Below are 144,179 nucleotides of genomic sequence, written 5' to 3' on the forward strand. Positions count from 1 at the left end.
GGTCCTCAATAAATGTTTGTTTGTTTAAATAGCTAAAGTACTGGGTTGTAACCTAGAATGGTAAAATGAGCACAGACAATTCCTTCAAATGAAACCCTAGTTTTCTGGTTCTGGAAACTTCAGTTGTTCCCAAAGAGCCTGAATCCCCCCTGCTTGATGTCACCTGCCCAGAAAGAAGTAAAAATAATGGGAACCACTACAGAAGAACTGGTTTTCCACAGAATCTTCTTAAGATATAGTGCTTGGCAGATGGTAGGTGCTCAAACCATATTGATGGAATTAATTTGTTATTAATCATAGTAGTCAACTAATATCTTTTATTCTGTGCCTACTCTGTGCCTGGTGCTAGGGGGAGATACAGTAATAAAAAATGCCATCTCTTCTTTTACAAGCCAGGTTGGGGAGATGAGATATGGCAGTATGGATGAACAAGCAGTACTTGTAGGGAATCAGGGTAGGAGGATGGAGGACTTAGGGAAGGCTTCAGGACAAAGTTAGAATTTGAGCTGGGATTTAAAGAAAATATGGCATTTAGCTGGACCAAAGGGAGCCTGAGGGACCTGAAGGGTGGGGATGGGGAGGAGACAAAATGAGGTGGGCACAGAACTGTGAACAAGCCCATTGTGTCCAGGGAGCTATAGGCAGAACCACACAACCACAACAGAAGGTGATATTGGAGATAGATGGGGAGTGAGGTTAGAGACACGTGTGGCTTGTAGGAGGCCTTGGAAGCCAGGCAGAGGACATGTTCTTTTCTAGGCAGTCCTGAGTGCAGGAGGGAAAGCCCCCTGGTTCCCTTAATCAGTGGTTCGGTGAAATTGAGAGGGCCCTCCATTGTCTCAGGCTTCCACAGTTCTTGCCATGGGGATTGATTATAAGTAGACTTGGGGGTCAAAGACAATGAGACATAGGAAAGGTGAATCAGGAGGCCCTCAAAGTTGCAGGAACCTGAGCTACAGCGTCTTAAAATTCTTTCATAATTATCAAAGTGGTGCTCTATCCTGTACTAAAACAATCAGTTATATACTTGACTTTGGCCAAGATATGAGTGATCACAGCCCTGAAATCTATTATAAATAAAGCCACTAAATTAAAGAATCACCAGCTACTGAATTCAGCCCCAAGGGAGAGGCAGGCTTGTTGTCTCTTCTATTACTTATTCCACCTAGCTACTGGCTTCATATTTGCTTCAAGGGGCTTGCAGTGGTGCCCAGAGGTACTTAGGAATTCTAGTCCCGTTTTCAAGCCAACATTCGTTTTAGCCAAAAAAGGGTGCCTGTTGCAAAATGAGAATCCCAGTTGCTTGGAGGAAAAATAGGGTCAGTGAAGAGCTCAGCTTAAGGTACCCAATTAATCTATGCTTAATGGGTTAGAACATTTCAAGCAATACAGATTCCTGAGTCCCAGCCTCCTAGAAATTCTGGCTTTTTAAGTCTGGCATGATCCTAGGCATTTGTGATCCCTATCATCAGGCAACATTAGAAACAGTGGGTTAGTACATGCTAATGAGTTAGTGTAGGGGTCAGCAAACTTTTTCTGTAAAGTGCCAATTAGTAAATATTTTAGGCTTCGTGGGCCATACAGTCCCTGTTGCAACTAATAAACTTTGCCATGGTAGCACAAAAGCAGCCATAGATGATATATCAGTGAATGATCATGCTGTGTTCCAATAAAGCTTTATTTACCAGAACAGGTAGTGGGCAGGATTTGGCCCATGCAGGCCTGAAGTATGTTTGTTACTCCTCCCTGGTAGCACATTCACATTTTGACCAGGGCCTTCTCAATTCTCAATATCTTAATTCAGAGGAATGACCCTAGTATTAAGAATTTCAGGCCCTATAGCTTAGCTTTGAAGATGCAGAGAGGCCTTTGAGAGCCCCTCATATCACACCACAAGGTGGGCCTCACCTGTGTCTTAAACATAAGGCTAGCTATGACTCATAACATCTCACAGAGACCAGCTTTCAATGAGTGGGTCACCATCAGCAATCAAGGCTGAAGACCAAGAAGAGGTTAGAGTCTTAGAGACTCATAGGACAAGGGTCAATGAAGAGTGAGGCACAAACCAGCTGGAAATGATTATAATCTCTGAAAATACTGGCACTTCCACTTCCTTCTTGGTGGTTTTGCTCCTATAAATATCTGAGTCTTTTGTTTGTAGTAGTATCTCTAGGACAGGATCTAATCTTAGATTTGTGGAACGGATAGCAGGGATACTGTCACCTCCACTGTGGGTGAAAACATAAAAAGAGACTAGTTGGGGTTCTTCTTTTTTTGTTTGAATCCATTAAATAGGAACAAGATAGAACCAGTGAATGAAAAATTAGGAATGGACTCTCAGCTTCATCCAGCGTGTTGTGGTGGAACAATCACTAATCAACGACTCAGGGTATTTCAGCTGTGCTTACCAAATTATTTTTTTTTATAAACTCTATCCTCTTCCTGGGCCTCACATTCAGATATAAAAATGGGACTGCGTGACCCATTCAAGTCTCTAGAGATGCCTTGTCCCACACTGTGCCATCAGCGATCTGATGGCGGTTGATCACAGAGAAAGGAAAGGATCACAGTGGTCGGGTAAAATGAAGATTTCATCTGCCTCGTGTTTGGGACACCTTGGGTGGAAATTTGGACTATGATGGAGCTGGAGTTAATCAGAGCTGCCTGAACATAGCTACAGATCTTTCTATCCTCCCCCTTCCCTTTGTTCCTGCTGCAGCATGTAGTGCCCCACCCCACCAGCCCCCACCCAGGACTTGAGCACCAGACTGTGCAACATGCAAAGGCACTTGTTGACTCCCATGAACGAATCAGTACTGTAATCACTTTCTGCAGTGATCTCCATCCCTGGATTTCATTGTGCTGTATCATCTGTTGCCAACAAATGGTCCCCATGGCTCGGGGTGAGAAGTCCGAGGTTCCTTTAGCTCAGTGGTTCTCAACCTTGACTGCACATTGAAATCATTGGGAGCTTTAAAAAGTACTGATGCCTGAGCCCCACCCCCAGGAATTCTGATGTAATTGGTCTGGGGTCTGGACATCCAGATTTTTAAAAGCTCCTCCAGTGTTTCTAATGTGCAGCCAGGACTGAGACCCACTGCTTGAGTATCTACTGGACTTAGGTAGAATAAGTGGCTTTTGCAATCTGACTTCTGTGAGGAATAAGATTGCTGGCTCTGAAAGAGGACACAGCTGGAACCAGGACCCAAGACATGATGAGGGCATTTGTTTCTAGTGTCTTTATCTGAGGGCCCTGCCCTCCTGTGGCTGATCTGGTGAATGAATCTCAACCGCAGTATTAATGGGAGATAATAGCTTAATACATTGCCTTCCCAGCTGGCAGAGACCTTCAGAGCCTTAACTCAAAGGAATTCCTGATTATAGGACTCACAGGCTCTATGGCAGGGTTGGAGGGAGGGATGTGGTTTGAAATAGCCCCAAATCTGCCTAGTCCAGCTTCTGGAAACAATGTTTGTGGCTGCATCACCCCAATCTCTGCTGCCATCTTCACTTGGCCTTCTTCCCTATTGTCTTCTCCCCTTCTCTTATAAGGACTCTTATCATTGGATTCCGGGCCCACTCTAATCCAGGGTGATCTCATCTCAAGATCCTTAACTTAATTACATCTGCAAAGACCCTTTTTCCAAATAAGGTCACATTCACAAGTTTTGGGTGGACATATCCTTGTGGGAAGCACCATTCAACCTATTACAGCAACTATAGAAATATACTTGTTTGTGTATTGTCTGTCAGTCCCTGATAGGGTGTATACTACATGAGGGCAGGGAGTTCTGTCTTATTCACTGCTGTAACCCTTACTACCTAGAACCGTGCCTGACACATGGTAGGCCCTCCATAAAGTTGCTGAAAATGAATAAATGTCCCACAGACATGGGTATTGCCCTCACTGGGATTGCAGCAATTCCTGGGGGACGGGCTCTATGAAGCTCAGCAGGGGACCAGGAATTCCAGAGAGAACCCAGGAAAGGCTTAGTGTCCAGTGTTTGCTAACCATACTTCCTGCTGAATTTGTGGGAGAGTTCTCAAGGAATAGGGAGCCTAGCTGATTCTTGGGGTATTTCTTACAGAATTGGATAAACAAATTAGTGTAAAGCCCAGAACTAGAAAGCCTGGGAGACCTGAGTTAAATTCCTAATATCTCTATTCCCACATAAGGTTGAAACTGTAGATAAATCATTTTGGAGTGCTAGGCCTCCATATCTAAAATAATATTCAATACGAGCCTCCTTCCTAGGAATGGGGCATATCTATGAGATGAATAAGGTAATTTCAGTAAATCCTTTGGGATGCTTGTATTCAGACGTAATAAAACTACCATTTAGGTATAGCTCATATCAAGAAAACCAAATATATAAAAAATTCTAGGTATAGCTCATGTCAAGAAAACCAAATACATAAAAATTCATATTTGTTATTACTGAAGAATTTTTGCAAACTCCCCTAAGGCCTAGAGTATTAATATTGGGATTCAGTTTACCCAAATTTGATACACGCAGAGCTTTTTAAGAACACACCAATTATATAAGGAAGCATTTAGCACATTGCCTTGCACCTTGTAGGTAATCAATACTTACTTGTTGATTTATTGATCGATGAGGCAAAGTGTATCTGTACCAAGACATCTTAACTCTGACGTGACAAAGGTCAGGTTTTCCCCACAGATGGAGAACTAACTGGCCCTCTGTTCTTTTTCCAGTCCCCCAAATCTGCCTTCATCAGTGCTGCGAAGAAGGCCAGGCTGAGGTCCAATCCTGTGAAGGTCCGATTTTCTGAGCAGGTGGCAATTGGAGAGACAGATGCAGTAAGTGCAGTCGCAGCTTCCGTTCCTCAGCCCTTGGCTGGAATTGGCCTGGATGTCAGATTCTTGCTGTAGGGCAGTTGTTTGTCTGCTGCTCCTCATAGTGGATGGGTTCAGGAAGGGGTTGGAGTGGGAGGAACCAAGTGCTAAGGTAGGTAGCAAGAGAAGAGTATGTGGCATCCAGAGGGGTCCCTGGGCATTGTGGGGAGAAGGGATACCTATCATTCACTCAGGATCCTTATGGTGCTTAGGAGAAATTCTGTCTCTAGCACATTAGCTTACACTTAGAACAAGTGCTCCCATAAACCTCTTTTGGTTGCTTGATAGAAGCAGGAAGGAAGTAGTGTTTTTCTGAAGATCCAAAGGAGGAGTGGCTGGTGAAATTGAGCTCTCTTCACATTTGAGTGTTCCCACAACTCTACTTCTTGCCTGGAGAAGACTGTGCAGTGGTGGGTAACGCTGCCAGGGGAAATGAGACAGACCCTGATTCAGACACAAAGCCTTTATTAGGCACCTGCTTGTGTTCCTAGCACCACATGGGATGCAAAAGAAATACCTGTTTCCTGCCACTGAATAGCTCTCAGTGATGTTGGGAGACAAGTGGTTCAGATTGAGATAACATAGAATCTGCTGCTAGGTAGTATCGTTTCAAGGAGCACAGTAATAGTTCAACAAGCCATGCCATGCAGCTGCCAATTCGGGGTGTCATGGCCAGCCCACAGTCTTTCTCATAGCTTTGTGGGGTTTGGATAAGGTGAGTTATCTGCTCCAGATGTGCAAATGAGAAGAGGTGAGTGGAAAGCAGAAAGATGTGCATTAAGCAGGAGTAGATTGAGGCCCAGAGTCCCCACGGACTCCTGTGGAAGTTGGTGATATCCCTGTGGAGATGAGGGTGGGGGTAGCTAGAGCTTACAGGTACTTGTGTGATTGTTCAGGCTCTTGCCAGCTGGAACTCGCAGGAGGCCCTTGGCATTTAGTTTACTGAGGTATGGCTGTAGTTGCTGAGAAGAGATAGCAAGTTGAGACTGAGTGGACAAATCAGTGGGGTGCCAGGCACTTAAAAGATTCTTTGAGGCAGAGCCACTTAGAAGGAGGGATAGAAGATACAGGTGTCTTCTAGCCCCATTTCCCTGACTTCCATCCCCAAACTCAGCCCATGCCCTCCTCCATCTCTGCTCACAGAAGGCCAGGGAGCCCAGGGAGATTGCAGGATCCTACTAGGCAAGCTGTCTAAATAATTGGTGGTTGGGCTCCATGTCAATCTGAGCAGAAAAGCTTGAAGACAAGTGGTGGCAGGAACAATGAACAGAGAGGAAAGGGAACACAGATGGAGTCCCTGCAGACCAGAGGTGAAACAGACCCCGAGGCCCAAATCACTAAGGGGACATTTGAGCCCCGAGCCCTTGAAAACCCAAAAGAAATGCGAACTTGAATCTGGAATGTATAGGCAGGTGCCTCATATCCCATCTCAACATTACAGAATAATTAACCAAGACCAGGGTACCCAGTGAAGAATCCCTCCCTCTCCTTTCTTTCCCATCCTTCCCCTTCTTTGTCCTCACTTCTCTCTTCTCCCTTCCACTTTCCCTTCCCCACCCTTTCCTTTCTCCTCATGACTCCCCTCCCCATACCTCGCAGCTGAACTACAGGCAGAATGAAGCCCCCATCCCAGACCAGTCTGAACACAAATACCCCAGAATAGCTAGGACCCACCCAGAGTTACTTTTCTCTTTCCTGGACAAGTCTCCGGATGTGGTTTGAGGCTCGACTGGGAGAGAAGATGGACATCAATCTTTCCACTCCGGCTGTGCTCAGGAAATTACCTGATGCCACAACTGCAACCCCACCCCCACCCCCACCCTCATGTCGTGGCCACCAGTGCGGATCAGAGCAACCTCACCATTGGTCAGGACCTGAGGGAGGCCAGACCCAGGTGTACTCTGGGCTGTCCTATCATCCCTTTCCTTTCATGTTCCAAAGCTTTATTAAGCAGCCAGAGCAAAAATAAATCCTGTGGGCAGTTCCTTGCCAACTCTATTTTTAAGCAAAATCAATTAAGTAATTATCTGAGTCCAACCCAGTGTGCTAAATAAAACCTGCCACCACTAAGTGTCATCAGCCTGGGGATCCGGGCCTCTGGGCTTGCCAGGAGGGAGGCATCTCAGAATCAGGGAGAGAGCCAGGGAGTTACACTTTTCCTAACTTTAGATACCATCACTTCCCACCTTGGCTTGACCCCAGCCAAATTTACACCCCACTCCAGGAAGAACTTGTGTGTTCCTTGTCATGCTTTGTCCATGACAGTTCCTAGGATCTAGAATGTTATCTTCTGGCCTCTCTAATAATCCACAGCTATCATCTCCTTCAAAATCAAATCAATTCGCCTGACTTAGGAAGCCTTAACTTATTCCTGTTACTTTGGTTTTATAATTCTTCTCTTGTGGATTCATGTGTGTGGGCCAGGTTATACAATAAGGTTGTAAGACTGGGCCCAGGTCCTCTATTTTTTATGTACCCCTCATGGACCTTAGTGCTGGTCATATCATAGAGGCTCAATGAATGTCCTCTGAATTAAGGAATCTGGCCACCTTACTAGCTTTATCAGTTCCTATAGAACTGATAATGTTGTCCCATGGAAATGGCTGGATTTTTTGGCTGAGTCTAATCATTTAGGTAGGCACATGTTAAGCACCTTCTGCTCATTCATTCAGCAGCCATTTATTGAGCGCCAACTGTATTTCAGGAACTCTGTTCATTGTTGGGACCACAAAGATGAATAGGATGTGGTCATTGTGCTCTGAGTTTGCCATTTGATGGGAAAGACAAATATTGTTCAAAAATATGATAAGAGCTCAGAGAGAGGAACTATAGGAATGCATGGCAAGAGCAGGTCCAAGTATCTGAAGATACTGGACAAGGCTTTACAGAATACATACTGGAACTGGGTTTTGAAGGATGAGTAGGAGTTTGCCAAGGAGAAAAAGAGGAAAAAGAGGGAATAGGCTTTATTTAACAAATATTTATTGAGACCTTACCATGCACCACCCTATTATTAGAGGTACAGAGGCACTGAAAGAGCAGTGTGCATACAGGGAATGACAAGGCATGACACTGGAGAGGCAGGCAGGGGCCAGGTCAGAAAGGACCTTGGATTCCATGAGGGAGGGGGAATGGCAGAACAAAGTTATGGATGTGGAAGTGATAATGATGTATGAAGGGCATGATGGAAAGAGATGGTGTGTGTGTAGGGATATATCAGGGAGATAAGATCAGGTGAGTGAGGTGAGCTTAGAAAGAGGCTCTCCATCAACCCTTCAGAGTGTAGCAATCTCTATGGGCCCAACCACTGTTCTAAGCTGTGAAGCTTTGAACCACATTATAATGTGGGTGCACTGTGATGCCTGAATGAAGGGGGAACTTTTTACATGTTTTGGCCCAATGTCTTCTTGGGAAGTTTGGTTCTGATCTTCATGTAACATTATTATTGATCTGCTTTTTTCTCTATTTGTTCTCCCACTGCCTTTGGCTCCCTCACTTTTCTCCTCTCTCTTCACTTCCATACCTCTCCTCTGGCAGTCCCTCCTCCATCCTTTCTCTGCCTATTCACAGAAAATGATGAAGAAAGAAGCTCTTCTTCTTATCCCCAATGTCCTAAAGGTTTTCTTAGAAAATGGGCAGATCAAGTCATTCACATTTGATGGCCGGACCACTGTTAAGGTATGTGGAATCTCCCCTCTCTTGTTAGCATCACCTCTATGGGGTCAGCACTGCCCTCTCCAGAGTACACACAGCTGCTGGTCTCCATGTTCCTCTGAGTCTCCACAAAAGCTGAAGCAAGGTGGCCTTTTAGCAACTGCTGTTTGTGAGCACAAGGCTGTAAAAACATACAGCCCCCAGATGGGAGTGGTGGTGGAGAGTTGCATGCCCTACTATGTGCTACTGATGGGCAGGGGGTGTGCATGCACACAGTGTGTGCACATCTACCTGTGAACTGGTTTGTGTTCATGTTACCGTGGGTCTTTCAGAATTCTAAGGAACCAAGAAGCATGAAGATCATTAAACCTTTATAAAGCAAAAGTGATTTCTATAGATACAGTAACACCTACACAAGTTTACAAATAGGTGGAAATCTGCAAATGCAATCTTTTGGGAGATTAGCTTAACCATGTCTTGCTTTTGAAATGACAACCAGATTGTAAACACTGATCCAAGATTCAAAAAGTGTGGCAGCAGCCCTTTGGCTATTCCTTAACAGCTCAGCCAAGCGTCTAAAAGTTTTAGTGACTCTCTTAATCCTAAAGAGTAGAGGTGATGATACGATTAACCCCCAGGTTCACTTGGATCTGGGAAAGAAATACCCATTCCACCTTTTTCTGAGCTCTCTCCAGAAACAGAATGCCATCCCCCACAATGAATGTTTTAATGCAACCAGTGCTGCCCAAACTGATGGGCAGCTATAGCGCCTACCCAGAAACCCCACCTTGGCTCACAAATGTCCTGAATACTCACGCTGGGACAAAGACAACCCTATAAGTAAAGAAACCCTTGGGCTAAGAAAACTTTTGCTAAGAGGTGTTATCAGGTGCCCCAAAATGGCCTTGCCAGTGGTTCTCAACCAGGCTGGTACTGACTACTCCCAGAGGGCTTTGGGCAGTGTCTGAGGGTATGTGGGGTTATCACAATGATTTGGTGTGCTACTGGCATTTAGTATCTTATGCCAAGTGTCCTGCGGGAGAATGGAAAAGTCCCTGAATGATGAAGAATTTTCCTGCTTAATCTGCCGGTAGAGAAACACTGCCGAAACCATGTTGATTGAAACAAGAGTTTATTTGGAAGGCTTAGGCCTGGATGGGTCCACCTAGGCCAGAAACTCACCTGGGACCAAAATATACTCCTTAGGGTGCTGTTGAATGGTCTCTTGACTATATTGAAGGTCTCAGCTATGGGAGGGGGCAATGAAATGGAACTAGGCCACCCAGAGGTTATCCAAATGTCCCTCTTCCAGATATGGACATCTCTTTGGGTCAGAATCCTCCTTAGTGTTTATTCATGGGTTGGTAGGTCCACTGTATATTCTTTCTCCACACTGGAGTATTTACTCCCCTCCCTTTCTCCTTGGAGGCTTCTCTGAGCATTCCCCCACCTCCCGTCCTCACTGCCATTGTTGCTTGCAGGTAGCCCTAGCCTTCCAGGACAGCAGTTTTTCTCCTTGCTCATGATCTCATTCTGCCTTCATGGAGGGTGACTTGGCTATTCATTGGAACTTTGACAGGCTGCCAGGCCACTTGTACCAGAGAGTTACCTGCATGAATTGGCAGCCTGGCACGGGGGCCATTACACTTGTAACACCAGTTGGCAATCACTGGCTTGGCTGTCCACAATCCCAGTGCAACCAAACTGCAAAGAAAACCTCATCTGTCCCTGCCAGAGCTCCGGCAACACTGGTGCCTACTGTGACTACTTGGATAACACAAAGAGATATTCTCAAGTACCCACCAATTTCCATCCTTAAACTTGAATGGCTAAACATCTTTTAATGTTCACTGAAGGACTTGTTTGGCACCTCTGGCTGTAAAGGAGCTTCTCCTTCCCAAGCCTGCTCCTTCCAGGCATTTGGGAACTCAGAAATTCTGATTCCCTGAATACACAAAATGGAGCCAAGTGTACCTTCAAGTCACAGCAAGTAGATGGCAGAAGTCTCAAAACTGACATTTGCGTAGGCCCCACAGATAAATCTCCAGATACCCTAATATTAAAAGTAGGGCAGCAGAGCAGACAGAGCACATATGTAGACAGATTTATGACTGTACACAAGATACACAATGTAAGTCCTCTGTGTGGACACATTTTTCAAGTTGCTAGATTGATTGTCTAAAAAGTCCAGTTGCAATCAAAAATTAACATTTCTCCAGTAACTCAAATCATCTGATTTAGATTATGCATCCAGAACTAGTAAACTTTTTAATTATAAAAATGTGGCTTTTGCTTTTGTTAGGTCCTAAGTAAATCACTGATAGGTAAACTAGAGTTAACATTCTGATTTACAAGAGAAGCTGAGAGAAGAACCAGCACAGCGTCCAGCACTTAATAAGCACTCAAGAAATAATTTGTTGAAGGGGAGGAAGGGAGGGAGGGAAGGAAGGAGAGGCATGACCTTCTTTTGCTGAATCCCTGCCCCAGTGAAATTCAGAAACATCTCCCTACACCCCCTGAGCCTTTGGTATTCCCCAGGGCCTAGGCCTCTGAGCAGCAGTAATAGATTACTTGACTCAAGCTCAGCACAGTGCGTAGGCCACCACAGAGGCCGGGCATCTTCTCTTGAGCCCCTGTGTCTCTACCTGACCCCCCTTTCCCAGCTTCAGCCTTCTTGCCAAGACTATCTTTCTTAGTGTTCCATCCTTCTCTCCCATGTATGGTGCTTAGAGTAGCTTGGAGTTGGACGGATCTCCCTCTCAGGGCTCTTTTCTTTCCACAGGATGTGATGGTGACATTACAGGACCGTCCTTTCCCTGAGGTACATTGAGCACTTTGCTCTCGTCCTTGAGTATGCTGGGCCAGAACAGAATCACAAGTTCCTGCTTCTCCAGGATAAGCAGCCCCTGGCTTATGTAAGCGCCTCTTTTGTCCTGGACTTGATAACTTTGCATGTGGCCCTCTACTAGAGAAGAGGACCCAAGGTACTTCCTGTCTAGAAAATTAATAATGTTATGTCAGACAGCTCCTATTAGTCACAGTTCTCAACTACCCATTTCCAGAGGCCTTATGGAAATATCCCTTGTGAACTAAAAAGGGCAATAAAGTTCTTGGTCTCTGGTGGGAAACATATGGGGTGGTGATTCACTGCACGGCACCTGGAATACTGAGTTGAAAAGCAACATCAAGTCCTCTTGTCACCCTGAAAACCCTACCTGTTAGATTTCCTACTTCCTGAGAAGAAACTTGACCTTTCAGATGAAGGCTGTAATATGGAAGGGTCAGGCCATGGAATGGACCAGGAGAGTTTTCAGACCAGGCTGAGTGGGTGTTGGAAATGGGTTGAGTGGGGCCAAGAATGGGTAGCATGTCACCTACATCGACTTTCAAGGTAGAGTTGGAAAAAAGGGTCTCATCAGTATGTTTCCTAGCCCTTGTCATATGGAAAAGGCTGGGGAAATCCGGGACTCTGGGGGTAGTGTTTCACCAACAGTGAAGCACCAAGAAGAGTCAGAGAGGCAACCAGGGCCAGTCATTTTTTTCCAGGCAGGGTGGGAAAGAGTTGGAGAGGGACACTTGGGAAGAAATACAGTTTCAGAGCCTAAATGGAAGCTAAACAAAAAGCAAAATCAGACACAAAACAATGAAAGGATTTTAGGAAAGAAAAATTCTTCAACTTTAGCCCTCAACCAAATGCAATCCAGAGACTCATCAGTGGGAAAGGAAGGTTATGGGTGTCCTTGAGGGAGACCTAAGCACCCGCCCCCCACCCCTGCCAAGAGACCTTTTGGATTCAGTTAGTCTATTGTTCCAAATGGGATTTTAAAAACTTTTTTAGTATGGAAAATTTAAAACATACACAAAAGTAGAAGGAATAATATAATGAACCCTCATTACCCAGCCCCAGCTTCAACAAGTATCAATATGTTGTCCACTTGTTTCATCTGTATCTCCAAATTGGGTTTTAAATCTTTGATTTGGCTTATAATCCAACAACTTATTCTGCTTAAGGCTGAGCCCCTATGCAAGGTAAAAACATTAGCCCTACAGCAAGAAAAGAGTCTGAAGACATTCCCTGGAACCACAGTGTTTTTGGGGTTTAGACCCAGTACTTATCAAAGACCATGTCCAGGATAAGCAATTCAAAACTTCTCATCACTTTGGGTCAGGACTGTAGAAAAGACCTGGCTTACTAATCACTTTCCTCTAAAGGTAATGGGAATTGTCCAGATGAGGGACAGAGTAGGAAGCAGTAGCCTAGCTCTGCCCCAAATCCCACCTTGAGAAGCCACTGAGCTGCCTCCCCCACTACCTCAGCCACTGATTCCAGATCTCTTTTCCTCTCACCTGTCACCCTTGGAATTCAGGTAGTGCAGCGGACACACTATCAAGGAATGAAATGCCTCTTCCGAATAAGCTTCTTTCCCAAAGACCCTGTGGAGCTGCTGCATCGGGATCCTGCCGCTTTTGAATACTTATACATCCAGGTAGAGTTCGGCTTGGGGATAGACAGACAGCCATACTGATGGACAAACAAGCAGGCAGGCTGTTCTGCCATCACAGTGAAGCTGCTATGTAAGTTTTTCCAACCTCCAAGTAGCTCTGAAGGTCCTTTCTACTCTGCTATCGTAAGCCGTGGCCAATTTGGTTGGCCTGGTGACCTGAGCTGGCTGTGGCTCAAAGTCCTGTCTAATTGTCCAGACAGACCTTACCAGTTTTCAGGAGCAAGCAATCCCAGTAACTCTGACACTCAAAGGATCCTAAGGTTTAAGGAGCCCATATGGGTCTCAGGGGCCCCAACCCCCAATACCCAGCCCCGTTGAGGAGATAATTCCCAATTCAGTTCACTCAAAAACATTTGCTGAGCACTTAAGTCTAGGCCAGGCACTGTGCTAGGTGCTTGCCATCAGAGGTGAGCAAAGAACTGTCCCGGCTTGCTAGAGCTCATAGAGAGATACGTGCACAAATAAATATAAGGTGCTATGATAATGTAGAGTGCAATGACAATAGAGGCACCCAGGAAACAGTTTGTTGACTTTACATGGGAGGAGGACAGTGAAGGCTTCACAGAGGAAGTGATACCTGCATGTTCTGAGGATGAATAAAAGTTTGCTATGTAGAGAGGTGGAATGGAGGGAACGCACTCTAGGCAAGGGGACTTGTATTTACAAAAGCATGGTGGCATGAAACACCACGGCATGGTGAGAGAACTGCAAGTAATGTATTATGGCTGGAGGCAGGGTGTGAGGTAAGGAGTGGTAGGAAATGACGGAGTAACAGGAAGCTGGTGGTATGGGGCTTGGTAGGCAAGCTATGGTGAGCATGGGCTATATGCTGTAAGCTGGACAGTGGTTCTTAAAGTGTGGTCCCTGGACCACTAGTATCAGCATCAACCAGAAGCTTGTTAGAAGAAAGAATTCTTGAGCCTGCCCCAGTCTTTTTTTTTTTTTTTTTAATGTAATTTTATTGAGATATAATCACATAACATACAATCATTCAAAGTGTACAATCATTTGCTCACAGTATTGTCATATAGTTGTGCTTTCATCACCACAATCAAAGTGAACACATTCATTACTCCAAAAAATAAAATTAAAATTAAAATAAAAAAGAACATCCAAAACATCTCATTCCTCTCCTCTCTCCACTGTTCATTTACTTTTTTTTTTCTTTTTTTTTTTAATTTATTTTTTTAATCATCATTTTATTGAGATATATTCACATACCACACAGTCATACAAAACAAATCGTACTTTCGATTGTTTACAGTACCATTACATAGTTGTACATTCATCACCTAAATCAATCCCTGACACCTTCATTAGCACACACACAAAAATAACAAGAATAATAATTAGAGTGAAAAAGAGCAATTGAAGTAAAAAAGAACACTGGGTACCTTTGTCTGTTTGTTTCCTTCCCCTATTTTTCTACTCATCCATCCATAAACTAGACAAAGTGGAGTGTGGTCCTTATGGCTTTCCCAATCCCATTGTCACCCCTCATAAGCTACATTTTTATACAACTGTCTTCGAGATTCATGGGTTCTGGGTTGTAGTTTGATAGTTTCAGGTATCCACCACCAGCTACCCCAATTCTTTGGAACCTAAAAAGGGTTGTCTAAAGTGTGTGTAAGAGTGCCCACCAGAGTGACCTCTCAGCTCGTTTTGGAATCTCTCTGCCACTGAAGCTTATTTCATTTCCTTTCACATCCCCCTTTTGGTCAAGAAGATGTTCTCCGTCCCACGATGCCAGGTCTACATTCCTCCCCGGGAGTCATATTCCACGTTGCCAGGGAGATTCACTCCCCTGGGTGTCTGATCCCACGTAGTGGGGAGGGCAGTGATTTCACCTTTCAAGTTGGCTTAGCTAGAGAGACAGGGCCACATCTGAGCAACAAAGAGGCATACGGGAGGAGGCTCTTAGGCACAACCATAGGGAGGCCTAGCCTCTCCTTTGCAGCAACCGTCTTCCCAAGGGTAAAACCTGTGGTAGAGGGCTCAACCCATCAAACGACCAGTCCCCTATGTCTGTGGTCATGTTAGCAACCATGGAGGTGGGGTAGGCGAATACCCCTGCATTCTCCACAGGCTCCTCAAGGGGGGACTACATCTTTTTTTTTTTTCCTTGTTTTTCTTTTTTTTTTTTTTTTTTTAACTTTCCCTTCTTTTTTAAATCAACTGTATGAAAAAAAAGTTAAAAAGAAAACGAACATACAATAAAAGAACATTTCAAAGAGACCATAACAAGGGAGTAAGAAAAAGACAACTAACCTAAGATAACTGCTTAACTTCCAACATGTTCCTACTTTACCCCAAGAAAGTTACCTAATATAGCAACATTTCTGTGAACTTGTTCCTACTACATCCATCAGAAATCAACAGACCACAGTCACTCCTGGGCATCCCCAGAACGTTAAATAGCTTATCTGTTCTTCCTGGATTATTGTTCCCCCTTCCTTAATTGCTCTCTATTGCTAGTTCCCCTACATTCTACATTATAAACCATTTGTTTTACATTTTTCAAAGTTCACATTAGTGGTAGCATATAATATTTCTCTTTTTGTGCCTGGCTTATTTCGCTCAGCATTATGTCTTCAAGGTTCATCCATGTTGTCATATGTTTCATGAGATCGTTCCTTCTTACTGCCGTGTAGTATTCCATCGTGTGTATATACCACATTTTATTTATCCACTCATCTGTTGAAGGACATTTCGGTTGTTTCCATCTCTTGGCAATTGTGAATAATGCTGCTATGAACACTGGCGTGCAGATATCTGTTCGTGTCACTGCTTTCCGATCTTCCGGGTATATACCGAGAAGTGCAATCGCTGGATCGAATGGTAGCTCTATATCTAGTTTTCTAAGGAACTGCCAGACTGACTTCCAGAGTGGGTGAACCATTATACAGTCCCACCAACAATGAATAAGAGTTCCAATTTCTCCACATCCCCTCCAGCATTTGTAGTTTCCTGTTTGTTTAATGGCAGCCATTCTAATCGGTGTTAGATGGTATCTCATTGTGGTCTTAATTTGCATCTCCCTAATAGCTAGTGAAGCTGAACATTTTTTCATGTGTTTCTTGGCCATTTGTATTTCCTCTTCAGAGAACTGTCTTTTCATATCTTTTGCCCATTTTATAATTGGGCTGTCTGTACTATTGTCATTGAGTTGTAGGATTTCTTTATATATGCAAGATATCAGTCTTTTGTCAGATACATGGTTTCCAAAAATTTTTTCCCATTGAGTTGGCTGCCTCTTTACCTTTTTGAGAAATTCCTTTGAGGTGCAGAAACTTTTAAGCTTGAGGAGTTCCCATTTATCTATTTTCTCTTTTGTTGCTTGTGCTTTGGGTGTAAAGTCTAGGAAGTGGCCGCCTAATACAAGGTCTTGAAGATGTTTTCCTACATTATCTTCTAGGAGTTTTATGGTACTTTCTTTTATATTGAGATCTTTGGTCCATTTTGAGTTAATTTTTGTGTAGGGGGTGAGGTAGGGGTCCTCTTTCATTCTTTTGGATATGGATATCCAACTCTCCCAGCCCCATTTGTTGAAAAGACCATTATGACTCACTTCAGTGACTTTGGGGGCCTTATCAAAGATCAGTCGGCCATAGATCTGAGGGTCTATCTCTGAATTCTCAATTCGATTCCATTGATCTATATGTCTATCTTTGTGCCAGTACCATGCTGTTTTGGCAACTGTGGCTTTATAATAAGCTTCAAAGTCAGGGAGTGTAAGTCCTCCCACTTCGTTTTTCTTTTTTAGAGTGTCTTTAGCAATTCGAGGCATCTTCCCTTTCCAAATAAATTTGATAACTAGCTTTTCCAAGTCTGCAAAGTAGGTTGTTGGAATTTTGATTGGGATTGCATTGAATCTGTAGATGAGTTTGGGTAGAATTGACATCTTAATGACATTTAGTCTTCCTATCCATGAACATGGAATATTTTTCCATCTTTTAAGGTCCCCTTCTATTTCTTTTAGTAGAGTTATGTAGTTTTCTTTGTATAGGTCTTTTACATCTTTGGTTAAGTTTATTCCTAGGTACTTGATTTTTTTAGTTGCTATTGAAAATGGTATCTTTTTCTTGAGTGTCTCTTCAGTTTCTTCATTTCTAGCATATAGAAACATTACTGACTTATGTGCATTAACCTTGTGTCTTAGTTTGCTAATGCTGCAGAATGCAAAACACCAGAGATAGATTGGCTTTTATAAAACAGGGATTTATTTCGCTACACAGTTACAGTCTTAAGGCCACAAAGCGTCCAAGGCAACACATCAGCAATCGGGTACCCTCACCGGAGGATGGCCAATGGCCTCCGGAAAACCTCTGTTAGCTAGGAAGGCAGCTGGCATCTGCTCCAAAGCTCCGGCCTCAAAACGGCTTTCTCCCAGGACGTTCCTCTCCAGCAAGCTTGCTTCTCTTCAAAACATCACTCCCAGCTGCACTCTCTTTCTTCCCCCCCCCGAGTCAGCTCATTTATGTAGCTCCACGGATCAAGGCCCACCCCGAATGGGTGGGGCCAAGCCTCCATGGGAACATCTCATCAAAATTATCTCCCACAGCTGGGTGGGGCACACTCCAAGCAAATCTAACCAACACCAAAACTTCTGCCCCACACAAGACTACAAAGATAATGGCATTTGGGGGACACAATACACTCAAACTGGCACATTCCACCCCCTGGAACCCAAAATGACATTATCTTTCCAAATACAAAATACATTCATTTCATCACAATATCACAAAACTTAAATCATTTCAGTAACAAAAGTTAAGTACAAAATCCCATCAAAATCAGTTTAGGCTTGGTCAGTTCTAAGGCATAATTCCCCTCTAGCTGTGGATCTGTGAACCTAGAACAAGTTATGTGCTTCCAATATACAAAGGAGAGACATTCATAGGATAAACATTTCCATTGCCATAAGGAGAAACAGTAAGGAAAACAGGGTTAACAGGAGCAAAACAGTTCCTAAAACCCACAGGACAAAGTCCATTAGATTTCAAAGTCCGAGAGTCATTTACAGAACAATGTTGCATCCTTGGGGCTTGAGAGAGCGGGAGTCTAACCCTTCCTAAGGGCCTTTTCAGCAGCCCTTTCCTCTCCAAACGCTTGGGTGAGTGCTCCAACACTTCCACACATTGGGGAGACCACCTTCTCGGCCCCACCCTCCTCAAACATCGGGGCAGCTCCCGGATTCCCTTCCATCTCCGGGGCACACGCTCAACCCCTTCAGAACAGTGGGGTGGCAGCCAGGCTCTCCCCAATTCCCTGGAAATGTGCTCCACCCTCTTTGGGACCTGAGGTGGCAAAACTCTTCCCGAGCATCGAGGCGGAAAGCCCGCCCTCGACCTCCAGGGCAAACTCACCCTTTCCATGCATGTGGGCTGCTCCGCTCTCCCAGCCCTAAACCTCTTGACTCCAGACCTCAACCTCCATGGCTCTGTCTTTAAAGAGATTTTTCCTTTAATTTTTTCCTTGTCTGTCTCCTCCAGTGCAGACCGGCAATGGCTCCGTCTATAAAGATCTCGCAAAAATTCTGTTGGCTTTGCATGAAGCATGCAGGGGTCAAAGCCATCAGACAATAGGAGTTTCCACAAATCCTTTCTGCTTAACTCCTTATCCAATCTTGGCTTGTCCTCAGGTTGGGCTGTAGCTTCTGGGATTCCACCCCCTGGAAGCCTGTAATTTTCCAAGCTATCAGTTTCTGATTTCTTGGAACCCAAGAGTTCAGTTCTAAGTTTATCTCTCTCTGCTCGCATTTTACTATAAGCTGCAAGGAGAAGCCAGGATATATCCTCCACAGGTAGTCTGGAGATCTCCTCAGCTAAGTATTCCAGTTTGTCACTTTTAAATTCTTCCTTCCATCTGATACCAGGACTCAATTTTGCCAAATTCTCTGCCACTTTAAAACAAGGTTCGCCTTTCTTCCAGTTCACAACACATTGATCATCTCTGTTCAAGGCCTCATCAGAAGTATCTTTAGAGTCCATATTTCCACAAACAGTCTCTTTAAAGCAGTTTAGGCCTTTTCTATCAAGCTCCTCACAATTCTTCCAGAGTCTTCCCCTTATCCATTTAAAAAGCCGTTCCAGCATGTTTGGTATTTGCAAACTCAGCAGCAAAAGCACCCCACTTCTCTGGTACCAAAATCTGTCTTAGTTTGCTAATGCTGCAGAATGCAAAACACCAGAGATGGATTGGCTTTTATAAAACAGGGATTTATTTCGCTACACAGTTACAGTCTTAAGGCCACAAAGCGTCCAAGGCAACACATCAGCAATCGGGTACCCTCACCGGAGGATGGCCAATGGCCTCCGGAAAACCTCTGTTAGCTAGGAAGGCAGCTGGCATCTGCTCCAAAGCTCCGGCCTCAAAACGGCTTTCTCCCAGGACGTTCCTCTCCAGCAAGCTTGCTTCTCTTCAAAACATCACTCCCAGCTGCACTCTCTTTCTTCCCCCCCGAGTCAGCTCATTTATGTAGCTCCACCGATCAAGGCCCACCCCGAATGGGTGGGGCCAAGCCTCCATGGGAACATCTCATCAAAATTATCTCCCACAGCTGGGTGGGGCACACTCCAAGCAAATCTAACCAACACCAAAACTTCTGCCCCACACAAGACTACAAAGATAATGGCATTTGGGGGACACAATACACTCAAACTGGCACACCTTGTATCCCGCTACTTTGCTAAATTTGTTTATTAGCTCTAGTAGCTGTATCGTTGATTTCTCAGGGTTTTCTAGATATAAGATCATATCATCTGCAAACAATGACAGTTTTACTTCTTCTTTTACAATATAGATGCCTTTTATTTCTTTGTCTTGCCGGATTGCCCTGGCTAGCACTTCCAGCACAATGTTGAATAACAGTGGTGACAGCGGGCATCCTTGTCTTGTTCCTGATCTTAGAGGGAAGGCTTTCAGTCTCTCACCATTGAGTACTATGCTGGCTGTGGGTTTTTCATATATGCTCTTTATCATGTTGAGGAAGTTTCCTTCAATTCCTACCTTTTGAAGTGTTTTTATCAAAAAGGGATGTTGGATTTTGTCAAATGCTTTTTCAGCATCTATTGAGATGATCAATTGATTTTTCCCTTTTGACTTGTTAATGTGTTGTAATACATTGATTGATTTTCTTATCTTGAACCATCCTTGCATGCCTGGAATAAACCCCACTTGGTCATGGTGTATGATTTTTTTAATGTGTCTTTGGATTCGATTTGCAAGTATTTTGTTGAGGATTTTTGCATCTACATTCATTAGGGAGATTGGCCGGTAGTTTTCCTTTTTTGTAGCATCTTTGCCTGGTTTTGGTATTAGATTGATGTTAGCTTCATAAAATGAGTTAGGTAGTGTTCCATTTTCTTCAATGTTTTGAAAGAGTTTGAGTAAGATTGGTGTCAGTTCTTTCTGGAAAGTTTGGTAGAATTCCCCTGTGAAGCCATCTGGCCCTGGGCATTTATTTGTGGGAAGATTTTTGATGACTGATTGGATCTCTTTGCTTGTGATGGGTTGGTTGAGGTCTTCTGTTTCTTCTCTGGTCAGTCTAGGTTGTTCATATGTTTCCAGGAAATTGTCCATTTCCTCTACATTATCCAGTTTGTTGCCATACAGTTGTTCATAGTATCCTCTTATAATTTTTTTAATTTCTTCAGGGTCTGCAGTTATGTCACCTTTTTCATTCATTATTTTGTTTATATGGGTCTTCTCTCTTTTTGATTTTGTCAGTCTAGCTAGGGGCTTGTCAATCTTGTTGATCTTCTCAAAGAACCAACTTTTGGTGATATTTATCCTCTCTATTGTTTTTTTGTTCTCTATGTCATTTATTTCTGCTTTAATCCTTGTTATTTCTTTTCTTGTACTTGGTTTAGGATTGGTTTGCTGTTCATTTTCTAGCTTCTTCAGTTGATCCATTAGTTCTTTGATTTTGGCTCTTTCTTCCTTTTTAATATATGCATTTAGTGCTATAAATTTCCCCCTTAGCACTGCTTTTGCTGCATCCCATAGGTTTTGGTATGTTGTGTTCTCATTTTCGTTCGTCTCTATATATTTAGTAATTTCTCTTGCTATTTCTTCTTTAACCCACTGATTGTTTAGGAGTGTGTTGTTTAACCTCCAGGTATTTGTGAATTTTCTAAGTCTCTGATGGTTATTGACTTCTAATTGTATTCCATTGTGGTCAGAGAATGTGCTTTGAATAATTTCAATCTTTTTAAATTTATTGAGGCTTGTTTTATGTCCCAGCATATGATCTATTCTGGAGAAAGTTCCATGAGCACTAGAAAAGTATGTGTATCCTGGTGATTTGGGATGTAATGTCCTGTATATGTCTGTTAAATCTAATTCATTTATCAGATTGTTTAGGTTTTCAATTTCCTTATTGGTCTTCTGTCTGGTTGATCTATCTATAGGAGAGAGTGATGTGTTGAAGTCTCCCACAATTATTGTGGAAACATCAATTGCTTCCTTTAGTTTGCCAGTGTTTCTCTCATGTATTTTGTGGCACCTTGATTGGGTGCATAGACATTTACGATTGTTATTTCTTCTTGCTGAATTGCCCCTTTTATTAGTATGTAGTGGCCTTCTTTGTCTCTCAAAACATCCCTGCATTTGAAGTCTATTTTATCTGAGATTAATATTGCTACACCTGCTTTCTTTGGCTGTAGCTTGCATGAAATATTTTTTTCCATCCTTTCACTTTCAGTTTCTTTGTGTCCCTGTGTCTAAGATGAGTCTCTTGTATGCAACATATTGATGGTTCATTTTTTTTGATCCATTCTGCGAATCTATATCTTTTAATTGGGGAGTTTAATCCATTTACATTCAACGTTATAACCATGAAGGCATTTCTTGAATCGGCCATCTTATCCTTTGTTTTATGTTTGTCATATTTTTCCCCTCTGTCTATTAATATCCTTTATTGTACCCATACCGAATCTCTTTAGTACTGAACCTTTCTCCAAGTCTCTCTGTCCTTTCTTTGCTTCTCTGTCTGTAGGGCTCCCTTGAGTATCTCCAGTAGGGCAGGTCTCTTGTTAGCAAATTCTCTCAGCATTTGTTTGTCTGTGAAAAATTTAAGCTCTCCCTCAAATTTGAAGGAGAGCTTTGCTGGATAAAGTATTCTTGGCTGGAAATTTTTCTCACTCAGAATTTTAAATATATCGTGCCACTGCCTTCTTGCCTCCATGGTGGCTGCTGAGTAGTCACTACTTAGTCTTATGCTGTTTCCTTTGTATGTGGTCAATTGCTTTTCTCTTGCTGCTTTCAGAACTTGCTCCTTCTCTTCTGTGTTTGACAGTGTGATCAGTATATGTCTCGGAGTGGGTTTATTTGGATTTATTCTATTTGGGGTTCGCTGAGCATTTATGATTTGTGTATTTATGTTGTTTAGAAGATTTGGGAAGTTTTCCCCAACAATTTCTTTGAATACTCTTCCTAGACCTTTACCCTTTTCTTCCCCTTCTGGGACACCAATGAGTCTTATATTTGGACGTTTCATATTATCTATCATATCCCTGAGGTCCATTTTGATTTTTTCAATTTTTTTCCCCATTCTTTCTTTTATGCTTTCATTTTCCCTTCTGTCATCTTCAAGGTCACTGATTCGTTGTTCAACTTCCTCTAGTCTTGTACTATGAGTGTCCAGAATCTTTTTAATTTGGTCAACAGTTTCTTTAATTTCCATAAGATCATCCATTTTTTTATTTAGTCTTGCAATGTCTTCTTTATGCTCTTCTAGGGTCTTCTTGATTTCCTTTGTCTCCCATACTATGGTCTCATTGTTCATCTTTAGTTCTTTGAGTAGCTGCTCTAGGTGCTGTGTCTCTTCTGGTCTTTTAATTTGGGTGCTTGGGCTTGGGTTATCCATATCGTCTGGTTTTTTCATATGCTTTATAATTTTCTGTTGTTTTTGGCCTCGTGGCATTTGCTGAACTTGATAGGGTTCTTTTAGGATTTGTAGACCAATTGAAGTCCTTATCTCTAATGTATCAGATCTACAGCTTCGTGGAGTACACTTTCTCTAACTAACCAGCAGGTGGTGTCCACGAGCCACCTGTTCTCCACAAGCCAGTTCTCTCCTGCTTAGCCTTTTTGGTGAGTTGGGGAGTGAGTCTTGTGGGGTACAATTGGTGTACCAAGCTTGCGTGTGTAGTTGGTGTTGCCTGCCCTGTGTATGGGGCGTGTTTCTGGGCAGTCAGGGAGGGGGGGGGTGGCTCTAACAATCAAATCTCCCTGGTGATCCTAGAGTTTTAAAGCTGCTGCAATAGTCTAATCCTTCAGTTCAGTCCTGCCACAGTTTGTCTCTGCCACTGACCCACAAGTCCTTGGTATTGGCGTATGGCTCCTGAGACTTGCAAGTGGGCCCCTCTTCCAGGCCGTGCACCCCGGGTCCTCTGTTGAGGGATGACTGTGCTATGTCACAGGTGAGTGCCGTCCCCCCAGGGCAGTTCTGGGCTGCTGGGCTGTGTAGGGAGGCTCCCAGTCTGCTGAAATGATGGCTGAATGGGGCTTTGTTAATTCACACTGCTCTACCTTCCCAACTCTGGGACAATCAGCTGAGGTTGCAGGGAAGGCTAATGTCCACGCCCAGTTTTGTGGTGTGTGCCTGTTATTTGAAGCACTTCCGTCACACTGGGTTGTCTGGGGCAGTTCTGGGCTATGGGGCTGGCGATGGGCAGGAGTGTTTCCTGTCCACCAGGATGATGGCTGTGAGCGGACACCCCCCTTTTCTTGGGAAGTTGTGGTGTTTAGTGAATTTTCTCAGCCACTGGATTATTGCGTTTTGTCTCAGAGCTCTCCTAGTTCTGCTCTTGACTTGACCTGCCCAAATTGCAAGTCTTTGAAGCTTTCTGTATTGGGCTTCTTAGAGTAATTGTTTTAGAAAAAGAAAAAAGGATTAAAAAAAAAAAAGAAAGAAAGAAAAGGGCCCTCCTCAGAGATCTAATGGGTTATTGAAATGCTAAGAGACAAAGCAACCAGGGCCATTAAGGAAAGGTCCACAGGGCAGAGAGATCAGCTTTTCTTCTGGATTTGCATATGTGCCTCAGGGCCTGAGCTCGGCCTGAGCTCTGCCCTTCCCCCTTCTATGTTCACCAGAACTCCAAAAATCCTCTGCTTTTATTTTGGAGTTTTTTGTGTTGTTTTTTTTCTATGCCTATCTCCTCTCTGCTGGGCTGGCTGCTCTCAGATTCTCTGGTGTCTGGTCTCCGTCTATCTATGGTTGGAGTTTGGATCAGCAGAATGAGTTTCCGATAAGGGCTGCCACTGCAGTTCTCCCTTCTCCTTCCCGGAGCTGACAGCCCCTCCTCCCACGGGACTGAGCCTGGCAGGGAGGGGCGCGGGTCCCCTGGCCGCAAAAACTTACAGATTTCGCTGATCTCAGCAGTTCCACGTTTTCATGAGTGTTGTATGAAGTATGCCCAAAGTCAGATTGCTCTGTGGTGTCCAGTCCACGCAGTTCCTGGCTTTCTACCTACTTTCCTGGAGGAGTAACTAAAACATACAGCTCACCAGTCTGCCATCTTGCCCCGCCTCTGCCCCAGTCTTAATGAATCAGAAACTCTGAGGGTGGAAGTGGCTATTAACCTATGTTTTAACAAGCCCTGCAGATGATTCTGATGCATGCTAGAGCTTGAGAACAACTGCCTTAATTAAGCATTATCTGGGAAGCTTTTTTTAAAAAATGCTCTATCCTACCCAAGACCAAGTAAAAAAAAAATATATATGGGCAAGAGATCCAAACATAGGTATTTTTAAAAATTCCCCAGCTGATTCTAATGTGCAGCCAAGGTAAAGAAATTCTGCTGGAGGGCAAGGGCAGAGAAAGGTTTCAAGGAGAATAGCCTGGAAAGATGAGCAATTTAGAATGATCACAGTGCTGAAGAAGGACACGAGCTTGGGAGCTATTGCAGTTATCCAGAGGAGAAATGATGAGGACCTGAATCAGGGCAGTGGTGGAGGAGATGGGATGGGATTCGAGATATTTAAAAGGTAGAATTGATGGGCTTTGACTCAATGAGCATTGGTAGAGGTGAGATCATTTCCAAGTTAGGGAATACAGGTACTGGAATGGGTTTGGGGAACATATGAGTTATTTTTTGGATTATGTTGAGTTTTAGGTGCCTGTAGGACATACAGAGCACTCAAGGAGAGAAAACAAAAACCTCAAAACTCATTGGTCTCTGATGATTATAACCTGGGGATGTACTATGAGACATCACAGTGTCCTTTCGGCCCCATCTGACAATGTGAAACGTTAGGAACATTTCTCAGACAACCTCAAATTCATTTAACAACACTCTAGAGGACAATGAATTGTGGATGCTCTATGAATTTTGTAGGTTTAGTTCTCATTTTGATGCTTTCTTCATTCAAGCATCAGGGAATTTCCTTGGTTCTAATATTTTGGAATTTGGTGACAAGACTATGTTGTGATGATACAGACTTCAGCTCTGTTCCTTCTTTTTTTTATTTAAAAGCTTTATTGAATTCTAGTCAATGCACAACAAACTGTACATAAAGTATACAATTTGATAAGTTTTGACATATGTATGTAACTGACATATGTATGAAACCATTACCACAATTACAGTATTGAACATATCCAACACCAACAAAAGTTTCTTCAGGTTCCTTTGTATATTGTCCTCCCCATCCCCAGTCAACCACCGACCTGCTTTCTGTCACTATAGATTCATCCATGTTGTGTGTAGCTAAAATTCATTGTTTATCGATTCATCTGTTGATGGAACTTTGGGTTGTTTCCTGGTTTTGGCTGTTACAAATTAAGCTGCTATGAACATCCATGCACAAGTCTTTGTATGAACATGAGTAAATACCTAGCAGTGGAATGAACTGATCATGTGGTAGATGTATCTTTGACTTTTAAAGAAATTCCAATACTGTTTCCAAAGTGGTTGTACCATTTTACCTTCCCACTCACCATGTATGAGAGTTTCCGTTTCTCTGCATCCTTGTCAACAGTTGGTATTGTCAGTATTTTATTTTAGCCATTCTAATAGGTATGTAATGATATCTCATTGTGGTTTTCATTTGAATTTCCCTAATGATCAATGATGTTGAACCTCTTTTCATATTTGACATCATACATCTTCTTTGGCAGAGTGTTCAAATCTTTTGCCCACTTTTTAATTGAGTTGTTTTCTTATTGTTGTGTTTTGAGAGTTCTTTGTATATTCTGTATTCAAGTCCTTTGTTGAATATGTTGTTTGCAGGTTTTTTCTCCCAGTCTGTGGTTTGTCTTTTCAGTCTCTAAACTGTGTCTTTCACTGAGCAAATGTTGGAATTTTTATGAAGTCCAATTTGTTAATTTGATCTTTTATGGATCATGCTTTTGGTGTCATAGCTAAAAAGTCTTTGCCCAACCCAAGGCCACAAATATTTTCTCTTATTTTTTCTTCTAGAAGTTTTATCATTTTAGGCTTTACATTTAGGTCTGTGGTCCATTTGAGTTAACTTTTGTATATGGTGTGAGGTATGGATCAAAGTTCTTTTTTTTTCTTTTTCTGCTTATGGATAACCAATTGTTCCAGCACCGTTTGTTGAAAGACTGTCCTTTCTCCACTGAATTACCTTTGCACTGTTGTCAAAAATCAGCTGCTATCTTTGTGTGGAACTATTTCTGAAAGTCTATTTTGTTCCATTCACCTTCTTGCCTATCTTTTTACCAATATCACACTCTTTTGATTACTGTAGCTTTATAATAAGTCTCAAAATCAGGTAGCATTTGTCCTCCAACTTTTTTCTTCTTTGTCAAAGTTGTTTTGACTTTTCTAGGACCTTTGCATTTCCGTGTGAATTTTAGAGCCAGCTTTTCAATTTTTATTCTGATTGGAATTATGTTGAATCTCTAGGTTGATTTGGGGAGTATTGACATCTTAACAATATTGAGACTTCTGACACATGAATACAGTATATTTCTATGTTTATTTAGGTCTTTAATTTTTCTCAGCAATGTTTTGTAGTTTTCGGTATACAAGTCTTTCACATATTTTTTCAGATTTATCCCTAAGTATTTTGTAGTTTTTTAATTCAATTTTATTGAGATATATTCAAATACCATAAGTCATCCAAAGTGTACAATCAGTTGTTCACAGTACCATCATACAGTTATGCATTCATCACCCCAATCTATTTTTTGAACATTTTCCTTGTACCAGAAAAAGGGAAAATAAGAATAAAAAATAAAAGTAAAGAAGAACACCCAAAACACCCCCCACCCTATTTTTCATTTAGTTTTTTGTCCCCATTTTTCTACTCTTCCATCCATACACTGGATAAAGGGAGTGTGACCCATAAGGCTCTCGCAATCACACTGTCACCTCTTGTAAGCTACATTGCTGTACAGTCGCCTTCAAGAGTCAAGGCTACTGGGTTGCAGTTTGATAGTTTCAGATAGTTACTTCTAGCTATTCCAATGCATTAAAACCTAAAAAGGGTTATCTATATTGTGCATAAGAATGTCCACCAGAGTGACCTCTCAACTCCATTTGGAATCTCTCAGCCACTGAAACTTTATTTCGTTTCATTTCACATCCCCCTTTTGGTCAAGAAGATGTTCTCAATCCCATGATGTCAGGTCCAGATTCATCCTCGGAAGTCATATCCTGCATTGCCAGGGAAATTTACACCCCTGGGAGTCAGATCCCATGTAGGGGGGAGGGCAGTGAGTTCACCTACCAAGTTGGCTTAGCTAGAGAGAGGACCACATCTGAGCAACAAAGAGGTACTCAGGGGGAGACTCTTAGACACAATTATAAGCAGGTTTAGCCTCTCCTTTGCAGTGTTGAGCTTCATAAAGGCAAGTCCCATGATAGAGGGCTTGGCACATCAAACCGCCAGTCCTCAGTGTTTGTGAGAATATCAGCAGCAATCCAGGTGAGGAAGCCCAATACCTCTGCATGTTCCCCAGCTCCTCAGGGAGGCCCTGTGTATGTATTTTTATTCTCTGTCCAAATTACTTTGGGGTGTGTCGCTATTTCACGCTAAGCTATGCAAACCTACCAGGTCTCACTTCCTATTAAAAGTTCCATGTAAGTATGGTATTTGAACCAAGTGTGCAAGTTAAATTGTTTAGGAAATATAGATCTTGCACCAACTAAACATCTCTTCCCTTGGTCTCACATGGAATTTGAAGTTTTAAAATGCGGTCAGTATTGTCCTTTACCCTTTAGCCTGATTTGCCCTAGTCCTAACCACATCTGCTTCATTCATATCTCTAGTTGAAGTCTGGATTGTTTTTCAGCTTTTCTCACAGTTGCTATATGTGATAATACTGACATTCTTATCTGCCAAGTTCTAGCTCTGAGTTTCAGGTGTCATACAGATATCCAAAGTTCCAGGGATTGATCAGGTTATACACAAAGGGATCAGCATCTCAGAATCTGGAGATAGCCATTACAATTCAGTAATAGATGTGATTGCTGTAAGAGCTTACAATCTAGGGACCATTACAATCAGCGTTCCCCTGATAAGCTGTGCTCTAAGGTTCAATTCTGAGTTTACACATTGTAGTTAGTCCATATTGGTGAGGCATTATAGTGTTTGCCTTTGTTTCTGGCGTAGTTCACTCAAAATACTGTCTACAGGTTCCATCCACCTCACTGCGTGTCTCATAGCTTCACTCCTTCTCGCAGTAGCCCAGTATTTCCTTGTATGCACCCACAGCAGTTCACCATTCTGTTCTTCAGTCGATGTACCCTTAGGCCACCTCCACCCATTGCAAATCATGTATACTGTCTCCATAAACAACAGTGTGCAAATGTCCATCCATGTCCCTGCTCTCAGATCCTCCAAGAAAATGTCCCCTAATGAGGTTGCAGGACCTATGGCACCCACATACTTAGCTTCATGTGGAACCACCCCACTGTCCTTCAGAAAGGCTATACCATTCTGCCTCCTAACCAACAGTAAATACATACATCCCTCTCTCCATGTTTTCTCCAGCACTTTTATCCCTGTTTACATTTATCCATACAATTTTAGAGAGCTATATTCACATGCCATATAATTATCCACAGTATACAATCAGTTGTTCATGGTATCATCATACAGTTGTGCATTTATCACCACAATCAGCACTTGAACATATTGATTACTAAAGGAAAAAAAAAGTGTTTTTTTGTTTTTTTTTTAAAGAATAATAAAAATGACAATAAAAAGAAAAATAAAATACAATACAATATAATAGTAGGGTCAGACAACACCACCACTACCAAGAATCCCATGTCCCTCCCTTATATCCCCCTCTCATACTCATTTAGCTTTGGTATATTGCCTTTGTTAAATTTATTGGAAGCATACTACAGTGTTACTGTTGACCATGGACTCCAGTTTGCTTTGATTGTATTTTTTCCCCACTACCATCCTCTTTCCAACACTCTGCATGGTTGACATTCATTTGTTCTCCCATATGCAAGAACAGTTTTATATTTGTACATTTATTCACACTCATTGACCACTCCAGTTTTTGCTAAGTTGAACAGTCCCTGCCTTTATCTTCTATCTTTACCTCAGGTATCATACATGCTTCTAGCCCACCTCTTTCAGCTTTACTCATGGACATCTTTGTTCACTGTAGTTACAATATTGCGCTACCATCACACAGTATTATGCTATCTATTTCTGGGTCTGTACAATGAATCCTGCTGAACATTCTGTAGTCCTTCAGCATCAAATGCCCGATCTCTACCCTCTTTCTATCTCCTGGTAGCCTGTTTTATCAGTTTTTAACCCTCAAAGTTTACTCATTAATGTTAGTGCATATTAGTGGGACCATACAGTATTTGTCCTCTTGTTTCTGGCTAACTTCACTCAACATAATGTCCTCAAGGTTCATCCACGTTATTATATGTTCTGTGTCTTTGTTCTGTCTTACAGCTGCGTAATATTCCATTGTGTGTATGTACCACAGTTTGTTTATCCACTCTTCCGTTAATGGACATGTGGGCTGTTTCCATCTCTTGGCTATTGTGACTAATGCCATGATAAACATCAGTTTACAAATGTCTGTTCATGTCTTAGCTTTCAGTTCCTCTGAGTATATACCTAGTAATGGAATAGCTGGGTCATATGGCAAATCTATAGTTAGCTTCGTGAGGAACTGCCACACTGTCTTCCAGAGTAGTTGTACCATTCTACATTCCCACCAACAGTGAATAAGTGTGCCTCTTTCTCCACATCCTCTCCAGCACTTGTAATTTTCTGTTTTTTGGATAATGGCCATTCTGGTAGGTGTGAGATAATATCTCATTGTGGTGTTGATTTGCATTTCCCTAACAACCAGTGAAGTTGAGCATTTTTTTCATATGTTTTTGAGTCATTTGTATTTCCTCTTCAAAAAAGTGTCTGTCCATGTCTTTTGCCCATTTTTTGATTGGGTTGTTTGTCTTTGTGTTGTTGAGTTGTAGGATTGCTTTAAGTATTCTGGATATTAAACCCTTATCTGATATGTAGTTTCTAAATATTGTCTCCCACTGTGTAGTCTGCCTTTTTACTTTTCTAACAAATTCCTTTGATGGACAAAAGTGTTTAATTTTGAGGAGATCCCATTTATCTATTTGTTCTTTGGTTGCTCACGCTTTGGGTGTAAGGTCTAGGAAACCACCTCCTATCACAAGATCTTTAAGAAATTGTCCTACATTTTCTTCTAAGAGCCTTATGGTCTTAGCAGTAATGTTTAGGTCTTTGATCCATTAGGAGTTAATTTTTGTATAAGGTGTTGAGATAGAGGTCCTCTTTCATTCTTTTGGAAATGGATATCCAGTTCTCCAAACACCGTTTATTGAAGAGGCTGCTCTGTCCCAGTTGCTTTGGCTTGACTGTCTTATCAAAGATCAATTGTCCGTAGATGAGAGAGTCTATTTCTGAACATTCAATTCAATTCCATTGGTTGATATATCTATCTTTATGCCAGTACCATGCTATTTTGAGCACTGTAGCTTTGTATTATGCTTTAGAGTCAGGTAGTGTGAGACTTCCCACTTCGTTCGTCTTTCTCAAGATATTTTTGGCTATTTGGGGCACCTTGCCCTTCCAAATAAATTTAGTTATTGGTTTTTCTACTTCTGCAAATTAAGTTGTTGGTATTTTAATTCGTATTGCATTGAATCTGTAAATCAGTTTAGGTAGAATTGACATCTTAATTATATTTAGTCTTCCAATCCATTAGCACAGTATGTTCTTCCATTTATTAGGTGTCTTCAATTTCTTTTAGCAATTTCTTATAGTTGTCTCTGTATAGGTCTTCTGTGGACTTCGTTAAGTTTATTCCTAAATGCTTGATTCTTTTGGTTGCTATTGTAAATGGATTTTTTTATTTCTTCCTCATGTTGCACATTACTTGTATATAAGAACACTACAGATTTTTGCATGTTGATCTTGTAGCCTGCCACTTTGCTGTATTCACTGATTAGTTCTAGTAGCTTTGCTATAGATTTTTCTGGATTTCCTACATATAGAATCATGTCATCTGCAAAGAGTGAAAGTTTTACTTCTTTCTTTCCAATTTGGATGCCTTTTAGTTCTTTTCCTTGCGTAATTGCTCTAGCTAGAACTTCCAGCACAATGTTGAATAACAATGGTGACAGTGGGCATCCCTGTCTTGTTCCTGATTTTAGAGGGAAAGCTTTCAGTCTCTCCCCATTGAGTACAATGTTAGCTATGGGTTTTTCATATATTGCCTTTATCATATTGAGAAAATTCCCTTCTATTCCTATCCTTTGAAGTGTTTTCATCAAGAACAATATGGAATGCTTCACGAATTTGCATGTCATCCTTGGGCAGGGGTCATGCTAATCTTCTCTGTATTGTTCCAATTTTAGTATGTGTGCTGCCGAAGCGAGCACTTCATAGTATGCTATTGTAAATGGCATTGATTTTTTTTTCATTTCCATTTCCAATTGCTTGTTGCTAGCATACAGAAATACAATTGGCTTTTGTATATCGATCTTATATCCTGCAACCTTGCTAAACTCAGTGATTAGTTCTTCTAGTTTTTGGTTTTTTTTCTGTAGATTCAATTGGATTTTCCACATAGATCATCACTGATAAAGTATTTCTCTTCCGGTCTCTTTTATGCTGTGGTGTGATACCACCATGACTGCTTAGTGCCCTAGCCTATCCTGGTTCCACTTCAACAAGATGGGCACCTGGTCTAACCAAGGTTGAAACTTTGATAGCTGGAACTCTGACCTTCAGGGTTTGGGTATTGCCATGCCCTTGGCCAGTAGTTCCAGGTGACCCCCTTTAGGATAATGTAGGGAATCTTGACTCATCACCGTTCTTGTCCTTCAGACCCCAGGGAACAGAATATCTGCCCCATTCCTGCAGTCCATCTCTCACCCTGGGCTTCTGAGCCAGAGCCCTGTGCAGAGTCCCTTCCAGTATCTCTTCCTTTGCTTCCATCTAAGCTAGTAGAGGAGCCCTGTATGGCTGAGGGGTGAGTATAGGCCCCAGAGAAAAGGTGGGAGGGTTTCTTGTATCAGGAGGAAAGAAAGGGAGTGGCACCATGTCTCACTTTTGCAGAAACCTGAACTTTCTGCCCACTTGTGCCTTGCCATTGTGTCTACCTGTCACTGAGAAGAAGGCTGTCCAAAATCTGCTGAATGGAGCAAACAGTGTCTTTGAAACCCAAGGCTCCTCCATTTAATCTTCCCCAAGTGCAGCATCTTCCTTTTTCCCTTGATCTAGGATGTCTTACTGACATCATGATTATTTTCTGAGATGTAAAGGAGTAGAAGGTTGGGGAGACAGGGGGGGATATCTCCTTTAACTGAAGGGTTTGAACTCCCCTCTCTCACAGAGTCGGAATGATGTTATTCGAGAACGCTTTGGAATGGACCCCAAGCCAGAGATGCTGTTGGGCCTTGCTGCCCTGCACATCTACATCACTGTCTCAGCCACTCGACCAAGTCAGAAGATCTCACTCAAGAATGTAGAGTGAGTTGTGCTGGGGCCCTCTGGGATGGAAGCAAATAAGTGAGTAGTGAGAAGATGCAAGGGTAGAGCTATGCCATGCTCTTTAGGAATGTAGAGCAGGTGATGAGAGTATAAATGACTTGGAGTTTCTCACACCTAGACATGATGCCTTTGAGCTCTAGCTTCTACTAGGGAACTGGCCAATGCTTTGTTTCTGCATGTTTCCTTCTTTTTCTTTCTCCAGTCTCTATTCTTCCGTTTCTGTCTGTCAGATTCAGTCAGTTTCTGTCTTACCATCTTCCTTTCTCTGACCCACATTGTCTCTCTGACTAGTTTTGTACTTTTCTTCTCCTTTTAGGAAGGAGTGGGGCCTGGAACCCTTTCTTCCCCCCTCTCTCCTGCAAGGCATCAAAGAGAAGAACCTCCGGAAATCTCTCTCTCAGCAATTGAAGGCTCATCAAACACATCCTTCCAGTGGCACCAAGGTACCCAGAGTAGGTCATCAGGTGCTCTCCTCAGGCATTGGTGGCCTTGGGGGGCTCATGGGTAGTTTTCCAACAGGGCCGGCTCCTCTGGAGAGCCTCACCACTCTCTCTGACTCAGGTGCAAATCCACTGTGGCCTGAGAGGGGTTTTCCCCAAGCCTGACTCTTCCCTGGAGACAGCTAGTTTAGTGTCAAGTCATTGGGAGAGCTCAGGGTTCTCAAAACAAAGGGGCGGAGATGCAGGAGGAGATAATTCTCAGGTCCTTTCACTAATTTAGTCAGTGCCAGTTGAGTACCTGCTATGTGGAAAACATTAGGCTCCGGTGTGTGGGGGGCACATGTTTTCCATGGAAATGACTGGTCTGTCCCTCACTAGCTTTCTAAATTCATCAGTCCTGGGATATGGAATTTTGGGAGATAAGAGCCCAGCCTGGGTGGGACAAGGCATGACCTGGAGAATGGGTCATTGGGCGGCATATAGAGAGCTTAAGACACATCCTTTGCCCTCTGAGGATCTCCTTCTCCCTGCTTCCCCCAGCCCTGCAGGCCCTTCTTAGTCATATAAGGTTCCCTCTGCTTGTGCTTCCTGCTCAGGTGGCAGAAGGATGGTGAGAGGCGCTAGAATCAGCATGCAGATGCAGACATGAGACACAATCGCCTCCATATATTCCGCCCATTCCAGATTTCCTTGCATTACCAAGTAGCTTCTCTTTTAAAATGCAAATTTCCCCCAGAGAGTTGAGCCATTCCTACCTTGCTGTGCATATTTAATCAGATTGTTTTCTTCCCAGTTGAGAGTGTCAGAGCTCACACCCATTTTCTTCAGCAAATATTTTTTTTTTTTTTGAGGCACCCCAGTGCTTGAGCTGGAGATACAACGATGAAGAAAACTTAGTCTCTGCCCTCAAGTCAGTCACAGTCTATTAGGTAAAAACAATAGACAGCCTCAACACAGTGTGAAAGGTGTGGGTGCTCCAGAAGCACAGAGGAGCAACAGCAAGCTCAGCCTGAGGGAGATGGAAAAGTCATTGGTGGATTTGATGCCAGAGCTGGGTCTTGAATGGCAAATAGGAGTTAATCTAGATGAGTTGGGTGGTCACTCACAAGTTGGTAGAAAGAAGACTTTCCCAGGCAAGGAGATCAGTCTGTAAAAAAGCCCAGAGATATGAGAGACCATGGTGCATGGAAAGAAATACAAATAGTTCGGCATAAATTGTTCAGAAAATACAAGGAATGTGCAAGGAGTGTGGTGGCAGGGGGAAGGGAGAGGGCAAGAGAGGATGCAAGAGAGTGGCCAATTCATGGAGAGCCTTGTGTGCTGCAGAAAGGAATATGTGCTTCATCCTCTGGTAGTAGGAAGCCATTAAAAAGTTCAATCAGGAAGCTGATGTGACTAAACTTGTATTTTCAGATGCTTCCTCTAACAGCAATGTGGAGGGGACTGAGGGAAGTGAAGGTGAACTGGCTGTCACCCCTGCCTGTCAACCTCATAGGTGGGAAGTACTGAGGCAATGGCTGTGAGGCTAGAGAAGAAGGATGGATAGGTTGGAGAGGGCTTTAAGAAGTAAAATCAAAGATAATTTGGTGACTGATGGCCCTCAGGTGAGAGAACAAGGTGGGAGTCCAGTGTGACTTACAGGTTCTGGCTTGAATGACTGGGAGATGCCAGTACCACTGGGAGAGACTGCAAATGGCAGAGCAACAGCAGGCTTGGGGACTTAGAGGTGCTCAATACTAAAGGTAGGACTCCTGATTGGGATCGGCCAGTACCTAGGTGGCTATAGGAGGTCTGAAGGGTCTCAGGAGAGAGGTATAGATGAAGTGGGGTCTCCGAGTTCAGCAAAGGTGTTGGAATTAAACCAAAAACAAGACGAGTAAGCTGGGTACTTTCAGAACAAGGATCAGAAGATAGGAGAAAGGTTTAATAAAGGAGGTGGGATGCTAGAGATAAGAGCAGTCCAAACTGGAACCCTCTTGCCGTTTTACTGAGTATCTCCTCACGCTCCCACCGTGTGGTCTGTTGACGAGTGCCTGTCCTAGGATGTTGAGACTTCTTCCTGAGAAGATCAGTTTCCTTTCCCTGTGCTCCTCAGGCTCCTCAGATTTCTGGGTGCGTTGTTTCCACAGGGCTCTGCTATACAGGCCAAACTCCAGTATCTTCGAATCCTGAATGAACTTCCGACCTTCACGGGTGTTTTGTTCAACACTGTGGGCCTGGTCAGTGAGGGCAATGACAAAGGGGTGGGGGAGCCTTTGTTGGCAGTTGTCCTTGGGAGGGTGGGTAGGGGCAGGAGGGATTCTAGTTGGAATGAAGGGTGGCATTCTCTGTCAGCAGTTATTTCTAAAGACCTTCTTTCCTCTTCCTCCTCCTCCCCCTTCCCTCCCATGGTGCTTTGGCCTGCCTCTGGCAAAATGGTAAAGTAGGAGATATTTGTGTTTAGTATCCCTCCATAACCCTTTTGAACCCCTCCCCTTCCTCTATTTTAGGAGTCAGCAAACTTTTTCTATAAAGGGCCAGGCAGAAAATGTTTTAGGCTTTGCAGGCAAGACTCTTGCCACTACTCAGCTTTGCTGTTGTAGCGCAAAAGCAACCATAGACAATGAGATGCATGAATAGATGAGCATGACTGTGTTCCACTAACTATTTTGGTCCCTGAAATTTGAAGTTCATGTAAGTTCCATGTGTCTACAAAATGTGGTTCTTTTGGTTATTCTCCAACCATTTAAAAGTGTAAAACCCATTCTTATCTTGTGGGCCATACAAAAACAATGTGGTAGGCCAGATTTTGCCCACAGGTTGTAGTTTGCCAAAGCCTTCTCTATTTCATTGCCTTCATAAATACTCCCACAGTCCCCCACCCTACGCTTCCTGAGTCCTCATACTTCCCCCTGTCTGCCCAGGGCCTCCACTGTGGCAGCACTTCTCTAGGGCAGCTCACAGCTGGTCCCCCAAGACTGTGTCCCAGGCTAATTTGCCCTAGTAAGCCATGGTGAGAGGAAATTCAAATTATCTCACTGACTGGTTCCAGATGCTTGTCATGCTCTTGGGAGCACACTGTCATGCTGAGGCCGGGGCGCACACTGGCGGAAAGCAACTTATCAAAGTGTTTACAGGAAGACGGAAGAGGCTCCTCAGGGTGATGCTAATGCCCGGGGAATGGGCCTGCAGAGGACTCAGGCTTCAGCGCTCCAGGGAATCTGTCAATACCAGTTAAGGGAATCCAGTCCATCAGGCATAGTGGTAGCCGTTTACATACTGGGATTTGAGGAACACTGAAAGCCCACCACTCCCTCCCTCCACCCCCATACACTCCCTTAAATTTCTCTTCTACCCACCTGCCAGTGGTGACATTCTTATTGGCTGTTCCTTTGGGTTAAGACTGCTATAGTGCCTATTGAAAGGCAAATATCTTCTTAGAGTGGAGGAATTTTATTAAGCTCCCAGTCAACCCTTCACACCTTGGGCAGAATTATTTTGTTAATTCACCTTTTAGCAAGGTCTTAGAGGAAATCAGGCAATGGGTGAGAACTGCAAATTTTAATTAAGGCTGTTGTTGGGGGCAGGGTGAAGATCAAACAGGATGTCACCTGGTCAGACAGAGCACTGGGTAGGGGCCTTGAATGGTCTGAAGCAAGAAAGGGAAAGCCCCTGGGCCTTGGTACAGAGAGAGTGCTCAAAGGAGATTTTAAAAGACACCAAAACAAACCTCACCTACTTTACAATTTCGCTAGAGCCAGCCCTGCTGCCACCCACTTAAGTCAACCTGCTGCTGAGGCTAAGGTATCCATTTAGACTGATGATCCAGGGCCCTTCCCTAGGAATTGGGGTGTCCCAGACCATTTTTCCATCAAGGTTGTCCTCCTGCCCTAGCACTGAGACCCAAATATCTCCACACCTCCCAGCAAAACTGTTTCAGTGCGTGTTTTCTATTTCCTTCTCCTGCCTCTTCTCCCCACCTCCTCTGCCCTTCTTTCTCTGAATGTTCTTTACCACCCTTGGGCACCAGGACGAGAAGCAGTCAGCCACCACTCTCCTGGTAGGACCCCGTCACGGCATCAGCCATGTTATTGACCTCAAAACCAACCTCACCACTGTGCTGTCCGAGTTCAGCAAGATCAGCAAGATCCAGCTGTTCCGGGAGAACCAGGGCGTGGCCCGGGTGGAGACCAGCATCATGGATGCCAAGGTATGCTTTGAGGGGCCGCGTTTCTCCATCAGTGCAGGGTAGGGCCAGGCCTTGGAAACAGAGGAAGAAGTACACTTAAGGCTTTAACCAAAATAGAAAGAGAGTTTGAACCAGTGAGATGAGGTTCAGTGTTTCTGAAGTAGTTCAGACCCTGGGTCCCCTTGGACTCATCTTTCTTTCCCTTCTCAACCCTCTGGGGCAAGCTGTTTTGACCATGTATTAAGGTCACTCGGTGCTGGGGAAGGCAATGGAGAGTGTCAGATCAACCCAAGAGAGGTCATAAGCAGAGCGCCAGGCCAGGGGAATTGGAGAACTTGGAGCTACCCCCAGGCCAATATTTCCCAATCTTCCTCATGTCATAGCACATCTAGAAAATTATTTTTATGAGGAATATTGAGGTAAATGGACCAGTCCCAGAGATTCTGGTCACCCCATGCCCTGCTTGGCTGCCCCAGAGACTGAAGGGATTTTTATCTTGGCTCCTCTCTACCCATTCAGTGTGCACACTGGCTAGGGAGCCCTGGCAGAGGCACACACATTTTGCATTGTGGAGGAGGGGCTGTTTGAGTACATGAATAGAAATGAGGGGGTCTGGGGAGAAAGGGTGCAGGTTCCCATTTCACTCCCAGAGTCCAGCTCTTCCGGAACCCTAGAAACTTCCCCATAGACCAGCTTCTTCAGACCTGGCAAGTAGCTGTTGCTTGTGCAAAGTCTGGCAGCCGTGGTCAGCCGCCCCCTTCACGGCTCTCAGGTTTGAATACCTAGTGACCAGTGTGGGTGGGGGGAAGCCCTGCTTCCCAGCTGGCAGAAACTATTAGAGGGAGAGCAATTTTCCTCTCTTAAAGTATTTCCCAGGGGGAGATGTTGTTAACAGATTAAGAGGTGGCATGTTTGCTGTTTCTAAAAGAGCAAATTATTTATTTTATTCTCATACGTATGAGCCCAGAAAGCTTAAATATGTTAATGTTTCCACCTGTGATTCACAGGATCCCCCATAGGTTAAAGAACCTGCTTGGAGCTGAAGTTTAGTTGGCTTGTGGCTAGTTCCTAAACCCATGATTGCTGCCCTTCTCAGATGTTGTTGGGTAAAAGGCCAAATGGATCAGTAAGAAAGGCAGAGGAAGGACAAATCATGGAAGGGAGAAGTGGCTTCCTCAGAAATAAAGTGGTTTTAAAATTAGAGAAGCAGTGTTCTAGCTAAGCCTCCTTGTGTGTTCTATGGGTGATCCTCAACACTAGCAGCACAATAGGATTTCCTTGAGAGCTTTGAAAAATTACAGGTGACTGGGTCCTACTCCCAGAGATTGTGATTTAGTTGGTCAGGAGTGCAGCCGGGACATCAGGATTTATTTATGTTTCAGTTCCCCGTTGATTCTGTGGTACCACCAGGTTTGGGAAACACTGACCTATGGTACCGGTACCAGAACTCTGAGAGGAAACAGGCCGAGCAGAGGATTTGTGGGTATTGCCTGAGTGAGGAGCACTATGCTCGTTTCTAGGAGTGATCCTGCCACAGTCACAGACCTGATTGCTGCCCTGGAGGAGCTATGTTCTTACTGGGGATACCGGACTCACAAAGACACGTGACCTGCCTTAAAAACACAACATCAGAACTTGTATATGCTCTGGAATCAGACCAGATTCAAATCCCAGCTCTACCACTTCCTAACTGTGTGGCTTTGAGCAAGTGTCTTAACCTCTGTCATCCCTGATTTCCTCAACTGCAGAGTGGCATACGTATCTCAAAAGGCTTTTTTGTGAGGATTAAATGAGAAAATGTACGTAAAATGTCTTAGCACAGTGCCCTGCACACAATAAGAACCCAATAAATGAGACCTGTTATTTTTTTTCAAAAGCAAAACATCAGCAAAGAAAAATTCATACAAGGTAAATTTTGTAGATAAGTGTGGAGGGAAACATGGAACAAAAGAACAAGAATGGGTTAACCAGAACTGGCTTCCTACAGAGGGTTTTTAAGCTGGATCTTGAAGTGATAGGCATGGATTAGCAGAGAGAAGTGGGAAGTGTTCAAAGGCAGGGAGCAAGCTCGGGAATAATAAGCAAGCCATATGTGCAGGTCGATAAGCATAGTTGCTTGGCTAGAGAGGAGAATAACAAGAAAAGAGATTGGAGAGATTGGGGATGGACAGAACAATTTGGTTAAAAGCCTCAAAATCCAGTCAGAGAATTTTAGATTCAGTGTGACAGAATAGTGGGAAGCCACTGTAGTTCTTTGAGCAGAGGACTGACAGAGTGAAAGCTGACTTTGATCACTATGCAAGATGGATGGGAGCAAGGCTAGTGTGAAGCCAGGGAGATGACGATGGGATCATGGTACCCTACTGGTATAAGGGTGAAGGGTTAAGAGCCTGAGCTGGAGGGACAGCAGCTGGAGGGCCTGGGCATATTTAGGTATAGTAAAGAGAAAGAGAAAAAGTGAATGTGAAACACATAGAATCATTAAGAGTGGACACACATACTGCCCCCCCCCCGACACCTCACATGCACACACATTACACTCCTTTATTAAAATATAATAAATAAATAACCCCTTTATTGCCTACTGCATAAATCCCAAGTGTGCCAAAGAACAGTGATATGCGCAAAACACACAGTGGATCCAAATCACCAGTGGGTAGAGAGATGAAAGACCACATTATGGGATAAACAAGAGTGTTGGATGGCAGGGGCTAGCAGAAGGTCATATTTTGCTAGGTGGGAAATGGTGAATGGGTGGGTAGATGATATGAGTGCCCAGAGATACAACCATTGGTTGGTGGTTCAGGTATACCCTACTTTATGCAACCAATACAATGCATATGAAAACACAGAAGGCTAGCATCTCCTTTACATCAGGATTTTTAGAGTTTGTAAAAACATTTACCATGTGTGGTAGGCAGAATAATGGCCTTCCAAAGATGTCCATGCCCTGATCCTCGGAACCTGTGAATATGCTATGTTATATAGCAAGAGGGAGTTAAGGTTGCGGATGGAATTAAGATTGGTGACTTTTAAGATACAGAATTTATCTTGGATTATCAGTGTGGGCCCAGTGTAATCACAAGTGTCCTTATAAGTGGAATAGAGAGGCAGAAGAGGAGGCCAGAGTAATGCAATGTGAGGACTCAGCCTGATATCACTGGCTTTGTAGATGGAGGAATATGGCCATGAGCCAAGAACTGCAGGTGGCCTCTAGAAGCAGGAAAAGGCAAGAAAATGGATTCTTCCCTTGAGCCTCCAGAGGAATCCCAGCCCTGCTGACATCTTGATTTTAACCCAATGAGACTTGTGTAAGATTTCTGACCATAAGCCACCAAGTTTGTGGTAATTTGTTAAAGCAATAAGAAACTAATGCACCATGAGATTCCTTCACATAGCAAGTTCTTGTATACAACATTAAAGATAAGCTTGATAAGGCTGATAAACATTCTGCTCAGACCCAACTTCTGTTACATAAAATCAGATGCACTTATAATTAGAGATGTCTACTCTTTGCGTCACTAGTTACAAGTCAGTACCCTTTGAAATGAGCAGGGCAGTATTTATCCCTTCCTCAGACAAATTGGCAGCAACAGGATCAGTGATATAGTGGAAGAGGAAAAGAGGAAGATTGAGGAGGAAAAATCAAGGTTTCAATTTGACAGTCATTTAGTATGAACTTACTATTGCAAGGAACCATGCTATGCATGGGGGGGTGGATACAAAGGTGAATACAAAACAAAACATGGCTCCTTGCTCTCAGGAAGCTTACCATCTTGTAGGAGAGAAAGAAGTGCACAAATAAGTGACAGACCAAAGGAGTTGCCATAGGAGAGGTACCAAGAAAACGTTATAGGAGTATAGAGGAGGGCAAAATAAATTCTGAACGGGGGAGTGAAGGATTCAGGAGGGCTTCCTGAAAGTGTCAGCATTATCTGTAGTTACTGAGAGGTAACTCTCTTCACATATGTGCACAATGGAAAGGGTTTGGGGAAACAGTCTGGGAAGCTCCTTACAGAGAATGGCTTCCCTGGACTCAGTTGGCATCTGTACGTAGGATCAGTGTTGTGCTGAAGCCAACTCATAAGGGCTCATAAGGGCCAGTTGAGCACATATGTCCTAACTCATTCAGTGTCATCATGTTGACAGCTTGAAAGTGGCCCTGGTGGGAATATTTATGCCAGGGAAATTGGCAAACATTACAAATCAGAACTTTGGAGAACTGGTTGTTCAAATGTTTAACAACAAACCACTGCATAGGGAACGCTGAAGAAAGACTGGGTTGATTTCCTTAACAAGGGACATGGAATTAAGAAACCAGACTTGGCCTATTTCCCCCTAGTTATGCCACTCTGGTCTGGGAGTATTCTGAAAAGGCCCGGTGAATCTTAAAGCAGTCGTTCTCAGCCCTGACTGCACATTAGAATTATGTGTGGAGATTAGAAACCACTGAATGCCCAGGCCCTTACTCCCAGACTACTTAAACCAGAATCTCTGAAAGTGGGGCCCAAAGGGTCTATAGTTTGTTTCTTAAAAAAAAAAAAAAACTTCCCAGGTGATTCTAATGTGCATCTGGCCTGAAACCACTGCCTTAAAATGATATTCTGCCTTGCCTCCAAATTGGCAGGTTGTGCCAATTCGCCTTTCCTTTGCCCCTTTTCCTGTTTTAAGGGATGCTAGAATGAGCTGAGGCTACTCCAGGGCCAGTCCCCTCCCTCATTGGCATCCCAAAGTGCTGGGTGCCCTAGAGCTCCAGGACACCCTGGAAAGGAGATGGAGCTGGAGCATGTCAAATGAATTCCTGTTGTACCTTCTTACAGCTAGTCCATGCATCAAACTCCATTTTCCTTTTCTCATTTTCCATTTGAAAATGGCTTGGACACATTTAGTTACAGTTTTCACCTCAGCACACTTGATCTTAGTGAAGTGAGCATATGGTAGTGTTCAAGTAGGTTTCTCCAAGAGACAGCAGTCTGAGACTGAAACACCACTGGGCCATTATCATACCCCATTACCACAGAAGCACATGAGGGGAAAAGAAACCATCAAAAGAATGTCCCAAGGGATCTCTTGTGGACCCGTGTGTCCCCTATTCTCGTGTTTGAGCTTTATTGCCCTAGTGCTTTCTGTAGGAACAAGCATTACATTAGATGTCATGATCATTAAATTTCTATTTAAAATAAATGTTGTTTTTGAAGGTCTCTGAGAAAACCTATCCAAATTCTTTGCTTGCCTGCCTTTGATTTGATTTTTACCCCTGCTGGCAAAAAGCACATCTGTGTTCCCTTTACAAGCTGCGTTTGGCCTGTGCTGGGGCCTAGTTGGCTGTCTAGGGAGTCAGAGGAGAGGTTCCTGATGGGTTGTGCTGTGCCAGCTAGGGATGGGCTTGGCCCTCTCTGTTCACAAGAATTTGCCTTCATGCTGTTTTATGACAGACATGGGGCTATATTTGGGGCATGAAATAAGAGGGGGAAACTGAAGTAAAAATGAACAGTTAAATCAATCAGCCAATTAGTCACTGAGCCTCCAGTCAGTAACTCTGTCCATTAGCCAGCCAGCCAGGTCAGAGTGGCAGGCTATTAGACATTCCGCCTGTCCTGTAGCCAATTTGTCAGCCAGCCCATCAGTGAGTGAGTCAGACTGCTCTTCAGTCAGCCAGTCCGTCAGTCTGTCCATCAGTCAGTCAGGCAGTCCTCTGGTCAAATGGTCCCTCATTCTATTTGTCAGTCAATGCCATTTCCTCAAAGAAGCTCTCTCCAACTTTTGAATCCAAATTACTCACATATGCACACATTCACACACACGCACACACACACACCCCACTCCAGGACATTATATGTTCCAATAGCTCTCTGTACTTTTCTTTCATAGCACTTGTCACAGCTTGCATTCATATTCATGTGGTTATTTGGTTTAAGTCTTATTTCACACTAGATTATAAGCTCCATGCAGGCAGGAACTGGGTGGGCTTTGTTCTTGAATGAGTGGATGCATCTATCATTCAGCCATTCTATCCATGAGCAATCTAGCCAGTTTTGTAGCAGCTTACTGGTGGACAAAGCAGGAGCAAGAGCATTTCAGCTAGAGGGAACAGCATAGGTTAAAGTATGAAGGTGTGCAAGAACATGACATATCTGGGAAACTGGAGCATAAGGTGAGGGGCAGTGATGGGAGGAGGGTGTGGTTAGAGTTAATGAGAGATATGGTTGGAGATATAGTTTGCACCCAGGTCTTATATACTTTGTATACCAGTGCAAGGTGTCTTGGTTTATCAGGCTGCTATGACAAATACCACACAATGGGTTCGCTTAAGCAACAGGAATTTATTGGTTCACAGTTTTGAGGCTAGAAGAAAGTCTAAAATCAAGATTTCAGCAAGGCTTGCTTTCTCCTGGAGTCTGTAGCATTCTGGTCTGGATGCCGGCAATCCTTGGCATTCCTTGGCTTGTATTTCTGCCTCCCACACATGGCAATGTCTTCTCCTTTCTGGCTTCTAAGACTTCCAGGCTCTCTTTATAAGGCCTCCAGTAATAGGAATTAAGACCCACCCTGATTCAGTTGGCCACACCTTAACTAAAAATAACATCTTCTAAAGGTCCTATTTACAATGGGTGCATACCCACAGGGAAACAGATTAAGATTAAGAATTTGTGTTTGTTGGGGTACATGATTCAACCTACACACATAAGGCACTTAGATTTTATCATATAGATGATGAGCTTCTCTGGTCAGAGAAGGGTGTCATTCCTCCTCTTAATTTTTCTAGCTCTTAATGCCTGGTCCGGCAACCCCAAAAAGTCAAGGTTACTCACAGCCCTGTGACTCCCTTTCAGCCAGTCTGCAGTGGTCTCTATCTGGAGACCTATCCCAGATAGACTGCCCCCATAGCTGACTTCCGTCTGACCCAAACTTATTTTCATGCCGTACTTTAAAAATTATAGTACAGATATTGGGAAGGATTCTTGAAAAGGTGCTGGTTTTTTTATTATGCCATTTTTTTGTATGTCATCCCCAGGTCTCTAAAGCAGTCAACCAGTTAACCCCAGGATTAGTCTGATCGATTTATGGTCAGGAATAGAAGTCAACAGACTATGCTAGTATTTCCCAACATGGGTTAAAAAAAAATTACCATCCGATGCCCTATGAAATAAACTTTTGGTCAAACAGATTTGGAAAACTTGGAATACTAAAGCCTCATCTTGAAGTTTCACAGTGCACGTTAATATATTAAAGGATCTGGGAAGTCCCTTAGTAAAAATATCTACATAGCTTTGTTTAACCTGGTGTTCCACAAACTTATTTGACCAAGGAAGTCTTCTTTTAAGGAGCACCAATTAACATCTCCAGGACACTTTGGGCAATAGAGGAAAGTGGGGAGAGCATGAAGATCTGAGCAGGGCTGCAGACCAGAAAGACTTAGGCCCTGAAGGCACAATTAGGACTTGATTCCATGGACTGTCCTCTATGTCCAGGTAGCTGTTCTGGGTATTGGTGTCTCCCAGCTGGACTGAGCCCTGACAAACACAAGTAATCTTAATCTTTTTCAGTAAAAGTGGTTCATTAAATGTGTAATTAAAGGTTGGTTTAATTTTTATACCTGGCTAAGATTTTACTAGGAATAAATTCCTAGTACAATCTCCTAACTACATAGGTCATCTTTTCTTTGCTACCATCCTCCTGGAAATGCACCAGCCTCCCTCCTTCCTTTGTCCTCATGTTTCTTCCCATCTCTTCCCAAGCCTCTGGTGCTGTTGATGGAGTGGCCAGAAGCCACCAACTTTGCCGGCCTGATTGCGGGGTACTGCCGCCTCCTGCTGGATTCCAGGAAGATGGTCTTCTCCAGGCCTGCCAGCCAGCCTCTTCCACCTCCAATGATCAAGGCAGGTAGGGCTCAGCCTCAGTTTTTGGTGTGCCAGAAGTCCTTTGGACCCTGCAGAGATGGAGGGAGGTGCTCTGCTGCCTTAGTGCTCACCTCATTCCAACAATGCCTAGTTTACCAATAGTCGACTCTGTACCACTGTTGTCCTACCTGGCATAGCCCATTGGAAAAGACAGTGGGCCTTCAGATATGCCTGTTCCCCAAAGGATGCCTGTGACAAGACATTGTGATTGAGTCAGTGAATGAATGTAAGATAAAGATAGCAGACAAACCATAGAGCCAATTAAATAATTGCATTGAATCTAAGGCAAAGCTTTAGACGTACAGTGATCTAGGGGAGATTCATGGGTGTTCTTGATTAGATGGAGTGGAGTTGAAAATAGTTAAAACCTTTCTTTTTTTCATCATGGGGGATTGACACAGCTGCCTGAAATAAGAGGCCATGGAAGGCTGGGGTAGGAAAGACTGTGCAGGCCCAGAGTACAGCCCAGCAGGAGGCTTGGAGATAGGAGGGGACCATCACAAAGAACAAGCTCAAGCACAGACCCTAAACAGAAGGCTTCCCAGTTAGGCAACTCCATGCAGCCACCCCTCGGAGCTGTCCTGGTTATGGCATAAACAGGGGCCTTGGGAAAAAATCAGCACAGTCCAGGCACTGCTGCCCAGAACTGAAGCGGGAGGAGAAGGAAGTGACTCAAAGAGCAGGTACTCAAAATATTAGACCTAAGGCTCATGCGTGTGCAGTAAGTCCTCCCCCAACACCAGCACCCAAACATCATGGGTGAAGCTGATACTTACCATCCAGTAGTCACCCTCCTCATATGCAGAAGGCTCCCAGTCCACTTACCTTTGCTGCTTGACCATTTCTTCTCTCTTCAAGACTCTCTTGGTATTTAGTGTGGTCACATCTCATCTAGATCAAAGTGTCTGAGAGTAGAAACAGGCTCCTGATAGATGGCCCAGCCCCCAGAGGGCTGTTGTCCTCCCCCCCACAATTCTCTCACCCCATTGTCTCTTCATTACAAACATCTGAATGACATGCCCATGTTTCCTCTCCTAACATTGTCTACAAGAATGAAAAGGGAATCCACCTGTGTTTTGGAAAGGACAGGCAGACTCGGAGCAAGTGAAGGAGACAACATATAGAGAAGCAAAGGAACTGACTTAGAAGGAAGAAATGGGGTTGGGGGTGAGATGCTCTAGGTCTCCAGGTGAGTGGCTCTGAAGTAGGTAGCCATAGTGTCAAACCCAAGAAGAGCCAAATGATGGAGAAGGCAACATTAGCATTACTGGCATCACCTGTGATTGGTCTGTCTCTCTCTAATCCCATACAGGTAAATTATACCTCTTACTGAGCAGTATAGAGAGGGAGAAAAGGAAAAGGGAAGGCAGAAGAAAGAGCTTGGAACCCAGCCAAACACCAAATGTGGAAGTGAGGTTTGTTTGTGGGGGTGGGGGTGCACTTTAAGAAGGTACCAGCAGTCCCACCCTCCCTGACAAAGAGACAGCACTAGTCAGTACTGTCCTCTAGGCATTCCCCTTGCTGTGGGGTCAGTGACACCAAGTGTATTAGTTAGGGTTGTCTAGGGAAACCGAACCAACAAGAAATATCTGTAAATATAAGATTTTATAAAAGTGTCTCACGCAACTGTGGGGATGCACAAGTCCAAATTCCGTAGGGCGGGAAGTGAACTGGCAACTCCAATGAAAGTGTTCAGTGAACTCAGGGGATGCTGGCTAGCTGAAGAAGAAGTGAAGGTTCTCTCTCTTCTCCCTTAAAAGTCTTCAACTGATTGGATTAAATCCAGCTGATTTAATTCTCTCATTGCAGAAGGCATGCTGTTCACTGATGCAATCAGTCACATCAGTTGACTGATGATTTAATAAACCATCCTTCTGGTTTATTAACCAGCCACAAATGTTCTTGCAGTAATGGTTAGGCCAGTGCTTGCTTGACCAGAGACCTGGACACCATCACCTGGCCAAGTTGACACATGAACCTGACCATCACACCAAATGAGGGACATGGGCTTAAAACTCAGCCTCCCTGAACACATTCCAGTGTGCTTCCCTGTTGCTTTTCCACAGAAAAATCTATTTGGATTCCCTTGGAGGTGTTGCTAAATAGAAATGAGGTTTCTATAAGTGCCAGGCAAGGCTTTAGAGACTACTCCCTGATTCCAGAGAGCCCCCTTGGGTCTGCAGAATGACAAGGACATAGGCTGCCTCTAGCACAGAGCTTCTATGTCTATGCAGGAGCCAGATAGACCACTCTAGTGTCTCTGCTATTTGTAATGTTTCTCCTTCTTGATGTGTAAACAGCTCAGGAGTAGAAAGCAAAAGAAAGCCTCTGCTGTTCCTTTCCCCATCTCTCTGGCTAGAAAGACAAGAACTTGAGCTTGGCGTCACCACTCTGGGGCTCAGTTTGATGTCTGCGCCCAATTTCTTGGCCTTTTGAACTGTTAGATGCTGGGGTGATGACAGCAGCCACCAAGTGCTCTCGGTGGGCTGGGTGGGGTGGGTCTCATGGCTCTGCCTGTGCTCACTGAGCTGCCACAGCAGCAGCAGAGCTCAGGGGCTGGTTTGCACATCTTATCTCACGGCCCCTGAGAAGGAAACATAGGAGAGCAAGCAGCATGGAGCAGCATGGCTGAGGAGACATCAGCCCAGGTTACAGTGAGGGGCTCTCAGTTACTGGCCTTGCAGACCTTTACGACCAAGGTCCAAAGTTGAGATTGGTTTCCTCCATCTGTCTTCACTTACACCCCAGAACAGAAGCCCCGGTACCAACTTGTTCTTTAGCAAAGGCCTATAGGGAACGGACATCCTGTAAGCTTTTCCCTTAGGGGCCAAAGCTCCAGCCCACCCAGTGCCTGGTCTCTCTGGAAAGGGAGAAGAGATCGGGCTGGCTCCACAGTATTCTTGTTCCACAGTAGCTGCTGGCTGCCAGCCAACCCAATGCTTTCTCTTTTCCAGTGGCTGGTTTAACAGCATCCTTTAGGCCCAGTAGGCTGAGGCATAGGCTGAAAGGATGCTGTTAAACCAGCCACTGGGAAAGAGAGGCATCACCTCTCCTTCAAAACCCAGTAAAAAGAGAATGGGGGAAGGGTAGCAAAGGGATTACCTCTTGGGTTTTATCTGTAGTTTCACCACAGTAGGCATATCATGTATTCACTCAACAAACATTTCTTGAGTACCCATTATGTGCCAGGCACTGGGAATGCAGCTGTGAATAACAGACATGGTTCTTGCCCTCTCATAGCTTACAGTCTAATGGGGGGAGTACAGGCAGATAATTAAAGGTATAACGCCAACACAGTGTAGCAAGGAATTTTCTGTTTACGTAGGTGGAATTCAACAGGTACAACAGGACAGCACCTGAGCTTGAGGTCACAGCCTAGAGAAAGGCTCATACTAATGCCAATTCTCCATCTGTACTGAGGTGGTGAGAAATCTAGAGGCAGCTGCTCTCTCTCTCCAGCCCCGAGCTTCCTGTATCCCAGGGGAATCCAGGAAAAGACAGCTTTGGGGACTGCAGTTTCTAAGCTGGAGGAACTCACTGTACATTTTCTACCATAGTTAGAAAAATGGTTTGGTCTGGCTAATAGAATGTTCTGGCTAATGGCTACTATATATCCCATATATGGCCTGTCAATTTTTATGTAATTAAAACCCAATACCCAATCACATGCCCTGAGTACTAAATCTAGACCAAACATCACAGACTCTTTTTTTCCCCTTTGGATGATTCAGAAAGAACATGAAGTTCTCACAAGACCATTGGGTCATCAATATAACCAGTAACCATCATTGGACTGTAGACTCTAGCAGGACCAAGAATGCTGGTTAGGCCAATGCCACATAGACTGTATGTTTATTTTTTAATAAAACTGCATATATTTTCTAACATAACTCCAGTTGAATATTCTTCTTTGAGAGCATTAAAAAAATTCAATCTCCTGAGTGGCTGAGTACAGAGGGGTAGACTAGGGCATGCCCCCTGGGGAAGGCTGATGAGCAATTTTCAACAGATTTACAATCTGGGAGGCTCACTGTCCCAGCCGTCAGCCAACCCACACCTGGCTTTACTGCCGTTTTTAACCTTTCTTCCGTGGAGGAACTTTGGGCTTCTGTAGACACATTTTCTCTTCTACACAGTTCCATGTTGCTCCTCTGATCTGGAAGTCACGGTACCAAGTGGTGGGCTGTGTATCACCTGGCCTTGACAGCCTAGTGGTGGGAGATGTTTCCGCCTCGCTGGGAGGAAGCCCACCCTTAGACCTCCAGCCCTTATCTAAGAGCGATCACCACCTGCCTGTTGCCCATGCCCTTGGGAGCCACCCATGATGGCAGCTTATTGCTAGGCTTGGTACCCTGATTGTTCAGCTTTTATCCATAGGTAGCATCTGGTGGATAATGCCTTGGGAGAGAGGGACTTCGTGATCTGATACTTCATACTCCTGACTCAGTACTCCCCTAGAGTACGTCTTCCCTAAGGCTCAGAAGCCTGGTTGGAGGGTCATTAAATACTATTCCCTCCACCAATCCAGAGTTCCCTAGATGTAGCCACCAAGGCCTGAATCAAGTCCATGCAATGTAATTACATTGAATCTGTATTTGGAGGGGTGAGATGGTCTATGGCAAACAGCAAGTGACTTGAGTTCCAGTCCCTGCTCTGTCATATTTTAGCTGTGTGATCGAGCAAGTTCCATAAACTCTGAGTCTCAGTTTTCTCATCTGCAAAATGAGGATAATAATATTACCTACCTCATGAGATATTTGGCAGGATTATGTGAGATAAACCACATAAAGTCCTTTCACAGTACATGGCACATTTTAGCTCTTTTTAAAAACACTATGCTTTTTAAATAAACAACTTTATTTAGATATAATTTCCAAGCCATAAAATTCAGCCATTTAAAGTGTACAATTCAATGTTTTTGAGCATATTTAGTATATTCACAGGACTGTGTGAACATCACCACAATCTAATTTCAGAACATTTTGCTCCTCCTAAAAGAAACTCCCATCCCTATTAGCATTCACTTCCCATTCTCACAATCACCACCCAACCCTAAGCAACTGCTGATATACTTTCTGCCTCTATAGATTTTCCTATTCTATATATTTTGTGTAAATGAAATCATGCAATATATGGTCTTTGCAAATGGTTTTTTGTACTTAGCATAATGTTTTCAAGGGTCATCCATGTTGCAGCATATATCAGTGCTTCATTTCTCTTCTTGCTGAATAATATTCCATTGTCTGGAGAGACCACATTCTGTTTATCCATTTATCAGTGGATGGACATTTGGGTTGTTTTCACCTTTTGGATATTATGTATAATGCTGTTATAAACATTTGTGTACAAGTTTTTGCATAGACATGGTTTCATTTCTCTTGAGTATATGCCTAATAGTGGAATTGCTGGGTGAAATGTTATTTCTGTTTAAATTCTTGAGGAACTGACAAACTGTTTCCAAAAAGACTGTACCATTTTACATTCCCACCAACCATGTAGGAAAGTTGAGATTTCCCCACATCCTTGCTAACACTTGTTGTCTCTCATTTTGATTCGATCAATCCTAATGGGTGTGAAGTGGTATTTCATTGTGGTTTTGATTTGCATTTCCCTGATGGCTAATGATGTTGAGTACCTTTTGATGTGCTTATTGACCATTTATATATCTTCTTTGGTAAAATATTTCAAATCCTTTGCCCGTTTTTAAATTTGGTTGTCTTTTTATTATTGACTTTTTAGAGTTCTTTACATATTATGGATACTAGACCTGTATCAAACAGCTGATTTGAAAATATTTTCTCCAATTCTGTGGATCACCATTCCACTTTCTTGATTGTGTCCTTTGATGCACAAAAGTTTTAATTTTGATTAAGTCTAAGTTATCTATTTTTTATTCTGTTGCTTGTGTTTTTGGTACCATATCTTTTTTTTTAATTAAGATTTATTCACATACCATACAATCATCCAAAGTATATAATCCATTGATCACATTGCCATCATATAGTTGTTCATTGTCACCCTGATCAAATTTTTTTTTTTTAATCTTCATTTTATTGAGATATATTCACATACCATGCAGTCATACAAAACAAATCGTACTTTCGATTGTTTACAGTACCATTACATAGTGGTACATTCATCACCCAAATCAATCCCTGACACCTTCATTAGCACACACACAAAAATAACAAGAATAATAATTAGAGTGAAAAAGAGCAATTGAAGTAAAAAAGAACACTGGGTACCTTTGTCTGTTTGTTTCCTTCCCCTATTTTTCTACTCATCCATCCATAAACTAGACAAAGTGGAGTGTGGTCCTTATGGCTTTCCCAATCCCATTATCACCCCTCATAAGCTACATTTTTATACAACTGTCTTCAAGATTCATGGGTTCTGGGTTGTAGTTTGATAGTTTCAGGTATCCACCACCAGCTACCCCAATTCTTTAGAACCTAAAAAGGGTTGTCTAAAGTGTGCATAAGAGTGCCCACCAGAGTGACCTCTCGGCTCCTTTTGGAATCTCTCTGCCACTGAAGCTTATTTCATTTCCTTTCACATCCCCCTTTTGGTCAAGAAGATGTTCTCCGTCCCACGATGCCAGGTCTACATTCCTCCCCGGGAGTCATATTCCACGTTGCCAGGGAGATTCACTCCCCTGGGTGTCTGATCCCACGTAGGGGGGAGGGCAGTGATTTCACCTTTCAAGTTGGCTTAGCTAGAGAGACAGGGCCACATCTGAGCAACAAAGAGGCATTCAGGAGAAGACATTTAGGCAGTTATAAGCAGGCCTAGCCTCTCCTTTACAGTAACAGTCTTCCCAAGGGCAAGTCACATGATTGAGGGCTCAGCCCAGCAAACCACCAGTCCCCAATGTCTGTGAGCACATCAGCAACCATCGAGGTGGGGAAGCCCAACACCCCTGCATTCTCCCCTAGCTCCTCAGGGGGGCTCTGCATATTTTTTTCATTTTTTTTTAAATTAACTATATCAAAAAAATTTTTTTTTAAAAACATACAATAAAAAAACATTTCAAACAAACCAAAACAAGGGAGTAAGAAAAAGACAACTAACCTAAAATAACTACTTTACTTCCAACATGTTCCTACTCTACCCCAAGAAAATAACCTAATATAGCAACATTTTTTGGTATCATATCTAAGAATCCATTGCCAAATCCAAGGTCATGAAGATTTTCCCCTGTGTTTCCTTCTAAGAGTTTCATAGTTTTACCTCTTACTTTTAGGTCTTTGATCCATTTTAAGTTTTTTTTATATGGTTTGAGGTAGGGGTCCAAATCCATCCTTTTGCATATGACTATCCAGTTGTCCCAGCACTGTTCGTTGAAGAGATTACCGTGTCTCCATTGAATGGTCTTGGCACCATTGTCAAAAATCAATTGACCATTGATGTATATGGGTTTACTTCTAGGTTCTCAATTCTATTACATTGATCTATATGACTATCCCTATGCCAATACCATGCTGTCTTGATTACTGTAGCTTTGTAAAAAGTTTTGCAATTGGGAAGTGCAGGTCTCAACTTTGTTCTTCTTTTTCAAGATTGTTTTGGCTATTCTGGGTCCCTTGCATTTCCATATGAATTGTAAGGTCAGCTTGTCACATCTGAAAAGAAGCTAGCTGGAATTTCAATAGAGATTTCATTGAATCTGTGGATCATTTGGGGGGATATTGCCATCGTAACAATATTAAGTTTTCCAATCCATGAATGTGGGATGTCTTTCCATTTAATTAGGTCTTCTTTAATTTCTTTTAAAAATGTATTGTAGTTTTCAGTGTACACATCTTGCACGTTTTTTGTTAAATTTACTCCTAAGTATTTATTCATTTTGATTCTACTGTATAAATAGTATTGGTTTTCCTAATTTCATTTTCAGATTGTTCATTGCTAGTATATAAAGATAAATTGATTTTTATTTATTGATCTTTTATCCTGCAACCTTGCTAGACTCATTTATTGGTTCTAATAATTTTCTTTGGTATTTTATATATATATGAGATCATGTCATCTACAAATAGAGATTATTTTACTTTTTCCTTTTCAATCTGCATGCCTTTTATTTAATTTTCTTGCCTAATTGCCCCTGTTCAAACCTCCAGTACAGTGTTAAATAGAAGTAGTGAGAATGGACATCTTTGATTTTTTCCTGAGATCAGGGAGAGCTTTCAGTCTTTCAGTCTTTCACCATCAAGTATGATGTTATCTGTGGGTTTTTCACAGATGCCCTTTATCAGATTGATGAAGTTCCATTCCATTCCTAGTTTGTTGAGTGTTTTATTATGAAGGAGTGTTGGATTTCGTCAAATGCTTTTTTCTGCATCTGTTGAGATGTTCATATGGTTTTTGTCCTTTATTCTATTAATATGGTGCATTTGATTTTTGTATATTGGCCCAACCTTGCATTCCTGAGATAAATCCCTCTTGGTTATCATGTATAATTCTTTTTTTATATGTTGCTTAATTCATTTTGCTCATATTTTTGTTGAGAAATTTTGTGTCAATATTCATATGGGATTTTGATCTGGAGTTTTCTTGTGATATCTTTGTCTGGTTTTGGTATCAGGGTAATATCTCATAGAATGGGTTGAGAAGTGTTCCTTCCTATTCTACTTTTGGAACAGTTTGTGAAGGATTGGTATCAATTCTTCTTTGAGTGTTTGGTAGAATTTACCATTTACCAGTGAAGTCATCTGGGCCTAGGCTTTTCCTTGTGGGAAGATTTTAATTACCAATTTTCTTACCTGTTATTGGCTTATTCAGATTTTCTATTTCTTCCAGAGTCAACTTTGGCAGTTTGTATCTTTCTAGGAATTTGTACATTTCATCTCAGTTTTCTAATTTGTTGGCACACACTTATTCATAATACTCTCTTTAATCCTTTCCATATCTATAGTGTTAGAAGTGATGTCCCCTCTTTCATTCCTGATTTTAGTAATTCAAGTTGTCTCTCTTTTTTGCTTGGTCAGTCAAGCTAAAGACTTGTCAATTTTGTTGATCTTTACAAAAAACCAACTTTCAGTTTTGTTGACTTTCTCTATTGTTTTTCTATCCTCTGTACTTTACTCCTTCCTTCTTTCTGCTTTCTTTGAGGTTAGTTTGCTCTTATTTTTCTAGTTTCTTATGATGAAGTTTTGGTTATTGATTTTGAGGTCTTTCTTCTTTGTTAATGTGTAGGTGCTTACAGCTATATATTTTCCTGTGAGTACTATTTTAGCCGCATCCCATAAGTTCTGGTATGTTGTGTCTTCATTTTCATTCATCTCACATTCTTTTCTGATTTCTTTTGTTATTTCTTATTTGACCCGTTGGTTATTTAGGAGTGTGATGTTTAATTTTCACATATTTGTGAATTTACCAAATTTCCTTCTGTTATTGATTTGTAATTTAATTCCATTGCAATCAGAAAACATACTTTGTATGATTTTTTAACATTTTTTCTTTATTCGAGAAGTTGTAGATTTACAGAACAATCATGCTTGAATTACAGGATTCCCATACACCACCCCACCACCAACACCTTGCATTGGTATGGAACATTTGTTACAATCAATGATAGCACATTTTTATAATTGTACTATTAACTGAAGTCCATGGTTTTATTTAGGGTTCACTGTGTAGTGTAGTTCCATGGATTTTTAATAATTCTGTTACCATATATACAATCTAACATTTCCCCCTTTTAATTCAAATATATATGTCCACAATGTTGTGCTACCACACCACCATCCGTTACTAAAACATTTCCATCATTCCAGATAGGAACCCTGTACATTTTAAGCCTTAACTTCCCATTCTATATCCCCACCCAGTCCTCTGGTAACCTGTATTCTAGCTCCTGACTCTATGTGTTTCTTATTCGAATTGTTTCAAATCAGTGAGATCATACAATATTTGTCTTTTTGTATCTGGCTTATTTCACGCAACATGATGTCTTCCAGATTCATCCATGTTCCTGCATGTATCAGGACTTCATTCCTTTTTACAGCAGAATAATATTCCATTGTATGCATATACCACATTTTATTTATCTGTCCATCAGTTGATGGACACTTGGGTTGCTTCCATCTTTTGGCAATTGTGAATAATGCTGCTATGAACATCTGTGTGCAAATATCTGTTCGAGTCCCTGCTTTCAGTTATTTTGTGTATATACCTAGTAGTGAGATTTCCAGGTCATATGGTAGTTCTATACTTAGCTTGCTGAGGAACCAGCAAACTAACTTCCACAGCGGCTACAACATTTTACATTCCCACCAGCAATGAATGAGTGTTACTATTTCTCTTCATCCTCTCCAACACAGTATGATTTTATTTCTTTTAAATTTGTTGAGGCTTGTTTTCTGGTCTAACATATAGTCCATCCTGGAGAATGTTCCATGCACACTTGAGAAGAATGTATATTACGCTGATGTTGGGCTGAGTGTTCTATAGATTTGTTAGGTCTAGTTGGTTAATAGTCTTGTTCAGTTCTTCTTGATCTGATCTTCTGTCTAGTTGTTCTGTCCATTATTGAAAGTGGAGTATTGAAGTCTTTATTATTGTTGAATTGTCTTTTTCTCTATTTCTATCTAGTTTTGCTTCATGTAATTTGGGGCTCTGTTTTTAGATACCAATGCTGTGCTTTTATGAATGTTCCTAGTGAAAAGCAACACTGACACATTGACTCTGCCAAACTGAAGTTTGAAAGGCACTTTGAAGTTTTGCTTTTCAGCTTCTTTACCCCCATGCTGAGCTATAGGATGCTGGTTAAAAACGGGCTTTGAAGTCACTCAGACCTGGGTTCAAATCCAGATTCCGCCCTTTGTGCTCTATGTGAACTTGGATAATCTGGATCAGTTTCTTCCTCTGTAAAATGGGGATAATGATAGTACCTACCTCCATGGGCTGTTGTGAGGATTAAATGGGCTCGAGTGTAATGATCTTACCCTAGGTGAGTGCTTACTTGCCATTAGTCTGTCTCCCTGCTAATAGCAAAGTTAATCAGCATTGTCTAAGTATATTCTCACAGATAACATGGGGAGGAGCTCCCAAAACAGAGTAAGAGAGAGAAGCCATTCTGAGTTAAAGCATTTGCTGTGGATACTTGTCAGAGGTACACCTAGCCTCATTTAGAGCTCTTGACTAGAACATAATACCACATGGATGTGTACCAGGCAGGGCTGGCCCTGCACAAATGCAGAGAAGCTTTTCACTTTATTATTATGATTTGAGGAATTGTAGGAATGCTTTCTCCACTCATCTCTCACATGTGCACATCCCAGCATGTTTCCCATATATACTTTACACATTCAGATGCCTGGAATTCTAACAGAGGTTTATTCTTTTAAAACCCCTCCTTTCCACAGCTCTCTTTGAAAGGCACACTCTTGGGCATTGTACATATCCTGTTTTACAGTTTCATAATAAAGCATTAGTAACTTGTCAGCTTTAGTTCCTTCTGCTAGAAGAGATCCAAGATAACACGACCACTGGCCATCTGGGAGTTGTAAAGGCACTGGAAAGGAGTGTGAGTAAGGGCAGGGATAGTTCTGAAGGGGACATAAAACAAATCTTGCCTCTTTAAGTATGCTTACAGCTGACTCTCAGAAGAGACATATCTGTGCAAGAGTCCAGCTATGGCCAGATCCCAAGGTGTCCCCCCACTCCCGCCCCACCTGACTCAATGCATTTTCTCATTTCAGAGGTGATGGGAATTTTAGCAGCACAGGCCAGTACATTTCTCTTCACTCTGCTTCCAGGGTCAGTACCGACATGGAACCATCAACTCCCATTCCCCTAATCTCTAGCATCCTGGTAATGCTTTCTCTTGAAACCTGCCACCCACTTGTGCTACGGAGACATGGGCCAGAGATGCCAAAGAGAGTTCAGCCACAGTCCTCAGCACCTGGGTTCATGTGTTGATTCTCTTTCTGGGTTTAGATTACATGCACAGCACCCACCGCCCTGTCACTGGGGGCCACCTGGGGAAAAAGGAGAATAGTTATGTGGGCAGCGTGGGCACCAGCCCCCGGAAGTCGAGCCACTGCACGCCCCCGCCTGCCGACTCTGAGCTTGTCAGCTTCTGCTACCTCCACATGCGGGAACAAAGGAAGGAGCAGGAAAGCCGGACAGATGTCAACGAGAACCTAATCATCTTTGAGGAGACCAGGCCCCGGACCAAGTCTGACCCCACATCCAAAAGCTCTGGCCAAAGCTATGATGTGGTCCCTGATGACTTTGATGCAGTCAGCTTAGACCACGAGCCTTGTGCCAGCAGGGCCCGGTCCTACACCTTGGACAATTCCCTTGGGGCTGAAGCCCTGAATTTCTACTGTGACTCTTGCAAAGCCAAACTCCAGGAGCAGCTGGGCCCTTGCGAAGGCGGGAGGCCCAGCTCCTCTCGTGACAATATAGTAGACTTGATGTCCCTCCCACCTCCCGGGAGTGAGGAGGAGGAGGAGGAAGAAGATGAGAGTACTTCTCTGCTGCCTGCCATTGCCGCCCCACCCCCTGGTTTCCGAGACAACAGTTCTGATGAGGATGACCCCAAGCGCCGGGCAGTCCAGAGCCAAGAGCAAGGACGCCACCTGCGTGGGCTCCTATATGATGAGATTCCGGTGACACTGATAGACAGCGTGCAGACCCGGACAGTCCGAGATCATGCCCAGGAGCTAGATGATGCTTTGGTGTCCACTCTGCAAGCTCTGGAAGCTCTGGCTGCTTCAGAGGATGGACCACATCCCCCGCCCCCACAGACTGCAGGTAATGAATGGCCCATCCCTCCTCCCTCTTGCCTCCCCTCCATTCTTCTGGCCAAGCAGAGCCAGCAGGTGACATTACTTCTTCGCAAACAGATGTCAAAGTCACCCTGGTATGTCAGGGCAGTGGATGGGCCAGAAGCGGTTCAGTTAAGGGTCAGGGGAGCAGCGATGCTGTGGCAGTGATTGGCAGCCTGGCTCTAGCTAGAGCTCTGGCTCTCGCCATTCCATCTCTTTGGAAATGTCTTACAGATGGACCCTAGGATTGGGGCCATGACAGCTACAGAGCCAGGCCAGAATGGAGGATCAGAGAGAAATTGTGAGACATATAGAAGACAGGCAAAGGACATCCAACATGCATATGATTGATTGGAAGAAAACCAGACAACCAACTAACTGCCTAGCGACCTGGGATCAGGGGAGCCAAGACCTATTGCTGCTCAGAGCTGAGGTCTTTATCCTGCCTTAGAGCCTGGGCTCTGAGTCAGATGAGCCGAGGAGTCCTGGCCTCTTTACTTACTTTCAGCGTGACCTTTGGCAAGGCACTCACCCTCTTTGAGCCTCAGTTTTGTCATCTTAAATGGGGTTGATGACAAGAATCATATCACAGAGGGTTGTTGTGAGGATTAATTGAGATCATTCATGCAAAACCCTCAAGCACTGGTTAGCACAAAGTAAGACTCAGGAAGTGGTAGCGATAATTATCAGTTCTTACTTGGTAGGAGAACCGTACAACATGCGCGCTCTGTCCTGATCTATACACATGTCCATCTTGTGGCCAAATGTACGTGTCATACATGCACCCATGATCATACCTACATACCTCCATACACAGACACCTTAAAAAAAAGATGATAAATGACACAGCAACAGAAAAGGAATGTGGGGGATAAGGAATATAAGGAAGCAAGTGAGGTGGGGGAAAGTGTGGGCAGAGACAGTTAAGAGATTACTTGAGGTCAGAGGGAGCCTGGCTGACCAGGTTGAGAACCAATTCCTGTCTTTTTTGTGTGTCAGGCTCCTGCCACACCATCGTGCATGTGAGCGACATCCTGGGCTTTGGGCAATCCCCACACATATGGCCTTCTGGGGCCAGCATTTCTCTGCTCGAGGTCTGGTGCTCCAAGCACTTAGCTGCTTCCAGGCTCAAGGCCCATGTGGCAGCCAGAGAGCGGACAGACTCAGCTAAATGGCCTCAGCTGCAGGGATTGTAGGCAGGCCTGGCCAGATGAGGAGGGTTAGAGAAGGGGCATCTCTCTGCCAACCCTTTTCAGGACAAATAACGAAAAATTTCCTAGCTGTTGAACCTAAAAATAGTGTTGATTGGCCTGTTGTTTTGCATGTGCTTTGCATGTTCATTTGCTGTCAAAGGGCCTAGATTGTTTCTTTGCTTCTTTTGTTTCTCCCATGAATTCCAGCCCTTCACAATCCCCCCTCATGGCTTCACCTTCTTTGTCCCCTCCCCTCTACTCCCTCCACCCTCAGCCCTGCAGTCCCTCCTTAGGCCTTACTGGTTTTCCCCAGCTTCAAATACTGCTGGCTTGCCTTGGCCTCCATAAGCTCTCTATCTTTCTCTGTGTTTGGAAAAGAACTCTGATGATATCAGTAAGTGTAACGAGCCCCATCCCTGCTCCTCCAGGTCTGATTGTGCTGGCCACAATCACCCCCGAATCATCACTGGACTCGGGCCATGAAACCAATTCCTCGGAGCTCACAGACATGTCGGAGATGATGTCAGCCATGAAGCAGCACCAGAACACCACCTACTTCCTGGCCCAGCACCTCAACAAGGACAGCCTCCTTGCCCGCAAGGACCTGCCCTTCCGGATCCAGAGCTGTGCAGCCCAGGCCGTTCTCACGGCCCCTTACTCTCTTGGGCGCCTGGATCCCAACTCCTCCCTCCAGCCAGTTGTCACAGGCCAGAGTCCCGGGCCCCCTGGCGCTCGGAGGAAGTTGCCCCAGCCAGAGGCCCAGCCACAGGGAGAGCGAACATACACTCTGGCAGTGCACCCAGCACTGTCCCCACGGCTTAGTGAGCAAAAGAACCTGAGCCTGCTGTCCCCAGTTCCTGAGGACAGAGGGCCTGGCCACACCAGGGCAGGCCTAGAGATGTCACTGAGGGCGACCACACCGTCCCTGAGTGAAGAGCAGATCTCTGAGCTGAGGGAGAACCTGCCCAAGGAGGTCAGGTTGAGCCCCAAACTTATCCTGGACCCAAAGGGCAGCATGACCCCAGCCATCATCTCGGCTGCCCTACAGCAGGTGGTTCACAGTAAGAGTCTAGTTGCTCCTGGGGGGGCATTGGGGAACCCCCCCAGCAGGGGAGAGAGGAGGCTGGAAGTGAGCGTGGGAAGGCCAGAAGTTAGCATAACAAGCAGCAGCACCAACAAGAATCTTAAGTTCAAAATGAGCCCTGGTGCATCAGAGACCCCACAGAATTCCCAGCAGCAGCTGGGCCCAGAGGTCTCCTCCAGCCCCAGAGCACCCACAGGCAGCTGGGCTGAAAGCCTGCTCCTCTCCCCACAAGAGCTGCCTGTTCAAAGTTTCCCTACCAAAAGCTATATTTCACGTGCGAGTCGAGAGTCAGTGGGCAAGCAAGCTGCAGGGGAGGTGGCAGGCAAGGGTGGGCCAGAGGGTGCTAAGCCTACCCTGCACAAGCAGGGCACTGTCTTAAGCCAGGGGGAGAAGGGGCAGCTGGAAAGCACACCCCAAAGCAGCAAGCTTGAGGAGACCAGCCTGGTCCCCCGAGCTGGCTACCCCATGGCTCTGCAGAGCCCCAGCTGCCAGCCACGAGGCCACAGTCCCAGCTGCCAGCCCCGTGGCCCCAGCCCCAGCAGTCAATCCCGAGGCCAGAGCCCTCTGAGGCCTCAGGCCGACAGCCGACAGGTGAGCACCATGCCTTCCAGGAAACTGGAAACAACCCTGGACAGAGCCCACTCAGCCTCTGAAGGCCCTGCAAAGCCCAAGTCATCCCGAGGTCCTTTTCGGCTGCGCAACTTGTTTTCCGCCACCTTCCCAACCCGCCAGAAGAAGGAGACAGATGAGCGGCAGGCCCAGCTGCAGAAGGTAAAGCAGTATGAGCTGGAGTTCCTGGAGGAGCTTCTGAAGCCACCAAGCCAGGGGGAGCTGCCGGGCACTGATTACCTGCAGCCTCCAGCACCTGGTCGCTGCAGCTGCCAGCTGCGCAGCAGCCCCGTACAGCAGGGGCCGGGCATGTCCCGCGAGCAGAGGCGCAGCTGCGATTGCAAGCGCATCAGCCGGGGGGGCCGGCCTCAGGCCGCCCAGACACCGGTGCCCAGCCTCCGGGGGAGGGAGAGGGACAGGGTCCCCCCTCCCCAGAGACAGCCAGAGGCCGGCTTGAGCCTCAGCAGTCCCATCAATGTCCAGCGCATACGCTCCACCAGCCTGGAGTCCCGAGAATGTCGATCAGATCCTGAAAGCGGGGTTTCCTGCCTGACCACGTGTGCCTCGGGGGGCGAGTGTCTGGGAGCTCCCAACTACAGGAAACTGATGCGACGCTACAGTGTCAGTGAGCTAGACCAGGGTGACAGGGCCTCGCTGACCTCAGACATCTACCCACACCCTCCCCTGGGCATGCTGCCCAGGGAGGCCAAGGAGGTGGAGGCAGGCCTCCCCCTTGGCCTGGGTCCCAAAAGCAAGTCCCTGGAGTCCCCGACTCTGGGAGAGCCCTCCTATGTCCAGGTTGCCCCTGAGACCAAAGGCCCCAGAAAGATGGCTGTGTTCTCACTGCCAGAGGAGGTATACAGAAAGCCTGCCGAGCTGGATGAGGACAGTGAGAGTGGCAAGTGCTGCTCTATCCGCTACTGCTTCTACTACCGCAAGTGTGACATGGCAGACGATGCAAGCGACGGCAAGGATGAGCTCTCCTACTCCATCCCCATGAAGATTCTGCCTGGCATGAAGTTGGATGAGCAGGTGGTGCCCGTGGTGAGCAGGACCCTGCAGGTGCTGGACGCTGCCACCTGCAGCAGCAGCAGCCCCGAGGCCTCCCGCACCCAGGAGATTGACCTGAGGGTATCCACCTTCGAGGGGAGCCTGGCCAAGATCAACGCCCTGCGGGCCCATGCCTACGGCCTGCCTGACGGCTTCCTCGCTGCCCAGCTGGACACCAACGAGCTGCTGACGGTCCTGAGACAGTGTGTAGCCAGCCCCGAGGCCCGTGCCCCCAAGCCCTATGTCTCCCAGATCTCCGAGTACAAGCTCGAGCTGGCGCTCAAGTTCAAGGAGCTCCGGGCCTCCTGCCGCCGTGTGGCCAACGTGGACAAGAGCCCGACTCACATGCTGGCAGCCATCACGGGCAGCTTTCAGGTGCTGAGCAGCCTCATCGAGACCTTCGTGCGGCTAGTGTTCATCGTGCGCTCTGAGGCCCAGCGCCAGGAGCTGCTGGCCAAGGTGGAAGAGGTGGTGAGGAACTACACCTTCCTGCTGCGTGCAGCGGAGGAGTCCACGGCCCGGAACCTTAACCAGCAGCAGCAGCAGGTGGCAGCAGCTATAGGGGCAGCTTCGGGGCACCCACCAGGCTCCCCAACTTCCACGACTGTTATGAGCACATTCACCCGCTCCTTAAAAACCCTTATTAAGTAGGGCATCTGCCCAGACCTGCCCCCTTCCCAACCACGGCCCCAGGTTCTGCGCTTCATGGTCCTTGCATCTTGTGATGAGTGTGTATGTCTGCTGGGCTGGTCAGGGCCCCGGAGCCCTTCTGTCTCTGGGAAGTGAAAACTCCCTTGATTGAGGTTCTTCGGCCTGAGGGCCTCCAGGCAGCTGCTGCCCTGGGTGTCCTCACCCTGTCCCTGACCTCTGGGTGTCACGGTGAGGGCAAAGGCCCCTTGTCGCTATGCCCACGGCAGAGCTGTATTTTCCCTCTTCCCCAGGCCCGAGAGGTGACATCAGGCTCACTTCCTGCTCTGCACTGGGGGCCAGGGGAGCTGGGCCCCAAAGCAGGAGGGTTCCCTGGCCTTGAGCTCCTCCTGGCATCTATTACCCCACAGGGAGCAGTGGCAACAGCAGCAGGCCACAGCACCAAGAGGAAGGGAGAGGGCGCTCTACCCAGCTGGGCCTACCCACAGTGGGCTCACACTCGCCCAGCAGGAGCCACCTCAGAGGGTGGCATGTCTGCAGACAGCAGCCACACAGGGCTGTCCGTGGCTGGCGTCGCAGGCTGGCTGGCAGCCTCAGGAGCCCTCGCCCCCAGGTCCAGGAGCTCCACACCAGCCACCCCCAAAGCACCCTGCCCCTCACTGATGGGCGGGGCGGCTCAGTCCACTAGGGAGCAAGCATCTGGGATCACCCCCCTCTGTTTTGGGTAAGGTACCTGGTGAAATGTCTGCCCTGGGGAGACCCTCCGCAGGCCTTGGATCCGCCTAGCCCAGCCCAGGGGCTGTTGCTGCAGGCATGCGGTTCCTCTCTCAACATCTCTCTACCAGACTGTCCTTAGGAATTTGACTTAGCGCTGCATTGGGGGTGGGGGGTGGGGGGAGGGGGGTACTGGGGGTGGGGCGGGTGTTGATGACTATATCTTAAACTTCTGGAAGCTAGCGTGATATGTTAATCCTGAGTATATGCTTTTGGCTGTGTATTGACCCTGTGGATTCGTCTCTCTAAGAAAAGAAGCTGAGCTCCTTACCCGGTGCAGTCCTGCACCTCTCTCTCTCTCTCCAGAGCAATCTGGAAGGGAATTCTCACTGTTTAGCATCCTCCTTGACACACATCTATTGCTGCTGCTGCCGCCGCCGCCGCCGCCGCCGCCGCCGCTGCTGCCACCACCCCTTACCTCCCCCACCTCCCTCAACTTTTCTGGGAGTGAAGACACGGAGTCCCTACCAATTATCCCACTGTAGGGAACAAAGAAAGCCAATGTTTCTTCTGTATAGATTGCCTATCGTCCACCTCTCCACATCTCCCTCTTCCCCCACACAACCCTGTGTCTGCCTCTCTTTCATCATGATGTGAGAGGCCCATGTGAAATCTCTCATTCTTATGTGAGTTTTATAAAGATGTACACTGTGCTTTAACCTCCCTCTCCGCCCACCCCACCCCCCCAACCTATCCTTGGTACGCCTTAGTGCAATAAAGCCCCTCTGAGTGGTGATTTCTCCTGGCAGGGCTGAGGGGAGCTCCTTCTGCAGAAGCCAGTCCCCTACCACCATCACTACCACCACCCCCGCCTTGCCTCTCATCCCACAGGACCAAGTAGTTTAATGGGCCAGAGAGGCAGCCAGTGGGGAATCCTTTCCTCCATGACCATTGCAAGCCAGAGTGCTGCCGTGGTCTTCCTCTTCCCCCAACTTCTTGATCCTGCACATTCGCCACTCAGACCCTGCCTGCACCATTCCACTGCCATCCTTCCCCTCTCCTTCAGCCTCACGGAGAGGAACCATTTTCTAATGTCTGTATATAGTATATATACTACATAAAATATATAAATTATATATATATATACTTATTTATGTCTTGTTTTTCAAACAGGAACGATTAAATCTATTCATCTTATTATCCCAGTAAGTCTTTGCGGTGCCTCTTTGTGCATGTCCTTGTGTCTTTGAATTATTGGTTGGTGGTGGCCCTTTGCATGCTCTCCAGGACCTCTGTTTTCTTGTACCTGGGACCTGGTGAGTGATGAGAGCTGAGGACACTGCTCCTCCCACCTCCACAACACACCTAAGATCCCCTTTGCTCCTCTCAGAAGCCTCCCATTTGTCACGGGAGTTGGATGATTGCTGCTTCTTTCTCTTGACCATTGCGCCTCTGGCTCACCTGGCCACCATTGCTGGATCTCAGAGCCAAAAGGCTTAGGGGGCAGACACACAATGTGCTCCGTTTCAGAACTAGGACCCCTCCCACTGAAACTTGCCCAGTTGCCTCTGAGTGTGGCTTGACTGCCTTGTAGTTTATTGCCGCTTTGCAAGTGCCTCTGGCAATTTGTTGGTGGGCAGTGGAAGGGTGGTGGTGAATAGGATAGAAGCAGCAGGACGCTAAGCAGGACAGACCCCTCTGGCTTTTCAGATAGTTACTTCTTGATATGAAATTATTTTCTTCTTCCTGTTTTCATATTTCCTTCTGTTAGTCACAGGTCCACCACTAGCCTATGAGGCACATTGGTGCAAATTAGAAAAAGATCCTCCCTCCCTATAGCCTGTCCGGATGATGTATTAAGAAAAGACTCACCCTCTGGGTTATGATAGCCTGGTAGGCACCTGACTTGATAATTTCAGCTTCATCCAGCCCCCACTTGCCTCCTTGACTGGGCACACCAATGACATAATCATCCACAGTGGCCCTGATTGGTCTCTTCCTCCCAAAAGTTGATCGCAGACTCTTTTTTTTTTTTTTCATGTCTGCAAAGGTCCTGGCTAAAGAGGTTTGGAAGCAAAGAATTCAGGGGGAGCCACAGTCAACATGGTCAGGCCAGGCTGGTCTGTGTGTTCCCCAGCACCAAATCAGAGCTTTGCTTCTATGTGTGGGAGGGAACTAGGATGACAGCCCTAAGGACTGGAGCAGAACTCTTCTGGGTGCCCCTGGCCAGGGATGCTGTCCCACAACTCCAGTGGAGGTTGGAAGTCAATGCCAGAGTAAAGTGAAGCCTGCTACCACTCAAAGTGACCCAACTAGACAGTCGGGTAACTTGGGCCCCTGTGGCCCTCCACTACAATGGTAGCTCCTTAAGGTCAGAAAACATTCTGATTCAGTTCTATACCCTGGGCACCTGCCCACACCATACCTGGCACATGGTAGGTCTTCAAGAAACATTTGTCAAATGAATGAAAGTTGAATGAGGTAACTATCACAAGAAAGCTATGACAGACCTCTGTATTGCATGAAAAGGGTCCTCCTCTGGGAATGGATAGTCCAGGGCAGTGCAGTTGGACATGGCTAGGTGATCTGGCAACATCCTGTCAGAGGATGAGGAGTTGGGACGATCATCCAGTGTCTCACTGACTCACTCAGCTGAATTTCCCAAAGCGGAAACTCTCCTGAGGTGACTGATGGTCCCCCTTCCTGTGGGCCTAGGGCATTCTCTGCAGTAGCCAGGAGCCCTAGGAGAGGTCATATTTCCACAGCGTCCTTCTCACCATTTTCAGTCTGATCCAGAGTCTGACGCTGATGCTCTCGAGCTACCCCATGCCAGACACGAGTCATCCAGAGCTTGAATTTTGTCTTTCTGACTTCAGCCAATTAAGGGGAAATGGGTTCATACTTTTGGCACAGTCCTGGGAAGCCAGTGTTGCTGGCACAGTCACATTTATTCAAGCTGTTGTCAAGGCACTGTGAATAATGGGCAGTTTCATCAGCAGTGAGTTGAAAAGAAGTGCCCCAGCCAGATCTTGTCCTGTCAAAGGGGCAGGGGAGGATCAGCTGCTAATCCTGGAGAGGGGCATATATTTGTGTCTTAGGATCAAATTCCTCCAAATAGCCAACAGGATGGGAATAATGCATCCCATTTCCCAGCCTACAGGTTGGAAGCCAGACTGTGGGTGTGCGTCTGTGAAGTGGGAGGAAATGACCTTTGAGAGTTCAACCTGGGCCCTGACAAAATGTCCCAGACTCCAGGCAGATCTCTTTGTTCCAATGCCCTGAACCTGCTGGAAGCCACTGTTAGCTGGAAATTATGAAGTCCTGCCTTCTAACAGGTACAGAACTGCTTGTTTCATTTCAGGATTTCTAGTGCCTCCTTCCCCCCAGGCCCACGCACCCACACACCAAGTCCTGGGGCACTGCCCACACTCCCAGCAACATGGGGACATGTTCCAGCACCCACGCTGACATTTTCAGCTGCAGGTCATGGATCTACAAACTTAGGAATGAGCTCAGTTTTTGCTTCCCGGCTCTCTGGCCTTTGATGTCCTTCCCTCTGGGTGTTTATACCTTATTCTTATTTTCAAGACTTTGGCTAAAAGAAACGTGTCTGTACCATGTTGAGAGCCTTCCGTAACAGAAAAGTGGCTTTCTGCCCTTAAATATGCAAAACCAGCTGTGTATAAGCCCTTGCCACATGCCAGGCACTATGCTAAAGACTTTACACGCGTGATCTCATTTAACCTTCCTAACTATCCTTTGTGAGAGGTCCTATTATCATCCCCATTTCTCAGATGAGGAAACTGAAACCTTGAGAGGGTAAGTGACTAGCCCGAGGTCACACAGCTGATAAGTGGTGAAGCCAGACAGTTTTCAAACACAGCCCATGCTTTCAACAACTACTACACAGTACCCACCCCACCCCTGCCATTGAAGCACTTCCCCTGGAAACAGACATGAATGCAGACCCACTCATAAGAAGATGGTCTGTGATAGTTGCTTGGGGTCCAGGCAGCCTGGGCAACAGACAGATGGTGGGTAACTTTGGGACATGAAGTGAGGGACACCGCAAGCCCACCTGCATCAGTCTGCCCTTGTACTACACGCCCCTCAGAGCCTGGGGCTGGAGCAGTATCTGTACATGGAAATGGGTGGGGTGAAGCAGTTGTGTCCAAAAAGCCAGTATCACCCTCACCCTCTCCTATCTGCCCATTGTTGTGAGACTTCCTGTCCTCCTCAGACTGGGGGTTGAGTCTCCCAGGGTATGTGGCAGTGGGCCAGCTGATACGAACAGCCACAGTTACAACATGGCCCAAATTCCTGATGCAATTTGCATTTTTTCTCAAGGATTTGGAGGAAACTATCATTCTCATGATACGTTAAATAGTTTAATGTAAAAACATCTGGAGAATGCAAACATTGCACACCTTTTTACAGAACACAGGATTTCAAGGGCACTGGTGGCGGCATTCCCATACCCACTTACCTGGGGTCCATGGTCACTCTCCTCCGGATGCATGATGGAAACATCGGACACACTCAGGGTCTATCAGATAAGCTCATGATGGCATGGGCCCCGAGGGGAGGACATCTAGGACTGGCTCGTTTCGGTGGACCTGGGCAAAGGTGGGGGCGTCAGGCACTTCTTCAAGGATAAGAGATCTGGAGTGACAAGGTACCAGGGAATGATACCAGAAGGAGATGGGGGGGACACTGTCAAAGCCTCCCTCCTCTCCCCCACCTCCCACCCCTGGCATTGCCTATTATACACTTCAGCAGAGGATCAGCCTCAAGCATAGACTGAGGGAAGCCAGAGATTTCTGCATCTGCAGTTAGCAAGCAAAGCAGGGAAGCCGTGTGGGCTCAGGAGTTGAGCAGTTCCCCCCAGAATCAAGGCTCGGTTCTATTTTCAGCCCAGCCTCTAACTTGCCATATGATGAGGTGCAAATCATCTAACCTCTTTGGGCCTCTTCTCTAAAATGAAGATGACGGAGTCTTCAGCCTTCTGTGGCTGTGAGGATTAATGAGACGGTGCTGAGAAAGCAGCTATCAAAATCCTGAGTCCTAGCTGTTAAGCACATCGAACTGCCCCATTTGCAGCTGGTCCACTGAAACTACTTAAGCTTGCATCAGGGATCTAGAACTTTGGCCCGCAGTGCTTCGGGGGCCTGTTTCCTCCAAATATCTGTTGTTGTCAGTCAAAAAACTGTCTTCTTGTCGATTCCCCTCAAAAGAGAACATGCAAGGTCTCCTCTCCCTTGGGCTTGTCTTTTGAAATTGAGAACCCCACTATCTCAATGGAGACTCCACACTCTCAGATGGACACAGTCAGGCATACTCCAAGCTCCTCTTAACCTCTGCCTGAGATCCTGGCTTGTTTCTCTGACATCCTCATATCCTCTCTTCATTCTGAGACTCCTTGCCTCTAGGAAGCAGCTATAATTGAAGGAGGTTTGAACTTCTAAATTTTCCTCAACATTCAGGCTTAACTAAAAGGAAAGGTTTGAAAGCCCAAACTCCTAGCCAGATTCCCAGTGACAGCTTTGAGTTCTGTCTACTGTGCTGTGTTTAATTCCTCTGTGTCCTGCTCCCACCCTAGTAGTTCAGCAACCTATGACTGTGCCAAGGGCAGCTGGAGAAATGATTTTAAAAGACCCACGGGGTCGGGGTGCTGCCCCCCCCCACCCCCCCACACACACCAGGATCATGGCACAGTCACCTAGAGGGCAAAGTTGGCTCTGGCTCCCACCCCTTGATTTCCCTCCCCACCCCACCCCTATCTTGCCAGGACTAGCTGGGTCCTCGTGTGTCTCTCTGACTTCTCAGTGCCCTACACGGTGACAATCCTCTAGGCCTCCCCTTCCTTCAAAACTCTTTTTCCTCCTTTTCCTCTCCCCTAGTGAACTCTGCAGTATGGGTGAGCTGTTTGTAGTTTCTTGGGAGGAAATGTAAGTCCTGCTTCTTAGTATGACATATAGGCCAAAACTGCTATGTAGCAACAGCAGGATTCTTGGCCATCAAGGACAAGAGAAATTGGTAGAAAAGCAAGAGAGCAAGGACTAGCATCCCTACCTGTTCCCTAACCTGACACATTGGGAATGTACAATGTCAGTTTCCTCCAGGTACCTGAAAAATTCAAAGAACCAAGTAGAAAATGGCCAGATTTCCCCTGCTGAACAATGGAAGGGACTTGGATTTGACCTGCAGTTTCTTCAGCCCGAAGCCCATGCTAGCTTGGCTCTGTAACGGAGCTTCAAGCAAGAGCCCTGTACCAGAGTCAGAAGACATCAGTTCCACTTGCAGCTCTTCCAAGAACAAGCTGTGTGAAATTGGGCATTCACTTCCCCTCTCTGGCTATCAATTTCTTGCTCTATAAGATGAGTGGGTTGAATCAGATGCCCTGTTAGCTTTAAAAAAATACACTTTGTCTCTACATTCTTTCATTTAAGCATTTTTAAGCCAAGGCAAGCACTTCTAGCATCACCCAAACATTCCCCAGGTCAGTAACTAAACTGGGAGAATTTCCCTGCTCATAAAAGTCAAACATCAGAACAAACCACAAAGCCCACTTTGCTCTGCTGTCTTCATCTAATTGCCTTCTTCCATCGGCCACTTCTGTCCAGGGTTTGAACAATGAGCAGAGTACACCAGCCTCAAGAGGAAAAATGAACACAAACAGAGCAGGAGATAGAAAAGAGAAAATAGCTTGAAAGAAATGATAATACCCAGAAGGAGAGGGAAAGGTCACTTAACGATAACAAGGAAGCCCAGTTAGTCAAAGCTGATGATGGAAGACGCCCAAGGCACTGGGATGGAAGTGGCAAGTCGCAGAAAAGGAAGATTTTGCTACAATCTTCTAACCCTGCAGGGAGTAGGAGAAGGAGGACTTCTCTCTCTCTCTCTCTGTGTGTGTCTGCTGCATAAGATAAGTCACTTACAAGTCTGTTTACAAAGCTTCTCAAGGAAAAGAACTGTGTTTTATTCATTTCTGTAATCTCAAAGCTGAGTACTGAGCTTTGCCCATAGTTGCTGCCCAAGATATGCTTGCAGAGGAGATTATTGCTTGAACAAACGATGAATTTGGACTCTCCTTTAATGCTTGGGATCTCAAAGAAAGGCAAAACCATCCCACGGAGAGAGGGGAAGGGAGAGAACCTATCCAATGGGGTGTTTACAGAATTCTTCCAGTGGCCCTGAGCTTTGGAGCTGGAAACATGAAATATAGGCAAGAGATAAGAGCCTCCTCCTGAATGCCTCTTTGTTGCTCAGATGTGGCCCTCTCTCTCTAGCTAAGCCAACTTGAAAGGTGAAATCACTGCCCTCCCCCCTACGTGGGATCAGATACCCAGGGGAGTGAATCTCCCTGGCAATGTAGAATATGACTCCTGGGAGGAATCTAGACCCAGCATTGTGGGATGGAGAACGTCTTCTTGACCAAAAGAGGGATGTGAAAGGAAATGAAATAACCTTCAGTGCCAGAGAGATTCCAGAAGGAGCTGAGAGGTCACTCTGGTGGGCACTCTTGCGCACAATATAGACAACCCTTTTTAGGTTCTAATGAATTGAAATAGCTAGCAGCAAATACCTGAAACTATCAAACTACAACCCAGAACCCTTGAATCTTGAAGACAATTGTATAAAAATGTAGCTTATGAGGGATGACAATGTGATTGGGAAAGCCGTATGGACCACACTCCCCTTTGTCCAGTGTATGTATGGATGAGTAGAAAAATGGGGGCAAAAAAAAAAGGCACCCAGTGTTCTTTTTTACTTTAATTGTTCTTTTTCACTTTAATTTTTATTCTTATTATTTTTGTGTGTGTGGTAATGAAAATGTTCAGAAATTAATTTTGGTGTTGAACGCACAGCTATATAATGGTACTGTGAACAACTGAATGCACGCTTTGTATGACTGCATGGTATGGGAATATATCTCAATAAAAATGAATTTTAAAAAAGAAATATAGGCAAGAGGGCATTCCTTAGCATTTTCTAGAACAAAAATAACCCATGTTCGTTCCCTGCTTTTCCCTCCCAGATCAGGGATCAGATCTTCCTTCATCAGGACTCCAGCACTTACCCTTAGCACCCTTGAACTGGCCTTGACAGCCCTCCACAATCCAACTTTGAATCAGTCAGAGCTCAACCAGAGAAACAGAACCAGTAGGTGATATATTTTCAGGGATTTATACAAGGAATTGGTTTACACAAGGGGTTGGGCTAGACAACTGAGAAATATGTAGAGCAGATCATCAAAAGGACAGACTGGAACTCTTAGGCAAGAGCCAAAGCTGCAGTCTACAAGCAGAATTTCTTCTTCCTCTGGGAAAGTCCAGTTCTGCTCTTAAGGCCTTTCAACTAATTGAATCAGGCCCACCCAGATTATCGAGGTTGATCTTCCTTACTTAAAGTCAGCTGATTACAAACGTTAGTCATATCTGCAAAATACCTTCACAACACCACCTAGATTAGTGTTTGATTGAATAACTGGGACTACAGCCTAGCCAAGTTGGTTCATAAAACTGACCATCACAGGCTTCTATTTGCCCTTCTTGCCTGAGCTCTCAACTTACTTTCCTTCACGCATGGCACCCCATACAAATGTTCTGCTGTTCCTGGTCTTTGTTCTTTCTGTTCTCTATCCTCAGGTTGAGATCCTTGGTCCTGCAAGGCCCATTTCCTTCAAGACCTTTCCCAGATCCTCTCAATCTGATTGCATTTCTCATGCCCCCACATTTCTATAAGTATCTGGCTTGCCTGCAAGAAGGAAAGTATTGTGTATTGTTCACTCTTTGGTATGCCCACCCTCTTGGGGCCCTGACAGGGGAGGACTCAGCACATTTCTTTTGAAGCATATCAAACTCGCAGAACCCACAGTCATTTACATATAACTCAGCCACACTCTTTTCCTTTTTCTTACCCCCCACACATTGTCCCTATTCTAATGGTTTACTTTCTCCACATTTACCTATCCCTAAAGGCCCAACGGACATTTTTTCCTAAATTATTTCAATTCAAGTCTCTTTTAAACTTTCTCCTCGGGACTCTGCCCCCAGAGAGTAACCCCCTCGCACATACCCTGACTTTGTTCACTTTTCTAGAGAGAAAAAAAAAAGAACAAAGATGACAGCATCATTTCGATGCAAATTTACATTGCAGAATTAGTGAGCAGATTACTTAGTTTTTGCCCCAGTGGGATGTTGAGGTTTAAGCTAATGAGTCCAGGATTCTATGAGCATCTCTCTGAGAGGATCCATAGTTTTCACAAAATTCTCAAAGGGCTCCATGATCTCCAAAAGGTTGGGATGGATTCACAGTTTTTCTCCCATCCCTCTTCTCATTCCCTTACCCCAGGACTGTCAATGGCTCCCCATTGCCTGCAGAATAAAGTCCTTACGTGGGATCTGATGTTCCACCCAAAATAGATGACTTCCCTTTCCTCAAAACTTTTCTCTGCTTCTGCACCTTCGCTTTCTGCCTAGGTTGACCCACTCTCTCCCAAGCATTCATTGTCAAAACCCTTACCCATTCTTCAAGGCCTAGTTCGCATGCTTCTACCTCCAAAAGAACTCCCAGGATATCCCATGCAAAAGTGCTTTTACCCATGCAGAGGCAGTGTTTTACCTAGGAAGCTGCATATCACTTTGTCTGGACCTTGTGGGACACTTCTAGTTGTCCCTCCAAAATCCATTCTCCTCTTCCTCCAGGCACAGGACCCCCTAACAAGACATTTCCTAGTCTTTTTTGTTGTTGTTGTTGTTGTTTTTTGCGGTTAGGTGTGACTTGTGACTAAGCTCTTGCCAAAGGAATATGAGAGAAAGTAAAATGGACAATTTCTGCCTCACTTGCTTAAAAGGAAATCCCTGGCCTGGTTCTCTTCTCTTTCCCCCTTCCCATATGCTTGAATGTGGATGTGCCCATGATCTGGCATGGAACAGAATTGTCTCACTGGCCTAAACCAGCCAGCCTGTTATGCAAGAGAGAAATGGTCTGTCTTATTTGAACTGCTGTAGTTTAGGGTCTCTTTGTTACAAGGTGTCTACCCTTTACCCAAACACAGGCTTCTCTATGGCAGTGTATTAAATTGTACCGTGCCTGATAATTATTCATATAAATGTCTCATCTAGAAGGCCAACTCCTAATTCGTCTCCCTGCTTCTTACCTTGCCACTTTGTTTTAGTTTTAGTTTTAAAGCCATGAAATGGGTTCGGCTTAGACAATGGGAATTTATTTGCTTAAGGTTAGAGTCCAGGAAAATGTCCAAATCAAGGCATCATCAAGGTGATCCTTGGCTCCTGTGACACATGGCAAGGAACATGGTGCCATTTGCTGGTCTCTCCCTTCTCTTCTGGGTTTCCTTGATTTCAACTTCTTGCTTCTGTGACTTTCTCTCTCTGTTTTCAGTCTGTTTATAAAGGACTCCAGTAATAGGATTAAGTCTCATCCTGAATGAGGTGGGCCACACCTTAACTGAAGTAGCCTCATCAAAAGGTCCCACTTACCATGGGTGCACACCCACAGGAATAAAGTAGATTTAAGAACATGTTTTTTCTGGGGTACATATAGCTTCAAACCACTACACTCCTACATTCTGTTCTCAGTCACTGGGATGATCCTTTTAAAACTGAAATGAGATCACATCATTCTTTGCTAAAAGCACTGGATAAAAGCAAAAATCTTTAAAATGGCCTACAAGGTCCCTGCATGATCACCACCCTCCCCTCAATTGCTCTTATCTCACTGACTTTAGTTTCCTTATTTTCTCTTAGAGGTACTCTCCAGTCCCAGGGCCTTCCCACCTCCCCACCGCCCCACCAATCACCCTTCCCTCTTTATAGTTCCTCAAATAAGCTAGATACAACTCCCACTTTAGGGTCTTTGCACTTGTTGTTCTCTCTGCTTGTCCCAGATATCCACTTGGCATTCCTTTATCTCCTTCAGGCCTTTGCTCAAATGTTACCCTCCCAGTGAGGCTTCACTGACTGTTCCACGTAAAATTACCCTCCCTGCGCCTCCCCACCCCCCACCCAGGCACGCCTATCCTACTCCCTTGCTTGAGTTTTGTCCATAGCACTTATCACCATTTGCCATACTAAATATTTTCTATATTTACCTATTACATATTTACATGTTTGTAAAAGTAAGCTCCAGGAGAGCAGGGAGTTTTGATCATTTACTGCTGTATTTTCGGGGCCCAAAATAGGGCCTGGAACATAAAAAAGTGTTCAATAAAATATTTACTGAATAAACGAATTCCTTGGAGGCACATACTCTGCAGTCACTTCAATGCCTAGCACGCTGCCTTATATGTAATAAAGCACTCAGTAAATATTTGATGAATGAATTATGACGGAAGACTACTAATATTCTGCCTTGCAGTTTATTTCCTTCTCCCAGTATTCCTACACACATGGTCCTACATTAAATTTCTGAACTCATAAAAGTATGATGAAAGGTCAGAAGGAGAGGAGATGGATACTGCTGAAAACGGCAGGAAGAGAAAGACAGGGTGCAGCACTGAGTATTTTCTGCCTTTGCTAGTTGGACAAATTGCTCCTCCTCTCTGGGTCTTGGTTTCTCCGTCTGTAAAATGAAGCTATTAGACTGGATGATCTCTGAAGTTCCTTCTTCTATTTTTACAGCTGGTGATTATGAGCACTAAGGTCCTTTTTTCTTCTAAAATTGCACAAGTTTTCTTTTACTTCTCCTAACCCACGGTTGGAATATGCTTAATGGAAATGTAGTGTTAAGAATAAAAGGCTCTCTTCCGTCCAATTAGCAAGTATCACTATAAAAATAATAAAACATGGTGTAAAAGGCAACATTAGGAACATGCAGATGCTGACACCAAGGCTCAAATCAGGCTGATGAAAGGACTATAAACCAGGTTTTCCTAAGTCCCATAGTATACTGTATTTTATTTCTTTTCCAAGGGCTAAATAAATCAGACGTTTATAGCCCATATATTTTAGAAAATTCGCACTTCACTTGCTTCAACATACTTGGTCCCAGAGTTAGAAACAAAACACAACTTTCTCCGACGGTGAGTCAGGTGGCGTGACCTCAGTCACTCTTGTGACTCGTCTTCCAGGCAAAGGTGACACCGTGCAATTGCAAAGGGCAAACAGGGCCTTTGGATGTGCCAGTACTATGGATGTCTCTCTGTGATGTAAAAAAATGCTTTAATTCGGCCCCATCCTTATAAAAAGATAAAATTCATGTTCAGAAACATGAGAACACGCGTCCAGAAAGTTCCCCTTCATTCTGAGGAACTGTGGCTGCCATCCTGATAAGACAGATTTCCTTAAAAGATACTGTGAACCAGAGCCAGACTTACTTTCTTGTGCTAAACAAACAAACAAAAATGCGTGGCCGATGTCCCGCTAGCGGGAAGGATCTGGTCCTATCCTTCATCAACATCCCTCCAACCCCCTCCCCTTTCAAACGTCTCTTTGCTCTCTAGTCTGCGTTACCGACAGCCGAGCTACGGTGGGCGGGGCTGTTTCTTAATACCGCCCCTACGTGTCCTACAGCCAATAGGGTAGAGAACCGGGAGGGAAGGCGGAGCTACAGCGGGGACACCGCCCCTCGCTGCCGCTCCGCTAATCGGTGAGCGCGGTGTGTGGACTTGCGTGCTATCCCCGCCTCCCCGGCGCTGGGCAATTTAGAGCGGCGCGCCGGGCGGGAGTGTAAGATGGCGGAGTAGCAACGCGAAGCGGTTAGTATTGATTCTCTGGTACGACTTCGGTTCCTGTCTCGGCAGCAGCAGCAGCGATCGCTGAGCGAAGAGTGCCTAAGACAGCTGACTGAGATGCCGAATATCAAAATCTTCAGCGGCAGCTCTCACCAGGACTTATCCCAGAAAATTGCCGACCGCCTGGGCCTGGAGCTAGGCAAGGTGGTGACTAAGAAATTCAGCAACCAGGAGACCTGGTAAGGGCGAAGTTGAGATTCGGCCGGGCCTCACCTACCTGGGCGGCGGAGGGTGGGGTGGGGTGGGGGGATGGGGCCGCCGCTGAAACCCGAGTTCTTAGGGCAGGGGGTGGGGGCAAGAAGCGGTAGCCCAGTGGCGAGCGTGCCTCCGCGGGCTGTTTCCGTTATTTTACCTCTCGCGGGAGGGTCAAGTTCATTCTCACCGTGAGGTGGGGTGGAGTCAAGATGGAGCTTGCGGCGAAGCTGCTTTGGCTGAGGTTGAAGGCAAGGGCTGGAGGACCCAACGCGGGGATAGTGGTCGCCTAGAGCAAGGGGAGGGGACAGACGCTTACCCCGGGCCGTGGTTCCACGTGGCTTTGTCGCTTCGCTGTTGAGCCACCCAGGTTGGACTGGGTTCGCTTCAGCTCTTGGACCAGCTTACGTTGGAGAGCCTGCTGCGTACTGAGCACTCCTGGTCTTTCCCTTTGAGTCTAAGAAGCAGCTTTTCAACTAGAAATGGTATCGGTCCGGTGTGCTGTAGAGTGGAACTGACGTAACGTACTGAGGGCGCCAAAATGATCACTGAGGACTTCCCTTAGGTTAGCCAGCATTGGTTGTTCACAATTTTAGAATCATCCTTAAGTTAAATCTAGTTGAATGAATAAAATGATGCAATGACTCTGTACTTGATAGCCACCACCTCAACTCGAGCGATCCTAGAAAGTCTTAAGGAAAGATTCTGGATTCTTTGGCCTCCCCATTGCAGCTAGTGGTACAGATAATGCAAAACCATATTTTTCAGTAGCAAGATCTATCCTGAAGTTGTCCATTTCTCTTAGAGCTGCCTGGGGAATTTAGGGGAACAATTGTATACCAGAATGTTAACATATGTGAGGAAAGAGTGATGGAGGGGAAGACCGGGATCTCGCAGTATTGCAACTTGAATTTTTTTTTCGTTGCATTGCGGGTAACGTTTGCCCCTCCCCCAACTTCTATCCCCAACCTCCACCCTCAGGCATTCTTACAGATGACTTAGTTAACTTGATTCTTAAAATGTCTCTTCCACCTAAATGTAGAACCTTCTGGTTCTAATAGATGTTACTTGTGCTTTGGTGTTGCCCTGTTGATCACATCAGTTTAGCGCCCACATTCTTGCAGATGCAATCATCTGTTAGGGGGGACATTTCACCTAATGATGGGTTAAGTCAGATAAGATTACTTTGATCACTTTTCCTAAAGGCTTTAGTTTCCTTTTTTTTTTTTTCTTTAAACCGTTTTTCAAAGTAACTCCCTTAATCCTTTTTAGACCCTGCTGATAGAAATATTCCTCTGTAATGGTCAGCTTCCTTCTGGATGACTGATTATTATGCCACTGATTGTGAAGCAAACGATAGTAGAAACATTGTGCCATCTGTAGTCAGGCAATACCTTAATCAATAGAGGCTAGCCAAGCTGCCGTAAGAGCAAACAGAACCAGACTTTGGGAGTGGCAAAAGATTCAGGGGTTAAGGAATTTGCCCAACGCTAGGTATTATTGTTCTTTTAAACTTTTGCTGATATGATAGCTCACCTGATTTTAAAACTTTGGGGTATACTAAAATTCTTGACTCAGTTCTCTTCAAATAACTTTGGTTTGTTTGGGTATTCTGGATTGGCTGAGAGGAGGAAGAAGAAAGACTTTAACTTTGGTTTTCTAGGATTTTCCTAAGAACCATATCCTTTGGTTTATTAATCCAATGTATATTGCCAATGCCATCATCTCAGTAGTCTCGATTCTTGAGATTTTCTTAAAAATATCACCTGCCTTCCAGATACATTGTATTTCCTTTTTTTGTTTCTTAATGTTTAATGCCAACCGTATGTATTTATGCCTGATTCTAAGGAAAGGATGGAGAAGCTAGTAAAAGTCTGCACCTTAGAGTACTACTAGACAAAATGATTGATCTTAATTAGTGAAACTAGAATTATGCATAGTAAAACAAGGCAGTGTCCTAGTTTACTCACACCACCTTGTTTTTAACATAGTTAAATAACATTTTCAAGTTCTTGTCATAACAAACATCCTCCTATGCTGAGGGCAAGTTGGCTTTGGGTAATAGCTGAACTGCTGATTAAGTATCATCAAGTAATGTAATAACACAAAAATGGTGCTAGTAGTTGTGTGGTAAAAATCATCAGAGTGATTTTTTAAAAAAATTATTTTTCAAAACCTATGTAATGTTAGAATGTATAATTTTGGAAAGAATCACCTATGCTAAAGCTAAATATTCAGTAAGATGTTCTCTGATGTTTAAATTAGCAGTGATAGTTTTATAATTAATACCTTTCCTGCTTTCAGGAAAGGATTTGAAGCATGTTTCACTATCATTACAAGCACAAATGGTTAGTTAAGAAGATAGATGCATCAGAAATCTTAGAGAACCATGGACTACAGTAATTGTGTCAAGAATTTGGCATAAAATGATTACTGAGGTTTAGTGTTAAAGTTAAATTTAGTTGTATCCCTTGGCTTTCTCGTAGCCAAAGGGATAAAGGCATATGCAAGGGATTAGGTCGTTTTCATTTTCATAAAACTCTTTAGAGACTTCCAGGTACAAAATTCTAAGAATTTATGAGTGGGATCCTTAAAGAGTGATGTTGAATAACATAATGAACAATGCAGCAATTTTGTGGATATTATTTTCCATTTCCGTTTTTGAACTTTTTATTGTAGTAATTTATCCAACTCAAAATTTCCCATTTTTACCACTTTTGAGTGTACAATTCAGTAATATTGATTACATCCACAACGTTGTGCTAACCATCACCAACATCCATTACTGTAGATGTTTTTTATATTGATAGTTGAGGCATTTGTAAAGGGAGATAAGCCACCATCGTCTATGTTGCCTTCCAGTCTTACTTGATAATAATAAGGCTTTTAAAACCTAAAGGAATCGTTACTTAGCATATCCCTTATACTGTCTTTGGATCAATTGTTCAAACTGTACATTTGTTCTTTAGCTACTAATCAAACAATCTGATTCTGGCAAGTGAATTCCTGGAGCACAGATGATATTCTGTGTTCTTGACAGAAGCAAGACCCATAGGCTTCTGATAGCAGATGTAGAGTTGACTTTTTAATGAAAATCAATGTGCCTGACTTTCTTTCTCCCCCAGGGAAATGGAGATAGTGGTCAAGGAGATGAAGTATGAGGGGTGAGTATGGGAAGGATTAAAATTTTCTCAGAGTTTTGCACCATAGTACACAGAAGGGTCTATTTTAGCCCAAACCTCTTTAAAAGGCAGTGTTAGTAGTAAAGAAGATCTGAGAAGTAGTTCCTTTAAGCTACACTCCCTCTTATTGGACCTACCAGAATGAGTAACTGGCAGAACATACTCACCATCTAGGTGTTTAGTCCTGTCTGTGTGAGTTTTTTATTTTAATAATATATTTTATTTATGCTAATATCTCCAAACTATTATAATTTTAACATGTAGTCAATATAAAAATTATTGAGATTTTCCCTTCTTTTATTTGTGCTGTCTTCTAAATAAAGTGTGCATTTTACACTTAGAGCACATCTCAGCTCAGTTCCCCAGTCGCATTAGCCACATTTCAAGTGCACAGTAACTACATGTGGCCAATGGCTTCCATCTTGGGCAGTGAAGTTTTAGGGTCCACTCTTCAGAAAACATGGAAGTTGTTCTTCCAGAAAGCCCTCCCTAGCTCCCTCCTACCTCTCTCTCCATTTAAATTTTGAAGAATATCTTCACAAGGCAATTTTGGCTCTGTCAGAGTCAATGTTGCCAACAGATTCATTCGTTTCTTAAGACTAATCTTGGTGATGAATAAAATATCATCAGCATAGAGGATACTTATCCTACTTTTTAGAACTGAAGATCAGGCAAAGTTCACATAAAAGCTGAATCAAGTTAAGTATCCCTAAATTAAAACACACACAAAAAAGCTAGACAGCTCTATGTCAATTCAGCTATGTTGAAATCCACAAAATTGCTATATTGTTCATTATGTCACTCGCTATCACTATTTAAGGATCCTGTCCTAAGATTCTTTGTAGCTAGCTCATCTTGCTGGCCCACCAGGTTTTAGTTCTGCCCAAAATGAAGTATCTGATTATCTGTAAAAGGGTGGGGCTCCTAGTTGTAGAACCAGAAGTGAGCTATCTGATGATCAAAGTCAGTCTTTTAAATTTTCCCAACAGCAGGCCCTGCAGCCAGTTCATGTTCTGTCTAAAAATGAATGGATGCAAGAAGCAGCCTGATCCTGAGGTGTATTCTTTCACTCTTTCATACATTCTTCATTCATGGCATATTGGCACTGGCTGTCTGGGGATACAGCTGAGCATAACAGATCTGCTCCCTGCCTTCATGGAGCTTGCATTCTAGTGGAGGAGACAGACAATACCTCAGTGCATAAATAAATGATAATAAATTATGATAAGTGTTCTATAGGAATAACTGGGGTGATGAGAAAATAATTGGGGAGGGTAACTATTTAAGTTTTTATTTTGGAGCATTTCAAACATACATGGAAATAGAGAAAATAGTATAATGCTCTCCATCTCATAGTTATCAACTCATGGCTAATCTTATTTCATCTATTATTCCCTCTCCACACATACCCGCAATTGGATTATTTTGAAGCAAACTCAGAAATGATGTCCCATCATCCAAATGTATTTCAGAAGTCACAATACCATTATCACACCTAAAAAAAAAAACAGTAATTCCTTGATATCAAATAACCAGTCTGTGTTCAGATTTCCTTCTCTCATTATAAATGTGCTTTTTACAGTTCTTTGAATTGCTATGCAAATAAGGTCCATACAGTGTAATTGATTGATACATTTTGGAGACCTGAAAAATGAGTGAGCTATTCGTAGGAAGAACATTTCGAGTAGTGGGAAGAAATGCAGAGGCTGTACAGTGAGAAAGGGAGGATTCAAGGAATATAACAGTGGACAGTGTGGCCGATGCATGGTGTAAGCCAGGGAGAAAAGATTTTGAGATGAACTATTTCTCAAATTAACTGTTAAAACCCGATTCCTCTGAGTTCCCTCACAGTATTATATGGTTTCTCAGAAAGTAATAGAGCTGGGCTAGGTTCTTTGGATTTACTACAGAAGTGCCTTTGTTTTTAGTTATACTTTTATTGACCTCAGCTTTCATGGAAGGCTGCAGTAATGGTTTACTCTAGTATACTTTTTGTTAAAATTGAGCTTTAGGTTTCGAGATAATTGTAGATTCACATGCAGTTGTAAAAAAGAATACACAGAGATCCAGTATACCCATTACCCAGTTTTCCCATTGGTAAATCTTGCAATCAGGAAATTGACATTGAGAAGAACATCTCCACCACAAGGATCCTTCCGGTTGCCTTTTACAACCACACCCTCATTTCTCTTTCTTCGCCTCTGTTGTTTCCTTTTCTCTGGTTGTAGTACCTGGGTAATATTGGCTTTATAAAATGAGTCATTCTGTATAATGGTACAGCTATTCTGGAAGGCAGTCTCGCGGTTCCTTAGAAAACTAGATATAGAGTTACCCTTCGATCCAGCAATTGCACTTCTCGGTATATACCCAGAAGATCTGAAAGCAGTGACATGAACAGATATCTGCACACCAATGTTCTTAGCGGCATTATTCACAATTGCCAAGAGATGTGAACAACCCAAATGTCCTTCAACGGATGAGTGGATAAATAAAATGTGGTATATACACACAATGGAATACCACGCAGCAGTAAGAAGGAACGAGGTTGTGAAACATGACAACATGGAGGAACCTTGAAGATATAATGCTGAGTGAAATAAGCCAGGCACAAAAAGAGAGATATTGTATGCTACCACTAATGTGAACTCAGTGAAAAATGTTAAATAAATGGTTTATATTGTAGAATGTAGGGGACCTAGTGATAGACAGCAAATAGTGAAGGGGGAATGATAATCCAATAAGAAAAGATAAGTTATGGAAGGTAATCTTAATGTGGGAATGCTCGGGAACGACTGTGGTTAATTTTTTGGGGGTATGGTAGGAACATGTTGGAAGCAATGTGGTTATTTCAGGTTATTTGTTTTTCTTATTCCTTTGTTTGGTTATGGTTTGTTAATTTTCTTGGGGTATGGTAGGAACATGGTGGAAGCAATGTAGTTATTTTAGCTTATGTTTTTCTTATTTCTTTGTTTTGTTTTGTTTGAAATGTTTTTTTATGGTTTTTTTAATTTTTTGATAAAGTTAAAAAAATAAAAATAAAAAAATAAATTAAAATGAGTCATTAAGTGTTCCCTCCTCTGTTTTCTGGAAGAGAGTGTGCAAAATTGGTGTTAATTCTTTAAATGTTTGGTAGAATTCTCCAATGAGGCCATTTGCATCCCTCTTCCTAGAGGTTTATCAGTTTTAACACCCCCCCCCCGCCCTGCCCCAAGAACCAGCTTTTTTGTTTCATTGATTTTTCTCTACTGTTTTCCTGTTTTCAATTTCATGGTTTCTGTTCTCATCATTATTTTCTTCCCTTGCCTTGTTATTTTGCCCTTTTTCTAGTTTCTGGAGGTAGGAACTTAGGTTATTGATAGGAGCAAATAATGCACTTTTATTATAGGATCTTGAATTCAGCACCTGATGAAGATTTATCTCCAGATAATCCAAACTAATGTGTTTTCCTTTTTGTTTTAGCTACCAGGAATCTCAGCCTTCCTGTTTGAATTGGTTCCTAGTTTTATTTTTGCTGTTTGTTTTTATTTTCTTGCATTCCAATATGAACTTCTCCCATTCTTTTAAATAGTAGAATCCCTTCAGTAGCTACTTAGATTGGAAAGGAATATATATTAAATAGTAATTCTCTCCCATATCAGCTTCTTCTGGCAATGGAATTACCTCTTAATGATTTTGAAATGTCCCCTTTCAGAATGCTCCTTGAGGTTTTGTTTGGGGAGACAAGGTGAGTAGAGTAAAAGGTGATCCTTATGCATGTACCCACACATACACATCTCACCTAGAGGATTAACTGGTGAAACAGTGCTGCTTGGAGGTGTTTCTGAAGTGATTTTTTTAAATCATAAATTGTTCTTGGTAGGGACCCAAGTGTGGGTATTGAGACCTTTATGTAAAATACAATACTACTCCTTAATTAAATTCCTGTAGATTTTTTTAACAAGACTTGCTTATTGGATCAGAGTATGGTTAGTATGGAATGAAGGCAAAAACCATATCTGTTTTATTCACCGTGTCCCTAGCACCTAGCAAAGTGACTGGCATATGGACATTTAATATTTGTTGAGTGAATTGCCAATATGTTAGAGGTGATACTGTCTTTAATGGAAGGCATCATTATGTAACAATAATGATCCATTCCTTATATGATGTTTCTACTTCTTCTGTTATGTATCTAGATCATGGGACAGTCACAGGTGATCTAGCAAATTTGCGTTTATATTACATGTATACGTATGAAATACAAAAAGAGCCACTGACTAAAATTATGGTCCAATCATTTGTAAGTACTTTAGACTAATATTAGCCAATCTTTTTAATGTCTGTCACATGTAGAAATGAAAACCAAGGCAGCAAACTGCTTCTGGGACAGGACTTCCTTCAGGGAATCTCCTGAAGTCTGAGGGGATCAAAATTGACACATAGCTATAACCCACTCACAGCATACCAGAGGGGAAGCTCTGCTTTGTAAACCTTACTGTCCCTAGAAATATAATGTAGTGCTCTAAAAGCTATTGTTTTATGTTGTCCTTCTTTTCCCCATGTAGTGTGGAAATTGGAGAGAGTGTACGTGGAGAGGATGTCTACATTGTTCAGAGTGGTTGTGGTGAAATCAATGACAATCTCATGGAGCTTTTGATTATGATTAATGCCTGCAAGATTGCTTCAGCCAGCCGGGTTACTGCAGTCATCCCATGCTTCCCTTATGCCCGGCAGGATAAGAAGGATAAGGTAGGAGCAGAATCTCCATTTTTGTTTATTTTTAAGAAGGGGAAATAAGAGCGCTTGCTCAAAGTTACAAAAAAAAAACTGTAATAATTAATCAGTTATATATTTAGGGTTTTTAAAAACTTTTGATTGTATTTTTTTATAAAAAGTTTTTAAAAACTTTATACAGCTCAAAATTTCCCATTTTAACCATTTTCAGGTATACAGTTATAATTTGCTAAGCTGCCAAAATGCAGAAAACAATTAAATGGGTTGGCTTTTAATAATGGGAATTTATTAACTTACAGGCTTACAGTTTTGAGGTTGAGAAAAATGTCCAAATCAAGGCATCATCACACGATGCTTTCTTCTCAAAGACTGGCTGCTGGTGATCCTGGACTCTGTCACATGGCAAGGCACATGGAAGCATCTGCTGGTCTTTCCCTTCTTTTCTGGGTTTCCTTGCTTTCAGCTTCTTGCTTCCTTGGCTTTCTCTCTCTTTGTCTGAATTTCTTCATTCTCTTATAAAGGATTCCAGTAAGAGCATTAAGAGCCACCCTGAATGAGGTGGGTCACAGCTTAAGATCCTACTCACCAATGGGTCCACACCCACAGGAGTGGATTAACTTTAATACTTTTCTGGGATACATACAGCTTAAAACCATCACACTCCACCCTCTCTACCCCAAAAAGAAATGTTCTTTCCATATGCAAAATACATTCATTCCATCACAATATCCCAAAAGCCATAAATCATTTCAGTAACAAAGTCTCATCAAAATCGGTTATGGGTGTGGTCTGTTCTGGGGCACAGTTCTTCTCTGGCTATGGAGCTGTGAAACCCAGAGAACAAGTTATCTGCTTCCAATATACAATGGAAGGACAGGCATAGGATAAACATTCCCATTGCCATAGGGAGAAATTGGAAGGAAAACTGGGGTCATGGGTCCCAAACAATTCTGAAACCCTGCAGGGCATACTCCAATGGATTTCAAAGGTCTGAGAGTCATCTGTAAAACCATGCCTTGTCCCCCAGGCCTGATGTAGTGGGTGCCACCCTTTCCAAGTGTTTGCATGGCGATCATGCTCTCCCCAAACACTGGGGTGAAGGCTCCAACATCTTCAAGCATTGGAGTGATGGCCAGGCTCTCTGCTCTACCCTTGTCAAGCATCAGCATGGTGGCGAGCCTCTCTTCAGTCCCCCAGGCATCTGAGAAACCTGGGATGGTAACACTCTTGCTGAACAACAGGGTGGAAGGCCTCCCCTCTCCAACCTCTGGGGTGTACTCACTCTTTCTATGTACATGGGTGGATCCACTCTCTCTTGGCTTGAGAGGATATCTTCAGTCCAGACCTCAACTTCCATGGTTCTGCCATTGAAGTCATTTGATCTTGCAAAAAAACTCTTTTGTCAGTTTTGCATATAGTATACAGGGGTCCAAACCATCAGACAGTTGGACTTTCTACAGATCCTTCCTGGATGACTGCACCTCCAATCTTGACTTACACTGAAATGGCTGACTGGTTCCATGTTCAGTTAAACCCTCACATGGAGCACTATTCTTGGGGGTTCACTTTCCAGAAGTTCGAGATTTTTCAAACCATTAATTTCTGGTTTCTTTGTGCCCAAGAGTTCAATTCTCAGATTATCCCTTTCCTCTTGGATTTTGCTGTAAGCTGCAAGGAGAAGCCAGGCCGCACTTTCCACGTTTAGTTTGGAAATCTCAGCCAAATATCCAAGCTCATCACTTTAAAATTGTACCTTCCATCCAGCATCAGTACTTAATTTTGCCAAGTTCTCTGCCACTTTAAAACAAGGGTTGCCTTTCTTCCAGTTTGCAATGACATTCATCATTTCTGTCTAAGGTCTAAACAGAAGTTAGCGTCCATATTTCCATCAACAGTGTCTTCCAAGCAATCTAGGCCTTTTCTATCAAGCACCTCACAATTCTTCCAGCATACCCAATTAAAAGCTGTTTCTACTTTTACGGTATTTGCAATAGCAACACCCCACTTTCCTGGTACCAAAATCTGTTCTAGTTTGTTAGGCTAAAATGCAGATACCATGAAATGAGTCAAATAGAAAGTCTGCATCCATTAAGCAATAACTCCCCATTCTCCCCTCCCCCACCCCTGGTCCCTGATAACCTGTAATCTACTCTCTCTGTCTATGAATTTGCTTATTCTAGGTATTTCATTTAAGTGAGATCATATATTTGTCCTTTTCTGTCTGGCTTATTTAATTAATATGATTTTTTATATACTCATTTAATACTTGTGAATAATAAATCCATCCCATTTTGCTGATTAAGCAACTAAGATTCAGAAATTGGTTTTTCACAAGATGGCAGGATGAGCAATGCCATCCCTTCAGTTCCTGTTGTCAGGGAAATTTATTTAGAGTTCCTGAAAGAGGAATTGAGTAGCTTTGATTCATTTTCCACCTCTAGAAAATGTTTCCTCCTATTTTAGAGGCCTTTCAATTTTCTTTTTTTTTTGTCTCAGGACCATTTAGAGTTGATCCAGTCTAAATACATGTTTCCTCACAAAGGGCAGAAATTGTTTCGTGACGCATCATTTGTCCTTTCTTCCTTCTAATGAACCCATCCTCTCCTCTGATCCCTACTGAAAGAATTCATGATGAAGTGTGCCGTCATCTTTGCTAAGGGTTGAGGACTGTCACTTGCTGAGAAAGCAGTGACTAAACAGTTGGCTTCTTCAGAGGTTGGTTATTTTAAACATCTGGAGAAAAGTGGAGATTCCAAATACAGAGTGATGATCACAAGTTTTCCTAGGGCAAGGACTCATTCATTCATTTATTGAACAAACATTTATGACGAGCCTACTATGTCCCAGGAGCTGGAGTAGATATAAACTAATTGTAAAGAGGCACATTCACAATAGCTGCACCTTAGTGTAAAGCAAAAGTGCCCTAAGAGAGCCCACAACATGTTCAGGTGGCCCACAGATGAGATGTTTCTCCCCGGGGTGATCAGAGAAGACTCTATGCAGATCAAATATCTGAGCTGGACATTGGGGGATGGTTTTCATTCTTGAGGTAGAGTTGGAAGGTCTTCATCCCAGCATAGTGAATGGTGGCAGAAAACTTGAAGACACCAGGATGAGGAGAAGGCCACTGTGGTGCCTCAGAGCCTTTACTCCAGGACATGCTGGGAGATACACTAGAAAGATGGTTGGATGCATACAAAAGATTGAATGCCAGGCTGAGAAGTTTTACTTCTACTCTGGCAGCTGCCTATGGGGAGAATTCAGCTGGGGAAGCAGATCCTGAAGGCAGTGAGAGTGAAATGAAATAGTCCTGAAATAATCTAGGCACAATGTAGTGAAGGCCACAGTAGGGTATGGTGGTGAGAATGAGTGGGATAGGACAACCGTGGAAGAGATGTTGAAGGAACAAGGGCAGAAAAGGAACTGGCTTTGGGGGTGAGGTAGGTGAGAGGGTCAAAGGTGATCTTTCATGGGGTTGTGTGCACAATTATGTGATGATACTGTGAGCCAGTGATTGTATACTTCTGTTGGTTTGTATGTGTGTGACTATATCTCAGTAAAACTGCATTTAAAAAAGGTGATTCTCACATTTTGAAATCACAGTGATGCCCTTGACTGAACTAAGAAAGCTGTTTTTGGTGAGAAAATCCCATGTGTAGTTTCAAATATGTTGACTAAAGGAGTAAGTCTTATATTTCATGTGCACCTCCCTTGGGACCTAGAAGGGAGCTATAGTTAGAGTAGGGGCCATTCTCATAAGAGACTGTTTTATCTTGAGAAAGATAAGAAAGATTATCAGGGCTCAGAATGCTCAAGTGCCTTTTGAAACAAGGTGTGAGGGCAGCACTGGTCTTTCCTTACTTTGATCTCCCTTTCTTACTTCCTTCCCTTTTAAAAGTAACTGAAGCTTAAAGTTATAAATGACTTTAAAATGAGAGAAACCACATCAGCACTATTCCCTTCTCTCTGTTCTCCACCTTGGTGGCATATGACATTCTTGGGACTGTGATTCTGAGTGTCATGCTTGGAAGTCCTTGGAGTCATCTGGAGTGAGCTTCATCAGTTTGTCCACACAGAGCAGGATGAGGGTGAGAAACAAGAGGCTCCAGTCAACAGCAGCAGCGATCCAGCCGTACTCATCCACGCTAGTGTGGCAGTACCAGGTGGCTTGTGGGCAGAAGTCGACATCTGCCAGGCAAGCCGAGTGGAAAGCGGTGAAGACCAGGCTGAGGGTCAGGGCAGCCCGAGTCACAGAGGCAAGAGGCTTCATGCTGGAGGGATGGACATCTGCCTGCACAGTCCCCAGAGCCGAGTGCTGACCACCCTGGGCCCTGTGTGCTGTGTGCGTCCTGGGCTGTCACGCTGTCAGGCAGACTCATTCAAATGATTTTAGAGAGCATTTTTTACTACATTCTCTTAGATATTATCCCATCCCCAAGACAATAGACATGTAATTCGTTTGCATAGAGCAATAAGTTTGTAGTCTTATGTATTTTATTCAGGCCATGCATTTGTGACTTTTGGTTAGCTTAACTGGTCTTTATTTGTATCAGTAAGAGTAAGCACCAACTCCCATGGAGTACTTTTTGTTTTTGTTTTTTTTTAAACTGGTAGATCCTCTCAGAATGCAATAAGATTTGGTTCTTAATTGTGACCTCTTCATAAAACTTGAATATTTACATGAACATGTGGCTTCATGATATACATAAATATATGTATATATATATATATACCGCCTTATTTATCCTGAATATTAGAGGAAAAGATGTGTATATACAACTTTGCAAGTCTTTAATAGTCAATGTCCAGTTTTTACACCTAATGTCTGTGAGAAGGCCAGAGTATAAAGACATGGACTTTGCAGTACAGCAGGTGTGTTACCTTGTATTGACGAAAGTTGAGGTTGCTGGCAAGTTGACCTCCAGTTGAGGAAGGTGGTGGTGTATTTACAAAAGAAACTAATTTCCATTCGACGATGTATCTTTAAACTTTGACATGTTAAATGCTATACAGGTTTGAGTATGTATTAAAAGAGATTTTAATAGTTATTTTTAAAATGGTTTTAAAAGTCTGCCTAGTTTCAATAATTGAGCACTAGAAACACTTGAATAGGCTGAAAATAGCAATGTTTGTACATTGTTAAGAAATCAAAAGCTAGGAAGATATTTTCTTTTCTGAAACAAGATGTATCCTGAGTTGCAAAAGAGGTGTTCCACTTAAAATTTGTGCAAAGTCAGTGGCTACATCTCTTTCTATGAATTTCCTGGTAGTACAGTGCCTTAAACATAGCAGGTGCACCATTAATAAATAAATGCTTCTTGTGTAAATGAACTGTTTCTCAGATTGGCTTTTTGGCTTTTTTTTTTTTCTTTCCTCCCCTCCCGATTTAGAGCCGGGCCCCAATCTCAGCCAAGCTTGTCGCAAATATGCTCTCTGTAGCAGGAGCAGATCACATCATCACCATGGACCTTCATGCTTCTCAAATTCAGGTATCAATGGAAGCTACATATTGGGGGTTAGAAAGGTGGGAATGGAGGAATAATAATGCTGAAGACTACAGAGAAGCAAATAACTGCCCAAGTACAGCTCAAGTAAACTACACATCAACAACATTTTAAACTTACTCATCTTAAGCATAGTTCATGATCTTAGTCATTTGGGGGTGGTTAGATAGGGCGGCAGATGGTATTATAGGAAGACCCTAGGCTTTGGGATGAGACCAAGTTTGAATATTGACTCTGGTACTTACCTTAATAGCATTGTAATCTTGGGCAAGTTGTTTAATTTCTCTGACCATATACTGTTTTGTTATTGTGAGTGTTAAATAAGATATTAAATTTATAGTATATTGCTTGGCATGTAACAGATACTCAATACATGGGAGCTGTTGTGGTTATTGTTCTCCTTGCATATTCAGGGTCTTAAATTTAGAGCCTCAGATATCGGATCCTACTTTTTAGCATCAACCCAGAGTAGGGGCAAGGGAAATCCACCTTACATTTTAGGCTTTTTAAGAGAGTCTTTCAAATCATTATCATTTAATTAAAGGCTTATGGCAATCCAGTGAGGTGCATAAGACAGTGATTACTTTTTTTGTTTGTTGTTTTTTTTTAATGTAATTTTATTGAGATATATTCACGAAACATGCAATCCTTCAGTGTACAATCATTTGTTCATATGTCATTGTATAGTTGTGCATTTTCACCACAATCAAAAAAATGAAATTAAAATAAAAAAGAGCATCCAAAACATTCCATTCCCCTCCATTATATATATATTATATACTTTTTAACACTCACTCGTTTTTTTTTAACTTTATCAAAAAATTAAAAAACAAACAAAAATTTCAAATAAAACTAAAACAAAGGAATAAGAAAAAACAATCTAAAATAACTACATTGCTTCCAACATGTAAGACAGGTGATTTCTATACCCATTTTATAGAAGAGGAATAAATTCTTAAGAAACACAACTAATTTGTAGCCACTAGAATTAGAACACAGATCTCCTGACTTTTGGTTACTTTTTGTAACCATTTATTAGAAATAGCTTCCACTAAGTTTAGATACCTTAGCATCTCTAACTGGTTTGGCAGTTAGCTTCTGTTCCTTAACAAACTTGCCCAACATTTGGTGGCATAAAGCAATAAGTATTTTATTAACTCATGAGTGTGCAGGTTGGCTGAACAGTTTTTAGTCTTGGCTGAACTTGGCTGTTCTTGGCAAGGGCGCACTCATGCGCCTCTGGTCAGTTGTGGGTTGGCTGAAGGATGGCTTTGCAGAGCTTGGCTGGGCTCTCTCATGCAGCCCATATTCAAGGAGGCTGGTTTTTGTTTGGCTGGTTTATTTATTTATTTTTAACTTTATTGTGGTACCATATATAACATAAAATTTGCCATTTTAACCATTTTAAGTGTACAATTCAATGGTATTAATTACAGTCACAGTATTGTGCTACCATCACCACCATCCATTACCACACCTTTCATCACCCCCAACAGAAACTCGGTACCAATTAGACAAAAATTCCCCATCCCCTTTCCCCTGCCCCAGCCCCAGGTACCCTGTAGTCTACTTTTTGTCTATGAATTTGCTTATTCTAGATAGTTCACCTAAGTGGAATCATACATTATTTGTCCTTTTGTGTCTTTCTTATTTCATTCAGCATGTTTTTGATTCATCCACATTGTAGTATGTATCAGAATTCCATTCCTTTTTATGACTGATTCCACTGAATGTCTATACCACATTTTATTTATCATTTCATCTGGTGATGGACACTTGAGTTTGTACCTTTTGGCTATTGTGTATAATGCCCCTATGAACACTAGTATATGGGGATCTTCTTGAGTCCCTGTTTTCTTTTGGATATGTACTTAAGAGGTAGAATTGCCAGGTCCTGTGGTAACTCTTTTTTTTTTTGAAATAAATTCAAAGTTATAGGAACAGTTGCAAAAACAATACTAACCCCGTACAAAGAATTCCATCATACCCTGACCCCCCTCCCCCGATAGCTCAATCCACCAACTTTAACATGCTGTCACATCACTATTTCTTTCCCTCCCTCCCTATCATCCATCATCTATTGCTCTGTCTTCTGAACATATGAGAGCTAGCTGCACACATCCTTGAGCATACACTATAATTCCCTGTGGTAACTCTTATGTTTAATTTTTTGAGGAACTGCCAGAGTGTTTACCACAGTGGCTGACCCATTTTACATTCACACCAGCAATGTAGGAGGGTTTCAGTTTCTCAAGGAGGCTGTTTTTATCATCTTGAGACCACAATGGGCCTTCCTTCCAATCACTTGTAATGCTTGCAGTAAGGTATTCTTTGGGCAAGTTACTACTTTCTTTGTGTTAACCTTTATAAGTGGAAGAGAAGTAAAACAAAGCAAAACTGATCCAGATTCTTTCTCCAGGGTTTTTTTGATATCCCAGTGGACAATTTGTATGCAGAGCCAGCTGTCCTGAAGTGGATAAGGGAGAATATCTCTGAGTGGAGGAACTGCACTATTGTCTCACCAGATGCTGGTGGAGCTAAGAGGTATGGTTGCAATTAGTATTATTTCCAGTCTACTGGGAAAATCTCTCAAACAGTTGTATCAGAAAGTGGTGTTTTTCTATTCTTAGATATAGTTTGGATTAGTTTTACTCCTCTCTTACTAGCCTGAGTCACTACTTGAGAGGCAAGACAGAAAAGGGGCCTTAGAGAGTCATGGTATTGTGGGCTTGACTGTAACACATGGTAACTTGGCAGGCACCTCAGAGCTAATACCACTGCTACAAACCTATCAGGAAGGGTAGGAAATTTGGTTTTCTAATGAATGGCAGCTGGTATTGAACTACATGCTATTAGTGGACAGTTAAGCTTTTACACACATCAATTATAATGTTGGTTAGACTGTTTTATCCTTGGGACCAAAAAAAGGGGGAAGGAATGAAAATAAAGTGTGGTATTTTTTATTTAAACCCAAGACCTTAGAATGTTAAACTGATTGCCAGAGATTGACAATTACCAGTCTTTTATAGCTCACCTGGCATAGACTAAGCGCTCTTGATTTCCTTAGTGTTAGTAATGCATTCAGAAGCATGACACATGTTCTTCTTGTTGTGGAAATAGAATGAAGAGCTACAAAACACAGATGATTAGGAAAAGCTAACTCAGAACTTTCTGAAAGCCATTCAAACTTTCAATGACTGTTTTCCAACAACTTCTTCATTTCAGTAACTTCCATAGAACTGATAGGCTGAGAACTTGAGTTGTTAACCAGCCAGATGTATGGCTTGGTGAGTCTCACTTAATTGCTAGTTATCATCTATAACACAAGAGACAGAGCCTAAAAGATATCCCCTTAATGGTAGTAGTCATACCTGACTTAACTTGTTGGGCATTTTTCTCCCATTTTGCTGTGGGACTTAGAAAATAGTCATGTTTAAAATAACCAAGTAGGATTTTCCTTCCAGAGTTGGGTACAGGAAAATTGTCTTCAGTAGATGACTTATTGCTACTTGATTTTTTTTTTCATTATGATTTTCTGTCAGTGATAGAGTATTTTCAAAGATATAGCTATCACTTCTGTTTTGGCAGGGTTTTTTGTGTTTTGGGGGGTTTTTTGTTTGTTTTTTGAGTAGGTAGAGAGATCCCTGTGCAATTGTGAATTGCACAGTAGTTCTCAACTCAAGAGTATCGGGAGTTAAATTTTAGGGAACTTCTTGGTCATTGAGTGTGGAAGGTTTAGGACGCTTAAATTAATTGATCATGCCTTGGATAAATAATAATCATTCCAAGCTGATTGGCTACCGTTGATGTTATGTGCCCAAGCAGGAGTAATGGAGAGCATGGGGTGTGGTTCATTTAGATCTAGGTACAAATGTTGCCTAAGTTGTGGTTCAGTCTTTGTGTGTTCTCCATCATATGGTCATAGGTTCTTCCCTGCCAAGCAAACAATCAGATATGGGACTATAGTTACAAGGGGAGCAGGGTATAATGCTGCAGTTGGATTGATGCTATATTAAAAACAAAAACAAAAAAACAAAGCACATGCTGCTTCCTCAGTGTATGATGAGGATGGCACTGTGGAGCTTGGACGTACATGTCTTTGGAGGTAGCACACTCCTTCATTTACACTGAATGGATTTTTGTTTGAGTGAATCATAACAGTACTTTATTACGAGACAGATTGGTCTTCTATCCCACCTTCTAGTCTGGTTTGTACTATCATGTAATAAGAAAATAAAAATTCTGTTTTGATTTAGAGATCATTTGGGTTGTACAGTGAGATAATTCAGTTTGCCCAGTTAATTGGCATAACTTTCTTTCTAGCAGTTGTAAAAGCAAATCCCAGGCTTGGAATCCAGGTAGAGTTCACGTTGCCAATTGGGTGTTTTGCCACCATCACTGAGTGGAGTGTGGTGAGAGCACGGGCACTGGAACAGGCTGGGTACTGCTACTCTCCTTCCATGTTCAGGCTAACTTCTCTCCACATTCACACCTCACTGGTATTCCATCCCATAAATTAGGACAATCTGTGCACTGTTAATGAAGTCTTCTGTCTCTTTCCACTGCCAATTCATTCCATAAATATGCCTTGGCGTTACACTGCTTCCCAGGACTGGTGAGGGTATCTTTTTATCCCCTACTTAGCCCAGATAGGCTTATGATATACATTTTGAGTAATACATTTATAAACTGCTGTTCTGGTTTACCAAAGCTGCCAGAATGCAAAATACCAGAAATGGATTGGCTTTTACAATGGGGGTTTATTAGTTCACAAATTTATAGTTCTAAGGCCATGAAAATGTCTCAAGCCATCAATAGGACGCTACCTTCTATGAAGAAAGGCCGATGGCATCTGAGGTTCCTCTGTCACATGGGAAGGCACATGGCAGGAGTCTGCTGAGCCTCTCCTGGAGTTAGCTTCTGGTTTCCATTGCTTTCTCAAAAATGTCTCTGGGTTTTTGTCTTAGCTTTTCTCAGCTCCTGCGCGTCCTTGCTTGTTTCTCCCAGGGCGTTTCTTTCTAAGTGTCTAGGGGCCCTCTCTGAGCTTCTCCCAGGCAAACTCTGGATTTCATCTCTTAGCTTCTCTCCTGGTTCTGGTTTCAATGGCTGTCTCCAAATGTCTCTGGGAATTTTCTTTCTAAGCGTCTAGGTCTGTATTGGTTCTGAGCTCTCTCTCCCTCTCTGAGTTCTCTTAAGGACTCTAGTAAGCTAATTAAAACCCACCTTGAATGGGTGGGGTCACATCTCCATGGGAATAATCTAATCAAAAGGGCCCACCCACAATTGGGTGGGTCACATCTCCATAGAAACAACCTAATCAAAAGATTCCCCCCAAATAGGTCTGCCTCCACAAGACTGGATTAAAGGAACATGACTTTTGTGGGATGCATAATAGATTCAGACCAGCACAACTGCTATCAGGATATGGAGGGATTACTCTATAAAACCCAGTTTGTGGTGTTTGCCTTTGAGAAGTCAGGCAATAATAGTTGCTTTCTCCCAGCTCTGAGAACTGTTTGGTTTCAAGGAGTATACTCCCCGAGAAAACAAATCCATTCTTTAGTCCATTTCGTTTGTCTTAGAAGCTACACACCCACACAGGTTTTAATGTTGAACACCCCTCCATTCTGCAGAGTGACCTCCATTGCAGACCGGTTGAATGTGGACTTTGCCTTGATTCACAAAGAACGGAAGAAGGCCAATGAAGTGGACCGCATGGTGCTGGTGGGAGATGTGAAGGATCGAGTGGCCATCCTTGTGGATGACATGGCTGACACTTGTGGCACAATCTGTCATGCAGCTGACAAGTGAGTGTGCAATAGCAGGGCCAGTGGTTATCAGTAAAGAGCAAACTGGTGTGTGAATGGCTTAAGCCTGCTGATTTCTTTTGGAATGGAATTGAGGGGATGACAACTAGCTTCGGGGCTTTTCATTGTTTTAGGCTTGAAATACAACATGTATAAATCGATGAACACTACTTTTGATAGTTTTCTTAAACCAGTTAAGGTAGAAATTCATAGGTCTGAGGAGACAGAAATGTATTCTCATATTTTACCTAAGCTGGAACCCTAATTTTAGCTGCTACTATCTTAGTTCATATTACCTCTCATCTCCTGCTGCACTATTCCAAATTGCCTCCTTGCTGTTCTCTTTACACCACCCAGGAATCTCTTGCCTCCTTAATCCATCTTGCACATTACCTTCCTACTTGCTAATCTTCCTAAAACCAAGACTGGATCCCATCACTCCTCTCCTTTAAAATCTGAAGTGGCTCCCCATTGCTTACAGGCCAAGCCACTGTGGACAGTATTATTTCTTATAATTTTTTAAAAACGTCTGCGTATCCATGCCTTGCACAGTGCCTGGCACATAAGAGGTGCTAAAACAAACAAACAAACTGGTGTACTGAATTGTTCTGGTTTGGATCCTGGCAAATACATTTATAAAACTCATTTTGTCCTGTATAATGCTTGTTGCTATAAAAGCTCAACTCCCTGAAATGTCAGTGCCTTAACATGATAAAGGCTGTCTTATTCATGGCACACTTCAGTGCAAGTACTCCTGATTGGACTCATTTTTCCCAAGTAGTAGTTCAGGGACCCAGACTCTTTCAAACTTGGCTTTGCATCTTTAACATGTGACTAACAAGATTACCTTAGAAGGCATTTCCATTTTGGCTAGCTGGACAGGGAAAAGAACATGGAAGATCACATCCATGGAAGATTTTTATAGGCCCAGCCAAGACATGGTGTACATCATATCTGCCTACATAGCCATAGCCAGAATTAAGTCACATGGCCACATCTAACTATGCAAAGGAGGCTGGGAAATGTAGTCCAGCTGTGTGTGTGCCCAGGAAGAAGAGATTTTTTTTGAGCGCAGTAGTCCCTGCCACAGTTCTTTTACACTAATCTAAACCTATTCATATAACTTCTAAGTCCAGTTCTCTCTCCTTCTCCCTAATCTAGATTCTATAATGATAAGAGTAATCCAAATCATCACTGTCCTTTTTATTCTAGACTTCTGTCAGCTGGAGCCACCAGAGTTTACGCTATCTTGACTCATGGAATCTTTTCTGGCCCAGCTATTTCTCGCATCAACAATGCGTGTTTTGAAGCAGTAGTAGTCACCAATACCATACCTCAGGAGGATAAGATGAAGCATTGCTCCAAAATACAGGTGAGGATGAGATTCTGGTGAAACTAAGTATTTAGGAGGTTACATATGCTGAATAGGGGTCTGGGTTCTGAAGATTTCTTATTTTGGTCTTTCATCAGGGTCTGTGATCCAGAAAAGTAAAAAATCATATGTTTAAACATTCAAATTGCTAGACCTCAGGAACTCTAGAGGATGGAGCCCAGGATTCTACATTTTAACAGGCTGTCCCAGTGATTTTGATGCACACTGAAGTTTGCAAGTCCACGCTTTACAATATGCGAGTTTATCTCTGTCAGCCTGTAGACATAATGAGAAACCTTTAAACTGATTGTATGCTCTTTAGACCTTTAGTGTTTCTCAGGGTGTGCTTTGGAAACTGCCTACTTTAATTATCTCTAGGTTCTTGTTTAAATGCAGATTCCTTCGTTTCATCCAAGACCTGCAAAATCAGAGATCCTGGAAACCAGTATTTTAAAGTAGTTCCCCAAGTAAAACACTGAAGTTTGAGTGCTGTTGCACTAAAAGAACAAGGCCTTGCTTAATTAAAAATGTGTACAGTGATCCATTAGCTTTCTGAAATTAATATTTAGAATTGGAGGGTTGTCATTCTTAAGGTGTTTTTTTTTCCAGCTTAAATATGCTTTTTTTTTTTTATCCTTAAGGATTTTTAAATGTCCACCCATCACCACCTTGGAGTCAGGATTTTTCCTCCATTAGCATTTTAGTTCTTTCCTAAGTGGTTATATTTTAAATATCGTGCTAAAGAGTAGCTGGGGTGTGGGCTCATGAAGGGAAATGGCATCGTGCAGCTCATGTTTTAAGAGGAAGGACACTCGTTGGGCTGCTGCTCATCAGCATCCACAAATTTGCTAGTCCTCTCTGTCTATATGACACTGACCTGACACTTTCTTGCCTTTCTAGGTGATCGATATCTCCATGATCCTTGCAGAAGCCATCAGGAGAACTCACAATGGGGAATCTGTGTCCTACCTGTTCAGTCACGTACCTTTGTAATAGAATAACTTCTGAAGCTTTTTAAAAATAAAATCAACCCCGCTCCTTGTTTTCCCTCGGTATTTGAAAAGTTCAGCAGAAGACCCAGCTTGCTCCAGTGTAGCTTTCTACATCCCACATCAGGTATATCAGAGCTTATCCTAAATTGAGGAAAGGCAGATTGAGATTAACTGCTGGAATTTCCTATCTGCATTGGCTCATTCTGGCTTCTTTAATTTTGTGAGCCTTGCAGCTTGAACTACAGCTCAGCTGCAGCAAGATTTCAGACTTTGAGGGTGTTGTGTAGGGGTGTTACTGTGCCTGGGGAAGCTAAGACTACTTTGCATGTGAATGCTTCAGGGTTTTCTTTGTTCAGAACAATTAGCAACAAAACCAGCCCAGTTCCCCCAATCCTGAAAGTGTCACCAGTTCTCCAAGTTCTGTGCTAAATTACCGCTAGAGCCCTAGGCAACCCCAAATCTAGTTCTGGTTGCCGAGCTTCCCCTAAGGTAGGGGCAGGCAGCTTTCAGCCATTGGGTAGAGACATGAGGGGAGGCAGCACAGTGGAACAAATGCTTCTTGGGAGGAAGAAAACTCATCCATCACCATCACCTAGGGGACTATGTATCTTGGATTCTGTGTTGTACCTGCTTCTTTCAATTTGGCATTACCTTCAGCCATCGTGGCTTTTTCCCTGGCCAAATAGCCTCTTGGGGCCAAATGATCAGTGTACCATAGTCCTATGGAAAGCTGTGTAATCTCTAACATTTACATGAGGTGATTTTGCTGTAGCTTAATCTTCCTTAGCCTGCTGCCACCATGGTAGTTGATCTTAGGTGATGGTGTAGTGCCTTTTGGTTAATTTAAATATTTAATTTTCATCTTCCTTCCTTGTATCTGTTCGGCCTCTCAAATGACCTGAGGTTTCTGTTTAAAAAGCTTGATGTTATCGTAGCTTGTAGAGAAAACTAATAAAGTGTCTTTATGTGTGTGTTTGTGGGTCTACATCATATCCATACTGATGCCTCTGTCAAGTGTTTGGTTTAGATATCTTGCTGACCAATGCTAGCTCTCCTTTCTTTGTTTCCAAACTGTTAGCTGCATTATTAAGCCAAGAGAAGACACTGGTAGCAGTGTTATTTACCTGGTAAGATTTGGATGTATATGTCTGGGGCTTCCTGAGAACTAGATATAGTATAATTCTATGTAGTATACCTGCATTATAGGATTTAGAATGCCTGCTGGACCTCTGGTTCTTTGTTTTCTTAAAGGAGGGGAATTATTTCTTTAATTTTATCATTTTGAATTAATTATGTCAGTAGTTGACATATGTTTGGCATTTATCCAAATGGGAGGAGGGTATAGTCATCAATATGCTTGCCCAAATACCTTCTCCGGATATTCATGAAGCGGTGGGGCTGTAAACTAAACAGCCTTAAATTTCTAAGGTTGAGGCAAGAGAGTTGTTTGTCCTAAAAGAATAAGAAAAAAAGTGGGGGAGATTATGGAATGGGAACAATGAAGAAAGGTAAAAGGAGTTTTAAATGCATAAGATGAAAATGTAGGTTATGGAAAATCTAAAAGGAGAAAGATAAATAGAAACCAATGAAGAAGACTCTAGAGGAAAACGTTGTGGGTTTTTTTTTAATTATTGACTTATTGCAAAAGCATACAAAAGTTCAGATAGCTTGTGTAAAAAACCTTCCCCATAACCTGACACTCCATCACAACGATGATTATTTTGGTGTATTGGGGAGGTATGCATGTTTGAAGCAAGAGCATCATCAGCAGGTTAACTAAAGAAAATTTAAGGTAACAGTTTAACAGGTTCAAAGGCCAGACTTAGAAGGCCTTTTGTCTGTGCTGACAACACAGTCCCTCTGCCTTTTTAAAATTTAACTTTTTATACTGAGGTCATTGTAGATTCACATGCAGTTGTGAAAAATAATAGAGAGATCCCACATATCCAGTTTCCCTTCATGGTAACCTCTTGCAAAATTAAAGTATGACATCACAACCAGAATTGCACAGTCAAGATTCAAAACCATTCCATTACCACAAGGGTCCCTCGTGTTGCCCATTTATAGCCACACCCACCACCTTCCCACCCCTCCTTAACCCCTAGTAATAATTAATCTGTTCTCCATTTCTGTAATATTGTCACATAAATTGAATCATACAGTATGTAACCTTTTGGGACTGGCTTTTTTTCACTCAGAATAATTCCCTGGAGATTCATCCAGGTTGTTGCACATATCGGTAGTCATAGTTTGTTCCTTTTTATTGCTGAGTAGAATTCCATGGTATGGATGTGCCACAGTTTAACCGTTCACCTATTGAAGATTGAAGAACTGGGTTATTTCCAGTCTTTGGCTATTAAAAACAAAACAGCTATGAACATTCGTGTACAGGTTTTTTCTGTGAGCATAAATTTTCATTTCTCTGGGATAAATGCCCAGGAATGCAGTTGCTAAGTCATATGGTAATTGCATGTTTAGTTTTTTAAGAAGCAGCCAAACTGTTATCCAGAGTGTACCATTTTACTTTCCCACCAGCAGTATGTGAGAGATCCAGTTTTTCCACATCCTCACCAGCATTTGGTGGTGTCACTATTTTTTATTTTAGCCATTCTGATAGATGTACTGCTATCTCATTGTAGTTTAATTTGTATTTCCCTAATGATTAATGATTTTGAACATATTTTCATTTGCTTATTTGCCATCTATACATCCCCTTCAGTGAAATGTCCGTTCATGTCCTCTACTCATTTTCTAACACATTATTTGTTTTTTTACTGTTGAGTATTTTTTCTAATCTGAATTTTAAAATCAAAATTTGAAAATGGAAATATTTGCCAACCACAATTTAACAAAAAAGGTTCACAGTTTCCTCTGAACAGTTGGAAAATCCACCAACATGAGGCCTACATTCCTTCATGGCAACACTTTGCTGGAGGTGGATACGGTCCATCCAGCCTGTCCCCTCCACTCCCAACTGTCTTCACCTAACCTCTGTGGATTTTTTTTTTAAAAAGCAGTTTTATTCACACACTGTACAATCCATACAACATGTACAATCAGTGGCTCTCAGTATTATCACAGAGTTGTGCATCACCACAATCAATTTGAGAACATTTTCATTGCTCCAAAAAGAAAAACCCCATGCCCCTCATACCCTGTATTATTGACACTTAGCCTTGGTATGGTACCTTTGTTACAACTGATGGAAGAATACAATATTACTGTTAAATACAGTCATAGTTTGCATTAGGTGTACTTTTTCCCATATACCACCCTATTAACACCTTGTAAAGTAACATACATTTGTTCTAGTTCATTGAAGAACATTCCTATATTTATACTATTAACCACCTTCATTGTCCACAAGAGCGTTCACTATGTTATACAGTCCCATGTTACAACCTCTAGCTTTCCTTCTAGTGACATACATGACCTTAAACTTCCCCTTTCAACCATAGTCATTCACACAATTCAGCACTGTTAATTACACTCACAATAAAGTGCTACCATCACCTCTATCCATTTCCAAATATTTACAATCAACCTTATTAAAAATTCACAAATTAAGCATCAGCTCCCCATTCTCTACCCTCATTCTATAACCTATATTCTAGATATCAACTCCATGAGCGTGCTCATTATATTTACTTAATCTTAGTGAGATCATACAATATTTGTCTTTTGTGTCTGGCTTATTTCACTCAACATAATGTCCTCAAGTTTCATCCATGTTGTCACCTGCATCAGGACTTCATTCCTTTTTACAGTTGAATAATATTTCGTCATATGTGTATACCATATTTTGTTTATCCATACATCAGTTGATGGACATTTGGGTGATTTCCATCTCTTGGCAAGTGTGAACAATGCCACTATGAACATCAGTGTGCAAATGTCTGTTCGCATCCCTGCTATCAGTTCTGAGTATACACCTAGTAGCAGGATTGCCAGATCATATGGCAGTTCTATACTTAGCTTCCTGAGGAACTGTGAAACTGTCTTCTACAGTGCTGTACCATTTTACATTCCCACCAGCTGTGAATAATTGTTCTTATTTCTCCACATCCTCTCCAATGCTTGCAGTTTTCTGTTTGTTTAATAGTGGTCATTCCAGAAGGAGTAAAGTGATATCTCATGGTTTTGATTTGCATTTCCCTAATAGCTAGTGATGTTGAGCATCTTTTCACATGCTTTTTAACCATTTGTATATCCTCTTTGGAGAAATGCCTTTTTAGGTCTTGGGCCCATTTTTTAAATTGGGTTGTTTTTATTATTGAGTTGTAGGATTTCCTTATATATTATGAATATTAAACCCTTATCGGATGTGTGGTTCCAAATATTTTCTCCCATTGAGTAGGTTGCCTTTTCACCTTTTTGACCAAGTCCTTTGATGCACAAAAGTCTTCAGTTTTGAGGAGGTCCCAATTATCTATTTTTTCTTTCGTTGCTTGTGCTTTGGATGTCAAGTCTAAGAAACCACCAACTACCACAAGATCTTCAAGATGCTTCCCTACATTTTCTTCCAGGAGCTTTATGGTCCTGTCTCTTATATTTAAGTCTTTGATCCATTTTGAGTTAATTTTTGTATAAGGTGTGAGATAGGAGTACTCTTTCATTCTTTTGCATATGGCTATCCAGTTCTCTCAGCACCATTTGTGGGAGAGACTGTTCTGTCCCAGTTGAGTGGACCTGGCAGCCTTGTTGAAAATCAATTGACCATGTTTGTGCATGTCTATTTCTGAACTCTCAATTCAGGTCTGTTGAGCAATATATCTATCTTTATGCCAGCACCATGCTGTTTTGACCACTGTAGCTTTGTAATATGCTTTAAAGTCAGGCAGTGTGAGTCCTCCAACTTCGTTCTTCTTTTTCAAAGGTGTTTTTGGCTATCCGGGGCCTCTTACCCTTCCAAATAAATCTTATAATTGGTTTTTCCATTTCTTCAAAGTAGGTCATTGGAATTTTGAGTGGGATTGCATTGAATCTGTAAATCAATTTGGGTAGAATTGACATCTTAATTATATTTAGTCTTCCAATCCATGAACACAGAATGTCCTTTCATTTATTTAGGTCTTCTTTGATTTCTTTTAGCAGTGTTTTATAGTTTTCTGAATACACATCCCTCTGGTGGCTCCACCTCTGATGCAGCTCTAAACAATGGTGTGGCTGGCATCTGTCTGGGACAGGCTAAAGCAGTGGGACCTGGGGTCTAAATTCACTGGCCAATAGCTGGATCAGTACTGGGCCATGTTCCCCTGTATTCTTGGGGAGGAGGGCTTCCATGACCTTCCCAGTCCACAGCAACCTGCCAGGCACTGACTGGGCTGACCCAAAGCTGCTTTGCCTTGAGGATGGTTAATGGGCATCAGGAGCTTCGGCTGAGCAAGTTACAGTTTTTCACTGCATTTTCTCAGTGTCTTAGTCCCGCTCTTCCCTGGATGCTGTGCAGTACTCCCCTGGTCTCCAGAGCTCCAGAAGAGTTGTTCCAGACAGTTTCTGCCTGTACCTTAGCTGTTTTTGGAAGAGGAGTGAGCCCTGCAACTCCCTATTCCACCATCTTCCTGGTACTGTTGAGTTTTGAGAGTTCTTTTTATATTCTAGATATGAATCCTTTGTTGCATCTGTGATTTGCAAATATTTTCCCCCACTTTCCCACTCTTCATCCTCTTAACAAGAGATTTTGCAGAGCTTTAAATTTTGATGAAGTCCAATTTATCAACTTTTCCTTTTATGTATTGTGCTTTTAGTGTCAAGTCCAGCTGTTTGCCTAGCAGTAAATCCTGAAAATTTTCTACTATGTTTTCCTCTAAGTTTTATAATTTTAAATTTAAATTTTGAATTAATTTTTGCATAAGGTGTGAGGTTTTAGGGCAAGTTTCATTTTTCTGCCTATGGGTGTCTAAATGCTCCAGCACCATATGTTTAAAAGGCTATCTTTCCTCCACTGAATTGTTCTTGCACCTTTGCCAAAAATCATTTGGGCATATTCATTTGGGTTTATTTCTGTGTTCTCTCCTCTGTCCCATTGTTCTATGTATCTATTCCTCTGCCAATGTCATGCATTCTTGGTTATTATAGCTACATAATAAATCTTGAAATTGGGTGGTCTGATTCCTCCCCCTTTATCTTCTTTTGCAAGATTGTTTTAGCTATTCCGGTTCCTTTGCTTTTCTATATTAGATTGGATTTTAGATTAACCTTTTCTATATCTAAAAAGGTCTTGCTAGGATTTTGATAGGAAGTGCTTTAAATCTGTATATAAATTTGGGGAGAATTGACATTTTACTCTTTTAACTCTTCCAATCAATGTACATGATAAATCTCTCCATTTATTTAGATCTTTGATTTTTTTCCTCAGTGTTTTGTAGATTTCACCATATGAGTCCTGTACATGTTCTGTTCAATTTAAACCTAAGTACTTCTTTTTCTTTTTGAGCAATTTTAAATGGTATAGTGTTTTTAATTTTGGTGTCTGCATGTTCATTGTTTTTTTTTCCCAAGCCAAACTGTATCCAGCTTTATTAACGATACTTTTCATAAACAATCATGGTATTTCAGGCAGGACAGGGCAGACAATTGTTAACAGTATACAACAACTTTCAAACTCGCTTCTTCAGTGGACTACCAAAATCAGAAAGCCACTATAAAACCCAATGAAGTCTTTGTCTGATGGGAGTTTAGAATAAGGGTTGACATTTCACATTTATCATGTTGTTTGACAACTTTTCATGAGCCAACCCTGACTTTCAGGAAATGAAATGAAAATGGCAGAATAATCAATTTGAAGACCCACAACCTAAACAAAGACTCACTTCTCTTTTGCAAGATGCCATCTCAGGGGCATCACTGGAAAGTCCAGATTGCCTGACCTGGTAACCAATTCTTTTGGATCAGACCCCAACAGGTTTAAGGGAGTGAAATCTATGCTGAAGGCTGAGAGGGAGAAGAGGACATGAGGACATAAAAACAAACTTTAGTTTTCCATACCACAAGGCATTTGTGCCAAGGTGGCTAATGTGTGTCAACGTCAGGGAATCCCATCTCCTGGGAGTAAAGAGGAAGTATCTCAGAACCACAGTTGGAAAGGTATTTTCTCCCATATCAATCCAGCTTCAGAGACATTCTGTTAGTGGCATTTGCCCCTTTCCCCAAAAACAACAATGTTCTTTGTGCTAACAACACAGCTTAAAGAAAAGTAAAACAAAATTCTGCATTTTTATAAAACTTGATAAAAAATAGTATTTCACAATGTACAGTCACCAAAAGTACTCAGTTATCAAAAAGGCACACACTTCACTTGGCATCTCCAGCACTTTCAGCTTTCTATGCCTGGTCTGTTTTGGCATCTCCATTTCCTGTAGGGTTATTTCCATCCTTGCCAGTATCAGCTTCTCCCTTTTTTCCTTTGGGTAACTTCTCTCCCTTCTTTGCAGGGGCCTTTTTAGGCTTGGGTTCTGGCTTTGGAGAGCAGATTTAGCAGATAACCTTGCAGATCTTCTTCTTTTACCATGGCTTTATCTCTTTTAGCACCCCCTTCAGACTTTCTCTTGGGCATAGTTGCAACAGTGGTGAGATGTAGGCGCTGGACGCTATGGATGCGCGTGGGCTTTGGTCGGTCCAGGGATCATTCTCACTTCTTCACACTGCTCCACAGTTTATTTTTGTGTGTTTATCTTGCATCCTGTGACTTGCTGACCTCACTTACTACTTATAGCAGTTGTTTTGTAGATTTTGGGGGATTTTCTATGAAGACAGTTATGTCATCTGCAAACGGGCAGTTTCATTTCTTTCTTTCTGATATGTATGCTTTCTATTTCCTTTTGTTGCCTTATTGTACAAGTTAGAACTTCCAGCATTGTGTTGAATAAGAGTGGTGAGAGCAAACATCCTTGGCTTATTCCCAATCTTAAGGGGAAAGCATTCAGTCTTTCATGATTAAGTACAATGTTAGTTGTAGGATTTTTGTAGATGCTCTTTATCAAATTGAGGAACTTCCCTTTATTCCTATTTTTTTGAGAGTTTTTGTCATGAGTGGGTGTTGAATTTGGTCCAATGATGTCCTGCTTTGATTGATATGATTGTGTGATTTTTCTTTTTTAGCCTGTTAATATGATGGATTGCACTAATTTATTTTCAAATAGTGAAATAGCCTTGCATCCCTGGCATAAAACCCAGCTGTTTCTGACATATAATTCTTTTTATATATTGTTAAGTTCTATTTGCTAATATTTTGTTAAGGATTTTTACATTCATGAGGGATATTCATGAGGTATATTGGTCTTTTTTTTTCTTTTTGTATTTCCTTTGTCCAGTTTTAGTATCAGAGTAATACTAGTATCACCAAATGAATTGGGAAGTGTTCTCTCGAAGAGATTGTGTAGAATTGGGCTAGTTCTTTAAACGTTTAATACAATTTTACAGTGAAATTATCTGGGCCTAGAGAATTCCTTTTTGGGAGTTTTTAAATTATGGATTCAATTTCCTTAATATTTACAGGGCTATTCATATTACCAATTTCATATTAGGTGAGTTGTGGTACTGTGTGTTTTTCAAGGGATTGATCTATTTCACCTAAGTTGTCAAATTTTTGCATGTAGAATTGTTCATAATATTACCTTATTATCCCTTTGATGTCTGCATAGTCTGTAGCAATATCCCTTTTCATTTCTGATATTGGTAATTTGTGTCTTCTCTCTTTTTTTCTTTATCAGTCTTTTCAAAGAACTCTGTTTTGTTGATTTTTCTCTCGCTTTTCTGTTTTCAATTTCATTGGTTTCTGCTCTTATTTTTGTTATTTCCTTGTTTCTGCTTGCTTTAGATTTATTTTGGTCTTCTTTTTATAGGTTCTTCAGTTGGGAGCTTAGACTATTAATTTGAGACTTCGCTTCTTTTCAAATGTAAGCATTTAGTGCTATAAATCCCCTCTCAAGACTAGTTTAGCTATGTTCCACAGATTTTGATTTGTTGGGTTTTCATTTTCATTCAGTTCAATGTATTGGTTTTATTTCCCTTGAGACTTCCTCTTTGACCTATGGATTATTTAGAAGTGTGTTTAGTTTCTGAGTTTTGGAAACTTTCCTATTAATTTTCTGTTGCTGATTTCTAGTTTGATTCCATTGTGGTCAGAAAACACATTCTGTATGATTTCAATTCTTTTAAATCTATGGAGGCTTGTTTTATAGCCCAGGATAAGGTCTGCCTTGGTATATGTTCCATAGGCACGTGAAAAGAATGTGTATTCTGCTGTTGTTGAGTAGAGTGTTCTATAAATGTTGATTAGATCCTGTTGGTTGATGGTGCTGTTAAGTTCTTCTATATCCTTCCTAATTTTGACTGGTTGTTCTATCGTTGAGAGAGGGGTGTTAAAATCTGCAACTATAATTGTGGATTTGACTATTTCTCCTCTCAGTTCTATCAGTTATTGCTTCACATACTTTTGCCACTCTGTTGTTTGGAGCATACAAATTTAGGATTGCTGTGCATTCTTGGTTGATTGGCATGTTTATCATCATAAAATATCCCTTTCTTGCTGGTAATTTTTGTTACACTGAAGTATACTTTATCTGATATTAATACAGTCCTTCCTGCTTTTGTTTGATTAATGTTTGCATGTTATATCATTTTCTACCCTTTTACTTTCAACCTGCCTATATCATTATATTTGAAGTGAGTTTCTTGTAGACAATGTATGGTTGGGCCAATATTTTTCAATCCACTCTGCCCATCTTTGTCTTATAATTGTGTGTTTACATCATTTACATTAAATGTAATGATTGGTATGTTTGGGCTTAAGTCTGCCATTTTATTTTTTGTTTTCTGTTTGTTCCCTTTTTCATTTTTCTGTGTTCTTTTACCTACCTTGGCGGGTTACTTTAACATTTTTAAAAAATTTAAGTTTTGTTTATCAACAGTAATTTTTGTATATTTATTTGTATAACTTTTTAATGGTTGCTCTAGGCATTAAATTATATATACATATAACTTATCACAGTCTAATGGTATCATCATTTTACCAGTTTGAGTGAAATGTAGAGTAAGCCTCCTTTATGAGCCTTTTCTCTCTCTATTTATAACTGTCTTCATTATTACCTCTACATACATACAGAATCATATCAGACAGTGTTATAATTTTTAATTCAACCATCAAACATATTTTAGAAAACTCAAGAAGACAAGAAAACCTATCTTATTTACCCATAGTTTTTATTCTTTCTGTGTTTTTTTTTCTTCCTTACTTAGGTTTCAAGATTCCTTCTTTCATCACTTCCTTTCTGTTTAGAGAACTTTCTTTAGCCATTCTTTTAGGTTAAGTCTGCTGGAGACGTCGTCTCCTTAGTTTTCCTTCATCTCAGAATGTCTTGATTTCCCCATTCATTCCTGAAGGATGTTTTCAATGGATATAGAATTCCAGAGTGACAGAATTTTTTCTTTTTGTCATTTCCTTCTGGCCTCCATAGTTTCTGGTGAGAAATCTGCTCTCATTCAAATTGTTTTTCCTCAATAGGTAAGATATCATTTCTTTCTCACTGCTTAAAAACTTCGATTTTGCCTTTAATTTTCACAAGTTTGACTATTATGTGTCTTGGTATGGCTTTTATTTGGGATTATCCTATTGGGGTTTGCTCAGCTTCTTGAATCTGTAGATTTATGTCTTTTGCAAAATTTGAGAAGTTTTCAGCCATTATTTCTTTGAATACTTTTTAAGTCCTGCCCTCTTTCTCCTCTTCTTCCAGGCCTCCCATGATACATATGTTAGAGTTTTGTTATTGTCCCTCGGGTCCCTAAAGCTCTGTTGTTGTTTTCCTTCAGCCTATTTTCTCTCTATTTTTCAGTTGTTATATCTTTGAGAACACTGATTCTTTTCTCTGTCCCCTTTATTCTCCTGTTGAGCCTATGTATTGATTATTAAATTTAGGTTATTGTAGTTTCAATTCTAAAATCTCCATTTGGTTCTTCCTTATATCTTCTATTTCTTAGCTATTTCTATTTTTTTTTTCATTTGTTTCAAGGGTATTTATAATTGCTCACTGAAGCATTTTTATGATAGATGTTTAAAAATCTTTGTTAGATAATTATAACATCTCTGTCATCTTGGTGTTGGCATCTATTGATTGTCTTTTCTCAATCAGTTTGAGAACTTCTTGGTTGTTGGAAAGATGAGTAACTGTTTACTAAAGCCTGGACATTTTGGATGTTATGTTTTGAGAGTCTGAATCTTATGGGGGAGAGAAGGTGGAACACCACCTCATTACTGCCAGCTGGAGTGGAAGTATAGGTCTCCACTCAGCCTCCATTGTCAACTAAGTAGGGAGTCTCCTCATTACTGCTGGGTAGGGATGGGAGTTCTGGCTGTCTACTAGGCCTCCATTAATACCTCTGGCTTATAGAGGTAGAAGTTCCACTTTACTGCTCCCAACATGACCTCCACTGATACCATAGTGTGGTGGTAAAAGTCTTGATTCCCCATTAGGTCTCCTCTGACACCACTCCCCAGGAAGTAAAGGGTGGCCTCATCACTGCCTGGTGAGGTTGGAAGTCCAGGATCCCCACATGTTCTCTACACATACTGCTGGATATGGGGCCTTGTTATCACTCAGCAGGAATGAAAATTCCAGTTCCCTACTCAGACTTCTCTGACACTCCCTTAGCAAGAGGTACAGACAGAACTTGGGGGTGTCTCATTAGAGCCCGGCAAGGGTGGAAGCTCCCCACTCGACACTTTCTGGTCAGAGTGGAGATAGGGGTCACAGTTTTTTTACATGGTGTTTGCTACAGTAGAGCAATTAACATCTAAATTTTCTGGCTTCCTTTGTTGCCCCTTTCCTGGTCCCTTGACTAAAAAGAGAAGACTTTTGTTGGGCCTTTTTTTTTAATCTGTACCCTTTGGTGTTTCCAGATTGTCAGTTGCTTGAGCTCTATGTCTGGGATATGTGAATCAAAAAGAAATCTCGGAGGCGGGGCAAGATGGCAGACTGGTGAGCTGTATGTTTTAGTTACTCCTCCAGGAAAGTAGGTAGAAAGCCAGGAACTGCGTGGACTGGACACCACAGAGCAATCTGACTTTGGACATACTTCATACAACACTCATGAAAACGTGGAACTGCTGAGATCAGCGAAATCTGTAAGTTTTTGCGGCCAGGGGACCCGCGCCCCTCCCTGCCAGGCTCAGTCCCGTGGGAGGAGGGGCTGTCAGCTCCGGGAAGGAGAAGGGAGAACTGCAGTGGCAGCCCTTATCGGAAACTCATTCTGCTGATCCAAACTCCAACCATAGATAGACGGAGACCAGACACCAGAGAATCTGAGAGCAGCCAGCCCAGCAGAGAGGAGACAGGCATAGAAAAAAACAACACGAAAAACTACAAAATAAAAGCGGAGGATTTTTGGAGTTCTGGTGAGCGTGGAAGGGGGAAGGGCACAGCTCAGGCCCAAGCTCGGGCCCTGAGGCGCATATGCAAATCCCGAAGAAAAGCTGATCTCTCTGCCCTGTGGACCATTCCTTAATGGCCCTAGTTGCTTTGTCTCTTAGCATTTCAATAACCCATTAGATCTCTGAGGAGGGACCTTTTTTTTTTTTTTTTTTTAATCCTTTTTTCTTTTTCTAAAACAATTACTCTAAGAAGCCCAATACAGAAAGCTTCAAAGACCTGCAATTTGGGCAGGTCAAGTCAAGAGCAGAACTAGGAGAGCTCTGAGACAAAACGCAATAATCCAGTGGCTGAGAAAATTCACTAAACACCACAACTTCCCAAGAAAAGGGGGGTGTCCACTCACAGCCATCATCCTGGTGGACAGGAAACACTCCTGCCCATCGCCAGCCCCATAGCCCAGAACTGCCCCAGACAACCCAGTGTGACGGAAGTGCTTCAGATAACAGGCACACACCACAAAACTGGGCGTGGACATTAGCCTTCCCTGCAACCTCAGCTGATTGTCCCAGAGTTGGGAAGGTAGAGCAGTGTGAATTAACAAAGCCCCATTCAGCCATCATTTCAGCAGACTGGGAGCCTCCCTACACAGCCCAGCAGCCCAGAACTGCCCTGGGGGAACGGCACTCACCTGTGACATAGCACAGTCATCCCTCAACAGAGGACCAGGGGGTGCACGGCCTGGAAGAGGGGCCCACTTGCAAGTCTCAGGAGCCATACGCCAATACCAAGGACTTGTGGGTCAGTGGCAGAGACAAACTGTGGCAGGACTGAACTGAAGGATTAGACTATTGCAGCAGCCTTAAAACTCTAGGATCACCAGGGAGATTTGATTGTTAGAGCCACCCCCCCTCCCTGACTGCCCAGAAACACGCCCCATATACAGGGCAGGCAACACCAACTACACACGCAAGCTTGGTACACCAATTGGACCCCACAAGACTCACTCCCCCACTCACCAAAAAGGCTAAGCAGGGGAGAACTGGCTTGTGGAGAACAGGTGGCTCGTGGACGCCACCTGCTGGTTAGTTAGAGAAAGTGTACTCCACGAAGCTGTAGATCTGATAAATTAGAGATAAGGACTTCAGTTGGTCTACAAATCCTAAAAGAACCCTATCAAGTTCAGCAAATGCCACGAGGCCAAAAACAACAGAAAATTATAAAGCATATGAAAAAACCAGACGATATGGATAACCCAAGCCCAAGCACCCAAATCAAAAGACCAGAAGAGACACAGCACCTAGAGCAGCTACTCAAAGAACTAAAGATGAACAATGAGACCATAGTACGGGAGACAAAGGAAATCAAGAAGACCCTAGAAGAGCATAAAGAAGACATTGCAAGACTAAATAAAAAAATGGATGATCTTATGGAAATTAAAGAAACTGTTGACCAAATTAAAAAGATTCTGGACACTCATAGTACAAGACTAGAGGAAGTTGAACAACGAATCAGTGACCTCGAAGATGACAGAATGGAAAATGAAAGCATAAAAGAAAGAATGGGGAAAAAAATTGAAAAAATCGAAATGGACCTCAGGGATATGATAGATGATATGAAACGTCCAAATATAAGACTCATTGGTGTCCCAGAAGGGGAAGAAAAGGGTAAAGGTCTAGGAAGAGTATTCAAAGAAATTGTTGGGGAAAACTTCCCAAATCTTCTAAACAACATAAATACACAAATCATAAATGCTCAGCGAACCCCAAATAGAATAAATCCAAATAAACCCACTCCGAGACATATACTGATCACACTGTCAAACACAGAAGAGAAGGAGCAAGTTCTGAAAGCAGCAAGAGAAAAGCAATTCACCACATACAAAGGAAACAGCATAAGACTAAGTAGTGACTACTCAGCAGCCACCATGGAGGCGAGAAGGCAGTGGCACGATGTATTTAAAATTCTGAGTGAGAAAAATTTCCAGCCAAGAATACTTTATCCAGCAAAGCTCTACTTCAAATTTGAGGGAGAGCTTAAATTTTTCACAGACAAACAAATGCTGAGAGAATTTGCTAACAAGAGACCTGCCCTACTAGAGATACTAAAGGGAGCCCAACAGACAGAGAAACAAAGAAAGGACAGAGAGACTTGGAGAAAGGTTCAGTACTAAAGAGATTCGGTATGGGTACAATAAAGGATATTAATAGACACAGGGGAAAAATATGACAAACATAAACCAAAGGATAAGATGGCTGATTCAAGAAATGCCTTCACGGTTATAACGTTGAATGTAAATGGATTAAACTCCCCAATTAAAAGATATAGATTCGCAGAATGGATCAAAAAAAATGAACCATCAATATGTTGCATACAAGAGACTCATCTTAGACACAGGGACACAAAGAAACTGAAAGTGAAAGGATGGAAAAAAATATTTCATGCAAGCTACAGCCAAAAGAAAGCAGGTGTAGCAATATTAATCTCAGATAAAATAGACTTCAAATGCAGGGATGTTTTGAGAGACAAAGAAGGCCACTACATACTAATAAAAGCGGCAATTCAACAAGAAGAAATAACAATCGTAAATGTCTATGCACCCAATCAAGGTGCCACAAAATACATGAGAGAAACATTGGCAAAACTAAAGGAAGCAATTGATGTTTCCACAATAATTGTGGGAGACTTCAACACATCACTCTCTCCTATAGATAGATCAACCAGACAGAAGACCAATAAGGAAATTGAAAACCTAAACAATCTGATAAATGAATTAGATTTAACAGACATCTACAGGACATTACATCCCAAATCACCAGGATACACATACTTTTCTAGTGCTCACGGAACTTTCTCCAGAATAGATCATATGCTGGGACATAAAACAAGCCTCAATAAATTTAAAAAGATTGAAATTATTCAAAGCACATTCTCTGACCACAATGGAATACAATTAGAAGTCAATAACCATCAGAGACTTAGAAAATTCACAAATACCTGGAGGTTAAACAACACACTCCTAAACAATCAGTGGGTTAAAGAAGAAATAGCAAGAGAAATTGCTAAATATATAGAGATGAATGAAAATGAGAACACAACATACCAAAACCTATGGGATGCAGCAAAAGCAGTGCTAAGGGGGAAATTTATAGCACTAAACGCATATATTAAAAAGGAAGAAAGAGCCAAAATCAAAGAACTAATGGATCAACTGAAGAAGCTAGAAAATGAACAGCAAACCAATCCTAAACCAAGTACAAGAAAAGAAATAACAAGGATTAAAGCAGAAATAAATGACATAGAGAACAAAAAAACAATAGAAAGGATAAATATCACCAAAAGTTGGTTCTTTGAGAAGATCAACAAGATTGACAAGCCCCTAGCTAGACTGACAAAATCAAAAAGAGAGAAGACCCATATAAACAAAATAATGAATGAAAAAGGTGACATAACTGCAGATCCTGAAGAAATTAAAAAAATTATAAGAGGATATTATGAACAACTGTATGGCAACAAACTGGATAATGTAGAAGAAATGGACAATTTCCTGGAAACATATGAACAACCTAGACTGACCAGAGAAGAAATAGAAGACCTCAACCAACCCATCACAAGCAAAGAGATCCAATCAGTCATCAAAAATCTTCCCACAAATAAATGCCCAGGGCCAGATGGCTTCACAGGGGAATTCTACCAAACTTTCCAGAAAGAACTGACACCAATCTTACTCAAACTCTTTCAAAACATTGAAAAAAATGGAACACTACCTAACTCATTTTATGAAGCTAACATCAATCTAATACCAAAACCAGGCAAAGATGCTACAAAAAAGGAAAACTACCGGCCAATCTCCCTAATGAATATAGATGCAAAAATCCTCAACAAATACTTGCAAATCGAATCCAAAGACACATTAAAAAAATCATACACCATGACCAAGTGGGGTTCATTCCAGGCATGCAAGGATGGTTCAACATAAGAAAAACAATCAATGTATTACAATACATTAAAAACTCGAAAGGGAAAAATCAATTGATCATCTCAATAGATGCTGAAAAAGCATTTGACAAAATCCAACATCCCTTTTTGATAAAAACACTTCAAAAGGTAGGAATTGAAGGAAACTTCCTCAACATGATAAAGAGCATATATGAAAAACCCACAGCCAGCATAGTACTCAATGGTGAGAGACTGAAAGCCTTCCTTCTAAGATCAGGAACAAGACAAGGATGCCCGCTGTCACCACTGTTATTCAACATTGTGCTGGAAGTGCTAGCCAGGGCAATCCGGCAAGACAAAGAAATAAAAGGCATCCAAATTGGAAAAGAAGAAGTAAAACTGTCATTGTTTGCAGACGATATGATCTTATATCTAGAAAACCCTGAGAAATCAACGATACACCTACTAGAGCTAATAAACAAATTTAGCAAAGTAGCGGGATACAAGATTAATGCACATAAGTCAGTAATGTTTCTATATGCTAGAAATGAACAAACTGAAGAGACACTCAAGAAAAAGATACCATTTTCAATAGCAACTAAAAAAATCAAGTACCTAGGAATAAACTTAACCAAAGATGTTAAAGACCTATACAAAGAAAACTACATAACTCTACTAAAAGAAATAGAAGGGGACCTTAAAAGATGGAAAAATATTCCATGTTCATGGATAGGAAGGCTAAATGTCATTAAGATGTCAATTCTACCCAAACTCATCTACAGATTCAATGCAATCCCAATCAAAATTCCAACAACCTACTTTGCAGACTTGGAAAAGCTAGTTATCAAATTTATTTGGAAAGGGAAGATGCCTCGAATTGCTAAAGACACTCTAAAAAAGAAAAACGAAGTGGGAGGACTTACACTCCCTGACTTTGAAGCTTATTATAAAGCCATAGTTGCCAAAACAGCATGGTACTGGCACAAAGATAGACATATAGATCAATGGAATCGAATTGAGAATTCAGAGATAGACCCTCAGATCTATGGCCGACTGATCTTTGATAAGGCCCCCAAAGTCACCGAACTGAGTCATAATGGTCTTTTCAACAAATGGGGCTGGGAGAGTTGGATATCCATATCCAAAAGAATGAAAGAGGACCCCTACCTCACCCCCTACACAAAAATTAACTCAAAATGGACCAAAGATCTCAATATAAAAGAAAGTACCATAAAACTCCTAGAAGATAATGTAGGAAAACATCTTCAAGACCTTGTATTAGGAGGCCACTTCCTAGACTTTACACCCAAAGCACAAGCAACAAAAGAGAAAATAGATAAATGGGAACTCCTCAAGCTTAGAAGTTTCTGCACCTCAAAGGAATTTCTCAAAAAGGTAAAGAGGCAGCCAACTCAATGGGAAAAAATTTTTGGAAACCATGTATCTGACAAAAGACTGATATCTTGCATATACAAAGAAATCCTACAACTCAATGACAATAGTACAGCCAGCCCAATTATAAAATGGGCAAAAGATATGAAAAGACAGTTCTCTGAAGAGGAAATACAAATGGCCAAGAAACACATGAAAAAATGTTCAGCTTCACTAGCTATTAGAGAGATGCAAATTAAGACCACAATGAGATACCATCTAACACCGATTAGAATGGCTGCCATTAAACAAACAGGAAACTACAAATGCTGGAGGGGATGTGGAGAAATTGGAACTCTTATTCATTGTTGGTGGGACTGTATAATGGTTCAGCCACTCTGGAAGTCAGTCTGGCAGTTCCTTAGAAAACTAGATATAGAGCTACCATTCGATCCAGCGATTGCACTTCTCGGTATATACCCGGAAGATCGGAAAGCAGTGACACGAACAGATATCTGCACGCCAATGTTCATAGCAGCATTATTCACAATTGCCAAGAGATGGAAACAACCCAAATGTCCTTCAACAGATGAGTGGATAAATAAAATGTGGTATATACACACGATGGAATACTACGCGGCAGTAAGAAGGAACGATCTCGTGAAACATATGACAACATGGATGAACCTTGAAGACATAATGCTGAGCGAAATAAGCCAGGCACAAAAAGAGAAATATTATATGCTACCACTAATGTGAACTTTGAAAAATGTAAAACAAATGATTTATAATGTAGAATGTAGGGGAACTAGCAGTAGAGAGCAATTAAGGAAGGGGGAACAATAATCCAAGAAGAACAGATAAGCTATTTAACGTTCTGGGGATGCCCAGAAATGACTATGGTCTGTTAATTTCTGATGGATGTAGTAGGAACAAGTTCACTGAAATGTTGCTATATTATGTAACTTTCTTGGGGTAAAGTAGGAACATGTTGGAAGTTAAGCAGTTATCTTAGGTTAGTTGTCTTTTTCTTACTCCCTTGTTATGGTCTCTTTGAAATGTTCTTTTATTGTATGTTTGTTTTCTTTTTAACTTTTTTTTTCATACAGTTGATTTAAAAAAGAAGGGAAATTTAAAAAAAAAAGAAGAAATAAAAAAGACAAACAAGGAAAAAAAAAAAAAAAGATGTAGTGCCCCCTTGAGGAGCCTGTGGAGAATGCAGGGGTATTCGCCTACCCCACCTCCATGGTTGCTCACATGACCACAGACATAGGGGACTGGTGGTTTGATGGGTTGAGCCCTCTACCATAAGTTTTACCCTTGGGAAGACGGTTGCTGCAAAGGAGAGGCTAGGACTCCCTGTATTTGTGCCTAAGAGTCTCCTCCTGAATGCCTCTTTGTTGCTCAGATGTGGCCCTGTCTCTCTGGCTAAACCAACTTGAAAGGTGAAATCACTGCCCTCCCCCCTACGTGGGATCAGACACCCAGGGAAGTGAATCTCCCTGGCAACGTGGAATATGACTCCCGGGGAGGAATGTAGACCCGGCATCGTGGGATGGAGAACATCTTCTTGACCAAAAGGGGGATGTGAAAGGAAATGAAATAAGCTTCAGTGGCAGAGAGATTCCAAAACGAGCCGAGAGATCACTCTGGTGGGCACTCTTACGCACACTTTAGACAACCTTTTTTAGGTTCTAAAGAATTGGGGTAGCTGGTGATGCATACCTGAAACTTTTAAACTACAACCCAGAACCCATGAATCTCGAAGACAGTTGTATAAAAATGTAGCTTATGAGGGGTGACAGTGGGATTGGGAATGCCATAAGGACCAAACTCCACTTTGTCTAGTTTATGGGTGGATGTGTAGAAAAGTAGGGGAAGCAAACAAACAGATAGAGGTACCCAGTGTTCTTTTTTACTTCAATTGCTCTTTTTCACTCTAATTATTATTCTTGTTATTTTTGTGTGTGTGCTAATGAAGGTGTCAGGGATTGATTTAGGTGATGAATGTACAACTATGTAATGGTACTGTAAACAATCGAAAGTACAATTTGTTTTGTATGACTGCGTGGTATGTGAATATATCTCAATAAAATGATGATTAAAAAAAAAAAAAAAGAGGATATTATGAACAACTGTATGGCAACAAACTGGATAATGTAGAAGAAACGGACAATTTCCTAGAAACATATGAACAACCTAGACTGACCAGAGAAGAAATAGAAGACCTCAACCAACCCATCACAAGCAAAGAGATCCAATCAGCCATCAAAAATCTTCCCACAAATAAATGCCCAGGGCCAGATGGCTTCACAGGGGAATTCTACCAAACTTTCCAGAAAGAACTGACACCAATCTTACTCAAACTCTTTCAAAACATTGAAGAAAATGGAACACTACCTAACTCATTTTATGAAGCTAACATCAATCTAATACCAAAACCAGGCAAAGATGCTACAAAAAAGGAAAACTACTGGCCAATCTCCCTAATGAATATAGATGCAAAAATCCTCAACAAAATACTTGCAAATCAAATCCAAAGACACATTAAAAAAATCATACACCATGACCAAGTGGGGTTCATTCCAGGCATGCAAGGATGGTTCAACATAAGAAAATCAATCAATGTATTACAACACATTAACAAGTCAAAAGGGAAAAATCAATTGATCATCTCAATAGATGCTGAAAAAGCATTTGACAAAATCCAACATCCCTTTTTGATAAAAACACTTCAAAAGGTAGGAATTGAAGGAAACTTCCTCAACATGATAAAGAGCATATATGAAAAACCCACAGCCAGCATAGTACTCAATGGTGAGAGACTGAAAGCCTTCCTTCTAAGATCAGGAACAAGACAAGGATGCCCGCTGTCACCACTGTTATTCAACATTGTGCTGGAAGTGCTAGCCAGGGCAATCCGGCAAGACAAAGAAATAAAAGGCATCCAAATTGGAAAAGAAGAAGTAAAACTATCATTGTTTGCAGATGTTATGATCTTATATCTAGAAAACCCTGAGAAATCGACGATACAGCTACTAGAGCTAATAAACAAATTTAGCAAAGTAGCGGGATACAAGATTAATGCACATAAGTCAGTAATGTTTCTATATGCTAGAAATGAACAAACTGAAGAGACACTCAAGAAAAAGATACCATTTTCAATAGCAACTAAAAAAATCAAGTACCTAGGAATAAACTTAACCAAAGATGTTAAAGACCTATACAAAGAAAACTACATAACTCTACTAAAAGAAATAGAAGGGGACCTTAAAAGATGGAAAAATATTCCATGTTCATGGATAGGAAGGCTAAATGTCATTAAGATGTCAATTCTACCCAAACTCATCTACAGATTCAATGCAATCCCAATCAAAATTCCAACAACCTACTTTGCAGACTTGGAAAAGCTAGTTATCAAATTTATTTGGAAAGGGAAGATGCCTCGAATTGCTAAAGACACTCTAAAAAAGAAAAACGAAGTGGGAGGACTTACACTCCCTGACTTTGAAGCTTATTATAAAGCCACAGTTGCCAAAACAGCATGGTACTGGCACAAAGATAGACATATAGATCAATGGAATCGAATTGAGAATTCGGAGATAGACCCTCAGATCTGTGGCCGACTGATCTTTGATAAGGCCCCCAAAGTCACTGAACTGAGTCATAATGGTCTTTTCAACAAATGGGGCTGGGAGAGTTGGATATCCATATCCAAAAGAATGAAAGAGGACCCCTACCTCACCCCCTACACAAAAATTAACTCAAAATGGACCAAAGATCTCAATATAAAAGAAAGTACCATAAAACTCCTAGAAGATAATGTAGGAAAACATCTTCAAGACCTTGTATTAGGCGGCCACTTCCTAGACTTTACACCCAAAGCACAAGCAACAAAAGAGAAAATAGATAAATGGGAACTCCTCAAGCTTAGAAGTTTCTGCACCTCAAAGGAATTTCTCAAAAGGTAAAGAGACAGCCAACTCAATGGGAAAAAATTTTTGGAAACCATGTATCTGACAAAAGACTGATATCTTGCATATATAAAGAAATCCTACAACTCAATGACAATAGTACAGTCGGCCCAATTATAAAATGGGCAAAAGATATGAAAAGACAGTTCTCTGAAGAGGAAATACAAATGGCCAAGAAACACATGAAAAAATGTTCAGCTTCACTAGCTATTAGAGAGATGCAAATTAAGACCACAATGAGATACCATCTAACACCGGTTAGAATGGCTGCCATTAAACAAACAGGAAACTACAAATGCTGGAGGGGATGTGGAGAAATTGGAACTCTTATTCATTGTTGGTGGGACTGTATAATGGTTCAGCCACTCTGGAAGTCAGTCTGGCAGTTCCTTAGAAAACTAGATATAGAGTTACCATTCGATCCAGCGATTGCACTTCTTGGTATATACCCGGAAGATCGGAAAGCAGTGACACGAACAGATATCTGCACGCCAATGTTCATAGCAGCATTATTCACAATTGCCAAGAGATGGAAACAACCCAAATGTCCTTCAACAGATGAGTGGATAAATAAAATGTGGTATATACACACGATGGAATACTACGCGGCAGTAAGAAGGAACGATCTCGTGAAACATATGACAACATGGATGAACCTTGAAGACATAATGCTGAGCGAAATAAGCCAGGCACAAAAAGAGAAATATTATATGCTACCACTAATGTGAACTCTGAAAAATGTAAAACAAATGGCTTATAATGTAGAATGTAGGGGAACTAGCAATAGAGAGCAATTAAGGAAGGGGGAACAATAATCCAAGAAGAACAGATAAGCTATTTAACGTTCTGGGGATGCCCAGGAATGACTATGGTCTGTTAATTTCTGATGGATATAGTAGGAGCAAGTTCACAGAAATGTTGCTATATTAGGTAACTTTCTTGGGGTAAAGTAGGAACATGTTGGAAGTTAAGCAGTTATCTTAGGTTAGTTCTCTTTTTCTTACTCCCTTGTTATGGTCTCTTTGAAATGTTCTTTTATTGTATGTTTGTTTTCTTTTTAACTTTTTTTTTCATACAGTTGATTTAAAAAAGAAGGGAAAGTTAAAAAAAAAAAAAAAAAAAAAAAAAAAAGGAAAAAAAAAAGATGTAGTGCCCCCTTGAAGAGCCTGTGGAGAATGCAGGGGTATTCGCCTACCCCACCTCCATGGTTGCTAACATGACCACAGACATAGGGGACTGGTGGTTTGATGGGTTGAGCCCTCTACCACAGGTTTTACCCTTGGGAAGACGGTTGCTGCAAAGGAGAGGCTAGGCCTCCCCATGGTTGTGCCTAAGAGCCTCCTCCCGAATGCCTCTTTGTTGCTCAGATGTGGCCCTGTCTCTCTAGCTAAGCCAACTTGAAAGGTGAAATCACTGCCCTCCCCCCTACGTGGGATCAGACACCCAGGGGAGTGAATCTCCCTGGCAACGTGGAATACGACTCCCGGGGAGGAATGAAGACCTGGCATCGTGGGACGGAGAACATCTTCTTGACCAAAAGGGGGATGTGAAAGGAAATGAAATAAGCTTCAGTGGCAGAGAGATTCCAAAAGGAGCCGGGAGGTCACTCTGGTGGGCACTCTTATGCACACTTTAGACAACCCTTTTTAGGTTCTAAAGAATTGGGGTAGCTGGTGGTGGATACCTGAAACTATCAAACTACAACCCAGAACCCATGAATCTCGAAGACAGTTGTATAAAAATGTAGCTTATGAGGGGTGACAATGGGATTGGGAAAGCCATAAGTACCACACTCCACTTTGTCTAGTTTAGGGATGGATGAGTAGAAAAATAGGGGAAGGAAACAAACAGACAAAGGTACCCAGTGTTCTTTTTTACTTCAATTGCTCTTTTTCACTCTAATTATTATTCTTGTTATTTTTGTGTGTGTGCTAATGAAGGTGTCAGGGATTGATTTGGGTGATGAATGTACCACTATGTAATGGTACTGTAAACAATCGAAAGTACGATTTGTTTTGTATGACTGCGTGGTATGTGAATATATCTCAATAAAATGAAGATTAAAAAAAAAAAAAAAAAAGAAATCTCAGTTAACTCACCACCATGTTATTCCTTGAGTCCTGAAGCCCCTAGGATCCCTGGCTTCCTTCCATCTTTTAGAGTCTTATGTTGTTTTATATATGATGTCCAGAGCTTTTTAGTTGTACTTAATAGAAGGAATAGGCAAAAGTACACTTACATCATCTTCCCAGAATTCCTTTTACCTTAAAAAACAACTTTTTATTGATGTATAACATACAGGAAAGGGCAAAATTCTTAAGTGTGTAGCTCAATGAATTTTCACAAACTCGGCACACCCAGCACCCAGATTAAAAAAAACCAGAACATTACCAGCACCCCAGAAGTCCTTCTCTTGCCCCCTTTCAGTCACTACCCTCCACACAAGAGTAAAAACTATCTCTGTGACTTTTACCCAGCTAGCTTGGCAGGAGCGTAACAACAGCTTGAGACCCACTCTGTGACTGGATTAGAGCTCTCTCCAGACTCTGTGTGTGTGGTGTGTATGCACGCACACATAGGTGTGGGGGTTCTTCTATCAATTTGATTTCTTTGCCTATATACCTGAGGCTTGAAAATTCTTCATAGACCTGGGTTCCAATTTGAGTTCCATTATTTACCAAAAGTGTAATGTGATAGTTAAGAGCATGGACTTTGGAGTCAAACCTGAGTTCAAATCCTAGCTCTACCACTTCTTGGCTGTGTAGCCTCTAAAAGGTAGTAGTACGTACCTTGCAGCATTGTAGTAAGGATTAATGAAATAGCTAGTGTGAAGTTCTTAGAATAATGCTTGGCACATAAGCCAACCCCCAATCAGTAGTAAGTATTAACATAATTATTATTAGGACTTCTGTGACTATTAAATAATATAATGTATGTAAAGTACCTGATATAGTTCCTGGCACTCAGTGTTAGTTCCCCTCCTTTCTCCCTATGGGGAAACAATAAGGAGTCAATACCAGTTGTAATTTTGTTCTTGTGGGTTTGAAAGAGGGAGGGAGAAGCTTCAGTGGGGAGAGCAGCTTTACTTGGTATTCTCAATACCTCCTGGGAATATGCACCTTGTTCTCTTTCGACAGACTTCCTTCCCCTTCTGAGAACCATGGGCTCAGGAACAAGGCCAGCTCTCACCCTTCATCCCCCACCTAAGGATGGAGCAGAAAGCAATGCTGATGGGAAAGCCAGCCCCTTTCCATAGGTTGAAGTCTGCCTGGCCCCCTAGCTCTAATATTATTTCACTTCTCTCTCAGGATGTCAGAGTAAAGGCCCTGGAAGGTATTGGGTTAGCACAGTTCCATGTCCTAGCTTGGTTCCTCTGAGTCCTCGCCTCTCTATGGCAATGAATGGTACTGGTGGCCATGCCCAAACCTCCCTTGTCAAAGCCCTAAGGTAGTTGCCAGTACCCCAATTTGGGGGCAGAGGGGAGAGCTTGTCACTAAATGTCCAAAGTGCACTAAATGTCCAAATGTGTCACTACACATTTCTGTGAGGAGAGAAGGAACAAGTATCTTTTTTTTTTATTTTATTTTGAAATAAATTCAGTTACAGGAACAGTTGCAAAAACAATACAAAACCCATACACAGAACTCCAGCATACCCTGACCCACCTCCCCCGATACCCCGATCCACCAACTTTAACATCCTGTCACACCACCATTTCTTTCTTTCCCTCTCTATCTATATATATCCATCAACTATTGCTCTGTCTTCTGAACATGAGAGCAAGCTGCACACATCCTTGAACAAACACTATAATTCACATATACAATTCCCATGAACAAGACCATTCTTTTATGCAATCCCATTAAGCGCAGCTAAGAAGGAACGAGTATCTTGAAGAAAAACAGAGCTATGGCATTAAAGCACCCTGAGTTTGGGAATCGGCTGCTCTAATAATTGAATGTAATTTTTGAACTCCTGCTCCTCCTTGTTCCACTGCAGAGAAATTTGCTACAGCCTCTAGATTTATGGAGTTGCCCTTCCCTCTGTAGACAGCAGAGGGCCTCATTAGCACAAACTCGATGTCACTGGCAAATATACAGGAAGGGAAGTTTGCCAAGGTTCTAGAAGCACAGTAAAAGTTTGATTCACAGAAATGCACAAAAAAGTTGGCCATTCATCAAGACATTGGCGTTTCTGAGTTATTAGGGGTTAAGCAAAGCCCTCTTGTTCCACTCCTTGTGGTTGAGAAGTCATCCAAAATTCCTAAGTTCTTCACTGCCCCAGCTGGTAATAGGGCTCCTGGGTGGGGTTGCCAGGTTTAGCAAATAAAAATACAGGGCATTAGCCAAAAACCCTGGACATAATATATTTTTTTCTTTTTTGTTTGTATTGAATGACTGTTGTAAGATGTCAGTTTATTGTTTTATTTTTAACTTTAACAAAAAAATTAAAAAACAATAATTAAAAAAAAACTACCTTTCAAACAAAACAAAAACAAAGGAACAAGAAAAACAAATAACTTAAAATAACTACATTGCTTCCAACATGTTCCTACCCTGGACATAATATATTAAAAAGAAACCTAAGACTCTGAAAGGAGGAGAGAAGGCGGCAGATGAATAAGCACCCTCAGCACTTGAGGTACAAAATGACAGTGAGTTCCCTGCTTTTCTTTTTGTGTCATATATCCCTGACTGGGTGCTGGAGAAATCAGCAACTCAAAAACACCAATCCTGAAATGCCAATGGGAACAGACGGCAAAATTTCCTAACAAAAGCCTGCTCTATCTAGGCAAAGGAACGCAAAAGAGCAACCTAGCAATACAGAAAACATTTAGATAACTTCTGGACAATCACTAAAAAAGTTATACAAAGAGATACACACCAAAACACTATAGAAATCAAAATAGAATTCAAAAAATGGTACAAGTAACCCACAGGAAGTTAGGAAAAAGAAAACAGAAACAAAAAAGATACAGAACAGATACAAATAATAAAATGGTAAGTCTTAATCTCTAACATAACAATAATTACATTGTATGTATATGTGCTAAATACGTCAATGAAAAGATTTACAATTGGCATAGTGGATTAAAAAAATACATGGAAAAACTACCGGATGTCCAAGTAGATGTAAATTTCAGATAAAACAATGAATAAGTTTTTTAGTTTTAGTATATCCCATGCAACATCAGTGTTCTCGGTCTGAACACCAGTGGTCACTTGCCCAAGTCCAGGTAAGGAGATGAAGGAAGTTTAAGAGGCTGAGCTGGGTGGGTTCTAATCTATGGGTAGCCCCCCCACCGCCCCCGCTTTGACAATTGTTTTCTTAAATTCCCCATAGCCACTTGTTTTCTTTCCAATTTCCCTTTTCTCCAAAAAATTGCAGGAATAAAAATTTTAGCTTATGTGAATTCTCCAGGAAACTGAGTTGTCTTATGAGGTAGGTTTCTCTCACAGAATTAGTGTGTGGATTAAATGCAAATAAAAGCCCTTGGTACCGAGTAGTTGCTCAATAAATTTTTCTTTCCTTCTTTCCTTATTCATCAAGGATAACTTTTGGACTTCTTCAGCCTGGCTGTGGCTCAGAGATAAAACCTAGCGGCTCCTCTGAACCCTGACATGATTTTTTTTTTTCTTTTTTAATGCAGTTTTGTTGAGATGTATTCACACACCATGCAATCCATCCAAAGTGTACACTCAATGGCTCAGAGTATCCATTTATTATTATTATTTTATTAACTAATGCTTTTGGTGAGAACGTATGACATGCTTAACAAAAGTCCAGGCAAGACAAAATGGTGTAGGACGAAAAGGCAGTCCCTCTCCCATCACAGGCCACAGTCCCCCACTTCCTCTACCTAGAGGCAACCACTGTTACCAATTTATTCTTCCAGAGGACTTCTATGCATATGCATGCCTATTTATAACTCTCTTTTTTCCCACCAATGTGACCATACTAGACATACTGTTCTGCACCTTCACACGCTATTTTTAGCCTCTAATTGCCTGGCTGCAGTGGGATACAGGCAGTTGATCCTGAGGGTCCTTATGAAAAACAGCCCTTTGAAACTTGTTGCTACCGCTATTGTAAGCATGTTGTCAAGGATGTTGTTCATTGTATCCCACAGCATCCTCTCCGAGGACCCCCGGGAGGAATTCCTGTCTGATCTTGGTACTGAGAACAGTTGTCCTTCTGAGCAATTAGTTTGTTTTTATCTCCTGGACATTGTGAATTGTGTAACAACAAGGTTTCCCCTTTCCTGTTGGCTGCTGGAAAGTTTAGAGTCCAAGCAGAGGTCTCCATGATATGCATTTCTAACCTTATTCTTGGCTCTGCTTTGTGCCCGCACTTGTTTTTCTGTCTTTAATTTATGCTATCCTGACATATTTTGTGTGCCCTTGTATGCTACCTGAAATCTTTTCTGGGCAAAGGCGAAGTCGAAATAGTTCAATAAATAACTGCCTGGCTTTACTCACCCCCTACCCCCGGTCCCTACCCACTCCTCCCTTAACCCCCATCATCCCTTTCAGCAGCTTCCTGGTGCTCCTTTCTTGCTTGCTTTGCCATTATTCTCCCCTTCTACCTTTTATCTCAGCAGGCCTTCATTCCTCTTGGGTCCTGGCACTCTCCTGCTTGTCACTGCCTCCCAGTTCCCTGTCCCCAGCTACATAGGTGTTGTGTGCAGCCTTGGATGATTGATTTGATCATTCTAGGACCGAAAACTCTGGCATGTGGCTACATATTAGAACCGTTCTCCATCCACCCATGCTTCCAGCTTGTATCCCCAGCAGCTAGGCTGCGTTTGACAATATGAACAGTGTGTGCTACAAGAACAGAGCCATCACAGGGTCAGGCTACTTCTCCAGATGAAGCTGGGAAAAGCATCAAGGTGGAGGGAGGAGGGCTTGGTGAGACAATGACATATTCCATAGAAGAGATTAATTCTTTTTTGAAGGGAGCTGCATCCCAGGGCAGTTAACCTTGTCTCCTGGGTGAAGGGCTTGAGGTTTGAAGGACCAGGAAGGCAGAGTGGTATCTGGAAAAGAGCACAAAGACCCTACGGGAAAATTAGGAGACCCAAGTCCTATTCCGATATCTGCAGCCGGGTGGATAGGCAACCTTGGGCATGGCACATCCCCTCCCTGGGCCCCAGTTTCCTTATCCACCCAAAATAGAAAGTCAGGGGATAGGGGATGCTCGATTTTTCCCTAGATCTAAAGCTGTTCTTTAAAAACAGGTTTAATTAACAGGTTAATTCAAACAATTTTAATTGTTTAAAAATAGAAAGAGTAGATAATCTCTAAGGGCCCTTCCAGCTTTGACAATCCATGGTTCTATGCTTCCTACCACTCCTTTTATGGCCTCTATCCTCTTCTGCATTCCCCCAGCCCCCTAAATCTCCCCGTGGTTTCCCAGCCTCTGTTAGCCAGTCTACAGATCTGCTGGTTCTGATCCTGCTAGAGGCAGTGCTCATCCCCTCTTGGCTGCTGCAAGTCTGCTTGGACTGGGCTTGCTAACAAGACACTTCTCAGCCAAGGAAGAGGGTTTCCTGCAATTTCCCATCTCCTAAACTGGTGATCTCGCCTCCTTTAGGCTCTAACTGACTGGATTCAAATTTAACTTAGTGAAGCAAGAAGTTCAATGGAAACCCAGCTGGAAAGTCTGATAGGGTCCCCTGCTTGGCTAGCTGCATTTTCCTTTGGATATATCCACAGCATTCCCATTTTGCTCCGCAGCATTGCTGCAGTTAGACGGTCTCCATTGTAATGGGTGCTGTTTCACTGTTGTACTGATTAGTACAGTACATATGAGCCGAGTGTGCTCAGTAAACACTTGCATTTTTCCATGGAGTGACTACTTTTGTTTGTTTTTAGATATTTTTAAAATTCAGAAATCCTTCAAACATACAGAAAAGTACTGAAACAATCGTAGCTAATTCTAATAGTTCCTCATTTATTGAGTGCAGTAACACCAGTTCTGTTCAAAGCACTTTAGCTATATGAACTCATTATAACAAACACCCATGTAGCCACAACCCAGATGTAACAAATGTTCATTTTCTGCCCTATTTACCTTACATCGTATTTTTTTAAATTCAGTTTTATTGAGATACATTCACATATCATACAGTCATCCGTGGTGTACAATCAACTGTTCACAGTACCATCATATAGTTATGCATTCATCACCCTAATCTATTTTTTGAACATTTTCTTTATACCAGAAAAAGTAAAAATAAGAATAAAGAATAAAAGTAAAGAAGAACACCCAAATCATCCCCCCACCCTATTTTTCATTTAGTTTTTTGTCCCCATTTTTCTACTCATCCATCCATACCCTGGATAAAGGGAGTGTGATCCACAAGGCTTTCACAATCACACTGTCACCCCTTGTAAGCTACATTATTATATAATCATCTTCAGGAGTCCAGACTACTGGGTTGGAGTTTGATAGTTTCCAGTATTTACTTCTAGCTACTCCAATACATTAAAACCTAAAAAGTGTTATCTATACAGTGCATAAGAATGTCCACCAGAGTGACCTCTCGACTCCATTTGGAATCTCTCAGCCACTGAAACTTTACTTTGTTTCATTTTGCTTCCCCCTTTCGGTCAAGAAGATGTTCTTAAACCCATGATTACATCCTTTTTTAAAAGAAATAAAATGTTGCAGAAACAATGAAGGTTGTGCCTTTCCAGTTCCCCTTCCACCCTCTCCACTGGCTACCATTATCCTGAAGTTGGTACTTGGTGAGAGTATCTTTCCTATTTATGTTTTTATACCTTTACTATACAAGTGTATATCTCTAAACAGTGTGCGGTATTGATTTGAGTTTTTAAAATTTTTACATAAATGGCATCATAACGTACATTTCATTTTGAAACTAGTGATTTTGTTTCATGTTACAATGGATGACCTCAGTCACACAATCAGTTCCCAGATGATAAAATGTCCACAGTTTGGCGCCATCAGTACTCTCCTTCAGCCGAAACTCCTAACTCCCTCACAGCCTTGGACTTTCAGAGGTCCTCCCATCACCAGTGTTCTATGATCTAGAAACAGAAGCTAGTTCCTGTCAGGCCACCAGCCAGGAATTTCCTCGACTTCTATCCTGTTCCTACCAAATTATCTTAGTATCTTTATTCACCACCTTAACCTTGTTCCTTCCAATTTCATCAATTCTCAGAGCTTCAGTGATTATCTATGGAATGGTGACTTGCAAATCTATATAACTATAGCCCAGACTTTTCTTCTGAGCTCTAGGTCTGTATATCCATCTGCCTAACTGGAAACTCTACCTGGATGTCTTATAGGCACCTCAGATTCAACTTGCCTCAAAATGAACTTATTTCCACCCTCCATTCTAAAAACACAACTCTTGAAAGAATTTCTAAGCACCCAATTTCAATTCCTCATTTCCCATGCTCAATTTTGTATTCAATTCATTCTTCAACCCATTCCAATCTAGCTTCCATCCTCACCACTTTGCCAAAACTGCTCTTGTCAAGGCCCCTGGTTACCTGAGTTACCAACTTCGGTGGTCAACTGTCTTTCTTCAACCTACTCGGCCTCTCAGCACCATTTGTCGCATTGATCACTCACTCCTTGAAACTTGTTCTCCACTTGGATTTTGGGACTCCTCCACAATTTCCTAGTTTTCTTCCTACCTCGCTGGTCGCTCCTTCTCAGTCTCTCTTGTTAGGCCTTTCCAATCTTTGTGATCTCTAAACACATTGGAGTACCCCATAAGCTTAATCCTCAGATCCCTCCTCTTCTGTATCTTCACTCAATCCTTAGGTGATCTCATTCAGTCTCATTGCTGATGAATCCTAAATCTACAGCAACACTCCACACCTCTTCTCTGAACTCCAGACTCACATCCAACCACTTACATGACACTTCCACTTGGATGTCTCACAGATACCCCAAACCAATGTTGCTCAAACTGAAATCAAGTTGTTGCCCAAATCCCCATCTCAGTAAATGGCATTCAATAAATGGCCTTAAACAGAAACCTAGAAGTCATCTTGACATCTTCTCCCTCACCTTGCACACCCAACTACTGTCAATTCTACTCCCTAAACGTAGCCCTCTTCCCACCACTTCTTACCATTTCCACAGCTTTCACCCCAGTCTAAGCCATCATATTCTCTTTCCTGGGCTACTAATTAATGTGTGTGTGTGTGTGTGTAATCAGATGTATCAACTCCCCTACTCAATTCTTTTTTCCTCCTTTAATCATATTTAAAAAATTGTAGAATACAACATATATACATAGAAGTAATAACGTCCCAACTGCAATTTAACAAGTAGTTAGAGAGCAAATTTTAAAGAATATTATGGGTTACAGTTCCACAGTTTCAGTTATTTCCATATTGTGAACATACACAAAAAAGATAATATCTTTCAAAGTATGATTTAACAAGTAGTTATATATGAAATTTCCAAAGTTGTTATGAGTTACAATACCATAGTTTCAGTTATTTCCTTATTGTGAAATATAACATATATACAAAAAGGTGATAGCTTTCAAATTACAATTTAACAAGTAGCTATAGTACAAATTTCAAAGGATGCTATGGATTAGAGTTCCACCATTTCAGTTCTTTCCTTCTAGCTATTCTAATACCCTAGCAACTATGAAAAAGAAAATTATATAAAAATTCAGTTTTCATAATTCTTTGTTAAATTCCATCTTGTCTGTTGCTACCCCTTCCTCTGGTTTAATCACTTTCCCGATCTTCGGAGATGTCTATGCAGTAACCATCCTAACTTGTTCATGTTGAAAAGGGGTGTGGACATTATGGGAAGAGGGGACACATCTGGTTGATGTTCTTGAAGAGGCTATTGCCTCTGGGTTTTGGGACTTAGCTGGCATAGGAGTTCCCTGAAAGATTTATGTTTCTGAAGAATAAACTTAGTGAAACTTTTATAGGGTCTCAGATAGGGATCCGGGTATTCTTTAAGGTTTTCAGGACTACTGTTGACTTGGGCTTATCATATTGTGATCATTTGGCATATGTAAGTGAAGCTTGCATAGGAGTAACCTCCAGGACAGCCTCTTCGCTCTATTTGATTTCTCTTAGCCATCGAAACCTTATTTTGTAGCCTTTCTTTCCCCTTTTTGGTCAAACAGGCATACTCAATCTCTCGATGTCACAGTCCAGGCTCATTCCTGAAATCCATGTCCCACGTTGCCAGGAAGATTCATTCATCTGGGAGGGGGTCCTGTCCCACGATGGGGGGAGGGTGATGGATTTATTTGCAGTCTACTCAATTCTTTAATGGCTTCCCATTGTTCACAGCAGTAGTTTTCAAATTTGTGAGGGGTGGTGGTGGTTTTTTTTTTCTTTTAATAGTGGAACATTTTTTGAAGTTTTTTTTTTTGTAAATTAAAAAGCAAAACAAAACTTTTAAACACAGGTAAAAGTGGAGCTCCAATTCTCCTAATTGGAGAAGGGTAGGGATCCTAGAGCTCCAACTGCTCAGTGTCCCACTTGATCCTTCCTCCACTCTCACTTCTACTCTTACCCCCAGCAGCTATTGAGGCAGCTCTGTGGAACTTTAGTCCTCTAGGAAACTCAGTGGGAGAAAATATGCAAGATAAAGCCCAAATCTTAGGCCAGACAAACCAAACAAAACAACAACAATAAAAAAAGCACTTTTCCATGATCTGGAAAATCTCATGTCTTGCCACCCCTACCTCACTCCTTATGTTTCAGCTACAGCCAACCACTGGCAGGTCCCCTCAGTGCAAAACTTTTCTTGTCCTCAGGATGAATGCCCTGTCCTCTCTGACATGCCTTAATTTGACAAATTTCTCTTTCAAACGTCAACCCAAAAGTCAGCACTTCCTCTGGGAAGTCTTCCCTGACCCTTCCAGGAGGAAGTAGTTGGGCCTTCCTCCTACCTCTCTCAGAACACTCAGAGCATCGTATTTTCTTTGGCCTAGGTAACTGATGGCAGAGGTCCGTCTTTGTGTCTCTTGTATACCCAGGATTTAGCACTGAACCTAGATTGTAACAGGTGCCCAATCAAGTGTTTTGAGAATAGCTGAGTAGTCTGAAGGGATGGTCTTGACCCTAGTAACACACCCTATTAATAGACCCTGTTAATGTGGTGTTGTGGACATGACTAACTAGTTACCTCTATCTTTACTGATAAGCATGAAATACATTGAGCCTGCTTTCTTCTTTCCCAGCCTGGATGACATAAACAATGTATCTTTCACAGATTGCTGAGGGGAAAGAGGCTTCTCAAGGCCAAGGCTGCTTTCCTGAACTATATCTGGCCTGAGTGGGAGGCCAACAGGACCTCCAGGTTATGACCACACAATGGTTACAATGTGCTGGGCTGCAGGAGTGAAGAGAACAATCTCTATATTCTCTATATTGTTTACACTAAATTAAAAGTATTTCACACAAGTGGAGGGGTGCCGGCCTTAGAAGACTAGCAATGCGGGGTGGGTGGCAGGAGGATGGTGGAGAAGGAAATCTATAAATTCAATACCATCCCTCTGGAAAAACTCCAGGTGGCTCCCACTATCTCCCTGATGGTTTTTGTCAGAGGCACAGAGGAGGAAGCAAGAGGGCTTACAAATAACAGCTCCCATTTATTTAGTGTTTACTCCACGCCAGGCATTGTGCTGAGGCCTTTGTGTATATTGTCTCACTGAATTCCTTGTAACCCCTGGAGAAAGGCACTATTATTATCATAGCACTTTACCTATGGGGATACTGAGCACAGCGAGGTCAAATTGCTTGCCCAGGGTTGCACAGAGGGGTGAGCCAGGATTCAAAGCCAGGCAGTCTGCTTAGCAAATGAAGCCTGGACAGGATCACTGGTCAGAGTTGGCGCTGGAGCTAATTGGCAATGGGGTGGGAGTTGAGTGGGATTCAGTGAGGAGCTTTTCGTACAGATGCTGATGTGCACTGAAGCTAAGCTGAGTCAGGGCAGAAAGATGCAAAGGCTAGTTTCCTCTAAGGAGGGTCAGGCCACCAGGCTGCATCGGGGCACGGGCACACAGCCCCAGCAGCAGCCTGGTCCACTGAGTTTGCCGCCCACAGGGAATGGTGGTGGTTTTTGAGGTCCAGGGACAGAGCCTCAGATGCCAGAAATTGGTCACCCAGGGAGGAGTGGTAGTAAGCGCGTATTGCCTGAAGAGGGAGCAAGAGAGCTCTGGGATGGTATGTTCCCTGCCCCCCTCACTTACCCCACTCCAGAGCAAACGCTTTCTGCCAGCCCAGCAGAAGAAATTGGGTGTGGCCTGACTTCCAGGGAGTCCTGGGGAATCCCTATAACTGAGCAAAGGTCATGCCTGCCTCTCCCAGCTTCTCCAGGGAGCATGTCCTCCCCCCTGAGGCCCAAGCCGGGCTATTCTCCAGTGAAAAGATTGGTAAGAGGTGCTACCTGACCAGTCCTCAGGATTGTCCTGGGGAGAAAGGAGGCAGCCTGGTGCAGTGGAAAGAGCATGGACTCTTGAGTCAGACAGACTTGGGTTCAAATCCTGATTCTACCACTTGGTAGTGCTTGACCTTGGGCTCAGTATTTGACCTCTCTGTGCCTCAGTTAATAATAGTACAGGGACCGATTTCAACATTTTGAGGTTTAAATGAGATATGTAAAGTGCTTTTGACAGTACCTGCACATAGTAAGCACTCAGTAAATGTCAGCTAGGAATACTTCATCAAGTGGTTGTGATGCTTAAATGGGAAAGGTTCAAAAGAGTAAATGGGAAAGGTTCAAAGCACCTGATACCTTATGGGCCATTGATTGGTAATAGCCAATAATAATAATGTTAATAATAACAAGGTGAGGACCCAGGAACTCGAGCGGTCAGAGTACTGGCCAGAGGAATGAGGAGACTCTCAGCTGGGCTAGAGAAAGGAAAGCCATTCAAGGGTCTCTGGGGAAGACAGTGAGAGCCATCCCTAGAGAGAGCACTGCCTTGCATTGCCCTGAGGTCGTTGCTCTGTGGCTCAGGTGACCATTCAAAGAGGCATGGAGAGGGAAGGAAAGAACCCATAGTAGAGAGCCCGTGATACTGTTCAGGAATGGGAAAGGGGGCGGGTCCGCCTCCGAGTCTCCCGGGACCAGCTGTACAGTAACAGCCTCTGTTTCAATTCCTCCCATCTTGGTGTCTAAGCTTGTTTTTGTGGCTGCAGAGGAAAGGCATGGGCGGGGCTCTGCTGCACAGCACCAGGAACCACAAACTCGCCCCCAGAGTGAGGGTACAGAATGTACCCAGACTGCAAACCACACCCTTGTGGCTTGGGGAGGCCCCTAGGGCAGACTGGGGAACTATCAATCTACAGTACTTTGTTTGAGAGCCCTGTGCCTAGCAACCAGCCTGGGATTCCACAGCACTGCAGACAATGGGATACCCCAAGGGAAAAGCACTGAACTAAAGGACCACATACCAAAGGGTCTCCTCTTGAAGAGAGGTCCACAGACATCTGACACTTTCCTGGGAAGCAGATTAGGTCTCCACCTGGCCTAGGAAGGCTTCTAGCCTGAGACCACCATGAGGGGACACTTCCGGCCACAACCAGACCCTCCTGTACCCTCAACCGATTTAGGGGAACAGATTCTGCCTCCTGCCTGTCACCACTTGTCTCCACCATCCCCCAGGAGGCCTAACTAGGGTTTCCAGAACAGTGAAGGGAGGGAGACAGATAGCAAGTTTTGGGAGGATGGAGACAATTTCCTAAAGCCGGAAGTGCCTTAAAAGTGAAAAAAGGTTGGGAGGGGGCCAAACCCACAGGAGATAGTAGGATGGGCTGGAGGAATAAGATCCAGGGAAACCAGGAGGAAATTCAGTGGGGACAAGTACAAGGGGTTTGTTAGTGACCAAACCTAACAACATAATTTGCCTCAACACAAATAAACAAAAAAACACCAAGTGAAGGAGGGAGTTGACCACAAACTGAATATGAATCAGCCTCAAAATACAGCACAGCTCACTTATGTGGGCTACATTTTCCAAACCAAAGATCAGGACACATTTGACAAGCAGGAGTGTACTTAGGAGAAACTAGCCTGAGTGTTTGAAATTGAGACTTTCCCCAGCAAATCTAAGTCCTAGACTCACTGAAACCATGCTCCACAATAGTCCAGCCTTCATCAAAGAGAAAATGGGGAAAATGGAGAAGATACAGAAGAGTAAGAAAGTGATTTAAAAATGGGTCCTCTGAGCAAAGAATAGTAAAGTAGAGGTAGCATGCTGAGGTGGAATGAGCACAGGCCCTCATGTCCAACAGCTGATTTCAAATCTGGCTTTGTCACTTGACTGTGGAACCTCAGGAAAGTTGCTTAACCTCTCTGAGCTCCAGTTTCCTTGTCTTTAAACCTGAGATAATATTGTCTACCATCAGGGTTGTGGGGAAGATTTAAATGATTAAAAAATGTAAAGCACCAAGCACATAGTAGTTCCTCAATAAATGCATAGCTGTTCATTTGGAGATGGGAAGAAAAAGATGTGTGAAGATTTAATGAAGAGACTACTAAGCTGTCATTCCCCACATCCAAGGAAACTGGAACAAGGAGAAATGGACAGTGACTGGAGTAGGAAGGATTTTGTGGACATGGACAAAAACTTGGTGACCATTAGAAGTTATAAACTGGCAGAAGGCAGGCTGAATCCTGCCCTTAGGCATGTTTTCTTTGGTCTGAACAGTGTTTTTCCAAAAATTTGAATTAGATCCCAATCTTTTAAAAAGTGGAGGATTTCACATAAAAATCCAGATTTGGGGCTTCTCTTGAAAAAGCAGAAAATCTAGTGACTCTGAACCCACATATCCACATGGCAACGACTGGTGGGAGTTGGTCAATTAGAAGGGCTCTCAGCCAGGTGCTTCTGAAACTGTAATACCCATATGAATCACCTGGGAATTCTGTTAAAATGCAGATACTAATGTGCAGAATAGGCACGTCTCTAGTGAAAAGTACAGTAGCGATTGCCCATGGGTGGGAGAGGAGGGGTTGGAGGGGGACTGCTATTGGATATGGGGTTTTTTTCATGAACAATGAAAATGTTCTGGAATTAGATAATGGTGATGATTGCAAAACATTGTGAATATACTAGAAAACACTGACTTGTACTCTTTCAAAGGATGCATTTTATGGTATGTGGACTCTAGCTTAATAAAAGCAGTTATTAAAAATATATATAGATGCTGATTCAGTGGGTCTGGGGTAGGGCTCAAGTGTTTGCAGTTCTAACAAGCTCCCAGGTGTGGTTGATGCTGCTGGTCCAGGGACCAGTTCTGAGTAGCAAGCTCAGCTGCACATTGGAACCACCCTGGGAGTTTTCAAAAATACTGATGCCCAGGTCCCACCCCTAGGGATTGTGATAAAATCAGTCTGGGGCAAGGCCTGGGCATCAGGAGTTTTCAAAGCTCCCCAGGTGATTCTCATTTGCAGCCAACAGTTGAGAACCTCTGTCTTACACTCTGGCCACTTTCCCCTTCCTCTTTCCCATTTGACTCCCTGCTCTGTTCCACACTCTTAAGAGTACCCGGCCCTGCTCACTGCCTTAATCCCACTCTAGTTCTGGGATTCTGAATCTTTAGTGCAGTTTGTACCCCCCACCCCACCCCCCGGGCAGGTTTGTGTGAGGACATTTATCAGAGGCGTTTGGAAAATTGAAAGAACTCATTCCTCTTGTCCCACTCCAGTAATCTGGAACTGGCGGGAGCCCTGGGCAGGCCAGCCTGCCTGCCACGCCCACGTCTGCCGCGTGAAAGCCCACATGCCGCTCTCACTTCCCCCAGCTGGCGGCCGCATGGGAAGACATGCGCAGTCGGTCACAAGGGGGGGGGAGAGAGAGAGAGAGAGAGAGAGGCAAATGATGCTGATCAGCATGGGAAGCCACCTGAGAACCAACCACGGCGACTTCTCAAGTGGGGAGAGGAGGCCAGAGGGAGGGGAAGAAAGTGGGCGGAGATGGGGGGGTGGGAATCTTACACCAAGGCTTACTGGGTAATTTGTTATTGCGTGAGAGTGTCTTAGAGCCGCAGTCCTGGATCAAGGTCCAGACATGGGCAAGTCATTCCAAGTGAAAAGAGGTTATAACCACAAAAAGAGAGAACATTTCGTTCTGAGTGGGAGGGAGACAGCTCGACAAGGCCAGTGGAAAGCCCCTCCCCCCCAGCCAGCCTTGCTTTTCCCAGATGTTTTAAGTATATCTAATTTTTACCCCCACTGACTCCTTATATTCTCTGCGAAGTATGCTTGAATGCAGCTATCCCCTCTTTTTCTCAAGTGCTTGCTTTGTCTCTTTTCCTAGAGATTGGAAAGGGTTTAATGAGATTCTACCTAGAAGGTGCAGTGAAAACTGAGAAATAAGGCTGGTGTTAAATCAAACACCTGATTGCTAAGGCAGTCTTAATTGATTTAGCACCAGGGGCATTTTCACACTTGCTCCTGACAACCCATCTGAGGCATAGGGGCAAGTAAGAGTCTTTGGAGACCTGGTGTACAGTTTGGAGAGCCAACAATTGCTTCCGGTGAGGCGTCGCTGCCTGAACCTCCAGGACCCCTCTCTTTTCAAGACTAGCTTTGCCCCCTTGTTTTTTTTTTTTTCAGTATCTGGTGTGAATCTGGGCACGTGGGTGCCTGCAAGATAGCAATCTTGTGGGGTAGCGCCGGCTGGGCTGAGGGGCCCCCTGGGAGGGCTGTGCGGGGGTGGGGGGGTAATCTTTTGAGCTCTTAGAGCATCTTGTTCCTTCCTTCCACCCAAGAGATCAGAGAACCTGTTGGGGAGGGGGCTATGGCCCCAGGGCAGGCCAGCTTTGAAACAGGCTTGAGGTTAGACATTCTCAAAAAGCTCAGTCCCTCAGCGACTGCCTCCCCATGCTGAAAAAGCACTGACCAGACAGACTCTCAGTGTCTCCTCTGCCCCACCAGGTCTAGCCGGCTTGCTCTCTGCCCCTGCCCTTTGCTCCGATCTCTGGCTCCTTCCCTAACAATGGCACAAGAGATAAAGAGCAAAAGACTGAGGTATTGAGGGCAGGTGGCTCTGAATTAGGACAAGAGTCCTTGGGAGAACCTCCATCTGTGGAGTAAGGATTGAGATCATCAGGGAGTGGCAATGGTGGCTTTCAGTGGAAGGTTCTTTGCTGTGACCTCAGGAAAAAAGAACCTGATGAGGAACAAGGGAGAATAGACAGGCAATGGGCATAAAAGCAGAGGGGTAATTATACTAGCTAATGTTTATTGAATGCTTCCTAAGTGCCAAACACAGGGCTAAATGCTTTACATAGAGAACCTCATTTAATCCTCTCAAGTATCCTTACTTCTACACATTGATGGTGGAAATTCAGGCTCACAGAGGTTAAATAACTTGTCCAAGGTCCACAGCTACTAAGGAGACAGCTAGGCCTAGAACTCTGATCCATTTGAGTTTGCAACCACTGCTCTTAACCACTCCAGGCAGCCTCCCCACCAACTGCATAATGGCTTCAGAGGTTACCCAAGGAAGGTGCTAGTAACTCCATCACAGGCGCTGTGGGACGACCATGTCCCACAGATCCTAGAGAAAGGCAGAATGGGTCTTGGGAAAACCCTCATCCTATCTTCTGCTCCCACTTTTTTTTAATTGACTTTTTTTATTTTAAATTCAATTTTATTGGTATATTCACATACCATATAGTCATCCATGGTGTACAATCAACTGTTCACAGTACCATCATTCATCACCCCAATCTATTTTTGAACATTTTCCTTACACCAGAAAGAATCAGAATAAGAATAAAAAATAAAAGTAAAAAAGAACACCCAAATCATCCCTCCCATCCCATTCTATTTTTCATTTAGTTTTTGTCCCCATTTTTCTACTCATCCATCCATACACTGGATAAAGGGAATGTGATCCACAAGGTTTTCACAATCACACTGTCACCCCTTGTAAGTCACATTGTTATACACTCGTCTTCAAGAGTCAAGGCTACTGGGTTGGAGTTTGATAATTTCAGGTATTTACTTCCAGCTATTCCAATACTTTAAAACCTAAAGAGGGTTATCTATATAGTGTGTAAGAATGTCCACCAGAGTGACCTCTTGACTCCATTTGTAATCTCTCAGCCACCAAAGCTTCACTTCGTTTCATTTCACATCCCCCTTTGGTCAAGAAGATGTTCTCAATCCCACGATGCCGGGTCCAGATTCATCCCCAGGAGTCATATCCTGCATTGCCAGGGAGATTTACACCCCTGGGAGTCAGGTCCCACATAGTATGGAGGGCAGTGAGATCATCTGCCAAGGTGGCTTAGTTAGAGAGAGAGGGCCACATCTGAGCAACAAAAAGGCACTCGGGGAGACTTTTAGGCACACTTTTGCAGCCTGGGGAAAGAGTCCTTCCCTACCGTCAGCTGCCTGTCTCTGCCCGAACCGTGTTCAGCCACAGGGATCATGGGATAGGGGCAGGACTTGAGGTTGGCTCAAGGGTTTGGGCTGAAGCTGAGCAAATCAACGCAACAGAAGCAGGTTCTGACTTCTTGGCTTTTGCATCCCCAAGGAGTGTTAGGCTTGAGTTAGGAGAATGTTCTAGATATTCCTAGCCAGCAGGGCTAAGATGGGGATGGGGTGGCTTGTGGGCATTGCTTTCGTTAGCTGTGCTGAAAATCACCCCAGAAAAGGTCAGCACTGTTTTGACACCTGTTGTTTTTCCCTGTGCAAAGCTTTCTGCAAGAGTTTGCAGAGAGGGCCCTTTGGAGTGTTATTTGGGGTTGCCTGGTCTCTGCCCCCGGTGGGCAGGCCCTTTTGGCCGGGGGCAGTGAATCACCCAGACCAGAATGCTCGCATCTGCTGGGGAGAACACTGTGTGCCCTGGAACGGTGCCGGAGCCCGAGGGGAAAGGGAAGTGTTCAGGACAAACTGGCCAGAGGAAAGACAGGGAGGAGTTTCTGCTAGGGCAGCTTCTCAGGCTCTTCCACCTAAGCTTATTGATGCAGGCACCTTATCTCATTTCCTTGGGCAGGGAGACCAGGACAGCAGGAGGTAGTGGGGAAAATCACAAGATACTTGTGGCCATCTTGGAGGCTGTTCCCCCTGCAGGGCCTGGGCATTGAGTCACAACCCCCATGTCTCACTCCTCCACATTTACTTGTCCTTAATGTGGCATCATCTCATTTGGGCTGGGTTGCCCCTGGGCTCCACCCTCCTCTCAATGCCCACCACCTCTGCTAGGGCCCTGATCCTCCGTCCCCTGAATCATGGCAGCCTCACTCCTGTCCATCCCAAACCCTTCTCCTCACTGCTACCTGAGTCATCTTCCTAAAAGGCATATCTGATCATGTCAGTCTGTTAGTTAAAACCCTTTGGTGGCTTGTCATTACCCTTGGGACCAGTGTAAACATTTTGGCCTGGCATTCAAGACTTTCAGTTTGCCCCAACCCTGCTCCCTGCCAGCATAGGGATGCCAGATAAAATAAAAGGATGCCTAGTTAAATTTGAGTTTCAGATAAACAGCGAATAACTTTTTAGTTTAAGCATAGCCCTTGCATTATGTTCTATATTTTTATTTGCTAAATCTGGTCACCTCATATCCAATCCTACTGATACAGCTTAGTCCGGCCCTTGCCATCACTCTCTTGGATGAAGTCACCAGCTTCCAAACTGATTTCTTTGACCCCGGGCTCTCTTCTTTTTCTTCCAACCATGCTGCCCCAGGATGTTGTTATGGTCATCCTCTTGCTGCCATCCAAGAATGTTCCTTACGTTTCCCACTCCTATCCAAATCCTCCCTGCCCTTCCTACGTTCAAGTTCCTCTTCCATGAGGCTTTCTCTAAGTGTCTCAACAACAGTCACTCCCCTCTCTTCTGTACTCTTAACACACCCCACTACTCCTCTTAACATTTGATTATACAATGCTTTTCATTGCAACCTTTGCTCTATCAATTATGTATCTTCTCGACTAGACTATAAGCTCCAAGAGGGCAGGCATCATGTCTTGTACTTTTTATTCTCTCTCTCCTCCCACCATAGCATAATGGGGCCTCAGCAAATGTAGACTGGTTAATGGATGGTTTCTTTTGTCTCACACTATAAGCAGTTCGATTTGGTCTAACAAATATTTATTGAGCGTCCATTCTGAGCCAGGATCAGTTCCAGGTGTGGGAATACAGAGACGAATTAGCGTACAGTCCCTGCCCTCAAGGAAGTCACATTCTAGCTAAGGAAATTAATGTGTATGGATACTTACAATGCAACGTGATAATGTGCAATTAATAAAGCTTATACAAGGTGCAAAGTACTTACAGAGGTGGAAGTGATGAAAAGAATTTGGGAAATGAGATGCTGAAGACACTATAGCAGAGGTAAGGGGTAAGAGCCTTCCAGGCGGGAGGAACTGCAAGCACAAAGGCATGGAGGCAAGAAAGACTATGGCGGGTGTTAGGGAACAATAGGAAGTTCAAGAGCAGGGTCAGGCGTGAAAGACCTTGAACAGTTATGTGGGGTGTTTGGATGGTGGATGATGGGAAGCTGTTCAAGGGTTTTAACTGAGCAGACAGTTAAAAGAGACGATCAAAGTCAATGCAAAAGACCACATATTGAATTACTTCATTTACATGAAATATCCAGAAAAGGCAAACCTTTAGACACCTTTAGACACAGAAAATAGATTAGTGTTTTCCAGGGGCTAGGAGTGAAAATGGGGTGGAGGTGACCACAAATGGGCATGAGGGATCTTTTTGGGGTGATGGAAATGTTCTAAAATTGGGCTGTGGTGATGGTTACACAGCTCTGTGAATATTCTAAAAATCATTGAATTGTATACTTAAAATGGTGAATTTTATGGTGTGTAAATTATATCTCAATAAAGCTCTTTTAAAATGAGACTGTTAGTCTGGCTTCAGCGTGAGGAGTGGATTGGAGAGATAAGTGAAGAAACTTCCACAAGGGTCCAGACGGGCCAGAGTTATTAAGCTCTGGAGCAAAGACAGCAGCAGCAGAAGGGCTGGAGTGGAGGGTTGGAGTCAAACTATATATAGGAAGTGGGATCAATGAAATTTGTTAAACAGATTAGCTGGGAGGGTGTGAGTAAGAGAGCCAGAAGAGTCTAGGATGAAGCTCTATCTTCTGGCTGTGAGAGGTGGGCAGATGGTGCTACCACCAAACCCCACAGCACGTGCTATAGTGCCTGGCCTTCAGCACAGATTTGTGCAATGAATAGATAATTGAATGAACAAATAAAATGTGTTCATGTCCTCTCCTGCTCTATTTCACACTCTCACCAGATGGCCAGACCTTTGGACCTCAGTGCACTTGTTTCCAGCCCTGCCCATTGGAGGCATCGAGTGACCTGGACATTCTGTTGTTTCTGGATTCATTTCCAGTTAAACCCTCATCTTGTTTCTTCCCCTCTGGTCCAGAAACCACCTAAGCACATAAGAGACCCCTGGCCTGGGGGTGGGGGGCACTCTGGAATAGATGGCCACCAAAGCCCTGAGGACTCTTATAGGTTCAGGGGTCCTCTCTTATACCTCACCTAGACTTTGCCCGTCACCCGCAAACCCATTCTGTCCTCCTACTGGCCACCCTGCCCATCAATCAGTGATGCAACTGAAGTTTTCAGAACCCATCATGGTCCTAGGCTTCCACTTACATTCTCACTTGCATCAGTCACCTGTCAATCCACCAGACCAGTGTTCCTCTGAGTGTTATCCTTGAACCACCTGCCTCAGAATCACACGTGTGTGTGTGTGTGTGTGTGTGCACGTGCGCCGATTTATTAAACATGCAGAAGCCTGGTCCCAATGCCTGCCCCCCACTAAGTTAGAATCTACAGGGCTGCACAGGAGGAAGAAGTGGGTTCTGCATCTTTAATAAGCAACCTGGGTGGTTCAAATGCCCAATAATGTGAGAACTGCTGTTGGAGAGAGAGAGTATGGATTAGGGGTGCTTGTGGTCCTGCCACCCTAGCATACCACCCCCGGTGGCCACTCCATGGAGAGCCCCCTCTCCACCCTGGAACATGCCCTCCCCAATGTGCTCCCCTAACATGGGCATCCTTCCCTGATGCTCATCTTTCCATCAGGAAATGCACTCCTGCTCCACCACTAATCAGATTGCCCTCTTGCACAATCTTCTGCCCCCTCCTTCCCCCACTAAATTTCCACAGGATAATCAGTATTCACTTGCTCTTTTCTCTGTCCTCCCAAGCACTTATCACACTCTCACTCGTATGAGAATTGATCAAGTCTGGTGTGGAAAGCCGCCTCCCGAATCGGGCCTAGCGTATGCGCTGCAGCCTGCTCTAGAGTTACCCCCGCCCATCGAGTGAGCCAAGATGGCGCCTGCATCCTGTTTCCGCATAGTGACGCATGTATCCGCCACCCGCTCCTACCAATCGAAATCCTGTATACGCGATACTAGCCTAGAAGCTTATTGGTTGTTAATTGTGTATAAAAGGTCTTACCCGGACGGGGTAGGGTGAGACAGCCCACAAGGAGCCGTGCCTGACGGCCACATCGAGGCTGCTCTCCCACGAGGCGCCGTGCCCCGTGTGGGAACCAGTAACACAGAATGTTCATCTAGCTGTAGTAAAGGGCTTGCTTTCACAACTGCCGTGTGGTTCGAGTCGTGATTCATGACCAGGTTAGTTCGCGCAGTCTGCATCTCTCTCTCTCCTTCCCTGTTTCCCCTCGCCGGCCGGGAACCGGGGACCGAGCGGGGCAGCGCCGGACAAGTGGTGGCCCGTACGGGGAAGCTCCTCCTCCTGCCTCGCTCTCGACGGTCCCTCTGTGAGGAGAGCAGCGCTGCGCGTCGAGCTTACGGCGGACTTCCCGCGCCTGATCAACGCGAGAAGGTGAGTGCGTCTTATTACATGATAGTTAGGGCCCGTGGGTTTTCAGGTGACCCCGGGGGACTCGGAAGAGCTCTCCGAGTGACTGAAGTATAGTGCCGACTGCAATCATGGGGCAGTCCGGAAGTTCACCTCTCTTAGCTCCCTTAAAGAACCTTTTGAAACAACGGGGTATCTCGGTCAGGAAAAGCTCCCTTCAGCGTTTTCTTGATGATGTTGATACTTTTGCCCCTTGGTTTGCCTGCACCGGCAGCCTTAGCCTACCCTCTTGGATGAAGCTCGGTCGCGACATAGACCGAGCGCGCCAGACGGGCGTGTGTATGGACCCGATTCTAGTACCCATATGGGAGACCGTCCGTGCGGTCCTTGAACTAGAATCGGCTACCGGCCTAAGCCCGTCCTCTGTCTTGCAAGAAGCACGGTGCGCGCTCCAAGAAACCCAGTCAGTTTCGTCAGCGGACGGCTCCTGTAAGGGCAAACCGCCGGAGTCCAGTGACTCTGACTCAGAGTCAGATAGCGATACTGACGAGAAGGCGGAAGCATCCCCGCTAATTGAGTGGGAGGAGCCTCCCGCCACACCCGTGCGGCCTTCCGCCCCGCCAATGTCTACCGCTGCACCCCCAGGGA

At 43.0% G+C, this 144,179-nt stretch overlaps 3 protein-coding genes and 1 non-coding gene across 4 annotated transcripts; 2 read left to right on the top strand and 2 right to left on the bottom strand.

Annotated features, from left to right (window-relative positions):
* Window positions 1-4,728: 4,728 nt before the first annotated feature.
* On the top strand, window positions 4,729-63,727 carry FRMPD3 (FERM and PDZ domain containing 3). The gene is given in 12 exon segments (XM_037821876.1): window positions 4,729-4,822; window positions 8,429-8,536; window positions 11,295-11,321; window positions 11,323-11,427; window positions 12,880-12,999; window positions 32,840-32,976; window positions 33,314-33,440; window positions 35,567-35,656; window positions 37,447-37,626; window positions 45,345-45,489; window positions 57,444-58,265; window positions 59,901-63,727. Coding segments are annotated over 11 exon segments (4,824 nt in total). The 5' UTR covers window positions 4,729-4,822; window positions 8,429-8,431; the 3' UTR covers window positions 62,867-63,727.
* Window positions 31,777-31,883, bottom strand: LOC119523923. Its single transcript, XR_005214724.1, has one exon. It is a non-coding gene; the product is annotated as a U6 spliceosomal RNA (small nuclear RNA).
* Window positions 63,728-76,245: 12,518 nt separating the features above from the next.
* On the top strand, window positions 76,246-99,066 carry PRPS1 (phosphoribosyl pyrophosphate synthetase 1). The gene is made up of 7 exons (XM_037821874.1): window positions 76,246-76,510; window positions 84,250-84,433; window positions 89,809-89,907; window positions 92,342-92,466; window positions 95,556-95,729; window positions 96,942-97,101; window positions 98,002-99,066. The coding sequence occupies exons 1-7, from the start codon at window positions 76,389-76,391 to the stop codon at window positions 98,092-98,094; spliced, it is 957 nt and encodes a 318-aa protein (XP_037677802.1). The 5' UTR covers window positions 76,246-76,388; the 3' UTR covers window positions 98,095-99,066.
* LOC119523102 (transmembrane protein 213-like) lies at window positions 88,437-88,688 on the bottom strand. The gene has a single exon (XM_037821875.1). The coding sequence runs from the start codon at window positions 88,686-88,688 to the stop codon at window positions 88,437-88,439; it is 252 nt and encodes an 83-aa protein (XP_037677803.1).
* Window positions 99,067-144,179: the final 45,113 nt, after the last annotated feature.

Source organism: Choloepus didactylus, chromosome X (assembly GCF_015220235.1).
Source record: "Choloepus didactylus isolate mChoDid1 chromosome X, mChoDid1.pri, whole genome shotgun sequence".
Taxonomy (NCBI): Eukaryota; Metazoa; Chordata; class Mammalia; order Pilosa; family Megalonychidae; genus Choloepus; species Choloepus didactylus.

Coding starts and splice junctions, on each gene's coding strand:
- LOC119523102 (XM_037821875.1), bottom strand. CDS start 88,688: ATGAAGCCTCTTGCCTCTGTGACTCGGGCTGCCCTGACCCTCAGCCTG.
- PRPS1 (XM_037821874.1), top strand. CDS start 76,389: ATGCCGAATATCAAAATCTTCAGCGGCAGCTCTCACCAGGACTTATCC. Junction 76,511..84,249: donor TTCAGCAACCAGGAGACCTG/GTAAGGGCGAAG, acceptor TTCCCCATGTAG/TGTGGAAATTGGAGAGAGTG. Junction 84,434..89,808: donor GGCAGGATAAGAAGGATAAG/GTAGGAGCAGAA, acceptor CTCCCGATTTAG/AGCCGGGCCCCAATCTCAGC.